The sequence below is a fragment of the Vigna unguiculata genome, chromosome 9, assembly GCF_004118075.2.
Source record: "Vigna unguiculata cultivar IT97K-499-35 chromosome 9, ASM411807v1, whole genome shotgun sequence".
In the NCBI taxonomy this organism is placed as follows: domain Eukaryota; kingdom Viridiplantae; phylum Streptophyta; class Magnoliopsida; order Fabales; family Fabaceae; genus Vigna; species Vigna unguiculata.
In genome coordinates this window covers 30895232-31039410 of record NC_040287.1, presented here as the reverse complement: position 1 = coordinate 31039410, position 144179 = coordinate 30895232, and the positions used below count along the sequence as shown (strand labels likewise).

At 32.1% G+C, this 144179-nt stretch overlaps 8 protein-coding genes, 1 long non-coding RNA gene and 3 other non-coding genes across 33 annotated transcripts; 5 read left to right on the top strand and 7 right to left on the bottom strand.

Moving 5' to 3' along the window:
- The first annotated feature begins 574 nt into the window (after positions 1–574).
- On the top strand, positions 575–646 carry TRNAW-CCA. The gene has a single exon. It is a non-coding gene; the product is annotated as a tRNA-Trp (tRNA).
- Positions 647–3509: 2863 nt separating this feature from the next.
- On the bottom strand, positions 3510–3581 carry TRNAW-CCA. Its single transcript has one exon. It is a non-coding gene; the product is annotated as a tRNA-Trp (tRNA).
- Positions 3582–20566: 16985 nt separating this feature from the next.
- Positions 20567–22426, top strand: LOC114164130 (dof zinc finger protein 1-like). 2 transcript variants are annotated; one of them, XM_028048664.1, is made up of 2 exons: positions 20567–20782; positions 21323–22426. In XM_028048664.1, exons 1-2 carry the CDS (start codon positions 20759–20761, stop codon positions 22136–22138), a joined length of 840 nt encoding a protein of 279 aa, XP_027904465.1. In that variant the 5' UTR covers positions 20567–20758; the 3' UTR covers positions 22139–22426. The 2 variants fall into 2 exon arrangements, with proteins under 2 accessions (XP_027904465.1, XP_027904466.1); XM_028048665.1 differs by lacking the exon at positions 20567–20782 and adding an exon at positions 20792–21251.
- A 22245-nt stretch (positions 22427–44671) lies between these two features.
- On the bottom strand, positions 44672–46734 carry LOC114164182 (protein yippee-like At4g27745). Of its 2 annotated transcripts, XM_028048747.1 has the most exons (3): positions 46612–46734; positions 46365–46492; positions 44672–45156 (listed from the first exon to the last, which is right to left on the bottom strand). In XM_028048747.1, the coding sequence occupies exons 2-3, from the start codon at positions 46455–46457 to the stop codon at positions 44929–44931; spliced, it is 321 nt and encodes a 106-aa protein (XP_027904548.1). In that variant the 5' UTR covers positions 46458–46492; positions 46612–46734; the 3' UTR covers positions 44672–44928. The 2 variants fall into 2 exon arrangements, with proteins under 2 accessions (XP_027904548.1, XP_027904546.1); XM_028048745.1 differs by having other exon boundaries at positions 46365–46700.
- Positions 46735–51147: 4413 nt separating this feature from the next.
- Positions 51148–57935, top strand: LOC114163811 (RNA-binding protein 1-like). 7 transcript variants are annotated; one of them, XM_028048152.1, is made up of 7 exons: positions 51156–51478; positions 52319–52440; positions 52956–53190; positions 54233–54300; positions 54370–54451; positions 55666–55787; positions 57665–57841. In XM_028048152.1, exons 1-6 carry the CDS (start codon positions 51394–51396, stop codon positions 55770–55772), a joined length of 699 nt encoding a protein of 232 aa, XP_027903953.1. In that variant the 5' UTR covers positions 51156–51393; the 3' UTR covers positions 55773–55787; positions 57665–57841. The 7 variants fall into 7 exon arrangements, with proteins under 7 accessions (XP_027903956.1, XP_027903955.1, XP_027903950.1 ...); XM_028048151.1 differs by lacking the exon at positions 57665–57841 and adding an exon at positions 55908–56195 and having other exon boundaries at positions 51158–51478; XM_028048153.1 differs by lacking the exon at positions 57665–57841 and adding an exon at positions 55908–56195 and having other exon boundaries at positions 51160–51478; positions 54239–54300.
- A 19056-nt stretch (positions 57936–76991) lies between these two features.
- LOC114163661 (ATP-dependent DNA helicase PIF1-like) lies at positions 76992–79277 on the bottom strand. The gene has a single exon (XM_028047958.1). The coding sequence runs from the start codon at positions 79275–79277 to the stop codon at positions 76992–76994; it is 2286 nt and encodes a 761-aa protein (XP_027903759.1).
- A 6-nt stretch (positions 79278–79283) lies between these two features.
- Positions 79284–81123, bottom strand: LOC114163660. The gene is made up of 3 exons (XM_028047957.1): positions 80392–81123; positions 80117–80300; positions 79284–80047 (listed from the first exon to the last, which is right to left on the bottom strand). Exons 1-3 carry the CDS (start codon positions 81121–81123, stop codon positions 79284–79286), a joined length of 1680 nt encoding a protein of 559 aa, XP_027903758.1.
- Positions 81124–91069: 9946 nt separating this feature from the next.
- Positions 91070–95188, top strand: LOC114164784 (oligopeptide transporter 6-like). Its single transcript, XM_028049546.1, has 6 exons — positions 91070–91613; positions 92830–92927; positions 93094–93663; positions 93751–94009; positions 94103–94285; positions 94367–95188. The coding sequence occupies exons 1-6, from the start codon at positions 91140–91142 to the stop codon at positions 94979–94981; spliced, it is 2199 nt and encodes a 732-aa protein (XP_027905347.1). The 5' UTR covers positions 91070–91139; the 3' UTR covers positions 94982–95188.
- A 1513-nt stretch (positions 95189–96701) lies between these two features.
- LOC114162212 (malignant T-cell-amplified sequence 1 homolog) lies at positions 96702–100366 on the bottom strand. The gene is made up of 8 exons (XM_028046028.1): positions 100272–100366; positions 99800–99881; positions 99647–99714; positions 99457–99554; positions 99094–99230; positions 98914–98981; positions 97203–97266; positions 96702–97006 (listed from the first exon to the last, which is right to left on the bottom strand). Exons 1-8 carry the CDS (start codon positions 100280–100282, stop codon positions 96989–96991), a joined length of 546 nt encoding a protein of 181 aa, XP_027901829.1. The 5' UTR covers positions 100283–100366; the 3' UTR covers positions 96702–96988.
- A 1734-nt stretch (positions 100367–102100) lies between these two features.
- LOC114163762 (U-box domain-containing protein 44-like) lies at positions 102101–107475 on the bottom strand. 2 transcript variants are annotated; one of them, XM_028048066.1, is made up of 5 exons: positions 107189–107475; positions 105332–106803; positions 104914–105217; positions 103962–104452; positions 102101–103357 (listed from the first exon to the last, which is right to left on the bottom strand). In XM_028048066.1, the coding sequence occupies exons 2-5, from the start codon at positions 106562–106564 to the stop codon at positions 102368–102370; spliced, it is 3018 nt and encodes a 1005-aa protein (XP_027903867.1). In that variant the 5' UTR covers positions 106565–106803; positions 107189–107475; the 3' UTR covers positions 102101–102367. The 2 variants fall into 2 exon arrangements, with proteins under 2 accessions (XP_027903867.1, XP_027903868.1); XM_028048067.1 differs by lacking the exon at positions 107189–107475 and having other exon boundaries at positions 105332–107180.
- Positions 107476–116470: 8995 nt separating this feature from the next.
- On the top strand, positions 116471–116544 carry TRNAI-AAU. Its single transcript has one exon. It is a non-coding gene; the product is annotated as a tRNA-Ile (tRNA).
- Positions 116545–137072: 20528 nt separating this feature from the next.
- Positions 137073–140822, bottom strand: LOC114163024. Of its 13 annotated transcripts, none has more exons than XR_003599353.1 (7): positions 140788–140822; positions 140633–140670; positions 138854–140547; positions 138303–138411; positions 137834–137883; positions 137696–137743; positions 137073–137546 (listed from the first exon to the last, which is right to left on the bottom strand). It is a non-coding gene; the product is annotated as an uncharacterized LOC114163024 (long non-coding RNA). The 13 variants fall into 13 exon arrangements; XR_003599356.1 differs by having other exon boundaries at positions 137848–137883; XR_003599351.1 differs by having other exon boundaries at positions 137073–137883; positions 138854–139917; positions 140378–140415; positions 140512–140547.
- Between the last annotated feature and the right edge of the window lie 3357 nt (positions 140823–144179).

Sequence of the window (144179 nt, the reverse complement as noted above, 5' to 3'; positions counted from 1 at the left end):
TCGAGGGATCTGGGGTTGACTGAGAATAAACGTGGATGGTTTGCTGTAAATTTTATTTACATGAAGAAAAAAAAATCCTATTTAGTAGTATTTCACAAATTAAAATTGTAGTATCTGTATAAATTAAAACTACGGGAGAAGAGAATATGGTGAATAAATATTATCCACTAACAAACAGATATTATAAAATACAAATGTGCTTATTTCTGTAAAAGGAAATATATTCTTTTAAAAAGCTCAAACAAACCTATTCACTCCAACTAAAATATTAAAGGAAAATACAGAATATTATAAATTTTGAATTAAAAGTAGATATAGTAAAAAATTTCCCTTGAAATTAAGGAACCTAGTTTATAATATTGGCGCGCACCTATTTTATTAAAGTGAAATCTCAAAAGGCAAAACTGGAATGAAGTTATAAATTGATCACATTAATACATCATTTATTATTTCGTTAAAATTAATACAAAATAAACTCCTATGAACTTCTGGAATCTCTAGAATCATCAAGATAATACTTTTTTAAAAGGTTGTACAAGGATAGTATAACTTTATATGTAAAGCTGTCATCAACGGATCCGTGGCGCAATGGTAGCGCGTCTGACTCCAGATCAGACGGTTGCGTGTTCGATTCACGTCGGGTTCAAACCCCGATCCGTTGGCTACCGTCGTACATTTTTTTTCTAATATTATTACATGAAAAACTGTGTTAAGGAAGAAAACTAGTTAAATAATCTTAGTTTTTGCAATTATGAATTTTATACTTATATTTTAAAATAAAATAAGTTTATCCAATTAAAAATACACCAAATATACATTAGGTAGGAGGAGAGTTTGGCAGAATATTTGGCATACATCTTAAATAGTATTAACTAAGGATTCAAGGTCATTGAATCACGGAAGTTAAGTTGGATCCCTCAAAATTAATTATGACGTAACATTTAACTAAATTTTAAACATCTGAACCCTGTATTATGTTAAGTATCAATGTCGCATGAGCGGTTGGGGAAGAGTGAGAAGGCAGAAAAGTTTGAAAGAAGGGATTAATGGAACCAAAAGCACGCTTTTTGTTGAAACAACATGAACGGGTTAAATTTAATTCCTTTAATTCATTTCACAAAAATGGGTTCAATGAACAAAATGTGGAAATCATAACTTTGTGCGGTGAATCATAAAGAGTTGACCGGAAGGAATCCCTTGATATCAATCTCGATAGAAGTGTTAGGCATCGAGGAAGAATTTAGATTTTATGTTTTATTATTTTTTAAACTTGTCTTCATAATACATTAATTATTAATTTTGATATTTTAAAATATATTAAAAAAATATTTAAAATTTTAATAAAATGTATTTTTAATATTTAACATAAAATCGTGTTTAAAGAATTAGTAGATAATTTCGATTCATTGAGGGATTTTATCAAACACATGGTGTGTAGACGAGGAAAGAAAGGGTTTATTGTGCATGCATAAGAAGAGGGTTATCTTTTGAAGTTTGAAGGAAGCAGAAAATGGTAAATTAAATAAGAATGGCACGAATCGAAAGTTCGAGGGTTTAGGAAAAATGTTGGTGAAAAGTGAGAGTGAGTATTATAGAGAAAGGTCCAGGAAACAAGGGGGCATGGAGTGACATAGGGCCTCGGTGTGGGACTTTGACACTTCCAATGCTCTTTCTTTACAGTTAATCTAATATGGATATATATAATGTTTTATTTGAAGAATTATTAGATATGATTGATTTCGTAATACTTTTCTTCAAGTTCAAGAATGAATATCAAAACTTTTTAACTTACGTTTCATCCCAAAAGCAAAAACTTCTTTAAATGGCTTGGTGTCAACAAGTTATATTCAACTGAAACAAAATATATGCATCTTGTGATTAAATCATCTTATATCTTTTTTCATTTTTCATGAAATTGTAATATGTAAGACTATCTTATTGTTAGAATACAACAATGCTAGTTTTGAAAGTAAAATTCAATTTGGGTAAAAATTGATTATCAACCATCTAATCTTTTGCACCCACTTCACAATTATTTTTATTATTAAATAATATAATTTATGTTTTAATTAAATATCCTACTTTAAAACATAAATTATATTTGTTTTTTAGACTCAAATCCTTCATTACAAAATACTTGATCAACTCTCTCTTGATTTTTTAAGGGACATTCATGTTATCACGGATAATCAACATGTGTCATCAATGTACAATATGATAATGAAAAAAATTTTATTAGAAAAATTCTTCACGAAAATACAACATTTTAGTTTTAATTAAATTGTAATAAACTTTGATATGTTTTGTATACTTATCAAAATGCAAGATTTTTTGGTAGAATATAATTGTCATATTATCACAAAAAATTACGAAAAGAATAGGAATCAAGATATTTAAGCTGAGTGTATAAGTTTACATAATCAGAACTTAATATTATGAAGTTTTAATTTAAAGTTGTTGCATTTAATTCCAACATGCTTGTAGAAATGCATTGAACACCTAAATATGTTCAAACTTTTATTATTTCAATTGATTTCATATATGTCTTGGTAAATTGTAAAATTACCGATTAATATGCATTGCAATAATAATTTATAGAATTATTATAATTTTAATTATTTATTCTTCACTGACGCATATGATTTCACACTTTCTCTTAAAATGAAATATGTAATTAACAAAAATAGAAAAAGTTCCTAATATATTGTATCGTCACTATTCGTTGTAAGGCCCGTTTCACTGTATTTTTTTTTAAGAAATAATCACTTCTATCTACTTTTGTTTTTCTTACATATGTTAGAATTAGATGTTTTTATGAACTACACATAATAATTAGAAGCTGAAAGAAATTATAATCTGATTAAAAAAAACTTAAAACTTTAGTAATTATTTCGATGTATTTTTTTTAATTTTCGATTAAGAAATCTCAAATAGGATCCAAAATGAATATTTACTATTTAAACGAGTTATTAATCTTACAATATCTCATATAAGTTTGAGCATTTTGTACCAGAGAATCACTCATATATTAAAATTAATAAAATAAATATTTATTTTAATTTGAAGTTTAATATAAATACTTAAAATATTCTTTTAAGTATTTTTTATTTAAACATAAGTTTTTAGAATAACGAGACTTTATTAAGTAATATTACTTAACTTTAACCAACAGAATCAAATCGGTTAAATAGTAATTTAACTAATCAAAAACATAGTAAATGTCGTTTTCTTCGTGCTAAATACTCACACATTAGTTCCACCAAATTTCTTAAAAACATTTCTACCATTTATAACCTTTTTCATTTAGAAAATAGTTTTTGGGTAAATTATATACTTTGACTGTGACAAGCAGCATTATCTCGTTTTAACTTTTTAAATGAAAAGGAGCAAGTACAACTCTGACTCAAATTATAAATAATTTAACAATTTTTTTTTTAAAATAGTTTTCTTGCTTTCGAATTTATTCAATTGAATAAAAATGTAACGGTGGTAGCAAACGGATCGGGGTTTGAACCCGACGTGAATCGAACACGCAACCTTCTGATCTGGAGTCAGACGCGCTACCATTGCGCCACGGATCCGTTGTTGGTTGTTCTGTGCATACAATATTAATATTTATACATTTACTTTATTTTTGAATTGGGCCATTATACTTAATTTTTGGGCCGCTTTGTGGATTGGTTCATCCATGGCTCTAGTTTCATTTATGCATTAAACTGAAGTAGATTATTGCTCTGTATTTTGCTCTAACAAAAGGAAAAACTGTGTATCATAACTTTTATATAATTTCTAGTGTATCACTTTTTTTTATTAATGTCGCGATGCAATAATTTAACAATTTTAGAATGGACCAATATTCTCTATTATGCCTAAATTCTTTCAGAAACGGATGATAGTGAAAAATAATATGCCATCCTTCTTGCCAAAAGCCATATCCAACAATCCATATTTTAAAGTTACTTGTATTTATTAAATTCCTGAACATAAGGTATATCTATGTTTACTCATTCATAAGACATATATTACATAAAAATTGTTGTTTTCTATTCTTTCAATGACAGAAGGAGAGAGTAGACAGACATAGATAGAAGAGTGATCCTATGAATTGGTTTTGTAGAAACAATTAGAGCAAAAGGGGACAGAATCACGTTAAGGTGATCGATTGAAGGTAGAAGATATACACAGTTCCTTGATTCAGTTCCTTCACAGATACTCATCATTGAAGCACATGTGCTTACTTTTGTGGATCTAGTTCAATTCCAGTGAGATTGTGGTTCTTAGCAGTACGAAACAAATATCACAATGTCAAATCATTCAAACCCCTCCCCCACACAAAAAGTATGGACAAACATGTTCCTTGAGTACAAAATGTTTCGAGGAAAAGATTACAGCAAAATGTTTTGCAGATTTAAATTTGTTAGTTTATTGGTGTCAACTACCGGTCTTACAATAAAAAAACAGTGCCATCCTTTAACAAATCCGAATACTAATGTTTTGATATGAGTGCAAAGGTGTGTGACGTTGAACGTTCTCTTGCTGTGATAGACACAGAAAGCCCAAATCTGATACCAAAACCATAATGCAGAACAGAAGTTCATTGACGTTTTGCGATGTTGAGTGAGTAATTTGAACTTCACACAATGTATGTACACTCCACTGACGCTGACATCGCATACTTCTCCATTCAACAAAAACGTCCTTTTCGCTTCAATATCTTTTATTTCAAATATGCAATTATCTAATCATGAAATTTATCTTTCTATATAAATATATATATATTAAGTTGGCGATGATCATATACAGTTTTTTTGACCCCACACTCGTTGTGTATTCTACTGAGTGGACCTTATATTTCGGTTTCAATGGACTAAAGCTGTATTCCAAAGCTGGAAATCTTAAAAAAATGGTGCTGAGATCGCATGCGTTCTCCCAAGTCTTTCTTCTCTTTTGAATATTTTTCTGTTATTTACAAAATTAAGCTTCATTTCAATGCAATAGTGCTGCATTCTTCGCTTGAATAGTCGTATATATATAAAACTATTGGTGTGTACATGCTGACTCCTTGAAACTTTGAAAATTGAAAGCGAAGATGAATAAACGCCACTTACTCACATTGTGAGCTTCATGTGACTGAATTTATAAGGTGCAATACAATGAATTGTTTTTTATTGTGGTGCCCTTTTTTTGAATTGAATATGGTTCTCACTGATTCAAAACTTGCAACAATAGGTTTGGCTCCACCACTTCTCCAACAAAATGGAAAAACTATAAACTATAGCCAAAGCGCATAAAAGATGGTTTGGCTCACACTTTTTCTTTTTCTTTCTCATTTTGTTAAACACTGCAATCACTGCATGTTGAGGTGTGTCCCAATGTGAACAGTGGAATTCTTTTTGTACGGAATAAGGAGACAAGAGAAGCGGGTAAACGGCATTGATGGTGGAATTATATAATTATTGTTAGAGCATGTTCAATGGTGTATGTATCTATCTATGGGTGCTGTTTAACTATTCTCGGTGACTCCTGTAACATTACATGGAGATTTAAGAACTCTCAGAATTTAAAAACTTGTCTATATTAAAAATTACTAAGAATAGGTATATCTTTTCTCAATGAAAGTTGTGAAATTGTAACTTTGTTTAAGGATGTTGTTAAGAAAAAAGTGTTTGAAGTTGATGAGTAGTTTTGGTGCAGGTAGAAGGCCACCTTAAATTTGAATCTTTTTGTGATTTAGCTTAAAGATTGAGATTGAGACCTAATTTTGGTTGTTTTGTTGTTTATGTGTGAACTTTAGGCGCTTGGGTTTGTGTTGTGAATAGAATATGAAATAGAAGTGTCGGTGTAGGTGTCCCTAATGCACAAAGGTTTGACATAATTGGTGGTGCGAGTAAAAAAATGAGTGAAGATTGGTTGGTAGGAAAAGTGGTATACATGTGGAGCAAGGAGTGGCTAAGCAAAGAACCTACTAATTAAAGTTTAGTAGATAAGGCACGGTAGATTTTGTGTAACTTTTGTGTTCCAATGATTTTCAAGAAAAGTGTTCTTTTTCGTTCACTTCATTCAGCATCTTAATCTGCTTAGTGGGTTTTACATAATGGACCAGAATTGAAGGCTGTTAGCACTTTGTAAAATTCTTTTGCTCCTTTTTAGAGGGGAATTTCATCTACCATAACAACATGCATAAACTTGTTTCTCTTTGGTAAGTAAAAGTAAGAAAATTTTGAATCTCTAATATCAACGTCATACTGAATTTTCTTCTGAATGTGACAATTTGATAGAGCTAGTTAATGTCGGGGCATGTTTATCTAACAATTGATACAAATTAGCTTTTTGAGCTAATTAACTTGAAAATAAAGATAAAAAGGTAAAATGGGTCAATTCCTCACGTAACTTCTCTAACTAATAATCTTCTTTTATATGTTGGATCATATTACTTGTAACAAGTAACCAATCTACATGTTCTATACATATGTAATCTTCCAGCTTTGGTTTTCGCTAAAAATAATAACATCTAATTCCGAATTTTTGTTATAAAATCTAATAAAATAAAATAATAATATTTTAATCTATTTTTTATTTATTTTTCATTTATTGTTTTAATCATTTTCAAATATTACATCACATCATTAAAAATATTAAAATAATAAATTAAAATATCATTATCCATTAAAATAATTAATTTCGAAACTTCAATGATGTGACATTCTTCTGAATCACAGAAGCCAAAAAGAAGTAATTAAAGAGGACGAAAGTTCATCCAGAAACAACATTTTCAAATATTGCAAAAAGTTTGTATATTCACTAGTACGAAGATGTCCTCACAAATCTGAGATGGATTCTACGTTGAGTCTTTAGTTTGAAATGTCTCTTTTTTATGTTGTATTGTTGGGCTGAATCTGAGCTTTTGTTTTGAAAGAAAATATCACTTTCTTTATCATTTAAAATCTCCATCGATACACTGGTATAGTTTGGTCATGGAAGAAAAAATTATCAAATAGTCAAAAATCATGATAATATAATTCTTGTAGTTCAAAATAATGCTTTTTCATGACTCGTCAAAAAATAACTTAATACTTATTGTTGTTTTTAAATAACAACAACAAGAGTGAATTAAGAACTTAAGATTGAAAAAAAAAATATTAACCACTCTCCTAAAATTTGATTAGCAACAAAGTGTGATATGTTTATAATTTCTATAAAAGACTTGTATCCATAAAAAACTTATAAAAAGATTTAGGTTGAATTTTATGGACTAAATGCAATAATTTTTATGAATTCAATATAGTCTTTTCCAATAATCTTCCATTCATATTGCCAGTTCACTCAAACTTTTTTAGAGATAAAAAGAAAGTATAATCTCTTAATTGTTTTTAACAAACGATTTACATGGAGGGAAAGTATTATAAAAATAATCAAAACATTAGATATAATGTTTGATATAAAACTCTTTGATTATCCAACTTAATTCTATAACTTTGAAAATATTTTGTAATATAATGAAATTTAATAAAATATAGATTGTTGGTTTTTTCATAATTTTTTTTTTCAGACTAGCACGTTTTCGAATAAAATTTCTATAGATGAAATATTATTCATAATATTTATTTAAACAACGCTATTTATATTTAATGATTAAAACTTAACACCTTTTATTAAAAGAAGTATATTTTTCAATAACAATTTTCTATATGACACAGAGATGATGGCAAAAAAATTGGTACTCTCAGGAATTCGAAAACAAAATAATATTAAATTAATATTTTTAATGGATATTTATAGTAATAAATACGGGTGTTTAATTATTTTATTGTTGATAGAATGTTTATAAGTATCATGGTATTTGATATTTAAATATTCGGTATCCGCCACTAGTTAAATTTTATTTAAGTATTTTTAAATTGGTGATCAAAATAAAATTAATATTGAAAAAGATATTAATTATAAAATAATAATTTACTATTTGATTTCAAATTTTTTTATTTAGACTTAAAATTTATATTTTTTTTACAATTCATAAGTTTACTTTTTAGAAAGATGAAATACAATTTTTTACTTATATTTTATTAAATAATTTGACTTATATTGTACTTAATTAAAAATTTTAAATCCATGATGAGTATAGGACCTCATCTCGTACCAATATCATGCCTCTTTAATTTCTAACCCACTCATTAGTTTCACATGCCAAGATCCCTCAATCACATCTATCCAATTTATAACCACAGATCATACCATGCATTTCATTTCACAGGCCTCATGCATCATACTGAATAGCTCATAAATTAAACCATCCAATTACCAATTGAAGAAAACACACAACCTGCAGCGGATCTCGCTCAAGCCAAGAGCCCTCACTCAGGCGAGAGGAGTGCTCTCACTTAGGCGGTAAACCCTCGCTTAGGCGAGATCGCGACCTGTGCTGGGAGGTTCTCGCAGGCTCGCTTAGGCGAGCCCTGCCTCGCCTGAGCGAGACAACCTCTCGCCTAACAGTGAGGTCCCTCGCTTGGGCTAAACCACAGCAGTGTCCCAAAGCTTTCACTCCTCCTCGCTTAGGCGAGTGGCTCTCGCTTGAGCGAGACAGTGCCTCGCTCAAAACCATAGCTCTCCGCCTGAGCGAGACAGTGCCTTGCTCAAAACCAGAGCTCTCCGCCTGAGCGAGAGTTCGCGAAACCCCTAGTTTGCTCCTGCAAGTCTCGCTTGGGCGAGAGTAACAGATCTCACCACTTTTCTCCTGCAACAGTCACATGTTCGCACCCAAATAACAGTACAAGGCATTTCACACATTCATCACAATCATATAGATCATATAACACCCAACAAACTCTAAATCAGCAAAAAAAATCATTCAAGACCCAAAACTCTAACTTCCCCGTACCTGGAAAAAGGTTTAGCAAGGACCCTGATGGTACGACCACGAGCACAACAACTCTAGGGATGAACTACAGGGCTGAAATAAAGGTGGAACAGAACCAGTAGATGGGGTTAACAGAGGATCCTAACTGGGAATACGAAAGGTGATTAAAGGGGGACCAACATGAACTAGAAAGGGATACTTACGTAGAGTAACAAGTCCTCTTAGCTCAACGTAACAGCGAAAGCAAACCCTAGCAGAGAGGTTGACGACTACAGTTCAAGGTTCTCTGAAATGAGTGGAAAGTGTGAGTTAAGGCAGACTAGGAGTGGCTTTTATTCTTTGGGTCAGCCTTTAGGCCCAACAGTTGTAAGGCAGCCCTTAAAATATTAGAGTAGGAAAACTGGGCCTTACAAACATCGTGTTCCATCTCAAATTATAAAGAGAAAACAATATCAGAGCTCATAAGATGGAATGAATTTAATTAAGAGTGACACCTACCATGAAGAGAGAAAGATTTGTGTGGAAAATAGTTCAAGAGCAAAAATTTATATCCAAATGATAACAGGAAAATCTTTTAAAAAAGAATTAGAGAATACATGAGTTTGGAAAACTGTGGAGAAGGGCATGTTTTTAGTAAGGTCTGCATATATCATATTACAAAATAGTCTAAGTGTGGAGAACATTAGTATGTTTAATTCTTTTTAATTATAAAGATTATTCTAAATGCACAATACTTTGGATGGGAAGTGATTCTGAATAAGATCTCAACAAAAGTTATCTTAGTATGGAGGGATGTATCACTAGGTACTTCTTTATGTGACCTGTGCAATGAATATAAGATAACGTCATACATTTATTTTTCTGTTGTAAAATAGTTAAGAGGGTTTGAGAAATGTGTGATAGATGGGTCAGGGTAACATCAGTTAACCATAACCAAGCTAAAGTTCAAAAGTTCATTTCCAACACTTCCACTTAATGGAATTAAATGGAAAACAAAATATATGTGAAAGAAGATGCGAAACATATAGAAAGAAATATTATGTTTATTATTGTATATTATTCAGTGATATATGTATCACTTATATACAGTAGTCCAATACTTAATTCTGGAGAAAATACAGCAATATCTCCTATAATTAAGCTAAGGAGATCTGATAATATTCTATCTATTATGCCATCATAATATTATGCTAATATTACGCTAACACCTCCCCTCAAACTCTAGTTGGTATAGTAGATGTCAACTTGAGTTTGCTTAAGAGATCCTGGAAGCGTTTTGGAGGATGCGGTTTGGTAAAGATATCAGCAGTTTGATCAGTAGAGGAGACTGGAGTCAATAGAACAGTGCCATTAACAACATGATGACGAACAAGGTGACAATCAATTTCAATGTGCTTTGTGCGCTCATGGAAAACATCATTATGAGAAATGTGTATAGCACTTCTATTGTCACAATAAAGTAGAGTAGCCGAAGAATGTGTGACACCCATATCACTTAACAACCATCGTAACCAGAGTAATTCAGAAGTGGCATCAGCAAGAGCACGATATTCAGATTCAGTACTAGAGCGGGCAACAACAATCTGCTTTTTGCTACGCCAAGAGATAAGAGAAGTTCCCAAGAAGAAACAATAACCTGTGGTAGAGCGACGATCTGTGGGATCGCCTGCCCAATCGGCATCAAAGTATCCAGATAAGACCAAAGATGAATTAGCAGCGAAATGTAAACCATGAAACATAGTTCCCTTAATGTAACGAAGAATCCGAAGAACTGCAGAAAAGTGAGATGATCGAGGTGCAGACATAAATTGACTGACAACATGAACAACATATGCAATGTCAGGTCGAGTAACAGTAAGGTAAACAAGGCTGCCAACGAGTTGCCGATACAAAGTGGGGTCATCAATGGGAGTTCCATCAAGTGGAGTAAGCTTACAATTTACTTCCAAAGGGGTAGATTCAGTTTTGCTATCAGTGATACCGGCTCGAGAAAGTAAGTCAGAAGCATACTTGGCTTGGGAGAGGTAATAGCCTTCAGAATTGTGAGATACTTCAAGACCCAAAAAATAGCTAAGAAGACCAAGATCTTTCATTTCAAAATGTTGACGGAGATAACTTTGTAATGCGGAAATGCCAGAGTCATCGTCTCCAGTTATTATCATATCATCAACATAAAGCAAAAGAATTACAACACCTTTGTCAATTCTTCGAATAAAGAATGCAAAGTCATGGGGACTAGAAAGAAAGCCAAATTTTATAAGAGTGGAACTAAATTTGGCATACCAAGCCCGTGGGGCCTGTTTTAAACCATATAGGGTTCGTCGAAGCTTACAAACCTTGTGAGGTGAATGAAAACCAGGAGGAGGATGCATATAGATTTCTTCCATTAAATCTCCATGAAGGAAGGCATTTTTGACATCCATTTGATAAAGTTTCCATTTTTGAACCGCAGCAATAGCTAAGAGACTACGAACAGAGGTGACACGGGCTACTAGGGCAAACGTCTCTTCATAGTCTATTCCATATTCTTGAGTATACCCCTTTGCTACTAAGCGAGCTTTATAACGCTCAATAGTACCATCAGAACGAGTTTTGATCTTATAAACCCACTTGCAACCAACATGAGTCTTGTTAGGAGGAAGATCGACTAAATCCCAAGTATGTGTTTTCTCTAAAGCATGAATTTCTTCGTTCATAGCTTGTTGCCAAAGGGGGTCAGTACTTGCCTCACGATAAGATGAAGGCTCATGGATTGTTGCAATAGTAGAATAACAATGATAATCAGTAAGATAATGAGGAAGTTCTCTTACCCGGGTGGAACGACGAGGTGTATCAGCAGGTGCTGGTGCATAATCAACAAGTCAGACAGGTTCAACAGGAACGAGTGTGGGGGATTAGTATTGAGTACATCAGAAGTACCTGTATCAGAACCTAGAAACAACTCAATGGAGGAATCAGTGAAAAATAAAGACTCAGAGGTGACAGAGTTATGAAACTTGGAGAGAGAAGAGAACGTGGTATTTTCCCAAAAAGTGACATGACGAGAGATGCGCAATTTGTTGGAAACGGGATCCCAACACTGATAGCCTTTATGTTCAATGCCATAACCAAGAAAACAACATAGACGAGCACGAGGTTCTAATTTTGTATGCTCAGAAGGATTTAAAAGAACAAAACAAGCACAACCAAAAGGCCAAAGAAGTGAATAATTAGGAGACTTACCAAATAGTCTTTCAAAAGGAGAGAGATTTTGAAGAACCAAGGTAGGAAGTCTATTAATATTGTAGACAACATTAAGAGCAGCTTTCCCCCAGAATTTTTCTGGACACGAGGCAGAGATCAAAAGAGCACGGACAAAATCAAGAATATGACGATGTTTACGCTATGCTCGACCATTCTGTTGAGAGGTGTGAGGACAAGAGCGTTGAACAACAATGCCTTGTTGACTAAGAAATTGAAGTAAGGAGGAATCTTTATATTCCATTGCATTATCTGTGCGAAGAGTTTTAATATGACAAGAAAATTGAGTTTTAATCATATTTGCAAAGGTAATATAGATTTGAGATAACTCAGATCGACGCTTCAGAAAATAGATCCATGTAAATCGAGAGTAATCATCAACAAATAAGACAAAATAACGAAAACCATTTATTGAAGGAATAGGGGAAGGACCCCAAATGTCAGAATGAATTAAACTAAAAGGATTTTCGGAAATAGAATCACTATTGGTAAAAGATAGAGCTGGTTGTTTTGAAAGTTTACAATGCAAACAATCAAATGACTCAAATTTGGTAGTTCCTAACAATCCACGAGAAATTAAAGGCTGAATTTTGCTAGCGGAGGCATGACCAAGCCGAAGATGCCATTGGTGAGTGGAAGAGTGGATGGTAGCAGCAGACACATATTTGGAAGGAAGATGAAGAGATTGTAGCTCAAATAACCACCCCACCCTGCGACCCGCCCCAAGAATTTGTCTCGTTTGTGGATCCTGTACCTGAACACCAAAGGAAGAGAAAATAACATTTAGTCCTTGCTCACACAACTGACCAACAGAGATAAGATTGAGGGTTAAGTGTGGAATATAGTAAGTGTCTGGAAGACTTAGGTTGGAGGTTGACACATGACCAGTGTGAGTGATATGCATGTGAGTGCCATTTGTCGTGTGGATTGATGGTAGGGAAGAAATAGGTGTAGCAAAAGACAAAGATTTAATTGTATTGGTCATATGATTACAACAAGCAGAGTCAAAAAACCAAGAAGAAGTACCCGAGGTAGTAGACATCGCAATAGAGGTATTGGAAGAGATAACATGTTTGAATAGTGCCTCAAGATCACCCATGGTGAGGGCCTTAGAACCCTCAGTGGCTGCAGTAGTGATGGAGGAGGATCTAGTCCTCGAGGTAGACTTAGATTTGGAGAATCCACCCTTTGGTCTTGGAGGTCGTGTTGGACAGTGCTCAAGAATATGGCCAAGGTTATGGCAATATTTGCATTCTACAGTTGGACAATTAGAAAAGGTATGACCACTGTGATTGCAATTCTTACATACTTGGGTGCCAAATTTCTGTTGTAAGGATTGAGTAGTGGCAAGAGCGATATCAAATTGGGGTCTTTTATCCAGATTGAGGCGAGTTTCTTCAAAAATAATCTCCTGAATGGCAGCTTCCAATGATGGCAGTGGGTGTCGATGCAATAGAGAGGCACGAACAACTTCATATTCTGGGCGAAGAGCCATAAGGACTTGAATGAGATGAAGATGATCTTCACTAATTTTGGCCTGAGATATTTGATTCCAAAGTGGGTGGACTTGAGCAAGAAAATCATTGACAAATTGACCAGATTCTTGCTTCAGACTGAGAAGCATAGTCCACAACTGATAATAGTGAGCAAGTCTAGTGGTCCGATATCTATTAGCCAAGAAATCCCAAATTTCTTTTGCAGAATCGTAATCAGCAAATTGAACATGGATGGCTGGGACAGAAGTATTGCGGAACCAAGTGATGATTTGATGGTTTTTACTATCCCAATCTTCAAGACGATCTGCAAATTTGTCTTCAGGTTCATCTGCTGCTATGATTGGTTGAGTGATATCTCCGGTGACAATACGCCATAGTTTACGCCTTATAAGGAAGCTTTTCATTCGTTGAACCCAAAGGTTGTAGTTGGATCCACTCAAGATAGTTGCAATGGTGACAACGCGCAATCGAAAATGCCGTTGCGGAGAAACAGCGAAGAGATGTAACGAAGTCGAGGACTACATGGTTTCCGATGGTGACCGACTTTACGTTTGGTGACCCGTGGTGGCCACAAGTACTACCACCAAACGGCGACGTCGCAGCAGTTTGTTGCTCCGAACAACAATGCAGAGGACGCTCCAAAAAGAGTTGTTGAAGCTGAGGAGGCTGAAGCAAACAAGGTCGCTGATGTGGATGACGGGAAGAAGAAAGGTGGGCAATGAGCACCTTACGGAGAAGCTAGGAAGCGAAACAGAGAAGAGCCGCCATGGGCTCTTAAAAAAAAAACCCTAAAACTAGGCTCTGTATACCATGTGAAAGAAGATGCAAAACATATAGAAAGAAATATTATGTTTATTATTGTATATTATTCAGTGATATATGTATCACTTATATACAGTAGTCCAATACTTAATTATGGAGAAAATACAACAATATCTCCTATAATTAAGCTAAGGAGATCTGATAATATTCTATCTATTATGCCATCATAATATTATGCTAATATTACACTAACAATATAATCTGGAAGGGAATGTGGATAGCAATTATTTGAGCCATTTTGAATTCATCGAAACAGGGTGATCTTTAGAAATGTAAAGATAGGTACAGAAGAAGTATTTTGTACAGCTTAGTTGAACACATGGTTATGGATAAAATATAAACTACCTAATGTAACATTGTCATACTCTGATTGGTATCTAAACTCGGTGCAAAGCTTAAAATTAATACGAAAATGTTCTTGAAGTTAAATGTTGTAAAAGAAAAAGGTAAGGTAGAGAATCATACACATCATTTAAAAATGGTGAAGAAACTACTAGGTTGTGAGTTGAACTAAATATGACTTTACTTCGGAAAACATACATGACTTATGTAAAAATTTTGCAGGTTATAGAGTGGACATGATAGAAGAGTGAGGACTACTACAAGGAATAAAAAAGTAACCATATTTAAGTATACCTTACTAAATATGTTTTCACATGCAAATGCTTATTAATATATGATTTTTTGAATTTGTTGAGTTAATACCAATTTAAATAGTCTAATGGTAAGATTTTCTACATCAATTATGCATGTCTTATTACGATATAAGTGAACCTTTATGGTAAAATATACGTGCAACTTTTTTTATACGTGTTGGAATACCTATATATTCTATTGTGTTTATAAATAGTTATACTTTACCGATAAAAAAACATAAATTTTAATTTAATGATATATATATATATATATATATATATATATATATTACTCAGTTCTAATATTTTATTTGTTTTCTTGTGTTATAAATCCAAAAGTTTGGATATCAGATATTAATTACATTTATTTTTAATAAAGCACTAAAATGGCTTTTAAAATAATTGTAAAAGCAGGAGTTTAAATTTTATACTATTTTTCTATACTTTTACTTTTTAAAGTATCAAAATGAATTTATATATTTGAAAGTAACAATAAAAAGAATAGTTCAGAAAAGGCACAGAATATCGAAAAGCAGGCCTGTACATGCATGATTATTGTTTGTTGTTGGGTCTTTGGTATGGCGTTTGAGAAAGATGTAAGAACCACCAGTGGATTGATCTGACGGTGAGGGAAGATTGTGAGTGCAGAAGCGATGGTATGAACGGTGGTGCAAAGACCACATGTGAATGAAGTGACCGAAGCTGAGACCCAGACAGAGAGATATTGCGATTCAGATTGTAACATCAGCCACACGTTTCACAACCACTCACACGTGTCTTCTTTCCTCTTCCCGGAGCTCAACTCAACCCTGTCCCTCGAACTTCACGCCGCCGCCGCCGCCGCCGATCCGTATTCATCTCATCTCCCACATCGATGCTTCTTCTATTGTGCTGTCCCATTTATGCAGGTCTCTCTCAAGTTAATGCGTTCTACGAGTTCTCTTTTATTTTCTTATCATACAAAAATCATATTCAATCTCACGTCACCCTTTTGTTTGCGTCACAAAAATATACCAGTAACTTTGCCACAATAATAAAGTTTTATAAATTTCTAAATATTTCTTTTTTATCTATTTCATCTACCTCTTCTTCTTTTTTTCCTTTTCCCACTTTCTCTCTAAGGTTCTATTTAGATAATTAGATAATGCGAAAAGAAAATGTAAGAAGACATAAAATAGAAAAGGTTGTATAATGGATTGAATCCTATCCGTAAAACTTTTATGTAAAATGTTATATAATTAATTGTGACTAATTATATGTAATTTGGGAAGCAACATGGTTAATCAAATCATGTAGTCCTTTATGCATCCAACTAACCATCATAGGTACTTCAAATTAATGACTAGCACAAAAACATTTTAGACAAAGGTAGAAAGCCTCAAATGACTTTCTTCATATGGGCAAACAATACTCCAATTTCACTTTGAGGTTTTATTTTTATAAAAAGAGAGTAATAATTTTTTTAAAATTAATGTAAAAAGAGTGAGAAGTGAAATTAAAAATATATTTTTGTGAAAGATTTAATCAATGTAATAAAGTATAATAATAATAATTTGATAAACAAATTAATGGAGGTGTCCTTGTAACAAATTACCAACGTGTTCTCGTGTTAAAGAAATTGTAAAAAAAAAAAAAAAAATCTTGTATTGATTGTGAAATGTAAAATAAGAAATATTATGCCATCGATAAACTTGGGTTGAAATTTTATATTCATAGGGTTTGAAACAAATTTTTTTCAACAATATCAAGTTTTAAAAGAGTTATTTAACTTTGTAACTTATTAGTAAGTGCATAAAATCATTTGTAATACAACCGAATGGGGTTATCGTATCCATAATGATTTAGCAACATATTGGTAGTTTGTTTTTAGGTTTTTGTATTTGAAAAATATTGATAGTAATATATATTATATAGATTGAGTGGAGTAGAGATTATGAGTGGATTTCATCTCAACCTCTTCACGACACCACTATTGATCTTGTTTATGTACTTATATGCAAATACTTTATTATCTCAGGAGTTCCCTTTCAATGTAACTCTAGGTCTAGTCCTGACACCTAGAGCATATGATCATCAAACTTTAGTATGATTCCTCAGTGTCTGCTTGATGAAAGCACTTGCATTAAGATCAAGACTCTATAATCAGCTAGAGCCTTAGATTTATTTCTAGCATCTAAAAGTAGAAAGAGAATTAGTTGGACCACAACTTGGAACCAATTCCCGCTCAATCCCAAGCTACTAAGATATGACGAGTAATAAGTTAATCCAAAAACAAGCACAAACTAACTCACAAGCAGATTGAATGGAAACATGGATAAATATCCAAGAAGTAGAAGTACAAAGAATAAGAATTGATTACATCCAACCTCACAAGAGAGTTTATCTACACATAGAATATTGCAATGCAATCCCAACAACATCTAGACATAAGATTTACTATAAAAGCATCTCTCTCGAGTCCTACAACATTCTGTCTTATTGTCTCTACATCTTTCTCTCCTAGAATGTGTCTTCACTCCATGCCTAAAATGAGGACATGAGGTATGTATTTATAAACTGTTTAGAGCGGTGCTCAACTCCAACTTTGACGCTTGAGCCGCAAAGGTTTTATTTCAAACCTTATTATAAATCCTTCCATATTGCCTTTGTTAGGGGTTAAGCCGCATATTTGGGGCTCAAATTATAAAAGTTACATTCCAGATCTTTCTAAAGGTGGATGTTTGAGGTTTCCTCCTCATAAAAGTACTTTTATGGCCCATGCCTCATGTTCTTATGCTTAAGCTCCTAACATAAATTCTCTCGGAAGGAGTCTTCATGACTTAGTCTCAAGTTTAGTGCTTGAGGTTTCCCTTTGCAATGGATTTGCTTCAGGGAAAACCTTAGTTTTAACGCTCAGATGCATCAGCCACATTTTGCTCAGGATTGAATGATTTTCATCTAATTTCTTTGTTTTTCCACTTTAACTTTGTTATGATCCTTAAAACTGCAAAACAAATTCAAAATAAGATAAACGCTAAAATTATCTTAGAATTCACTTAATTTAGACACTTATCGGTCATCTCCTTATTAAATTTTTAAGAAAATTATTGCAAATATAGTATTTACTAATAATGTAATTATTTTTACTATACTAAAAATGGAATGTCTCAATAATTATTATACTAATTACTCACTCTTTACAATATTACATAGTTTTGTTTTAAATTTTTCTTACATTTTATAATATTATATAATTTTAAATCTTTAATAATAATACATACATATTTAAGCATGTTAATTAAGTTCTCATCTAATACATATGACTAACCGATGATAAATAGTGTATAATATACTAGTTTTAATAATTATATGTGATCTTTTATGTTGTGTTCTCTTTGGGTAGATTTTTTTTTCCATAAGAACTGTGAGGGTGCGAATTTGTAGTTTTCGTTCGTGTTCGTTTTCAACAATTTCAGGGTGAGACAATGAGTGAATTTACGAGATGCATCATTTTTCCAATTTCGCTTTAGGAGGGGGATTTGAGGGTGAGATATGAGGTTTTAACATGTTATCCTCGTTCAAATCACATTGATTGAGTACATTATTGAGCTTTGGAGTGTTGGGAATCGATTATGGGTGAGATGAAACCAATTCTGTAACTTGACAAAGGAAAAGGGAATCAATTTTGGATTGGGTGAAACTAATTCCATGTTATTGGTTGTTTAGGGGATCAGTTTTCATGTGTTTGAGAATGAGAAGAATCAATTCTAGTTACGTCGGAAACCGATTCCCATGGGTTATATATATATATATATATATATATATATATATATATATATATATATATATATTAATTTTAACTTAAAAGATAAAGTAATAATCTTATATTTAATCTATTAAAATTTTATTTTTTATCTCTCACATGAATTATATTACTCACAAACCTCACTCCAAATCGAGGCACTTTCATCTCTAAATCCTTTAAAAAGATACATAAAAACTTTACCTTGAAATCCTGCCAAATACGTTAACTCATTATTCATCAAATCCAACTTTATAAAAGAGTTTAATTAATTACTAACGAATACTTTTTTCTCATGTATATAATATTTATACTTTATAAGAAGTAATTTCATTTGAGTTTGGTTTGTTAAGGCAAGTTATTTCCTTTTTATTAAAAAAAAAACTTGCACATGTTATCATTAAATTAAACACTTAGTAAAAAAAAGAAATTCCATATACTAACACACTCTTTAGTTTAATGGAAAAAAAATAAAAATAAGCGGAGGGATAAATTCGAAATGTTAATTAAAAGAAGTTGTATTTTATTTTATTTTATTTTATTAAAAAAATAATAATGTGTGGTTTTTTCATATTCTTTTTCTTATCCTAACTAATAATAATAATAATATTTGTTCTCTTGATAACATAGAAAAGTTATGTACTTTTTATAATTTTTTTATTGAGTTTTGTAATGAACCTTCTCTGAATACTTTCACGGAAATAATAAGTCCATGCCAAACTTGTTTTTATTTTTTATTTTTTGTCAAATATATTTATGATTGACCTATTTAGAGTAAGAATACTTTAGTATCACAAAATAGTTTATGAATACTATGTTTTGCATAAACGTGGGTTATATATTATATCAATGAAAAAATGACTAATAGTTTGAATGTAATAATACTAAATGTCACTACACCATTTTATAGATTAAGATGATTTTTATTTGGAAGGATTGAAATCTCCCTGTGTATGGTATTAGGCATAACAATTTTGTTGGCCATAATGATATAATAAGGCACTTCATATAACATTACATAGGTACTTTGGGCAGGCTCACGTTAACTACTTACTTACTTTTCCACCATCTATCACTATATAAGGTATTATATGTCATGTCATATACGCATTCAAAAAATATTATTCATTTTTTATACTCACATTGTTTATGGCAGTCATCTTCATTGCCAGAAGCAACCACTATGTTCAGGCCTATTAAAATCCTCTCTAACTCAATCTCACTATTATTTAAGATATTAAATATAACATTTCTTCTATTTTTCGTAACATGAAATTGAAATCCAAATAAAAGTGAAATTTGTATATGATTATAAAGATTAGAGGAGAAATTGATATTTTTTTTGTTTTTTGCATGATGAGAAAGGAATAGGTTGAGGAATCAGGCGCGGTCATAAAAGTATATATGAAGTTATCAACCGACTAATTCTTCTTCTGTGCTTTTACAAAAGGACATTGCTGAAGAATATTGTTGACTTATGTAACATACTTTCTCCGTAAGCTTACATGCCATGTACACAAATTTCTCGTACGTGTCATCATATATCACATACAGTGATTAAATATAAGAAAAATTATATTTTTCACAAGCTTCGTCGTGGAGTCTAAAATGGGTATAGAAAAGAAGGAGAGAGCGAAAAATACAGTGAGTGGGGTAGTAAGAAAGGGAGAAAGAGATAAGAAAAATTGGAGGAAAATGAAGAAGTGATTAAAAAAAAAAGTTGTGAATGGAAAAGGTTTCGAAAGACAATGCTACCCTTTCATGTGTAATACTAATATAGCTAGCTAGTTGGCCAACACATGGATGGAACCACCACTACATCCCAATTCTGAAAGCTTTACACGCTTTTAACACTCTCTAGAAAAGTGGTGTTCTTTTCTTTCTCTCAGGACTCCTAGCTTTTCCTTTTTCCCATTCTCTTCTTAAATCCATGGACACAGCTCAGTGGGCACAGGTACACAGAACTACTTTTTTCTGTTTTCTTTCCATATAATCATGAAAATCTCTGCTGGGGTTGTGATTTTCAACCATAATTTAGATTATTAAGTTTTGGGTTTGGGAAATTATTTTGATTATATTGTGAGTTCTGAGGGGGGGAAGTTAAGTTTCACTTTATCCCCAACTTTTTCTCTGATGTTCAGCTCAACCCTCCACTAAATTCAATTTTTGTTGCTGTCTTTTTAAGATCTTTCCCTCGTTTATTTTTATCTGCTATTGAAAGTACTGCACCTTTCTTTTTCCCATTTTTTTTCCTTTCCACCATCTGATAAAGGATAAAGGACCCAAGAAAAAGTTAACATATTTGTTTGTATCATAGCACTGCTGTTGTAATCCCTCCAAGTGTTTGTAATAAAAACACCTTCTTTGCGTACCTGTCTTGTTTGTTTCCTTCATAGATAGACTCTCCTTTTTCCTCCGCAAAGGTTTTGAATTCAGTTATGGCCTTTTGCTGTCCTTTTGATTTTATTGTTTTGAAATTTGGATATTTTTTCAGGGTATTGGAGTGGTTAAACCTATGGAAGGTTCAAAGCCTCCTCCTATGTTGGAGAGAAGGGCGAGGCCCCAGAAGGATCAAGCTTTGAACTGCCCAAGGTGCAATTCCACCAACACCAAATTCTGCTACTACAATAACTATAGCCTCTCACAGCCAAGGTACTTTTGCAAAACATGTAGAAGGTATTGGACCGAGGGTGGTTCTCTCAGAAACGTTCCTGTGGGTGGTGGCTCTAGGAAGAACAAGAGATCAACCCCATCAGCTCCATCACCGGCATCAGCACCAACATCAAAGAAGCTTCCTGATCTCACACCACCAAATTTCCCTCAATCTGCTTCTCAGGACCCTAAGATCCACCAAGGCCAAGACCTTAACTTGGCATACCCTCCAGCCGAGGACTACAACACTGTGTCTAAGTTCATCGAGGTTCCTTACAGCACGGAATTAGACAAGGGTAGTCTTCAAAACGCCACTTCCTCATCAACACCGTCTCAGTTGTCTGCCATGGAGCTTCTCAAGACTGGGATTGCTTCCTCCAGGGGTTTAAACTCCTTCATGCCAATGTATAATTCAACTGGGTTTCCTTTGCCAGACTTCAAGCCACCACCTGGCCTTAACTTCAGTCTAGAGGGGTTTGAAAATGGTTACGGGGGTCTTCAGGGAATTCAAGAGGGTCCTACTGGTGCAAGGATCTTGTTTCCTGTGGAGGATTTGAAGCAGCAGGTTCCAACCACCAATGAGTTCGATCAGCAGAATAGGAGTCAAGGGGATTCATCTGGGTATTGGAATGGCATGTTAGGTGGAGGATCGTGGTAGATATTTAGAGAAGAAAAAAAAAAAAAAAGAGAAAGAACAAGGGTTGCTGTTTTAGCCTTTTTTTTTTTCTTCTTTTCTTTTCTTAATGGGGGGAGTGTGGTTGTGTTTGGAGTGATCAGAACCACTAACAAAATAGGGTACATGGCTGCTGTTTCGCTTCTTTTTAATCCATTTCAATTTTTGGTCTTCTTTTCCTTTCCCTAGTAGTCCCACTTTTTTGATTGTTGGCTTTGGTCCCAAAGAATGTGGCTGTATTTTGAAGCTACCTTGCATTTTTATTTAGGTTAAGCATCAGGAGTATTCAGTGGATAGATATAACCTACATCATAATCAAAAACTACACATTTTTCATTTTTGGCTTTCCCGTGAGAATAACGCTTATTCTTGGGGGTTTTTACCAGGATCTTCGCGCACGGTTTGCTGCTACCACAGCAAGGAAAAGGATTCCCATCAATACAATTGTCAGGTACCAAGAGAGTTTGGTCGGTCATGCACAACCTTCAAATTTAATGCTCCTATTTAACCATCACTGATTTTGCTTAACAAGGATACTTAGCAACCACATAGCACAAAATAACTAGTTTTTAGCGTTTATATTTGTAAATCTTAACCTGGTATTTGGGGTGATTAATATATAGTCCTGAAACATAAAGTGAGTTGGAATGATGGCTGTCAAATCCTTTACAGCAAAAGTGGTCTAACTCTCTCTTTTCCTCTCTCTTTTCCTTTCTTTTTGCTTGCCAACCGATCAGAAGTGTCAGATCTTAACAGTACCGCTTGGTATTTCAGATTCTTCCATCCCTTCAGCTTTCACCCAGCAACCAAATAAAATCTATAACATGACAGTAATAATACATTGGTACGATCCATGTATTAATTCTACTCATCTAACCACCTTTATTAATAATATATAATAATAACAATAATAACACATTATCAAACTGCACTTTAACCTTTTACAAAACCTTGCAACATATATAGTTTCTTTTCTTTCTCCCATGTCTTAAGCCGAATGCAACCTAGATGTTTTTTTGATCCATAGTTGGTCCCATGTTTTTCAGTAACAGTCCCCTTCTGTTGTCGATGAAGCTTCGCTGAGTCACTCTGGTCCAATTCGTGAACATTATTATTTTATTTATACATCTCCCACATGGGCTTCTTTTCCCTTTCTTATATTGAAAGCCAAAGAAGCTGGAGCTTGACTCTGGTCTCTCCTTTTCCAGTGGAGGGTCCTACAAACATTCCTCTTGGTAACCGTGCAGGAATATTATCATCCACTGCGAGTGTCCTCCTCCATGTAGAGATAGACCTCGTTCACTTTATCCAATATTATAATAATATAACAATCTACCCTAGGTAAATATTGCTTCTAACGTGTTCATCATATGCATATATATAATATATATCTCTCTTTATACATTAAAATTCAATAACTGTGCATCGTGGTCTCGGAGGAATCTAACTCTTTCTCATTGCCAAATTCAAGTCATATATATATTATCTATTCCACAAAACATCCACTACCAATTCAACAAAACAATGTTTGTTTGTTGTTGCATTTATTTATTGATTTTGTGTGTGTGGTATTGGTATAGCAGTATCTACAGAATGTACTGTCATTCATTTGGATTAACGTCGGTACTATATATATATATTTTTGTGATCCTAGAAGAAGGAGTGTACTATTTTTAGGGTTTGGTAAAAGCACGATTCATTGATCTAGCAGGGAAATTCTCATTCCTTGTAACTAAATCATGTGGGGAGAATTGATGTATGTAGGCATTGGATGATGATGAAAAAGGTAGAGGAGGAGCCTTTCAACCTAGGGCTTCTCTCCAATCATGACCTTTTTACATTAGGGTTTCTACGTACTAGACAGACCCTAACATTAAGGACAGAAAGGGTAATTATTCACGTAGCTGCGGGACCATATATGTGCAAGCAGGTGATCATTCATTTTTCTAACGAAATCATGTTAAGAAATGTACACCTTTGGGATCGTATCGGAGCAATTTGTTTGGCTACATATGGCAACATTTTTAAGTCAAGACACAAGAAAGAATGGGCTATACCTAGCTGCTTTGTGTAAATTTTTATTGCAAATCCAACTAATTCCCTTCATTGACCAATATAAATAATTGTTACATCCTTCTTACCCGAATTTACTCTATGAAAGATGCTGCTCAAGATATATGTACATAGCTTTCGCCAGGTTTCTGATGTTACTTCATACATATCAACATTTCTAGCTACCTTATTATAGCTTTCTAGATTGCTATATTCATCGTGTTTATGACCTGTGATCAGCCTGTGACTTAACAACACATTTTAGATATTTCTCGAATGCTTCCTTTAATAGTTCCTATTCTCAGCTTAATGCTTCATTTTTTCAACCATTCTTTTTTTCAAATAAATGTAGTGCATGTGTATAGTGAGTAACACGCTGGATTCACTTCTGCGACGATTTCTACATCATTTTATATCTTGCGAAATGAACTCTAAAACTGAATGGAATAACAAATTCATTTGAAACTTGAATGAATAACATGACACTTTTGAGCATATTCATAGCAGAAGTTTGAATTTTGAAGCAGCTTTCAAAATTCGATGGTAGCACTGAGAAGATGAGGAGATGGAATCTGAAAATTCTGGGCACTGAGTCTCCATTTTGGACTAATGAATATGACAAAGGTTTACAAGGACAAGTCATGAGTTGTAATTAACTTTGGTTTGTCCACCAAAGGTGAAATCCTCCTTAAACTTGCCTTGTCAACTATTCAAATGAGTACGTAACATTATCCACGCATTTGGGTGTCTTTATTAATTTGTGGATTACAATTATCTATTTAATATATATTTAATTTTAGATCATTAATAACAATTCTGAAAATGGAATGTTATGTTTTAATTAATAGATATTCTTTGTTTAAATTTATGATATTATTATGTAAAATTTAATCTATATAGTTTCCATTTTCTAATCAGTATAAGAAACTACTCTATCATACAGGAGGAACGTTTAGAAATTATGATTCTCACAATTATGTTATTAGAAGAGTTTAAGAACTTACCTGGATCCATCGCAAAGTTCTCTTGATCAATGTTTTCCCTTCTCTTACTTCTCTTTAATGGCTTCTTGATGATATAGAATTACCAAGTACGAAGTCTTCTCCTGTCAAAGTCACCTTTCCTTACGTTCTCTTGAAACGTAAAACTCTACCGCTTTTTTTTAGGAGCAACTGTCATTTTATTCTTTTAGTATTTTAAAACTTTAATAAAATACTATAATACCCCTATGAAGTGAGAAGTGAGGGAATTAATTTAATAAGTCTAAAATAATCCCCATAACTTTAATAACTTATATTCTAATAATCATCACATTAGAATCTTTACATTAAAGTTATTCTTTAAATTACATGAACCAAATATTAAATTAATATATAATTTAACATTCTCCCACTTGGTTCATGTGATGACTTGAAGATCCAATATTAAACTTTAAGTGCGCACCATTCATTGGAATTATCAAGTCAACTTTCTTTAATAATTGAATTCGATGATGGATCATGGCGGTTGCAAGCTATTCAACAACATGGTTCCTTCCATGTATCACAAATCATCTAACTCAATTTCACTTTAATTATACTATAACATGTATCTTTATTTTCCTTTTCAAAGATACATCCTGTCATTCCATAAACTAAACAATAATGTATACTTTTAATTGTGAATGACAAATAAATGAACAGAAACATAACTATAATTGAATTCACAAGTGTTAAACAAAGAGAGCATTATTGCAATAATGTATATATACCAGATTACATTCATAACAAGGACTTGTTCATAACACCCATCCTTTCAACATGACCAATAAATGTTTTGGGTGGTAAGCCTTTAGTTAATGGATTCGCTATCATTAAATCTGTACCAATATGCTCAATTAACACTCTACGTTTCTGCACTTCTTCTTTGACCGATAAGTACTTCAAATCCATATGTTTTGCACCTTTCGAGTACTTATCATTCTTAGAGAAGAAAACAGCTGCAGAATTGTCACAATAAATCCTTAATGGTCTAGCAATACTGTCAACAATGCCAAGCCTTGAGACAAAATTCCGCAACCACAAAGCATGAACAGTAGCCTCAAAGCATGCTACAAATTCAGCCTCCATGGTGGAAGTAGCAATAACTGATTGCTTTGCACTTTTCCAAGAAATTGCTCCTCCAGCCAATAGATAAACATATCCAAATGTGGATTTTCTTGAATCCACACATCCTGCATAGTCTGAATCCGAGTAACCAATCACTTCAAGATTATCTGACTTCTTGTAGGTGAGCATATAGTTCTTGGTGCCTTGTAAGTACCTAAGAACTTTCTTTGCAGCCTTCCAGTGGTCCATACCGGGATTACTTTGATATCGACCCAACATACCAACAGCAAAACTGATATCCGGCCGAGTACAAGTTTGAGCATACATCAAACTCCCAACCACTGATGCGTAAGGAATTGACTCCATGGCCTTTCGTTCCAAATCATTCTTAGGACATTGCATTTGACTAAATTTATCCCCTTTCTGAATTGGAACTATTCCAGCAGAGCATTTATCCATTCTGAATCTCTCTAATACCTTGTTAATATATGATTTTTGAGACAATCCCAACAATCCTTGTGATTTATCACGAAATATTTCTATTCCTATCACATAGGATGCCTCACCCATATCTTTCATTTCAAAGTTATTAGAGAGAAACTTCTTTACATCATGTAACATGGCAACATTATTAGTAGCAAGCAGAATATCATCAACATATAGGACTAAAATTACAAACATGCTCCCACTAACCTTCATGTAGATACACCGATCAACAGTGTTTTCTACAAAACCATATGATGTGATGGTATCATTAAACTTGAGATACCATTGTCTAGAAGCTTGTTTTAGTCCATATATTGACTTCTTTAATTTACACACCATATTTTCCTTTCCTGCGGAGACAAAACCTTCAGGTTGATCCATATATATTTCTTCCTCTAAGTCACCATTTAGAAAGGCGGTCTTTACATCCATCTGGTGAAGCTCTAAATCATAATGAGCCACCAAAGCCAAAATAATTCTCAAAGAGTCCTTTTTAGAAACAGGAGAGAAGGTCTCTTTGTAATCAATGCCATCCTTTTGAGTAAAACCTTTGGCAACAAGTCTGGCCTTATATCTTTCAATATTGCCTTTTGAGTCACGTTTGGTCTTAAAGACCCATTTACAACCCACTTGTTTATAACTTTCAGGCAATTCTACTAGATCCCAAACTTGATTGTCATCCATTGACTTTAACTCTTCTTTCATTGCATTGAACCACTTTTCAGAATTATCATTTTCCATGGCTTGTTTAACTGAGATTGGATCCTCATCAATGCTTAAGTCACATTCATGTTCAATAGAGTAAACCACATAGTCATCTGAAATAGCTGGTCTCTTTTGCCTTACAGACCTTCTTAATATTTCTTCTTGTGGTTCCTCTACCATTTCCTCATTAATGACTTGTACATTGTCACTTGGTTCATTATCTATATGTTCATTTTGTGGTATTGGAACATCAACTTGTTGTCTCTGCATGTTGTGTGACTGTGATACAACAAGAGGGATAACAACTTGAGAAGAGACATGTGTAGAAACATTACTATTGGTCTCTTGAATGTCCACTATACGTGATTTATCACTCCCACTGAACTGGCCATTCTCAATGAACCTAGCATTACCAGACTCAACTATTCTTGTACTATGGTTAGGACAATAGAACCTATATCCTTTTGACTTTTCAGGATAGCCGATGAAGTAACCACTAATGGTTCTTGCATCAAGCTTCTTTTCATGTGGATTATATATCCTTACTTCTGCCGGACATCCCCAAACATGAAGATGTCTTAAACTAGGTTTCCTTCCAGTCCATAGTTCAAAAGGAGTCTTAGGAACTGCTTTACTAGGAACCCTGTTAAGAAGATAGACAACAGTCTTTAATGAATACATCCACAAAGATTTAGGAACATTGTTATGACTCAACATACTCCTAACCATATCCATGAGAGTACGATTTCGCCTTTCTGCTACACCATTTTGTTGTGGTGTACCAGGCATTGTGTATTGTGCACAAATACCCTGACTTTCGAGAAACTTTGCAAATGGACCTGGGCATTGTCCACTTTCAGTGGATTTTCCATAAAATTCACCACCTCTATCAGATCTCACAACCTTTACTTTTCTATCTAATTGCCTTTCTACCTCATCAATAAACACCTTTAGGATGTCCACTGATTGAGACTTTTCATGCAAAAGATATAAATAACAATAACGTGAAAAATCATCTATAAAGGTGATAAAATACTTTTCACCACTCCAAGATGGAATGTCAAATGGACCATAAATATCTGTGTGTATTAATTCAAGAAGTTCATTACTTCTTGTGGCAGAATTCTTTGATATGTGTTTAGTTTGTTTACCTTTAATACAATCAACACATACATCCCAGTCACCAAAATCCAATTGAGGTAAGATTTCATTTTTCACCAACCTCATAATCCTTTCTTTGGATATATGACCCAATCTTTGATGCCATAAGAAAGCAAAATTTTCATTCTGTACATTGCACTGACTACTAGAAACATGTTCAACATTAAACAGGGAATTAGTAAAATTAAAATTAAGATTCAAACGATATAATCCATCACATAAAGTACCAGAACCATAATAGTACGTATGTCTATACAAATGAAAAACACCATTTTCAATCTTAAAATTAAAACCTAAACAATCCAACTTTGCAACAGAAATCAAGTTTCTAGCACAACCAGGAACATAGAGACACTTTTCAAGATCTAGACAATAACCAGTGTCTAGAATCAATCTCTAAGTCCCTATTCCTTCTATTCGTGCCTTCATTCTGTTTCCCATGTATAAATACTTTTCAGTTCCTTTTATGGGCTGGATTGAAAGAAATCCCTGCATAATATTAGAAACATGAGTGGTAGCTCTAGAATCTAACCACCAAGTATTATTAGGCACTTCAACAATATTTGTTTCAAAATTTACAGAAACATAAAATGTACCTTTCTTTTCAAACCAGGATTTCCTTTTCGGACAATCTTTCTTGAAGTGACCCATCTTCTTGCAAAAGAAGCATTTAAGGTCCTTCTTGATTCTACCCTCATTAACTTTCATTGGGGCTTTGTCCTTCTTGTTCTTCTTTCCTGGATTAGCTTTGCTGGAGGTAGAACCATCATGAGTCATGAGATGAATTGAATGATCCTTCAGTTTCTTAAGCCTTCCTTCCTTTTGAACTAACATGGCCTTTATTTCTTGAAAGTTCCATTTATCTTTAATAGTGTTATAATTCACTTGGAACTGGCCAAATTCAGGAGGAAGAGAGTTCATAATAAACTGTACCAGAAAGGATTCATTCACCTCCATTCCCATTGACTTCAACTTTGCAGCTATGTTTGCCATCCCTGTTACATGATCATGAATGGGCTGTGACCAATCAAACTTTTTTGTTGTCAACTCACTCATGAGAGTTCCCACAATGGACTTATCAGTAATGTCCGACTGTGAATACTCCTTGATCATCCTTATAAATTCCTTTGCATTTTCGGTCTTGGGCATAGATGGCTTCACATTCTCTGCCATGGTCATGCGCATCAAGTTCAAAGACAGCCGATTAGACCTTTGCCAAGCCTCATAAAGAGTCTTTTCATCTGTTGTACTGGTCTCATTAATGGCTGGGGGCATCTCATCCATAACTATGGCCAAATCTAAATCGAACACACCCAATTGAAACTGGATTTGTTCATACCAATCAGCATAGTTCAAGCCATTGAACTTGATCACACCACTGCCCAAACCACACATATTCATGGAAGCTGTAGAAAAAGAAATATATATAAACTCACACACATTAATGCTTTGATAAATTTAATGGATTCAGACAAATAACTACACTAGTCATGCATTTAAGTTCACCTTTGGGTGACGCTTAAACTGATAAATACCATACGAGTCGTTCATTTAAGTTCATCTTTGGGTGATGCTTAAACTGACATATATCATACAATTAAGATGATAAAAATAAAAAATAAAAATAAAATAGATGTACTTTAATATACAATCAATCATACTCAAGTCTACATGTATGCTATCTTTGGATATGCAAACATATTTACTAAGTATATGAAATGTATGTCTCACTTTAATATCATTATAAGCAATGGTTCACCTTTGGGTAATCCATATATGCCTTATAACAATGACTTTCAATAAATCCATAAACCAATTAATATATCCATAATTTGGTATCCTTCATTTCATGAGTGATTCCATAATTCAACTTTACTTTAGAATTAATTAAAACGTAAAATTTGATCACTTTGGTGATTACAAATTTACCATACAATTAATTCCTAAATTAAATATCATGTCACAATTACGTAACAGTCAACACTTTTAATCATAATTCAAAACTTTAATTTGTAATTCAACTTCCAAATAAATTTCTATTAAAATTGCAACTTACCAATTAATATAGCTTTCACTTCATCCAAAGCAATAACTAGTAATATTCCATTCCATAACAGTGACGCATACTTAAAAATTTTGCAATAAGAAACCAATGTGTATGCTCGTAACAGTGAAAGCATTTCAATTTCACATTTGCATTTCAACAACCAAACATAAATTCGCGGCTTCCAATATTTCATGGCATCCTTATATACTATTAAATAATGCATATTGCAATCTAAATGGTGCAATGAAAACCAATTAAACAAAAAACCCTAAATTCCATAATTTCAAATTAGGGTTTTATGATTTGGGAAATACTTTTATGGAGAATCATAAATTCCTAAACCTGACTCTGATACCAATGTAAAATTTAATCTATATAGTTTCCATTTTCTAATCAGTATAAGAAACTACTCTATCATACAGGAGGAACGTTTAGAAATTATGATTCTCACAATTATGTTATTAGAAGAGTTTAAGAACTTACCTGGATCCATCGCAAAGTTCTCTTGATCAATGTTTTCCCTTCTCTTACTTCTCTTTAATGGCTTCTTGATGATATAGAATTATCAAGTACGAAGTCTTCTCCTGTCAAAGTCACCTTTCCTTACGTTCTCTTGAAACGTAAAACTCTACCGCTTTTTTTTTAGGAGCAACTGTCATTTTATTCTTTTAGTATTTTAAAACTTTAATAAAATACTATAATACCCCTATGAAGTGAGAAGTGAGGGAATTAATTTAATAAGTCTAAAATAATCCCCATAACTTTAATAACTTATATTCTAATAATCATCACATTAGAATCTTTACATTAAAGTTATTCTTTAAATTACATGAACCAAATATTAAATTAATATATAATTTAACATATTATGCTTATAATGGATTGGATTGTATGACACAATGTGTGAACAATCGCTTGTTAGATATAGAGAAACTCTCTCATTTTATTCCTCGTGATTCCATTTGAATCCATTTATTCTTTATGTATTTAACACTCTACATTAATATAATAACTCTGCTAATTAGAGTAGTATAGTTAATATATTAAACATGAACATTCACTTAATATATCGAATTTGAAGTCCTCTGAATTTTTCAAAACAAAATTAAGAACTATTCTTTAAAATAAAACATTTACAAAGTGCATCGAAATATTATATATATATATATATAGTGGGAAACTAAAACTTCAAACTATCAACTAGGCGACTCTCTGTTGACCATTACTCTTACCTACATCATCCTTTGTTTACGTATATGATATAATCATAATAGATGAACAAACCACAAACTAAACTAAAAACAAGATAAGCTAGTATAACTATAAATATTCATATCAATTATAATCTATCATGTTATTGATGAATTCAAATTCTATCAATTTAACCATGTACTTTCAACAATCATCAAATGTCTACAAACGCATGCTCATGGTGACAAAAAAGATAACCTTCATGGCCTACAAGAGTTAGACCTTTGATTATTCTACTTTCGGAAGTATATTGAGTAGACTAAGAGATTATGCACCTATCACACCACTCACAATGAACATGCTCTCACATAACAATAAACTAGGACCAATTTCTTCTCAATTATGACATGATAAATTTCTTATACCTATGTGGTTCAATACCAAAGCACTAGATTGTAAGAACATCCATCGACTCTCACAACTAAACATCTTTCTCTATGTGAGTTGGGTATTAGGAGAATCAAAATAATCTCATTAAATCACAATTCAATAAACCCTAGACTCAAATTCCATATAACATTTCCTACTTAGAAGTCACTGGATCCTCATCTTCCACACAATTCATAAATCAGAGTTGTTTTTTAAAAATCATGAAAAGATAATATCTATATCTTAAACTATAATTGTTCATTTGTTGTGTGTTTTGGTAGTTAGAAAGATGAATGAGAAATCTACCACTCTTACTTATCCCTCACCAAAGTAAACTTTTATCTTAATAAAAAAGTGACCCTAAAATATATTTCTTGATCATGATAGAAGTAGTCTTTTATGTTAAATATTATGCAAGGAGTAACATCCCCTATTTTAAACCCAATCAAAACCATATGGGAAAGTTCAAGTTCCACTCTTTTTAACCTCTCTCTTTTTCCTTAAAAATCTCATATATTTGACAACTTAATCTCATGTATCTTTTCCTTCTCTAATATAAAGAGGAGATTATACTAATTTTTTGTGGAGGCAACAATATGGGTCCAGCAGTATATTGTTGGGCCTAAGTTAGTTTGTGGTGTGCTTTTTTCAATTAAAAAACTTGATTAAAACAAAAAGAAGAAGCTAAAACTCATCTTTATACCTTAAACACAGAATTGACCTTATGTCTCCATAAAAACAACTTCAAAATATCTTATACATCTTTTCCATATTACTTATATAAAGAATATTACAAACTTATGTGAATGATGCATCATCAAGCAATTAAAAAACAGAAGAGTAATTGGACATATCTTATTAGTTACTATTTATTTGTTTTTAAGCACATTTATTTGTTTCAGAGTTGTTACTGCTAATTGTATGTTATTTAATAATAGAAGAATAAGTTATTACTATTTCGGCTTCGGATCCTTTAATCGTTTGAATGTTTAATGTCATGGACCATAATTTACTTTTTATTTGATTACTATTAAAATATTTTCTGCAAATATTGGAAAAATGAATAAAAATGTTTGTTATAACCTGTTTCCCCACCCTAATTTGCCTATCTCAAAAACTATATTTTATTGTTAATAATTATGTTAAATTTTTTTAAAAAAATATCTGAATACACAATTGTAAATATATTATTTCATTACTTTATTAATTTTAGAATATCAAATAAAAACATTCTTCTATCTGAAGAAGCAAAACATAACATTCACCTTTTTCATTAATAAAATTCCATAGTTTTAAAAATAATAATAAATCTAATGTACTTTTTCTCATGGGTAAAATAAATATATTTAGTTCAATTTTATATTTTTAATTCGAGGTAGCAATCCCATAAATAATATGAAAATGATACATTGACCCAGTAAATGTGACCAAATTTTGATCCAGTGATGTGTGACGTGAGATGGAAATATGAAATAGGGTTTTTTTTATTTTTTACCAGTGTGACATGGCATTTGGTCAAGTGCTGAAGTTTAGAATGAGAATAGACATGTATTTCAGTTTCAAAGAAAAAAGCTTTCCTTCGTTCTCATTTCGTCATTCTTTTTCTGTAAAATACTAAAACCCTTGGTTGGTTTTTGATGGTGTACAAATGGCTTGGATGATTTGGTGCTAGAAGATTTGATGAAAATACATGAAGTCATTGTATTGGAACATGTTGGGACCATGATCAAATTGATGAAGATGTGAAAATTTGATGTTTCAGGTGTTGATCAAGCATCATGTGTGTGTGTGTGCACTATATCCGGATTACTCACGAAGAAAACAAGCTTGAAGATTGGAACTCTTAGTATAGACCATTTAGCATTATATGGATGTATAAGGTCTTTTTGGTGTTTTTAATTTGTTGAATTGTCTTTTAACAATTCAAGTGGTTTCTTTTAATTTGTTGAATGACTTTTTAACAGATTGAAATGTTTGTTGTAGTAGTTTTAATTGTTACGTATTCAATTATTTGATTTATTTTTTAATCAACTGATTTCACTTAAGTAAAGTGAAATCAATCAATTGATTAGAAAATCAACATATTAAATTTCTTAATAGTTTGACTATAAGTTCTATTTTTCTCGAAAGAGGTGGAAAACTTACCATTTTGAGTGTGAAATCATTGGATATTATGTGGAAAACTCTCTCTCTCAAAGATCATACAAAAGTGTAGTTGTTGAAGATTGATCTTGGATCATTCTTGGAGCTTTTTACTTGGTTTTTGAAACTTAGAGGAAAAGAGGGTTAGGTAGGCTAGGTTGTGCCTTTATTTAGGTTTGGTCTTTCTCAAGTTTCTGGGTGATACCTAGTGGTTTTCCAAGTCTACAAGGGTGGTCATGTTGTGCTTGTATTGATTCTTGTGTGATTCAAAGGTCTTTGGTTATATTTTTTTGCATATTTTGAAAGTGTAATCTTGTGGATTTTGTAAGCCTTTTGAAATAGTGCAAGTTAAGCTCGGGTTGCCTTGACAAACTAGATATAGCTCATATTTAAGTGAACCAATATAAAAATCTTTTGTTCTTGTGCTTGCCTCTAACTCTCCTCTCTTGTTTTGCACTTTTAAAGTTTAAAGAAATTTGAATTGAACCATCTTTTAACTGTTCTTGTGTGTTCTAGCATGATATGAAGTTTTTCTCATATTTGTATTACTCATTTGAATCAATCTTGATAAGTATTTCATGTTGTTTTTGGTTTAAACTGCAAATTCGAGTTTTTGTAGATTTTTCAATTTTTCAATCAACTGATTTTGTGTTTTAATTTGTTGACGGTGTGCAGTTTCAGTGTGAAAGTCCAAAACTATTATGAATACCATAATGTTGCACATTTGACATGTTGAAGGAAAAGTTTTCAAGAGTCTATAGATAACATCTTCCACAACTATAAACAAGTTTTACTTCCAAAGACCCAATACTAATGAAGATGGAGGCCTAAAATATTATGTTGTTGAAATATCAAGCGATGAGGACGTCCTGCAAATGATTATGTGTATGCCAAACTTTCCTATTAACACGATCATTGAATTCTTTGTAACCTTGACAAAGTCCCTAAAAGAAATACTTTCACTTTTACAAAGAAGTTCATCATCAGTTGCAACAAACCTCAACCTTATTCAACGTTCAACATTGATACTTTATTTTGGCAGACTTCTTAAAAGGGCTACCATAATGGAGTGTCCCTACGGTTTTGGCCTTATATTCAGATCAGACGTCTTTGTGGTCATGTCCATCCACCATAACTTCACTTTCAATGACCTTTTAAAAAAGATAACACAAGGATTTGGTTGTGGAGATCACAAAAAAGTCACTGAAATTAGCTATCATTGTGTGCAATGAGGGTAGTTAAGAACCATCTCTTCCATGATATCGTTGAAATCAAATGTAATAATGATATTGTACAAATGATCAATCGATCGAAAGATGTTCAACATATATAGACAAATGTTATTCGTATAGCCACTTGACGTCACATTGAATTGTTTATACAAACACAAGAAACTTATGACTGTTAACAACATATAAATTCTATAAAGATATAACATTTGTGTAATAAAATTCTAATTAAATGTTGTGAGCTGCATTATTTGAATTTGCTGTAAAATGGTCATTTTGCATGACAATTACAATTTGAATTTTATTTGACTTTGACTATTTGTGAACAAATGTGCCCATAATGTGAAATTATAAATGTCTTTAAAGCAATTAATTAAGGCAACCCAATGTGTAGACCAATAAATGAATAATTGGCTCCAACATAATAAAACCTCTTACCCACTCTTAATTTATCCAATAACACATCATGTTAATCTAATTCATATGTTATATATTAATTTTATTAATAAATGATATATATATATATATATATATATATATATTTCAAATATTCAATTAATAACTAAGTTAATTTCATTAACAGTGGTAGGTATAAGGAAATAATGGACGTTAATTTCAATTAAAAATATATTGATTATTTATGACAATTTTTTTAGTGTTTATGTATTTGATATAACTTGTCAACTGAATATATTCTATATTGTACTTTGTTATGGAGGCAAAAATTGATTCGAAGGAGTCTGAATATATTCTATATTTGGTATTTTAATGTTTTCAATATTCTATATTCTAAATATAATTATCTCAATCTATTTCTATAAAAAAACATTAAATAAAATGAAGAAATTATTAAACAATTATTGATGTAAAAGAAAATAAAAATAGTAAACTTCCATTAATCAGAATAATTGATATAAATATTCTTTTAGATCGATTATTATATAACTAATATAAAAAAGCATAAATGTTAATAAGTGTGTCATAAATATGTAATATAAAAATCTTTCATAAATTTTACGCTTTTTAATTAATGTTATTACATATATTATAATAGTTAAATGTCTGTCAAGTGTACGATAGAAAATAAAACTAGTTAAATGTCTTGTTTATCTTACCCGTATAAAATAAAACAATTCATTGTAGGGTTATTAAAGCAAACCAAAAAATGGGCACTACTCACTTTACAATTAAATTCAAATAATGCATAATTATGAACTCTAACGTCCCAGGAAAATTCAGCTTGATTAGGGTTAAGTTCATTTTATTTTATTTTTGTCTGAGTTGTGAAAGTGTGGTAGATAGGTAGGTAAGAGATCAGACATACCCTTTATTCACCTTCTTTATATAAAAGATTAATGGAAGAGAGGCGTTGTCTCTTTGTTTTTAAGAAAATTAAATTAATAATAAATAGTTATATAAAAGCTAGTAAGCAATTTATAACATATTGTTATACTAAAAAGGCGAGTATGTAATAATATGTTGTATTATTGAAATATTTATTTCTGTTGTTTATTTGAATAGTTTATTTTTGTTTTTTTCACAAAAAATAAATAAAAGTAAAATATGAAATGTGTATTCTATTATTATTATTATTATTATTATTATTACTAGCGTAGTGTGTATGTATTTTTTAAATATGTATGATATAGTAGTTGATGATATTATAATGTTATTAAATTAATAAAAAAATAAAATTATATTTATCAAAAATAAAGTTAAATGTGTGAAGAAAATATGAGAAAATAATTGTTGATAAATAGGAGAAAAAAGAAGAAGGACATAAGTAAATATTTCTTAAAAACTCGTAAAACTAACCGTTAATTTTTAAAACTTTAACAATAATTATATTGTAAAGGGTAAAGTTAAAATTATGAAATATGGACACAAAATATGGAATCCTCTTTATATATAGTTATAGATTATATATATACCACATTAAATTAAAAAATTTAAATTAAAAATCTAACTAAAATGTGGATTTAATTTTTAGAATATTTTTTTTTTTTATACCATGTTTGTATTGAAACATGATTACAACTGAATATATAATTTTCAACAAAATTATAAGTCAAATAGATTTTTCTTTTAAAAGAAGTATTTCCTAAAGCCAGCAATTTCATTTTTCTTTTAAGAAAATATTTTTCTAAAGCTAACAAAACTTGAAAGAAACAATTGATAGCATGAAACTAAATGTGTTTCATAAAAAATTAGACAATTAAAAAACTATAAAACATAAAATATAGAACTATAAAATTATAAAATTATGATATTATAAAATTATAAATTAAAAAATTAAAAAACTATAAATTAAAAAATATATAAAATTATAAAGTTAAAATATTTAAAATTTAAAAATACAAAATTATAAAAATACAAAATTAACAAATTATAAAATTATAAAAATATTAAAATTATAAAATAAAAAAATAAAAAATTATAAAAAATCTAAATATATAAAACTCAAAATATAATTAAGCTTGATCTGGATGACTAAATTTGTGTTTATTATTTATCCATGGTTGAAGAAGTCTATAAACAAAAATCTACCATACCAAATACACACTAAATTTTTTCTATTGCTTATATATTACTATGTACAATACTATTGAAATTATTATTAACTTGAGAGTAAAAAGATTAACAATAAATTTCTTTTGATGACTCATTAACAATTCAACAAGTTATTATGTTATGCACTCGTTACTCTAAAGTATTGCTCTCTTCACCTTGTATGACTCAATATCTTTTCAGTAATAACAAAATTTATAAAAGACAGAAGTTTAAAACAATATCTTATAATTAAGTGTGAAACCTTAGAAAAAGACATTTTAACAGTGATAGTGGTTTAAAAATAATGAGATTCAATTATTTTAATATTAAAAAATTTTAGTATAAATAGAATTATTATAAAAGAGTTTCATTTATTTTAAAATACATCATCTTTTTAGAAATCACACTTCTAAAGTTCTCTGACTTCTTTCTTGGAGTTTTGTCTATCTGGTCATCTGATTGAAGAATCGAAACCATAGGATTGATCTCTCGGTGAGCTCTTCAAGTTGAACTGATCAGTTTCTTTGTTCGCATAAGTTGAGTTTATTTATCTTTTTTGTCTATTTTTGTTTTCTGTTGCCCTCTTTCGCTTGCATGCGCATTTTATTCATCAGTATGAGTTTATGCTGATTAGTGATCATAATGGTATGTCATGATCATTCTTATGATGTTTTTATGTGTAAATAGAGCATCCTGTGAAGTTAGAGGCGTTTGACATTTAAAGAGCTGCATAAGCAAGATAATAGGTCAGGGAAGCTAACTTTAAGCTTGTGTTGAACTGAGTAATCTCTAATTTGTAAAATTCTCCTTGGATTGTTGGTGTTATGAATTGATATAATTTTGATTGATTGGTTTGTGTTTAAATTGAGGTGTGATTCTTGATTTCTATGTTGTTGCTTGAATTGGTAGTAATGGGAAATTTCAGGATCTGAGTCATTGATCAAATTGGTATCAACTCCAGGATTTAAAGACTATTTTAAAATAGTATCTAAACGAGAAGTACTAGTTTGAGCTATTAAACTGGCCTAGATTGTCAAAAATTGCTAAATTGATGTTGCTGATATTTGATATAATGTTAAGCCTCACGTGGCAGCAGTGAACGCTCATTTTTACGACTCGATTGGCACTAAGCGTATGCTAGGTGGTGTTGAGTGCTGATTTTTGTGAATTGATCAACGATAGGCGCCACTTTCTGGCACTGAGCAACCCAAGTTTCAACACTGCATTTTATTGGTAAAATGAAGATTTCCACTTTGTTAACTGTCGGATTAAGTTGAAATTTTGACAGTTGATCTTAAACACGTGAGTGTTTATTTTGACCGGTGGGATCTTTGTTTTGAAGTTTGTGGTTAGAGAAATGGTTTTCACCATTTGGATGTATTTCATGTATAGCGCCAATTGCTATGTTTTCCTGTTTTTGTTGTTTTTGTTACTTTGGATGTTCTATGTATACTTGAACTGAATTAATAGTCCTTATTGCTATGAATTGAGATGAAAATGTTATGATGGGTATATAATATTAAATGGTTTGTGAGCATGCAAAGTTATGATGTTTAAGGAATTTTAAGAAGAATTTCTATATGGTGATATTTTAGCGTATGCATCGACATAAGGATTCATTATTGGATTGGTATCCTTTTTCTAACTACTACTAACACTCAAGTAGAGCAGAGTAGATTATGTGGTGAAGAGATGAAGGAGATCATAGCCACTAGATCAAGTCCTAAGCGCGAAGGGGATTTACCTTGTTGATGGTTAGGTGATAACCCCTTGAGGCCAAACTCTGCAGAGTTTGGGAACCATCCGTAGGTGCAAGCCACCCTGGGATCCGATGTCAGGTGCATGTATTTGGATAATTGAGTATAATGTCAACTACTGTGTGATTAGATATATGTTTCATACCATGTTTATAAGTATTTGGCATGATATATATATATATATATATATATATATATATATATATATATATATATATATATATATATATATATATATATATATATATATATGAATATCTCCTTTGCACATTAGCCTACACTTCTTCTGTGTTTCTGTCTTATGTTGTTTATTTTTCTTTTGTGATGATCGATGATCACCTATTCGGTGGAAGCATATAAGGTTGTAGTTTTCAAGACACCTCTGGATGAGTCATCTTTTAGGTTGGTGGAAGGTTTCAGTCGAAGTTATAATTAGGTTATGTTTAGAGCTTATTATTTTAGTTTAAGTGTATGAATGATATATTTTTATAATCCTATTTTTGTAAGACTGTATAAATATATTTGGTACACTTGATTATCTATTTTGAACATTATAATGAAACACCCTATTTTATTAATTTATTAGTTTTAAACTGTTAAAATTGTAATATTATCTGAAGAATATATTAACCAAATATTAAAGAAAGAATACTTGGAAGAATGGAAAAGCCTCTTGAAAAAATTAAGACCTTTAATAAGCTTTCATCATTATACCAGTTTATCTTACCATGGTAAAAAGGTTTTTAACGTGAGTAAAAACTGGTGTCAAAATTATTTCATAAAACTAAAAACTTTAATTTATAAGAGTAAATCCATAAATTACTTCCTTGGTGCAATTCATTTATGACCTATTAAACTTTTTCATGAGTATTTTTAAACCAAGGGAAAAAAACCACTTTTTCAGAAATTAAAATTAGTTTATGATAACTTATTTTGTAGAATCTATTTGATATCAGATTTTTAAAAGAACTATTTCTAATTAATATATAAGTTACTTTTTCTTTATTATAAACTTGTTTTATTTTTTATTATTAAAGTATTTATTAAAAGAACACCGATTTGTCCTAATGATTGAACTGCTTTAAAAGCATGAGTTTGGTCGGGACCCGGCATAATAATTTACAACATATTCGCATAAAGTTAATTGATTAATAATTTATTTAGGAAGCTACAACTTATGATACATTTATTATACTATTAGAAAAAGAAACGAAAAAAACCAGAAAGAAAAAGGAGAGGAAAATATGATAATCAAAACATATCTTTGCTTCTTCTTTCTCATTGATAACGATGCTTTATTTATTTAATTTTTCTTTTACGTTTTCTTATTTTCTCCTTTTTTATCTTAATACTTAAATTAAAGATTAATTATTATTTTAGTTCTTATATTTTAGATCTTGATTTGCTTTGATCTTAATATTTTTTTTTAATCAAGTGTCACTATATATAAAATGGATTTAATATAGTTATTTTCATTAAATTAATATCAATGTCATTTGAAAGGTAACTCACGTTCCAATATAATAAAATTTTAGTTATTAATTTGAATTTTATATTGTTCTTTAAACTTAATTGAATCCTTAAATTGTTTTAACATCATTAAAAATTGATCACATGTGATCCAAAACATTATTTCCCTTTCTAACTCCTCTCACGATATTGGTAGGAACATAATGTATTCGTTTTTGTCTACTACATTGTTGGAGTTGGAGACATGAACCCAATTGTGACTTTTGGATTAGTTCTTAGAATATGTGAAGAACAACATTTGACGAAAAAATGAATCACATTATATATATAGAACCTCAATTGAGTCAAAAGAAAAAAATATATACGAATCAAGCTATTAATTAAGCATTTTATTCAACTGATACATAGGGTCGGCACCTCAAGACCTACCTACATCCATGAATACTAACAAAAAAATTATTACTCAACGTCCAATTTTTTTTTTTTGGCAACAAATGCAAACATTCTTACAATGTTTTTTTTTTTTTTTTGACAAAACCTCAAACCCTTTTTATATAATTTTGATGGGCCAAGATTGGAATCCCTTTACGGTGCAATATTTTTAACAAAAATTACAAACTTTCCAATTACAAAATTACCTAAGACCTCATATATCTAATGTTGAATTGTGGTGAAACTCAAAAAATAATTTTTATTTTTATAATATTTTTATGTTACTTGATATGAAACTTTGATGATTATTAACTTAAGAACCAACTTAACATCTACTGTGTGTTACACTAATCTAAGATGAAAAACCATATTTAATCGATTTAATGCATAGTAAAATTTGGTTAAACCAAAACAAACAATGAAATCAAAACCAAAAGAAAAAAAAAGTATAAGAACGAAAATACTAATTAAATTTAACATCTAATGACATGTTTTCCCTTATCTATTGTTTTCCCCCACCGTCTATTCAAATGTTTTCAAAGATCATGATAAGAAAACATTGATTAGGTCTTACTAACAAGCAGCATGTGATAATAAAACACCGTTGTCTTTTCCATTGTCAATTCTTTCCCATCTTTTTACTTGGTTAATGAAATGTTAACTATTAAGTTTATTAGGCACATGATTTCTTAAATCTCGCATAAAAATGAAAGTTTGATTATCATCCGATAGATATTATATCCTCCTGATGACAACATGATTTGTCATACAGTGATGTGTACAAGTTCAACGCTATAAAAATGTTAGGTTTAATAATAAGCTCTGTGATATTAATATTTGTCTTGTTTATTTAAAAATGAGTAAATGTAATTTGTTCTGTTAGATTTATATTTATGACACTGAAAAAGTGATGACGTATGATTAAAAGTTTAATGTGTGTGACTTTAAATTGATGAAGAAGCCACTTTATTTCCACCTTTTACCTCAACCTATCATATCTCACCATCACTGTTCTATGCTACTTTTTCTCAACAACCCACCACCACCATTCTTTTTTCTCTTCCACCAACGCATCCAGTAATATTAGTAAAAATATTTGAATAATCCACTTCATATGCTATACAAGTTATTCACTATCATCACACCTAATTTTGGTAAGTTTTTTTATATTATTTATCTGTTATTCCTTCAAAATATATTCGTTGGAGCTGCAGCGCAGCATAGACATCTTCACAATGCACATGCATTTGTACTCCAACACAAATAATGAAGTACCACCACACTAAAAATTCTGATATCACATGAATTTTTTTTTTTAAATTTGTTAAAAAAATTTGTAAGAAAAAAAATTTCTTATTATTTTTTCTAAAAATTTTAATTGACAGATAATTTTTTCGTAGTAATTATTTCTTACAAAATTATAAAATTCGTAAATAATTTCTACAAAATTTATTATAAAAATTTTTTTATACAAAATATTTTGAAAAAAATTGACAGTAATTTTCTGTAAAAAATTTTCATAACAAAATTTATAAGTATTTTTTAGAAAAAAATTTTAAAACAAAATAGACAGAAGATATGAATTTTTTAATAGTACCAGGAACACGTTCTTTTTTAATTTTACTCCAAAACACTGTACTTTAATTTAAAATATCCTTTATTTTATGAAGCTCTCAGTGTAAATCATCCAAAACTTTCAATGTTTAACATAAAAATTAAGTAGATAAAATGTTTAATACCAATTATTATTGATACATAATACTTTTTATTTTTAATTAACTTCATAATGGTTACATATGATACATATTAATAAATACATAAATTTTATATATAATTAGTATGGAGTAACAATGCAGTTTACTTATGAGCATTATTTAATTTGTAACATTAATTTATCAATAGACATGTAGAAATATATCTTTTAAGGGATGTTTCTTTTGTCACATTTTCCAAAAAGATGTATAGGTGTAGGAACGTAACTTCTTCTTTGAGTGAAATAAAAATTTAATAAAGAAAAAACATATACACTTTTACTCTTATTAAACTGTTTAACATAATAATAAATTTAAAAAATAAATAACATATTGGTATGTAACTTTATCCTGGAGGGTTTCCTTATATGGTTTTGATAAATTATATGTATCAGTTGCAGTGTCTTTCTTCTGCTTACTAATGTTAGTAGGATTATTAATGGAACTTGACCAAGCTTGGAATGGTTCCTTTGAAAAGGCTTATGAGATTGAACCCAAAGAGTTATAAGAAGAAACGATATTTAAGTCAATCTTATTAAAAGGGTTAACTTTTTGTCCCTAAATTATAAAGTAATACTGGTTTTCCTCCTATATCAGACTTTGATCGTTTTAGGTTTTTATATTTAAGAAATGTACGATGCAGTCATTTTTGTCTAATGGGAGAAACTGGCACCCTGATCTTTGCTCCTTGTTTATTCTGATGTTGGATGTTATTGACTTTGTTTTGGCACCTGTCGTGCAAAGACTAATATTCTTAATAAAAGTTTTATCCTTAGCCTTTCAAAAAACAAAAAATTCGGAACATTGTAAATGGTCAAGAGAACTGAACGCATGGATGTGAAGAATTGAAGCAGAAGAATAACAGATATTCTGTTATGTACGAGCAGCAGAACTTTAAAATTACAACTTCAATTTGTGCTATTACCAAATATTAATTGAAGCACAAGAACATCTACTACTTTATATACCAAGAGATTCAAGCCATAACCTCAGTAATAAAGCAGTAAATAGAAAAACTTTGTCTGTCAGTAAAGTTCAAAAGAAATCTGTAACCATGCCATGATATTCATAGACCAGAAATGAGTACACAATGCTATTAACAAGGAATAAACAGTTTATGTTTATCTACCAATTCCACTTCTGGCCATAACCTGAGGAAATTGAAGGTGGGGAAACAATGACAAATTTGAAATGGTTGAAGGTTCTCCTATACAAGATTACACCACAAAGCATGAAAGAAGCAACATGAAGAGCAGAATGAATGGATTGGGGGTTACAATGTAATGCTACCAGTTGTCCTTAACAATTTTTGACTTTTCAAGTATGAACTTTCCTTCCTTGTACCTCTGGGACGCTTCATAAGCTCTTTCATACTTCCAACCCAACACTTCACGGCAATCACCACAATAAACATCAGCAACAGTGTGGAGGCCAGTCAAGAGATGTCTGTCTTCTTTTGGCCCCGTCACAATATTCATTGCATGGGAAAACAGAAAGGCTCGCCCATTTCTTCCCTGATTATAAAATTTAGGACCACAATTCAAGAAAAATGACCCCGGAAAGCTTTTCTAGCAGATAACATCATAAACCTTAAATCTAAGTTTAAGTACCAAGAACAACCAAATGAGAACATACAAAGATCCTGCGGGAATATTTTCGTCTAGGAAATATGTCAAATAATGAATGAACAAAACATAACAAATTGGCAATCTCTGTGATGTTTGACTGTTATGTCAACTACAAATACAAAGAGAGAGAGAGAGACAAAGATATGAAAGGTCGAAAATCTAAATCTCCTACTTTCCACATCGTTAATTCTGCCACTGTCTTCCCACGACCACATTTGAAATTATGTTTTCAAATTTCCACAAATGACATACTCAACCAAAACTTATACATCGAAAATCACAGCAACAGCCACATCCAATTGACATCTATAACTACTGTCACTTGGTGTATGTACAGCTAATTGTCTTCTCAGTATTTATTTACTCACAACCTTGATATGCCAAAACTGCCATCAATCTCGCTCTGTGGAAGCATGTCAAACTTTCTTCTATAAGTTTTCTTTATTCTACTGAGCATGTAATCTTACATTAGGCATAGACAACCCACAATGCATTAGAAATTCATCAATATCAGTACAGACTAACTTCCATGATTTCCAATTAAGAAAAAACAGAATGAGGAATTATCCAAATATTAACCTGAAATCAAAATTTAAAAAGAAAAAACTTTTTTTCATTTTCAAAGTGATCATAAGGCCTGAATTCATTGTAGTCCTAATAGTATAAAGAGATATACACATTGGACTTTAGAAGTGGACTCTAGTGAGACTAGTCTCATTTTTTATTCAACCATACTTCTGTACTTAACACTCAATTACAAAACAAGAGCTCAAATTTCTTTCCTTTCTTGAAATCACCCTGGAATTTCCCCACTTTACTTTTGTAACAGTAATGGCAACTAGAAACAATAATATTCAGCAAAGCCCTTACCCTTTTGAAGAACCAGGAGAGTTATGTGGTGGAAAGTAAAAAAGGTTGATGATGATTTCAATTGGCAACAAACCATCATATACATCTATGAAGTCAACGGTAAAAAATCACATAATTTTCACTTAAAATGCAAAAGAAAGTATTCCATACAAATTTTTAGTCCCAAAATCACCCAGAAAAGTAAAACAGAGAGAGTGAGAGAGAGAGAGAAGGAGAAGGTTTACATGAAAAGCCTTGGAAATTATATCATCGTGGAGTGAAACCTGGTTTCTACAATTAGAGCAGCAATACAAGCGGGGTCCTATCAGTTCCGCCATGAATTGGTTAAAAAAAATTCAGATTAAACACCTCACTGCTCCAAATGAACCAAACACCGGTGATCCAAGAGAGTAACAGAGCAAAAAATTCGATTATAAATGAATGAGATGAAGAAAAGGGCGCAGAGGAATAAAAGTGATGAAATTTCTTTACCTACACCAGACTCAATGATGACCCAAAAGTCTGCAACAATAAGATAAGAAGAAAATATGTCGTTAGTTAGCGTGCAAGAGTAGGCTTGATCACAAAAGTTAACGAAGATTCCCAATTAAGTTCTTCAAAATAAAATAAAATAAATTGTGTTATATATGGTAATCAGATAAAGACACAATAAACCCCACCATTTGCACAGTATACAGTCTTAATCATAAATATTACCATTAACATTAATAATAAACAAACCACTGGTTAAAAAAAATCAAATCAAAATACTGGAACAGAATCCCTTTACAAGATAAAAGACAGGTAGGTTGTTGAGGTTAAACCCAATTTTCATGTTTTTTAGAGTTAAGATTTTTTTTTTTAATTAGAATGAAAAAGTTGTCTTTCTATTTTCTTTGTTAAGGGTTACGTTTTGAAGTTTTGTTCTGGATTTGATCGGTGGCGATCACGAAAAATCCACAACCGCACTCAAATGTTCGGTAATTTTCCCCAACCCCAACCTAAGTTTTTTAAGTGTTCTGTATTAAACTACTCTTTCAAAGTTAGTGAACGAGTTTCAAAAACTTATTTTTCTTTGTTATGTTTTATTTCTCTCCTCAGCAGGTGGGGAAAATAAATGGTGAAGTTGTTATATTAAATGAGATTTTTTTTTCATTTTTTATAAAATTGTTATTTATTGCAATAAAAAAACTATAATTGATTATGAGTAGAAAAATACATTAAATTATCTAATATTTTGTTCACACATACAAATATAAAGTCATAAGTGTAAAAAATAATAATTTTGTCTCTTAATTTTCTAATAAATTTTTTCAAGTTCCTTAAAACAGATAAGGGGAATCAAACGCATAACAGTTAACTTATTAATGACTAGGTCACTACATACTTTTTATTATTTAATTAATTGACAGAAAATTTATTGTATAAATGGCACGCACTTTCTAACTATTAACCTATAAAAGATAAGTGGACATTTTCAATAATTGATTGATTAATGGTGCAAATTCTTTATTATTAAATTAGAAAAAAGATTGATTGAAAATTGTTCATCACATATTGATTGGAGTATATTGTTTGATATTAAACTAAAGATGGAGTGAAGTTAATACCAATTAAAGAACACTTTTTAGTACTAGATCTCTTAGTCCGCTTATATAGTTTAACATAGGATAAATTATTTTATTAGTTCGTTCTTATTTTCATAGAGATATCTAAAGTAGATCTTTTTCTTTTTTATTTTTGTTTTATTTAGGATTTTATTTTGAAAAAATCATTGCAATTAAATCTTTTTCGTTAGTAGATTTTTTTCGTCATGTATCAGCACATGTTTCTTTTTTATTTTTTATAATTTTTTTAAAAAATAAAAATTATCACTTGTCAATTTGACGGTGTGCCACATGGTAGAGACAATGTAATGTGGCAGTGGTAGTGTCACTTGCTACTATTGAATGTGAAAATTCTTAATTTAATTCCTGTATCTGATATTTTGTCTAAATTTAGTCACAATTGTTTTAAACTGAAACAATTTCATCTCTGCAAAAATGGGAATCAATGAAATGATTTAACCTTTCATGTAAGCCCATTTTTATGCTCTAACAAGGTTTGGGCCTAGGGTCAGCCCACAAAATACCCCTAAGACCCCTTTTCGGTCACTTATCCACTCATTTTGTCTCCCTTCTCATAAATTGTTCTCCTCCTCCCTCATAGTGCTGAAACAGAGAGTTCTGATAGAGTATAAACTCTTTTTTCCTTTGAGTTAGTTGAGCTCATTTTTCTCCAAGTAAATGGAGCTCAAACCTATGTTTGTCTCTTTTTCCAGTTTAGGTGTTTTAGTTCTTGTCTTAAGTTCTCTTTAGAACCTCATCCTCGACCTTGTGTTTTGTTTTCAGCTTTTAAGCTGCTATTATGGCGTGGTGAGCTTCTGTTAGGGCTCTCTTTCCTAACATTATCACTAAAAGAAAAATTCGTGATAATCAAGTTACAATTAAAGATTGGTTGTGAAAAAATACATAATACAAATTTTTTCTTTTATATTCATAAAAGATTAATATACAAAAAGCTCGTGAGATTAAAAATAATATTAATTATTAAATTAATATTTTACTAGAGACACAAGTATATATATTTTTTCAATAAAAAAGAGAACAAATAAAAAATAAAAGTAAAAATAATGTCTTTTTCTGGAAAATTCAAAAGAAAACTAAAAAGTATTTTAATAATTCTTTTATTTTTTATTATATTTGATTTCAAATTTTATTATTAATTAACATTAAATATTATGATTTATTAATAAAATAAAAATATTTAATTTAACTCTTTGATTTCTTGTATACTACACAAAATATAAAACAAAAATTAAAATATTATACATAATTTCAAAATTTCAAAATTTGTAACTACATAAATTTAAAAAAAAAAACAAAGTTTTGGAGTGTCATGACCCCCTTCTGCTCCTCTAATGATCCGTCGATGTATATTTGTTTTCAAACCTTACAAATTAATGGATAAAATATTTTAATCTAATTATATTAATTTTTTTATTCGTATATGTATATATAAATTCACATACATTTTTGTTTATATGTACGATGCAATTTTATTATAAAATTTATTACCATCTTTCGTATTTATTTTATTTTTTAATAAAATTTTCATGCTATAATTTATGACAATATTTTAAAAATGTTAATCAAACAAAGAATATTAGCATAATATTTTATTATTTTAAAATTATAAAAAGCCATCATAACTTTTAATTAATTAATTTATAATAATATATAAAGAAAATCTCTTTCACATTTCAAAATATCAATTTTACCCTTTAAAATATAATAATTTATTAAAATTTTAAAAATTAATTGTTATTTTTATAAACTTTTTTATACTGATATAATATTACGTATATGACAAGATTATTTTTTTAAATAATCCTAGCGGCATTAAATGCATACTTGTTTTAATATATTTTAATAATACTTCAGGTTATAAATTTACACTCATAAATGTAATTTATTATTTTTTCTGTTTAACTGTAAAAATAGCTTATCAATAAATAGTTACCTCGTATTGGACGTAAACTCCAGAAGTCTTCTTTATAAAATGTGTATGTCACACTACACGGAATGATATTATTTTACTATATTAATATATGTTAATATCTATAAAATGAGAAAACTTTAATTTTAGTTACGGTAAATTTGTTTATTTTTTCATTCCAATAATTGTTGGTTTTAGTCTTTTCACTGGCGGAGAGATATCTTCAACAATCTATTGTTGGTCTAAATATAATTTTCAATTAAAATTAACTAATTTTTTTACCAATTTAAGATATTTTAAAACTTTTTGTTAAATAATGCAAACAAAAATTATTTTTATTTACTAGTTTAAGAATGTTTTTAGCAAATGACATAGTGCTCTATATTTGTTTCTTACATAAGTGTTTTCTTTTGAAGCGAAACATCTTAAAAAAAATAATCGAGACTTTGATGAAACTTACTAAACACGTGTAACAAATTAGGTATACGTTTCACTCAACCGTACATAATATAGGTTTCTGCAAGTGACATTCTTTATTTTATGTTTCGTTTTGAAGAAGGAATATTTATACAAATTAAAATTGATCATTTAGCATAATAATATTAATATTGAAGTGATTTTTTTATTTATCAAATACTTAAATTAATGAGATATTATTAAACATAATATGTCGAGATAAACGGACCATATTGTGATCCTCTTAGTGAAGTATAGAACTATTGTTTAATTAATTTATTTTAATCTCTTAAAAGAATTTTTAAATGTTAGTTTTTTTAAAGTTAAGATAAATTATCGATTCCATATTATTATTGGAATTTTTTTTATTAGAATATAATAGAGAGATTGACTTCACATACGAATTATTCATATAAGAAAATTGATAATACTTCCAACACAAAAAAATAAATACTTTCTAAAACATTGCATATGTCGAAAATAATATCTAAATAAACTATTAGAATTTTCACTTCAAAATGTTTGTCATGAAATATTTTTTTAGAAAATTATTCTGAACAAGTTTTAATTTTAAGATAGCTTAAATAAGCTTAATGAAATGGACTTTACTTAATGGATATTTCACTCAAGTACTAAAAATATAAATGATTAAACTCTTTTTTAATCAGATATAAAAGAAATCCCAACATTCATCTAGTACTTTTAGAAAGAATTCCATTGTACATAAAAATCATTTAAAAAAAACAGTGCACAATTAATTTAATTATGGTATTTGAAAGAATAATATATAAATGTATACAAAGTTATGCTTATGAAATTATTTTACCATAAGATACAATTTTTAAAATAAATAAAAATATTTTGTCCTAAAACTATTATATTAGGAATTAAATTGAATTATTTTATATATTGATAGACTAAATAAAAGTTTTCTTATTTATTCAATAAAATTTGAATAATATGAAACATATAGTAAAACAGTGATAAGAAAGAAAAATATAAATAGGATGTGATAAAATATGCTAAAGAAGAAAAGCGAGTTGAAGTAGCTGCTTATAAGGTGTAGATTTGAAACAAAATTGAAAATCAATATTGGTTGAGAGCAGAACTTTGAAGTTTGAATCTGTGTCGTTTGGCTTTTCTGAGGCGTTTGGCTTTTCTGAGAATTAATCAAGCACCTTCAACCCATATTCTCATCCTCTTTCACTTTTCAATCTCAAAATTCAGTTTCAGTTTCAATTTCAATTTGGTTCATCAATCAATCAACCAATTCCCATCCTCATGTCCGACGGATATTGGAGGTACGCCGCCGAATCGCGGCATGCCCCTTCCTCTATCACCGGCAAGCGCTCCCGTTCCGACTTCGGTATGCCTTCAATTTAGGGTTTTCCTATATTTTCTTCTCTCGCTAGGTTTTCGTCTCAACGCAAAAGGCCACCATTACATATTTCGCCAATTCTTAATTCGAAATGTTGAATTTTCCCTTTTATTGATCTTTCCCCCTTCCAATTTCTGTCCTTTCTTGTTACATAATTTTTATTTTTCTTGGTTTGGTTTGTTTTGTTTCCTTTTTTTAACCGTTAAACTCTTTCCCTCGTTCCAAATAGAGGTTTATTTTTGTCCCTTTTAGTTTGGATACTCTGTAGTAGGTCAACTGTCATGATTTTATGCAACATCGTCATCTTGTTGGCGGGTGTTTATGCTGAACCGAATTTGGTCTTAAATCTTTTAGATACATCTCCTTGATTAATGGTGAAGAATTCTTTGTTCCTGTTTTGTCCAAGTGCCAAACTATTTTTTACTGTGGGCTTAAAACAAGATATAGATTCAGGACAAGAAAAATGATGATACTCCCCTTCTAATTTTTCCAGAGCTTTTGGAAAGAAGTTTTTATTTTATTTACTGGTCTTGACACAATATGATTACCTAAGTCTGAATTTTGTGCCCATGATATTACTCTTTTTGGTGAGTCTGTCTAATTTTGGATGAATCTATCTTTTCTTCTGATATATAATTTCAATAATGAAGCTACTATGTTTGAAATTCATGTTGTCTTAATCTTAGGGTTGTATCTTGATGGGCATATTTTTCCCCTGTCATGTGATTTTAATCTTGCGTATTTCACAATCATCATGTGAATGATTCATTGTTACCTTGTTCCTGTCTTTACATTCTCATTAGTTTAAAGTATTTTTTAATTTTGAAGATGTCTCTGGCGTTCATGACTTGCCCAATTACTTTCCCCATGATGATGATAGAGGAGGGCTACGTGTAATTAGAGATGCTGAGTCCCTTGATGCATCTTATGAGAATTACCTCCGTAGTGCGGTATTAGCTATTTTTCGGTTCTTAAATGGCCATTTATCTTTTTTCTTATTCTTTTATCCCCTGATTGTCATATATATATTGAATATTGAATTTGTAGGCAACTAGAACGTATTTAAATGTGTTTGTTTATGGATATGATAGAGATCTGGTTGAGTGGATTTTTTATGCTTAAACTAATGGCAAAAACACCCAAATAATTTCTGTTTCAGCTCCAAATTTCCCATGGGAGATTTGAAAGGAATAGGGGGAAAATTGGAATTTTTTCTTTTATTAGATACATTGTTAGGAGTAATAATACATTAATTGTCGTGTCCTATTGTGTGGTGAACACAAAATCCTGAACTCTACCTTGTCCTAATATCCTATCCAGTTAAAGTGAGCATGTGATGGAAATGGAATAATTTATATCACTGTCTTGCCCATCTTGTTCGATCTCGTTTTATCACAAAGTACTTCTGATGTGTGAAATAGGCCCCTATATGTTTAAGGATAAAAAATTGTACATTTTTCATCAGATTTCATCATATGGTTCGGGACAGTCCACTAGAACCATTGGAGGGCGAGTTCCCAATCGTACTGTTGACGATTCACATGTTGCAAATATTGGAGGAGTAGACAGGGGAACAAATGCAAAAGACAAAATCCTGGGGTTTAGTAGTGGAAGGGCCGACCGTTCTCTTCCACCTGATGCTACAAGTACACTGTTTGTTGAGGGTTTGCCTTCTAACTGCACAAGACGAGAAGTAGCTCGTATCCTTTCATCCAATTCCCCTTAGAGGCAATTTTGTATTTCAGGGTCTTTTTGAACTAGAATTTGTAAAAATAGGTCCGTTGATAATTCTTTTGTAAAATAGGGGTAAGTCGTCAGGGTGGAGGACGACATTACAGGTGAAGTCGTCTCCACCTTGCCGGTTTCTATTTTTTTTTTCAAAAAAGTGAAGTCGTCACCATGAAAACCGGTATCTATGAAGTGAAAAAGTGAAGTCGTCCTCTCAAGTGACGACTTCACTTTCTTTTGATGTTAGCTTTGTGGTAATTGTGATATTACTTGTATCGTGCTTGCCTTTGTTACTACCAATTGTGTTATGTGTGAAGATAGTGGAAGCCAGAGCAATGTTAACTTAGGCCTTAGACAAAAGAGGTAAGGAAAATAAAGAATCGGACTTATTTGCGAGAGGCAATATTCCTCCAAAAAAGGAAGAACAACATCTCTTTGTGCCAAACAATCCTCCAATTGAATCTCCACCTCTTCTGGCTTCCACTATCTGCACACATAACACGATTGGTAGTAACAAAGGCAAGCAAGATATAAGTAATACCACAATTACCACAAAGCTAACATCAAAAGAAAGTGAAGTCGTCACTTGAGAGGACGACTTCACTTTTTCACTTCACAGAAACCGGCTTTCATGGTGATGACTTCACTTTTTTGAAAAAAAAAATAGAAACCGGTAGGGTGGAGGACGAATTCACCTGTAATGTCGTCCTCCACCTTGACGACTTACCCCTATTTTACAAAAGAATTTTCAACGGACCTATTTTTACAAATTTCAGTTCAAAAAGACCCTAAAATACAAAATTGCCTAGATCAATGCTTTCATTCGGATTTAATTCTTCTGCAAGTGAGATGTGAAGAGTGAGAGATCTACTGTTGATTTGAAATAAAGTGTTTTTGTGAACAGAACCCACTTTAAATCAACGGTTGATAGGACCTCAGTTTCTCTCTTCACACATATCCTCTTAGAGGAGTCAAATCTTTTTCATTGTAGATTCTTCCTCCTTAACTCGCGAGATACAGATATTTTTCGTCCTTTTGTTGGCTACAAAGAAGTTAGGCTTGTTAGCAAGGAGTCAAGACAAGTAAGTTTAATCAAAAAGTTAAAAAAAAATTGTATACGTTGATGGACTTTTTACTTCTATTTTGTGCAGCCAGGAGGTGATCCACTGGTACTTTGTTTTGTCGATTTTTTGAGTCCAGGCCATGCAGCAACCGCCATGGAAGCATTGCAGGGTAAGGCCTCTATTTCTTCTACTCTTATAATGCCATCCTCATGTGTGTCTTGGAAAATCCCGTGTTCCATTTCTTTATCCCCTTAAGTTTGAATATAGAGAAAATGCTGTAGAACCATTTTTTTGCATTTTCATCGAGTTGGCAAGAACGAACCGAATATTCGACTACTTTATGATTTGCATTCCTCATGTCCGTGCCTCAAGAGCGTGGGCTGCTCTGCATAATATATGCTGGGTTTTGGGTAAAATATAAATCCATTAACCGGATGAGGTAGTGATGGATTTAGAATGTGAGTGCTGCCTGAAACATACTCAGTGGTATTGGATCAAAGGATCTTATTGCAAGTGGAATCCTAGAGCACTACTTGATGGTCTTTCGACATCACTAAAAAGCTGCATACCTTTTAACCCTATGCGATACATAACACTTTTATGCGGGGATGGAGATGGTTTGATTCTGATGAAAGCTTTACTCAAGCTTGGAAAGTTAAAAGACTGATTCATGTAAAAAGTAATGTCACGATAATGAATTTTATGGACTCTGTTCATCATTGTCGTGCTCATTGATAAAGCTGGCACCCATATATAATCATATCTGGTTGAAAGATTTTGGGGGCTAGATTATGAATGCCATGCAATTTGACATTTCCATGTTACGGAGGCAGGCCTCCTGCTTTTGAGGAAGTCATGTGGGTTCGGTGAATTGCTTAAAATAATAGTGGTTGCATGGAATATAGATCGCTAAGGGCCTGTTCGACAAAATACGCTCTCTTGGTGTAGTAGAATTGCCACATTCATTTGCTCCTCTCCTCCATCTACCTGAACCGTAAGATCGTGTGTTGCATGTCACAATTTATTATTTGTTCTGCCGCATAGATACTTAAACTAGGGTAGTATATATTCGACCAATATTCTAAGTTTTATTGAATGGCCAACGGTGAAGACAGTCTAACGATGGAGACTTATTGAAAGTTTACTAACCCTTCCTTTCAAGTAGCAAGTTTGACCCCTTTGGTAACGACTGATGCACGCATATTCACCCATGTTGGACATTGGGTTTGAACGTATTTAGATGCATTTGAGGTTTATTATGTATGTCATAAGCCGAGTTAAGATACAACACGCGTCTTATATCATCTTCCTGTTGACACCCTAATCCGGTGCTCAGAACACGGCTAGTTGTTGAGCGTAAAACAGTGAACGTTAATTTTGCAGGTTACAAATTTGACGAGCTTGACCGCAACTCGGTCAATTTAAGGTTTCAATTTGCTCGGCGCTATCCTGGTGCGAGGTCAGGTGGCGTACATCGTGGCAAACGTTGAATTATGCAATTACAGGTGATTAATTCTATTATTTCAATACGCCCACACTGTTTGTCAATGGTCGTTGGGTGCTGGATAAAAACTTAAATATAAACAGTTAATCATGCTGAATCGTGAAACGAAAATTCCATGTAGGAGTCACTCACGATGGGGAGGTTATGATTATGATTTTGAGAGGCAAGTGACCAACATTGCAGTCGAGAATTACAGTTGCTTTCATTAGGAACAAGTCGATCATTGTCGTATTCGTGTGGGGAGTGCTCGCTAGAGATTCAGATTGTGCGTGTTTGAGAAAAAATGTTTAATTTATTTACTATAAGTTGCTTCAAATTGTCTTATGCGAAATAACTTATGACTTAAATGGCTTTTCATTGCTCTTTCGAATATATTTGTCTACTAATAAGAAGGATGTTTTCCATGTGAGCCTTGTATATATCAAGTACTATTAATTTTTAACCTTATTAGATTAGTATAATTAGACAAATGTCGATTTTCTCATTCTTGTTTTGTCACAAATCCATGATCATACCTTCTTTTTTGCCATTGATATATATTTTTCAGGTTAATATGATTTTTCTAGTTTGTAGCTTTAATATGAAAGGTATTCCCTTTTCTAACTAATATCCTTCATTGCATAGATTTGTGTTTCGTGTTGTTAGTTTTACTCTTGGGATTATGCATGTGAACTATTAGGTTAGTCCCGATCTGTAATTATAACCCCGATGGCAATGACCTGCTAATGTAGCAAGTTAGACAACTTGGTTATTGCATATATTTTATTTTATTGTGAGTGTTCAGTCCCAGTTATACCGTCAACTTGAAGTGGATGATAAAATGTTGAAACAGAATGTGCCGTGGGAAGGCATTGTTCTTTGAATTTGATCCTTGTTGGTTTAGTCCATAATCTGATCTCATCTCTGCCCTTTCCCACGAAAGATACGAAGGTATCTTAGTAGCGCCCTTCAGAGAAAAAAAAAGTCTTAGAAGATAATGTCCTTTGAGACGTTTGCTAGTGCTGCTTAAGGAAACAAATTAAACAGGAACTAAACCTCACTTTAGCACTGCTATAGTGTTGTGAGTAGTTGCGATTTTTCCTTGAGGGCCACAATTTTCGAAGACATTGCCAAGTAACTTTCTAGTATACCATCACCGCTCAATTTCGTTGTCATTAAGTATATCGTAATGCTTTTCTCCAAAATTGTGGAAAAAGCAAAAAAATGGTGAAAATAAAAGAGTTGATATTTTATTTATAATTTTTAGACCTTAAAACCATAATATGAAAATAAAGTCATATTTTCATATTTGTAAATGGGTTATTCATGCGTAAACAAAAAAGTTGACGATAAAAAACTTAAAACCAAATAAGAAATGTGACCACTATTCATATAATGAGATGTAAACTTGATTTTATAATTCAATTCTGTAATGCTGAGCTATATTTCAAGTTTTCTTTTTCAAATTTGTTATGTAAAAATGCGTGACAAATGGGCATAAAGTACTACTAGATCAAGTTGCTATATTGACGCTAGGTTTTGTGAAACGTATATTGGTTGTTACTGCTGTCAACAAGCCTCGAGAATAAGAATCCTGTGATTTTGCTGTGTGAGACATGGAAAGCATTAGGCAATTCCCTCATGGCTTGCTCATTTGCCAGTTGAGACCAGAAAAAGTAGCATTTGATAGTAAGCAGTATATCATTCTTGTTGGGCCACGTTTAAGAATAGTTCGAAGCACTCATTCCATTAACCGTAACTTGGACAGTTATGGCCAATTTATCCTATACATTCATATCTTTTACTATATCTCAAACTTTTCTCTTTTTCCTATCTTTCAATTGCAGAGTAACATTTTTCTCATAATAATATGCAGTTGGTTGGTTATGGAATATGCAGGATATTTGCTTGGAACAGCAGAAAAGAGAGCAAGATTTGGTTTTTATTTTTTGTACGCTATGATAATTATTTGTTATAGATTCTCTTTCCAAGTAATGGTTCTTAGGAGAGGTAATGTTCATTTGGGGCTTCTTTCATTTGAATTCCCTTCTGTATGAGTTCTTCTTAGACCTCGAGCAATCGGAAATGTTAGTTATGGTTTGGTTGCACACAGGTGGGTGTCTCTCTTGGATATTTAAACATAGACGTATATAATTGTTGGCATTTCATACGAATAATTCTAATTTTTCACACAAAAATCTTCTTATTCACCATATAAATAAAATATTGAATGGTTTTAAAATCTTCTAAACTTAAATGTATTTTTTTTTCATTTAATACTTCATAATTTGTTGGTAAGAATTGTTGGAGAGTATATGTCATAAGATATTGGTTGGTTCCCATGAAGAAATCAACAAAAGAAACAAAAGGAAAAGAGAGAAGGATGCATATGGCGAGAAAGAAGAGAAAAACTATCGTATAAAACTCTTGAATGATACAAGTGTAGAGGATAGAGAGAACAAATACAAGGGTTGTAAAACAGAAAAACTAGAATAAACAAATAAAAGCATTAGCGTTGGGTGAGGCTGCACAAAGCTGATGATTAGTTTATTAGCCCCTTGCAAGCTCAACGTAGTGATTTTCAAGGCCTAGCTTGGAATAGAGATAAATAAAAGGTTGTTGGGGGCAAGACTTTTGTGAATATGTCTGCTAATTGAAGCGAAGATGAGATACGGAGCAACTTTAAGAGACTAGAAGCAACTTTCTCCTGAATGAGATGACAGTCGATCTCAATGTGTTTAATGTGCTCGTGAAAGACCGGATTGGAAGCAATTTGAATGATAGATTGATTATCACAATATAGGAGGGGGCACGGGAGCTAACAACAACACGGAAATCATGAAGGAGAAAGGTTAACCATTGAAGTTCGCAAGTAGTGGTGGCGAAAACGTGATACTCAGCCTTGAAAGAGCTATGTGAAATTGTTTGTTGTTTCTTAGATCTCCATGAGATAAGAGAATGATTTAGATAAACAAAAAAAAACTAGTGATTGACTTGCGGGTTTCGAGACAAGTGGCCCAGTCAGAGTCGCTGAAGGCTTTTAGTTGAATGAGAGAGTTGTTGGGAAAGAAAACTCAAGAACCAGGAGAACCCTTAGGATATTGAAGCATATGATGTGTAGCTTGTTGATGAAGATTGGTGGGAGTTGATAGAAACTGGCTTAGATGGTGGGCAGTGAAAATAATGTCAGGACGCATAGTGGTAAGGTAAATTAACTTTCCAATAAGACGACGATATGACGTGGAAGAGGCATCGTTGAGGGGTTGAGGAATGGTAGCGGAAGTGTATTTTGGAACCGTAGGAGTGGGCACAGGTGAATTATCAAGCATTCCAATCCCGTGGAGGAGACTAAGGATGTACTTATGTTGACAAAGATGAATGCCACTAGAGTTATGAGCCACCTCAGGACCATGAAAATACATTAAATCATCGAGGTTCTTGATACGAAAGGTTGAGTGAGGGAGGGTCGTAACGCGTTGGATTTCCTCAGCATGATTTCTCGCAATAATAATGTCATCGACGTATATAAGAATCGTAATGTAAGTACTGTTATGGTGCAGAAAAAGAGAATGGTCTTTAGATGAACAAATATAGTGATTGGAAATTGTAATGATCAGGCGCACCCAAGCTCTACTCGAATAATAGCCCATTTAAGGTCGACCTAAGCACGTCCAACGACCCATCAATATTATGAATTGGAAGAACGTCACAATGACATGTCATCCCCTCAACAAGCGGAATTAACAGACGAAATATCACAACAGTCAGCTACTCCCTATATGGCGGAACCACCTCGTCATGTGATCAAATTTCTAAGTCAGCCATCTGGAAAAACTGGTAGGGCTTGGCATAAGAAGACTGGGAAAAACACGGAGGGGGGACACAAAATTTTGGCTCTTGCTAGACGCTTATTCAGCATATAGTCGGTCAAAACGTTGGCAAGAACAATTGGCGCCCACCGTGGGGTCTCGGTAAAACAGATTCCCAGACCCTAAACGACCTAACGTTCACAATGGTTGAGAGCCCATGACCAAATGCCACTCATCAAACCAACCACCCACAAGATGCCCAACCGGATCCGACTACTAGGGAATTGATGCAGCAGATATTGGAGTTGAGGCGAGAGAATGAGCTAATTCGCCAGAGGGCTAAAGAAGCTCATCGTCGTGCTGAGGAGGCTAGCGTAGAACACATTGCAGCTTGTTAGGAGGCGGCGGAAACCCGGCGACAGATGAACGAAACTCTCTGAGGTCAAGACGCGCTCCAACGAGCTAATGAGGACCTTTTGAGACACATACAAATGAGAGATGAGCGTGAAAGGGGTCGGGGTATAGAACTCGTCGTACCTGATGAGGGATATCCCCTCTCTGCCCCATCATGGCTGAGGCTGTCCCACAACAATTCATTGTTCCAAAGATCCCCCCTTTCTCAGGAAGTGTGGACTCCAAAGCGCACCTCAAAGCATTCAACGCTCAAATGTTGATTTCTGGAGGTAATGATGCAGTGCGCTGCAAAGTGTTCGTAGGCACGCTCGCAGGCACAACTTTAAAATGGATTAGTAGCCTACCCCGTTCTTCCATCACCTCGTTTACCATTCTCGCACGCACATTTCTAGAGAGGTTCACAGCTAATAAAGTTAAAGTGCCAAAGATGGTAGACCTCTTTGACATGAAACAAAGCTCGGATGAGACGTTGAGGGATTATCTGAATCGTTTCTATGATGCGTGCACGTGTATCTCAAGCCCCTAATGAGGAATTCCTGGTAGATGCATTCGTAAAGGGTTTAAGGGCGAATTCGTTCAACGAATCCCTCGTCAAGATCCTTACATTGTCGCTTTCAGAAATACGACTAGGGGCAACCACACACATAAAAGTAGAGGATGTGATGAGACAGAAGCGATGGCAGGAGAAGCGTACCATCAGCGACTCGAAATCTCGGGACACAAGACACACCTACGACGATACTTTTGTCAAAAGATCCGATAAGAGATATAGCCTTTACGTTGCACACACGTCCGTTGCTAGGCAGAGCTGCAGGACATAGACCGATAGACAGCAAGAACCTCCCAATAGGAGATATGAATACAATAGTTGGCAGCTTCGTTCGTGGGGGGTTATGTCCGCTAGTAGAAAGAGATATACAAGGAGCGTGATGACGAGCTCTGTAACTTGGCAAAAAAAGATAATGCCAACTATCACGTTGACGGACGATGATCGGAAGGACGTCGTTCCTCATGAAGATGATCTGGTCGTGGTATCCATAACTGCTATGGGGAGACGTGTCCACTAGGTCCTAGTTGATCAAGGAAGTTCTGCCGATGTCATGTTCTGGGACACCTTCGTGGGCCTGGGCATGCCACACGATCAGTTACGGCCCTTCGATGGAGTGTTGGTTGGCTTCGCTGGAGACCTCGTGGAGATCAGGGGGTACACTGATTTGAGGACAACATTCTCAGATGATAAAGCGGCAAAGTCGATAGTAGTACGATACATAGTCGTGAAAGCACCGTCCTCGTACAATGTACTCTTGGGTCGATCGTCCCTTAATCAACTTGAAGTCGTTGTCTCTACAGCTCATCTAAAGATGAAATTTTTGGCGAACAATGGCCATGTCGTTACATTGAGGGTTGACCAAGCCATAGCCTGAAAATGCTATGCAAAGGCCAGGATACAATGAAGGAGGAAAATGACACCCAAAAAATTGATAGGGATAAAGGAAGAGACCAACAAACTACTATCAGTCAAATGGTTATGGTGAAGAATATGTGTAGATTTTTCCGACATCAATAGTGCCTGCCCAAAGGACTCGTATCCCTTGCCTAACATCGATATGTTGGTGGACAACGCCCCAGGATGCGAATTACTTAGTTTCATGGATGCGTATTCGGGGTATAACCAGATCAACATGCACCCTGAAGACGAGGAGAAGATGACATTCATGGGAGAAGCAACCACATATATCTATAAGGTCATGCCTTTTGGTCTTAAAAATGCTTGTGCCACCTATCAGCGCCTAATGGATCGGATCCTGAAACCGTTGTCTAAGAGAAAGGTGCAAGCATATGTCGACGACATGGTGGTGACCTCCACCTAACCGAAAGCACACGCCACCGACCTCGATGAGGTATTCGCAACTATAAACAACTATGGATTGAAGCTCAATCCGGATAAATGTGTTTTCGGGGTTAAAGCTGGTAAGTTCTTAGGATTCTTACTTATAGAGAGGGGAATTGAGGCAAATCCCGATAAGTGCGCGACGATCCTGAACATGATAAACCCGAGAAACGTCAAGGAAGTGCAATGGTCGACGGGACGTATGGCCGCCTTATCAAGATTTTTACCGGGGGCAGGAGACCGAGGACATCCGTACTACGAGTGTCTTCAAAAGGGTAAGAATTTCCGATGGATAGACAAATGCGAACAGGCTTTCCTACAACTCAAAGAACATCTTTTGAGTCCTTCGATTTTGTGCCGACCACAACCAGGTTCACCTTTAAAGCTATATGTAACTGTCACCAACAGGGCCATAAACTCGACCCTGATGCAAGATCAGGGGGAGGATCAACGACCAATATATTTTGTTAGCAAGATTTTGTGAGGAGCGGAAATCCGATATCAAAAAATTGAGGAAGTAGCCTTAGCTATGGTGGTTTCCATGCGAAGACTACGTCATCATTTCCAGGTACACTCTGTCATAGTCATGACCGACCAGTCCATAAAGTAGATTCTCCAGAAATCTGAGGTGTCAGGGCGTCTTGTCAAATGGGTCATTAAGCTCTCAGAATATGACATGTCGTTGGAGCCTCGGGGTCCAATTAAAGCTCAAGTGTTTTCTAACTTCCTGGTCGAGTTAACTCCGCTGACAACAAAGGAGGAGAAGACCAGAGGATAGGTACTATCAGTTGATGGGACGACGAACTCGAAGAGAAGCGGTGCTGGAATCATCCTGGAAGATAGACATGGCACTTTGATAGAACAATCGCTTCACTTCGCCTTCCAAGCAAGCAACAACCAAGCAGAATATGAATCCCTCATAACTGACATGCTGCTTGCTAAAGAACTAGGCGTCAGGGAGCTGACAAAAAAAAGCGACTCTTTGCTGGTCACAGGGCAAGTGTCAGGGGAATACCAAGCTAAATACCCTTTGCTCTCTCAGTACCTGGATTTTGTTCGGGCTTAGCGGTCAACTTTAGCTCGTTCAAATTGATACACGTTCCACGAGAACAAAACTTGTGTGTTGATCTTCTGTCTAAATTGGCGAGCTCCTCATGACCGGTACGCCAAAGGTCAGTGATACGGGAGACATTGGTAATACCCAAGTCACAAATATCGGATCAAATGTCCAAATATGCTCAATCATCACCAATCAGGGGGTGGAACCTTCCTTAAACTCATGGCTGACTCCCTATCTAACATACTTGATGAAGGGCCATCTTCCATCCGATCTCACCAAAGCTCAAGCAGTCAAGAAGAACGCGGCCAAATACATCATCGTAAAGGGTCGCCTTTTCCGCTGAGGGTTCATCCCACCACTCCTCACTTGCGTCACATCAAAAGAAAGTTTTAGTGTAATGATCGGGCTCCATGAAGGCATTTGCAACAGTCATGTCGTAGGCAGAGCTCTATCCCTCAGGATTCTACAAGTTGGTTATTACTAGCCCACGTTGAAGCAAGATTGTCAAGATTTCACGAAAAAATGCCCACAATGTCACTGATATTTCGATCTCCACCGAGCTCCACCCGAGGATTTACACTCCATAAGCACCCCCTAGCCATTCCACACATGAGGAATTGACATTTTGGGACCATTTCTCCTGGTGACAAGGCAACAGAAGTTTCTGATAGTCGCTATCGAGTATTTCACAAAATGGATCGAGGCTAAAGTTGTGGCAATGATTACAACGAGCAAGGTAAAGGCTTTCCTCGGGAAAAAACATTGTTTGCCGATTCGGAATCCCGAGATGACTAATCTCCGATAATGGAACACAGTTCACAACATCGGTCGTTTGTGAAGCATGTTTAAATTTCGTCAAGTGTTCACTTCAGTTGAACACCCACAAACAAATGAACAAACAGAGACAGTTAATCAAATAATCGTAAGAGCATTGCGTCGGCATATTTCCACAGTGAAATCGGAATGGCCAGAAGAGTTATCGGGGACTCTACTCGCCTATTATACTACTCTGCAATCGACAACACGAGAAATCCCATTTAATTTGGTATATGGAATGGACGCAGTTCTACCTATGGAGGTCGAGCAACCTACTTTTCGAGTAAGAACATTCTCTATCTCCTCAACGGAGGAAGGCATGCGAGCAAATTTGGATACCTTAGATGAGTTAATGGAAGCAACAAGAATCAACAACGAGGCAATGAAGAGACAAGTTGAATCTAGATACAAAACCAAGGTCGTCCCGAGGTCATTCAGAAAGTCTGATCTTGTTCTCAGAAAGGCTCATTCTCTACAAATCGAAGATAAGCTATTCGCAAAATGGACAGAACCTTTCCGTATCAAACAAGTGCTCGGCAATGGCGTGTACATCTTAAAAACCCTGGATGGTCTGGAAATCCCCCAAACATGGAATGCAGTGAATCTTCGTTTTTATTTTAGTTAAAACTTTTTGTATCCTATCCACACTGACACTCTTTTTCCCTTGATCAAGGAACACAAGGGTTTTTTAATGAGGTCAGATTTATTCTCTAATAAAGTTCTTGTTTCTTTGTTCCTAAAAATTGTACAATCTTTCGACTACGTAAGCTCGGCTTAGGTGTAGTGAAGAGCAGTCTAAAGCGACCACCTGAGCTCGGCTTAGGGGCGGTGTAGAGCCGTCTAAAGCGACCACCTAAGCTTGGCTTAGGGGCGGTGAAGAGTCGTCTAAGGCAAACTCAGTTTAAGGTCGCCACCAATTCTATCATTTAAAATTGTTTTTTCAACTCAGCGTGCTCGCTTTAGACTTGAGGGTTACGAACAAGCATATATAAAACTACGCACATCCAACTCACGCGACCACACAATTCGACCACTCAAAAATATTGAAGTCTACGACAGATTATAAATACAAAACATCAAATGTCACAGGTACAACTCTGGCCTCAAGTTTAGATAAATTTTACAGAGCATTGTCTTTAAATATGTAAACCTATTCGTCTTAAAAATCACCCATCAACCAAGTTGCCGTCAATAAGGACCTTTAGGGCATCCACACCAGAAAGATCAACCGAGGGACATAAGAGTCAGATCTGCTCCAAGGCCACCTCAAATCCCACTCCATATGTCGTGGCAGCCTCGTTGGCCAGCTTCTGTTCTCGACCTTGGTCTGTAATCGACAGAGGTTTTCCTCCAACCCGGTTGCTTTTTTGGTAGCGTTCTTCAAGGTGGTCTCAAGGTCAGTTGACCTCACTTCTTGTTCTCTGAGGTTTTTCCTCAACTTCTCCATTTCTGCAAGCTCGGTAGTTAGGCGAGACACTTCTAACTTCATAGCAATAATCTCCTTGTCTTTCTTTCCCTTAACAAGGCTCAAATTGGTCAGTTTCTCACACAAGGATATTGAGGACACATCAGCCTTATGGAGAAAGGCGCATGTGTCCACCTGGACTGATGACACATCTTGGTTCAACAAACATTGAAGGTCTCCCTCAAACACATTATGAGCCATGCTATGTGCCGCATGATGGTATTGATGAGTCCCAAAAGCTTTGGCAGACATTACTTGAACCTTCTAGTGGCATCACCCTTATAGAAGAAATGGCGTGTTCAGGACATGTAGGAGAAGACGTCATTGCCATCTCGATTTCAATTTGGACAGCGGACCCTCTCTTTCGCCGCTTCTGTTCGGTGTCGAATATTGTCTCCTCATCGTCATATGGTATTAGCGTGGCGTCCGTAATTTGGACTGGAGCCTCACGATGATAGGTGGGGGTTTGGGAGCTCGTATGCTCTTCAGACGCCTAACGAGGTCCTTCTTTGACATGCCCATCCTTGACTCTGCAAAACAAGATGAGAAGTTGTCACTTCAAGTACAAGAAACTCTCTAAAGAATAAATAAGACAACTACCCGAGGAACGACCGATGTAAAACATGAGGTTAGCAGGTTGAAATTCGAAGCTCAGTACTTACTTGGTCTCAAAAAGTGTTTTGAGTTGCTCTAGCAAGAGACAATGCTCTTATTCTTGAGGCCCCAACAAAGCTCGAATTTTGAGTACAATATAATGGAAAGCCTTCCGAGAGATCAGGCTCTCTGAGGAGGGGCTCAGATTTTCAGAAAAGAACCTTTAAACCCCTTATAAGACGATTGGAATAGAGTCAGAAGTCCCTGGCCTCCTACACCACTTAGAGACCACCATATCTATTTGGTTGACTTTTTCATCTAAAAAAATTTCGTACTTGGAACTAGCCCGAAGTGGGTGCATGAAATATGAAAAGCTTGGACGAAGGCCCAACTATTCGGATGTAGTTAGCCCATTTAAGGTCGACCCAAGCACATCCAACGACCAATCAATATTATGAATTTGAAGAACATCACAACGACAGCTCATCCCCTCAACAAGTGGAATTAACAAACGAAATATCACAATGGTCAGCTACTCCCTATATGGCGGAACCACCTCATCACGTGATCAGACTTCTAAGTCAACCATCCGGAGAAACTGGTAGGGCTTGGCCTAAAAAGACTGGGAAAAACACAAAAGGATGATACTGATTTTTTGGCTCTATCTAGACACTTATTCGGCATATAGTCGGTCAAAACGTTGGTAAGAACAGAAATAAAAAATTTAATTTTGCATACCATTGACGTTTGGCTTGCTTAAGCCTGTATAAGAAGATGAACAATGGTGAATTTCACCATGGGTGAAAATGTGTCAAAAGAATTGAGCCCTTTATGCCGATTAGATCCTTTAGCGACAAGACGTGCTTTGTAGTGATCTATAAACCCATTGAAACGATATTTAATCTTATATATCCAGAGGCACCTATCCCCATCTTATTGGCCGGAAGGTTGGTGATAGTCCAAGTGTGATTGGCTTGTAAAGAAACGAGTTCTTCATCCATGGCAACAACCCACCTTGGATCTTTAGATGCTTTTGTGAAAGAATGTGGTTCGAGAGTATAGGAAATAGACAATACGGTGTGCTTGAAACAAGGAGATAGGAACTCATATCTAACATAGTTGGAAATATGTTAACGAGAAATAAAGCTAGTAGCTAAATCATGTAAATATGCAAGGGTCTTAGACTGTCGAAGGGATCGCTGAGGTGTTTTAGGGACATGAACAATGTTATGATGTGTATGATTAATGGAGGTAATAGGAACATCAATCATTTGATTATCAGGACACAATGTAGTGGATGTGACATGATCAACAAGAGCGGTGCAGTTGGTATTAGTTTGTGTTTTAGTAGTGGTATCATGTATAGTAGATATGATAGAGGAATGAGGAAAAACATCATAATCATGTTTTCTTTTTATATATTGGCCTTCTGCGAGACAATGGTCAAGTTCAAGTTTTCTTTTTATATATCGGTCATCTACGAGGCAATGGTCGAGTTCGGGTTTTCTTTTGGTATATCGACCCTCTGTGAGGCAATGGTCGAGCCTAGGTTTTCTTTTGATATATCTGCCCTCTTTGAGGCAATGGTCAAGTTCAGGTTTCCTTTTGGTATATCGGCCCTGTGTGAGACAATGGTCGAGCCCAGGTTTTCTTTTGATATATCGGCCCTCTACAAGGCAATGATCAAGTTCATGTTTTCATTTGGTATATCGGCCCTCTACGTCGCAATGGTCGAGCCCAGGTTTTCTTTTGGTCTATCGGCCCTCTGCGAGGCCATGGTCGAGTTCAGGTTTTCATTTGGTATATCGGCCTCTGCGAGGCAATGGTCGAGTTCAGGTTTTCTTTTGGTATATCGGCTATCTGCGATATAATGGCTAAGTTCAGGTTTTCTTTTTATATATCAGTCCTCTGCGAGGCAATGGTCGAGTTCAGGTTTTCATTTGGTATATGGGCCCTCTACGAGGCAATGGTCGAGCCCAATTTTTCTTTTGATATATCGTCCCTCTACGAGGCAATAGTCGAGTTCAGATTTTCTTTTGGTATATCGTCCCTCTGCTAGGCAATGGTCGAGCCCAGGTTTTCTTTTGATATATCGGTCTTCTACTAGGCAATGGTCGAGTTACGTTTTCTTTTGGTATATCGGTCCTTTGCGAGGCAATGGTCATGAATTTCTTTGGTCACATCGAGACCTTTTACATGATAATGGTCACTGAGTTCCTCTCGTTCGGATGGAGACCCTCTCCTTGGGTTTGGTCATGTCTACCTTTAAATATCTTTGACTCTTTTTCATTCTTTTTATTTTTCGTCTATATTTCTTTTTGAAACCCGAATGAAATTAGTGTTTTTATCTTGACTTATCTTTTACTATGATAATATGAAAATTTCACTTTCATCATCTTATCGAGTAAAATCTAAGTAAAGAGGGATAGCTGTCAACACCCAATTTCGTTCGGGTGAATGTATTTTGTTTTGTTAAATAAAAAATAAAATAAAAATATGTTTGGTTTTTAACTTTAATTCTACCATGAAAAAAAAAAGAAAAAAAGAAAAAAAGAAGAAAAAGAAGGGAGAATCTAATTTGTTTTTAATTGTCACACCCTTCTCATGAACCCAAATGTTTTATATATATTTTCACTCTCACTGTTTGCTATTTACACTCTTCACATACTTTTCACATGACATGTCAAAAAATGACATTTTATGATTTCTGTTTTTAGAAAAGGGTATAATAATATGAGCAATATGTTTTTATAATAATTTGAATAAATATCTTGCATTTATGCTTAGGTGATGTGTCTCATTATTTTTGTAGTCAGAGAAGATATAATTAAAAGCAAATATTTATGATAATAATGCTTTTAGAGAATGGTACGATTTTAATAGTTAGAATAAGATATTCCTGGTAATAATTAAAATCAATTATATGAATAATATGTTATGATTTGATCACGATCTTTGTGTGACAAAATATGATTCTAGTAATTACAGACAATATTTCGTTAATAATTATAATCAATACCGTGGATATTATGCAACGATTTAATTTCTATAATATGTTTCATCAGACCAATTCCTTCCTCATATATTTTATTATAATTAAAGGACTAGGATTTCAGTGGTATCCCAAGGTGCCTATATAAGCACAAAACCTGTCAATGCAAGACACAGAGAAAAAAAATCGAAAACCCCCTATTCTTTCTTTATTACCAGAACACACACGCAAAAGGGGGTCACCTTACTATCCTTTCAGTCAGTTTTGCTATGTTCATGTCCTTGAAAGGTAAATTCTTTTTACTCCTAATGTGATTCATGATTCTCTTATATATCAAATGTATGATCGATTGATATGTTATATGATTAAATGTGTGTGTTAGATGATTTTGGGTTTGTCATTAATATGCTCAACCCTTCTCTTTCCTTTTATTTGGAATGCCATCTATTTTGATAATTAAAAAGGTTTCTTTCGTATGCTTTAATTCTCCTTAAAAAAATAATATATAAATTAAAAAAATTTATATTATTGTTTTTATATAAGTATTGAATATCATGTCAAGTCTTGGACTTGCTTGATAATCAAAACACTCCTTCATAGATTTCTAATTCTTTTTTTTAAAAAAACAATAATAATAAAAAACAAAAATTATAAAATTATTTTAAATATCATGTCAAATCTCGGAGTTGCTTAATAACTAAATATTTCATCATGTAGAATCTCGGGTTCTCTTGATATTAATAATATATATATATATATATATATATATATATATATATATATATATATATATCTAAAATTTAGAAAATAATAATAATAATATCAGACAGCCTCTTTTTTATACAGAACTATGTTATCCCTGATTTTCCAAATGAAAATACGTAGGAGTAAGGTACAATCTTCATCAGACAAAAAAAATAAAAAACCAATTTTGTTTTTAATCTTTATTATTTTTGTATGTGTTTTTTATTAAAAATCAAACAAAATAAAAAACACATACAAGAATAATAAAGATCACAAACAAAATTATTTTTTTATTTTTTTTGGCCCGACGAGAATTGTACCTCGCTCATATGTATTTCCATTTGAAAAATCAGGAATAACGTAGTTCTTTATAAAGAGAGGCAATTTGATATTACTATAATTTTCTCAATTTTAGATTTATATATATATATATTATTAATATCAAGAGAACCCGAGATTCTACATGATAAAAGATTTCGTTATTAAGCAAATCAGAGATTTAACATATTTAAAATGATTTTATAATTTTTATTTTTTATTATTATTGTTTTTTAAAAAAAAGAATTAGAAATCTATGAAGGAGTGTTTTGATTATCAAGCAAGTCTAAAACTTGACATGATATTCAATACTTATATAAAAGCAATAATATAATTTTTTTTATTTATATATTATTTTTTTAAGGAGAATTAAAGCCTACGAAAGAAATCTTTTTAATTATCAAAATAGATGGTATTCCAAATAAAAGGAAAGAGAAGGGTTGAACATATCAATAACAAACCCAAAATCATCTAACGTGAACCCATACACATTTAATGTAAGGCCCATTAAAATCTTTTATTCTTTTTCTGCCCTAAAGTAAGGGGCTGCCCTTGTAAGTGGGCCTAACACTTCTCCCCATTTTCAGAAAACTGTTGTTCTTGCCTTAGAGCCGCAACCGCCTTCTACCTCTACTAGGGTTTGGTACCACCGTGAGCACGCAAGTTCGAACCAGTCCTCCTTTCCTACGTAAGTGCTCCTTCTGTCTGTGCCTGTATTTCCGCCATTGTTGCTCTAAGTAACTCATGTTTTCGCTGTTGGTTATAGTTTCCAGCCCCTGGTGTCGTCCCTCGAGTTACTGCGTTCCGCTGTTTGGGGTCAAGATCGTGTGCGAGTCATTTTCCAGGTAGGGAAGCTAAGACATTGCTCATATGTCCCGTTTTCTTCGTGGTTTGGTTGTTGTTTCGAGTTTGTATGGTTGGTGTGATGCTATACTGGTTTTGAATGCATGAATCTGTCGTTGAATCTGTTGTTTGGCTGGCGCGAGGGACTGTTGCAGGAAAACAGTGGCGAGACCTGCTAATCTCGCCCAAGCGAGCCAGTCTCGCCTAGGCGAGATGAGCAGGGGCTCGCCCAAACCCTATTACGCGAGAGGTCGCCTAGGCGACCCGCTCATCATTTTTGAGCGAGCGAGTATCTCGTCCAAGCGAGAGGGTTCTCGCCTAAGCGAGAGGGTTCTCGCCTAAGCAAGATCCTGTGTGGTTTTCCTGATGCTCTTTCGAGCCCTCGCCTAGGCGAAGGGGGGCTCGCCTGAGCGAGAACGTCTCGCCTGAGCGAGACCCTTCAGCCTGAGCGAGGGGCTGGGCGAGGCAGCACGCTGTTTGGATGCTTGTTTGTTCTTGGATGATTGATATTTGTTTGGGTATGAGTATTATGATGAGAAACATGTATATAATGGAGTATTATGTATGCGTGGCATGATTCATGGACTGTAGATGATGGGTTGGGTGTGAAATTGGCATGTGAACTAAATGAGTTGGTTATTGTTAAAGTGGCATGAAAACGAGATGAGTTGAGATCTTACGAGCATGGATGGGTTATGATGAGCCGGAATGAGTTGGACTTGGAAACATGAAAGTTGTTGGCCTTAAAGGGTGACGTAATGAATATATTCTTGCATAGTGAATACTTTTTGACTGTGTGATCATGTTTTGTCTATGTCAGTGCATAATTCCTTGGGGTCTCTAGGTGAGACTTCCATGGTCGCGCTTCAGTGGTCGGGACGTAATTCCATGGCTCCTGTTAGTGGGTGTCCATGTTGGTGCCCCATCTGTATAACTAGGTAAGGATTCAAGGTAAGGATTGCATCCTAACACTCTAAGGAGTCAGTTAGTCTCACTTAGAGCGGACTGACTCTTGTGGTGAGAGTAGCAGGAGGCCTGAAATTCATTAAGGGCTAATCTTGTGGTGAGGGAAAATTGATTCATTGTAACACTTGTAACACATAGCTCGGGGGTGAGCAGAGGTATCCACCACAAGTGCAAGCATCCGTTGAATCCGACCATGGTTATATGTATCCAGATGAGTCAAGTCGTGTCGTAGTGTATTGCCTGGACAGACATAACATGCTTGGTTGATTTGAATGTATAGTATTGTGGAATTATATCTGATTTGATGGATGAACTCTTTTGTGCTCTAACTTACCCTACTTTCTTTGTTGTGTGATCTGCTGTGTGGTACTCTCTTTTGCGATGATCATCAACTTGTTGGTGTGAGCAGAGTAGGCAACAGGGGGTGGAGATTCCGCTGCATAGTCCGCGTGGTTAACTTTGGTTAACTTAGATTTATGTACTTTGGTTAACTTTTCATCTAGTTTTCTCTTGGGCATCGTGGTGTGTCATGGATTGTATGGAGTTGAGTTTAAAACTCCCAGACTGCACTTTTATGTTATCTTTCTTGTAATGCTTCCTTTAATTTCACGTACTTAATTAAATGGGGTGTTACATTTAACCATACAACAGGTCAATCTATCATACATTTGATGTATTAGATAATCATGAACAGAGCGCAAAACTGACTGAAAGGATAGTAAGGTGACCCCTTTTGCGTGTGTGTTATGGTAATAAAGAAAGAAGAGGGGTTTTTTTGAATTTTTGTTCTCTGTCCTGCATTGGAGAAATTTTGTGCTTGTATAGGCACCTTGGGATACCACTGAAATCCTAGTTTCTAGTTTTTAATTATAATAACATATACGAGAAAGGAATTGGTCCTGATGAAATATATTATAGAAATTAAAGGGTCACATAATATCACGTATTGATTATAATTATGAACGAAATATTTGTAATTACTATAATCAATATTTTCCGTCACATAAAGATCAAATCATAACATATTATTCATATAATTGATCCTAATTATTAACAGGAATATTTACTTCTAACTATTAAAATTATATCATTCTCTACCAGCATTATTATTGAGAATATTTGCTTCTAATTATTAAAAATATATCTTCTCTTACTACAAAAACAATGAGACACATCACCTAAACATAATTGCAAGATATTTATTCAAATTATTATAAAAATATATTGCTCATAATATTATACCATTCTCTAAAAAAACAGAAATTATAAAATGTACTTTTCTGAGACATGTTAAGTGAAGAGTGTGTAAATAGCAAACAGTGGATGAAAATATATATAAAATATTTGGACTCATGAAAAGGGTGTGATCATTAAAAACAAATTAGATTCTCCTTTTCTTTTTTTCTTTTTTTCATGATAGAATTAAAGTTAAAAACTTAAAATATTTTTATTTTATTTTTTTATTTTTTATTTTTTATTTTTTATTTAACAAAATAAAATGCATTTAGCCAAATAAAATTGGGGGTTGACAATGATCTATTTATTTTATTTAAATAATTTTCAATAAGAACATTAAAGAAATAATCAAGAAACCGAGTCAAAAAAAGGAGGAAACCATAAATGTCAGAGTTGGCGCAACAGAGTTCTTCTGATACCATCATAAGATATTGGTTCTCATGAAGAAATCAACAAAAGAAACAAAAGGAAAAGATAGAAGGATGCAGATGGTGAGAAAGAAGAAGAGAAAAGTTATCGTATAAAACTCTTGAATGATACAAGTGTAAAGGATAGAGAGAACAAGGTTTATATACAAGGCTTACATAACAGAAATACTAGAATAAACCAAAGGTGTCGCTGCGACGAACAGAGAGAAGACAGGAAGAAACCAAAGGTGCCTCACCAGGAATCATGAATGCGAGAACGATAACGAAAACGGGATTAGGGTTCCAGTTTCGAAATAGGGATTTATTCCAAAGTAGGGTTCAAACATATGGGAATCTAGGGTTCTGAACCCTCGAGAACAATCACCAGATTTTAGGGATTTTGATTGATTAGGGTTTTAAATTAAGGATTTAGGATTCTAAATAAAATTAATTAATTATCCAAAAACATACATGAATTAAGTATGGTGGCTTCGATATCACATATAAGCAAAAGCATGATCTGATTCTAACAATCAATCATAAATAATATCCCATACTGATAATTATGCTCTGTAAATAATGAACGGTGATCCAGTTTATTTTCTTTTGGTTTTTCTCTATTGATGGGAACAGAGAGAAAGGAATAGAAACTTGAAGATCATTTATAAACGGTTAATTACTTAAGTTTTAGTATTTTTAATTTGATCCCTCATCAAATTAGAAATTACTATATGGTTTCCATACAATATTTATTTTCATGACATATGTCTTTAACCACATCTTTAATTTAGTCATATCACTTTATTATTTGGTTTTATAAATAATAGCCCTAACATATTTAATTATGTGTCATATATATGCATGAGCTAAAATTACTAACAGGACGAAGCTGATGAGGAGTTTATCATTAAATATGTTTTTGGTCCCTCAAGTTTCAGCGAAATTTGGAATTAGTCTCTCATCAAAACTTTTGACCAATTTAGTCATTCATATTTCAAAATGCGTGAATTTAGTCATTTTAACCAAATTTTGTTAAGTTTATTTGACATTTCAAGCGCATTTCATGATAGTATTTAAATTATTTACACTGTTTGACACATTTTTTCTTCAATGTTAACTTAAATACTATCATGAAACGTGCTTGAAACGTCAGATAAACCTAACAAAATTTGGTTAAAAGGACTAAATTCACGCATTTTGAAAGATGAAAGACTAAATTGGTATAAAATTTTGATGAGGGACTAATTCCAAAATTTACTGAAACTTGAGGGACCAAAAACATATTTAACCCTTATAAAAATACACATTTGATTATCAATTTTGTTGAACTCCAATCATGTATCAATTATTTTATTTTATTTTTATACTATAATGTATAAACTAAAAACTTGGGCCATATGCATGATGCGTATAAGATAACCACGAAGGAAAATAAAATAAACACAAAGCATTGAATCCAAGTTTTTTCCGTGAAAACATGTCTCTCTATTTCTTACCCATAAATATATCCTAGTATTGTTTTTAAGAATTTCAAAAATTATAATGATATTTTAACTCATTTTTTTTATCTATTTTTAAACTATCATTTAATCATCTTTAAATTATCTATTCCTATTTTTTTAAGTGATATAATTTGATAATCTAATTAAAATGATAAGTTAAAAGTGAGTCAAAAAAAAATAAATTAAAATATTATTATCCTTTCAAAAATTGTGAATGCGGTTCAAAAACTTTCCTACGTAAAAATTATAAATAATCATTACAAGAGATCCACCTAATCAATTAAAAAGTTTATTCATATATTATTTAACAAAGATGTTAACAGTAAAAATTTACATCTTCTTTAAATAGATATCGAAACAGGTTCTAATTTGTGAATCAATATGATTTATCATAAATTCGATAAACATTACGGTTTGAGTTAGTTGGATTAAAAATATATTTTTTTTAAATGTGGTCCAACTCAACTTAGTTTACTTAATCTGTGATTAAGTGAGTTGAAATTGAGTTAAAATTTAATTGACTCATAAAATAACCCATCAACAATAGTTTTTTATTAGTTTCTTACAAGTTTTTTTTACAAATTTTAGTAATATAATGATTTACTTCTTCATGATGTTGATAATTTAATTTTTAAATACTAGAAAAAATGTTTAAATAATTTGTGTGTTTGATTTATTTATTTGCTAAGTTGCATAGATTTACACTTTAAATTTTAGTTATTATCTTTATAACAACTAGCGAAAACACAGGCGCTGTCGCGCCTGTGTGTTCGCTTTTTTTTACGTATTTATACGTATAATATTAAGAATAATCGATTACAATTTATGATGGGTATAAGTAGATTGGTTGAAAAAGAAAACAGTAAATTACTAATTCATAAAATTATATATCAACTAATATTTAATACATTTGATCAAGATTTGGAGTTAATGAGTTATATGTGATGGAGTCAATGGTAGGTGTTTATAAATATACAAACTATTTTAGTAGGTGTTTATAAATATACATTCATTAAAAGAATGAAATATATATTTCATACATACATGATGCAGAAAAAAATAGTAAATGAAAGTATCATATATCGACATCCTTAAACATTTCTTTAATTGGGAGGCCAAATAAAGATTGATGTCTAGGATGTGTTTCAGCTTCCCTGCATTGTAAAAAAAGTAAATATTATTGCTAATATATATGCAAATAACAGAAATATTATGTAGCAATTGAATTATGTATAGATAATAAAAAAAACTTTATTTACCTTTGGAGCAGTCTTCTTAATTCTTTGTAGAAGACATGGTCCATAAGTTGTTGAGTTTTAAAGAACTAAAAAATATCATTGAATAATGTTATTTACTTATGAGTCATTAAATGTATATGTAATGGTATACAAATATTGAAGAAATAGTAATAACCTCATTGATGCATATATTTTGATAAACACAAAGATTGTTGTTGTAGCGAGTATGGATTGGTAATGATTTTTGTTGTTTCCTGGTAATGGAAAGAAGTTAAATAAAAAAGAATAAAGATTTTTTGTGGTATTATAGAAGAATAATGGAAGAAAGTATAATGGAAGAAAGTAAATAATTTTAAATGTGCATAATACCTGCATGTCTTTTGAGAAAGTAATTCTCGTTTGATTAGATTTGAAAGTTGTGTTTTATCAGTTATCACAGTGGATCCCCAACCAATAGAATAAATTTTCAAATGATGAATCTACAATTGAAGAACAATATATGTAAACACGATGCACAATAGAGTTGTATTGATATATGTAAACATGACATATTATAATTGAAATGAATTAATTTGATTACCTTGTTGTCTATTGGCTTAACCAATGAAAGTGAATATTCATCCTTCCAAGTGTTCCATTGGTTCATAAATTTTGCATTCTACAAAGAAAATGTCAACTATTGCAAGATTGGGAACTAAACTTTTAAAACTACACTTATCGCATATCACCTCTTGTGGTATAAATGTGTGGAAATGACTTACATGTAATTCTTCATTGAGGTGTAAGTTGTCCTTAGTTATTATCGTACCTGCCAGGTATAAAATAAATATGATGAATTTTATTTTCGTAGTTGTAAATATAAGTATAATTGGGTAGAATATGAAAATATAGTCATTTTAATGACATAAATGAAGTAAAAAACGAACAATACCTAGTTTTGAGATAACAAAATTTCCTTATAAACAACATTCTTGGTAAAAATGCCTTCTTGTCCTTCAAGGTGTCCTTCTTTAATAAGGATTTTTGTGGAAGTTTGAGAAACACCTCTTGATAAAGCAACATATAATTGACCATGGCTAAAAACATGTCGTGGAAGGTAAATTCCAACGGTAGGTATAGTTTGTCCTTGTGATTTATTTATGGTAATTGCAAAACTCAATCTCACAGGGAATTGTTTCCTAATAAGCACAAAAGGAAGACCTGCACTCTCTGTTGTTTTATGTTTAATTCTTGGTAAGAAAGCTCTTTTTCCTGCATGGTGACCTGTCAATATTTCAACATCCAGCATGTTCATATAGAACCCACGACATAATAATCTTGTCCCATTACATAACCCAGATTTAGGGTCTATGTTTCGCAACAACATTAACGGTGATCCTTTTTTAACCTTTAAGTTATGTGGTGGCAAACCTCTTGGACAAATAGTGTGTAAGTACTCATGTTGGTATAAATGATATGTGTCTCCTTCAACCTCATCAAATGACAACAAATTACGATCTTCTCCTGGAAATAGATCGATAATTATGTCATTAAGTTTTTCTACATCTTCATTTTTTGGAGTTAGTATGGCTCGTTCAGCCATATAAGATGCATCCCATGTATGAAATTGTAACTGAGGAAAAGTTTGGTGTATGAGGTGTTGTATTGAGGTTTCTCCTTCCCATGATATTGCTAGTTGTTGGGGTATTTTAACCATGTCATCAACTTGTGTTGGTTCAATACCATCTCCAATGCGCATGAGATATTCAGCAAAATTGTGATCTTGTAATGATCTCATGTTTTGTTGTAAATGTAATATCTTTGTGTTACTCCATAAATGAGAGTTAATAATACAGGAAGAAATCATTTGTGCTTTTGTACCTTTTTGAATAACTGGCAGTACCTGACGAAAATCACCTCCTAATATGATCACTTTCCCCCCAAATGGAGCATCAGAATCTAGAATGTCCTTTAATGTTCGATCTAGTGCCTCCAAAACATATTTGTTAATCATGGGTGCTTCATCCCAAATAATTGCCTTTGCTATTTTTATTAGTTTTGCAAGATCTGATTGTTTACTTATAGAACAAAACGAACCGGCCTCGACATTGATAGGTATTTTAAATCGAGAATGTGTAGTTCTACCACCCGGTAATAATGTTGCTGCTATACCAGAGGAGGCTGTAGCTAAAATAATTTGACCGTTGCTCCTACAATGTGCAATTAAAGTACGATAAAGAAATGTTTTACCGGTTCCGCCTGGTCCATCCACAAAAAAGACTTGACTTTGATTACGGTTGATTACATCTAAAATGGTATTGAAGGCAATGAGTTGGTCATGATTCAATTTGTGTACATTGTCAACATCTTCAGTAGGTATCTGTATTGATAATTCTTCTTGTATAATTCTTGGTACTGAAGTAGTTGCCAATGCATCATAAGATAAAGGTGGCAAATCAAAATCCTTGATTGTTTTACCATGCTGAATTAAAAGGTCATTTAAATCCCTCAATAACATAGGAATCAAGTTCTCATTGACAGAAGTGTTGGTTGAAGTATAATCTTCTAGCATATAGGTGTGGAAGTGATTCCAAAGGCTTCTAACATCAGTTGGTTCACAAAAAAGTAATATGGTCACAAATAGTCTTCGTAAAGCATATGGCATTTGTAAAGTTGATGCTTCAACTAAGCATTCATGAATACTATTGTCACTTTCTAAAAAGCCCCATTTCTCAGCCGCCTTTTTGAATGTGTGACAATATGTTTCATTTGGTGATAATAGATATTCCCAACTGGTTGGTCCTCTTATGTGAGAAAGCAAAACCCGCAAGAAGAACTTATCTCCTTCAGAAGGAGATACAGTATACATTCGGCCGATAACTTTCTTGTTTGACCTTCTTGGATACCATTCCTTATGTCTATTATTCCAACAATAATGCTCTGGAATTTCCCGATACAAAAATGTTCTAGATTGGGGATCTCTTTGATTGAGTGCAAAAAATTGTGTGAGCATGGTTTTGGAGTTGTTATCATCATTCAACACGTCATTGATGTTTTGGTGCTTATAAAATCGCACTTGTTGTCGATTTGGTAAATGAATTTGCAATCTTTCAACAGCTGGATTCATTCGATAGATTGTAAATCTGAAGATTTTCCATAAAGCCTCGGGAGCACAAATCCATCTAGCATCGAGATATTGCTGGACTTCATCTATAATTGGTCCTCTATGAATCTCCATTGCTACTCAATCCGGTCCTTTGTAAACATACTTATACAAATATTTAATACTTTTGATGCTGCTGCAGACCTCAACATTTATATGACAGTCGTATTTTAAGAGTAACCAAGGATTATAAGGAACCACCCATCTATTGTCAACAGTCACATTTCTATTTATGGAAATTGGTTCATCAAAACGTCTTCTATATTGTGGATATGAATCATTACCTTGTCGTGTTTCTTCCAAGAAATCCTTGGGAAATCTCTTTTGGCATTGATTGCGCTTCATACATGGTGATCTAGGATTGAGAGTTCCGCAAGGACCATGTATCATGTGTTTCAACACAGCTTCATGCAATTGTGGTTCTTCTGCCTTATTTGGTATTTCTGCCCTCACAATGCTATCATAATCTTGTGGATCACGTAACTTATCATTATTATCTAAGATCAATAGCATATGTACATGCGGCAACCCACGTTTTTGAAATTCAGTAACATACATATAACTATTAACTTTTCCGAGGACTCCTTTATTAACAACATCTTCCTTCAATTGCTCAAATTTTGCTCGAAAGATTCTTGTGAGCAAGTCAGGGCGATCTTGTGGAGTTTGTTGATTTTGTAGTTCAGAAGAAATTTCACTCCAAGATGGATTGCATGTCATTGTAAGAAAAATATCAGGTTTTCCATTGTGAGCAACAATTGCCATACCATCTTGATATCGTTGTGTCAAGTCTCGACGACTACCAATAAATGACGATGGTAATATTGTCCTCTTTCCAACAGTATCTTCAAAGAAATGAAAGAGTGAATGATAATATAATTAGATGTAATAAATGTTGTTTTAAATATATTTACCTGCGTGAGTTTGTCCTTCATGCAAAGCATCCTGCAAACCTTGGTACACTTCAGCACGAATGTTGTTTTGATGATTACGAATCCATCGTAACCTTCCGGTCTCAATCTTAACGTAGTTATCTACAACATATTGTTGTAAAAGTCGTCCCGCTTGTAATATTACAGACTGATCATTTGGACGAATCTACATTAAATAATCATGTGTTTCTAAAATATGTTAGCCTTCTTAATATTACATAATTTAATGAAACTGGGATAATTATGATAGAAGTTACCTGAAGCATGAAACTATAATATTCTCGGCAAGAGATACTTTGGCCATTATGATTTTTTGTGTTGGTGTCCCAGCCATATGTTCCAAATGGAAATAATAAAGGATATTGTAAAGGATCATAATATCCTACGGTTTCTTGTATGTTTATTAAATTTCCATCATGACCTACAACTTTAATATCTCGGCCACGTGCCATTGATTCTGTGTCTGCAGTAACAATAATAGCTGCTACTTGAGATGCAGTTGGAAGATTATACTGTGGTTGATTCGCAGGACGCTCTTTAATGAGTAAAGAACATATCTGAATATTTGGTTCTTGAGCAAGTTGTCGAAATACATGCACAAAAGGATTGCACCGGTGTAATATTTGTTGCAATTTATGAACAATAGTTTGATGAAGTTGAGGGTTTTCCAACATCCTATTTTGTAATTCATGTTCAGTGTCATAAATGTACAACTGCAAAAACCGGGGTCTGGACCCATCATTTGGATAAAATCCTCCTATCCTATGATAGATTGCACCTTGAGCACGAAAACTATATATACCACGACCATTTGCTACTATAGTTTCATCCATATGAACACCAAGAGAAGTGAATGAGAAGACATGATTGTAACTTCTTATATGTTGTCTAAAATGTCTACTTTCAGATGTTTGATCTGAAAATATTTGAAGAAGCTCATGTGGAGGAGGAACACGTGGAAGTAAGACTTTCCCACCAGAGCAACACATATCGCGCGATTCATGATAAAATAATCGTGCATGACAATATGGACATGTAGTTGGTGTAGACAATTGAAATTTGAGCATCGGAACCGTATTTAAAAAATTTCTAGCACTATTATGTGTTCGGGGGAATCCATGTAGCATATCTACATTATTGTGATAAATTGGAGGAATAGTAAATAATGTAGTATTATAAATTCCAAAAGTATGAAAAGTGCATTCTTAAAGCACAACATGTATTAATTATGGTAGGAAAAAGATACAAATAAGGTTCAATGGTACCAAAATTAGTATTAACTATTGATGGAAATAATTTACTAACCATGTTGAAGGGCATTGACGTGTGTATTACTTTGTCCTGCTTCATTATGATTACATCCTTCCAATCTTTGTGTAGGAAAACCATAACCTGTGTGGTATTAAATCAATGAAAAAAAGTGCATAATAAAAAACCAATATCACTGTAATAAATAAAGAGAAAATTAAAAACCATGATAGTTGGTAATAAAGTATAATCATATCTTGATACATAGAGAAAAAAAAGGAAGTAATTGCGAAAATTAACGATACTTAAAGGTGTTTTATTTTTCAACATCGTAATAAATTATATCAAAATCATAATTACAAATCCTATAATAGTAAATAAATAGAATGAAAATATTTTTTGAAATGGTATGTAAACAACATAAATTAACTATTGATGAATAAAGTTGACTAACCATGTTCAGTGCCAGTAATGTGTGTATTACTTGGCCCTGCTTCATTATCATTACGACCTGGAAACCTGTCAGTAATGTGCGTATTACTTGGTCCTGCTTCATTATCATTACGTCTTGGAAACCTGTCAGTAATGTGCGTATTACTTGGTCCTGCTTCACTATGATTACGTCCTGGAAACCTTTGTGGGGCAAAACCATAACCTAATATTTAAAAAATAAGATAAATTGTATTTGAAGCAAATATATACTTTACAGGAAAGAACTAAAAAGAATGTAAGCATATTCGGAAGGATTTTCTCGGCTAATGACATACAGTAGTGATGAGGTGGGTTTAAACCTAAACAAAGAAGTTGTATTATACTTTTTTGTATAGGGTTAGATATAATTTTACATTTAAGCGTAAGTAAATGTAATTATCTATGAAGTATTTTTAAGATTGTTAGAATACATTATTGTTTATATATGTTTTTTACTGTTGTACATAATACAAATATAGTGTACTAACCACAATCTATGTTACTGACAGGTGAAGTACTTGACAATGCTTCATATACATTATATTCTTCAAACCTTTGCGGTGCATGAGGAGAACCTGTTATGTGAAAGCATGAAGCATAATAAATATAAATATGTAAATATTTCATAAAATGGTAAGTAAATAACATGGATTAAATATTGATGAATAAAATTGACTGACCATGTAGGGTTTCAGTAATATGTGTATTACTTGGTTCTTCGTCATTATCATTACGTCCTGCAAACCTTTGTGGGACCAAACCATAACCTAATATTTAGAAGCTAAGTTAAATTTTATTTAAATCGAATATATAGTTTACATACAATAGTGATGAGGAAAAATGTGATGTTACCTGCATTAGTTACGGACCGAGCCATTTGTCGAATAGATGTCATTCTCAATCGGGGAGCTCTGTTTGGCATTTGGACAATGTTGGTTGTGTTTTCAGGATTATTTTTCCTTCTTTTAGACTGTTCAATAAGTCTTTGTTGGGGGGTCATTCTACGTCTTCTATTTGCAGCATTTATTCTCCATCTTTGTCTTTGTTGTTCTGATGTTGATTTGTTAGAAGGAATATTTTCCATTTAGGTATGTTGTCTATTTAAACAAAAAATAATAAATAATAAATCCAAAATTAATATAAATTTAAAAATGTATTACTTGGAAGAAAGTAATGAATGAAAAGAAGGACAATGAAAGTAGTGCATAATATGTACAACAAATAAAACTAAAAGAAGATAATGATATAGGAAGAAATACCTAAATGTGTGAGTAGAAAGACTACAAAATTTGATTTGATGTAACAATGAAGAGCAGCAATGCAAATGATGACAGGCTAGTTAGCAAGTTACTGAAGAAAAAAAAATTCATAATTAAAAAAAGTAATTTGTCAGTTTTAAAATAACACAGAATGTAAAAAAGTTGCTAATTTCTAAAAAAAATTGCTTAGTATTAGTATATTTTATGTTTTGTTTGGACATAAGGCTAGGGACATAGAGATTTGTACAATAATAAGAAGAAAATTACATCTTAAATTTCATATTAATACATGATTATACTGTTATAATTTATTACTTTAACACTAATCTTATTATAATATTTATTTTATATATTTATTATATTATAATATAACTCACTTATTTATAATAATATAATAAAAAATATTTATTTTATAAAATATTATTGTAAAAATAATTGTTAAAAATTAAACCGTTAGTTTATATATATGGACCAACAGATAAATTAAATATTTAAATAAATATTATTAATATCATAATAATTCTTAAATATTAAATTATCAATTAATATAATTACAAACGGCAAATAATTATAATAAAAATATTAAAAAAATCATTATTAATGGATTATACTTTTAACTGGATTTGGTCACATCTAAATTATAAATGAATCAGGTTAAATCTAAATTTCATCTTCTTTTTTTTTTATGAATCAAATTCAGATAAGTCGAATCAGTCCAATGGTTGAAAAAACTCTACTGTTACTTATAGTAGCATCTTCTTGATAGAGTAAATAGTTTGTTGGATATGGTTTAAATATACATAAAGGTGAGAATTTTAACCGAAGGAACAAATATTTAATAATGGAAAATCCACAATAAAGAACCACGAACATCGATTTGCATCTCATCATAACTATTTAAATTCACATGCCTAAACATTATTATGCATTGAATAGATTTAAAGATTTTGCAATTGTTATAAAATGTAGGCTGAATTAAAATGTAGGCTGAACTAATGGATATAAAATGTAGGCTGAATTAAAAAGTTTATAAAATATGTTTTAATTAGAACATTAAGATGTATACTGGCTAAATATAAATAAATCTAACATTAGTGCCTTAAGTTTTTTTGTTTCCAACCGTATTAAAATTGTTCAAGCATCTATTTTTAAAAATATTAAGTTTAATTGATTTCTATAAATAATCAAACTTAAAAACTGATGAATACTATACTCTTCGGTATTCTCTGTCACAAAATTGAACTTTAAAACACAGGCTGAATTATGCGCCTGTGTGTATTTTGAACTTTTTAATTCAGCCTACATTTTGTATACATTTTGCAATTTTCTGTTATTTTACAGTTTTCGCTCATCTTCTATCTCCATAACGAAAAACTTTACACTGTTCCTTTGCACAGTGCTTGATAATTTAAGAATTAATTAACCTTCAGATTTCAAAGTTAAAATAATTTAATCTATATATAAACTACAGCTTTTGTTTAGAAAATTATCTTATAGTGGCCACGGTACTTTTTAAAATAAATTAGAATACATTGCGTTAATTTAATTTGAAAACAGATATGAAATATATTACAATGTTCCAGATATGAAGTATCCTTAAGTTGGCTTTGAATCTGGCATGTTTTGGAGGTTCCGAAAGTAAGTGTTTTTGTTGTTCCTTTGTTCATTCATCTCCTTTTCAGGTTCGTTACTTTGTTTCATGAATTTAATTTAACGTTTTGATGCGTCGTTGTGCAGAAGTGATAGTCAAACTTACTGAGTTTTGCGGTTCGTTCGTGATCTTGAAGTGTCAATTACCCAAGGGAGACTTGGAGACCCTGATTTCCATCACCAACGAAGAAGATGTCGCCAACATCTATAACATAAATGAAAAAAGGAAATTGGACAATTACCCAAAGCGAATAATCATAAATGAAAAGGAACAATGGAAAATACCGTTATTGTTTTCTCCAATGAAGTCCAATGAAAATAAATAACATCGACAAAGTGAGTGTGAAAACAAAGACAATAAGCAACGCAAAACAACTTCACGAAAGGAATAGAAATGATGTGGTTGCAGAGAAAAACAAACTGTAAAATAACGGTTACTTTTGAAACAATTTTAAAAATAATAAATAATTTATTATATTATTAAAAAGGGTAAAATAGGAATTAAAGAAAGTGGACACAGAAAGGGGAATCCCCTTTATATATTGTTATAGATAATGTTTGGTAAAATAAATAAATAATTATAATACTATAAAATAGAGAATCGGATCAATTCATTTTCAATAAATATATAAAATAAATTAAAATATAAAATAATTTTAAATGAGTCAATCTACAGCTAATCTATCAACTCATAATAAATTAAACTGAATTATAAAATTTAATTCACCCAAACATAAATACTCTGAATTTGACATCCTAATTTTAAACAAGATGAGTTTTCTTAAAAAAAACGGTCTTTTATTGTGAAATAATGAGCACAAGGAAGAGTAGCTCCGACAGATACGAGAAAGATATTTCCAAATGATATATATAGTTTGAGCCAGCTCACCAATATCTGTACATAATATGATGAAAACAATGTACACACACTTCGACAAGGATGTGTTATTGTCTTTGTTCTTATATTTCTGTTTTTTTTTTTTTTTCATATAAAACTCATTTCTGAATTTAGTATTCCTTCCCCTGCTCACTTTTATATGTCTCTGTCTCTCAGGTTAAAAAATTATCATTAAATAGCACAATAATTGGTATGATTTATATGGTAATGAAAATTAACATCTTGTTTATAAATTTGTATTTTGCAAGAGTATATTCTTTGCATATAGTCAAAATATGATTACATATTAAATTATAATTAGTTATTGTTCTCAAATTTTAATATATTTTTGTTTTCAAATTTAAAAATAAATTAATATAGTTCTTTTAATTTAATTACATTAATATTAATTTTTTTTATGTTAAAAAATGATATTTGAGTTAAAATATGTTTAGAACGGTATAAATAACTCAAATATTATTTTATGACAAGTAAACAAAATGAAATTTAACGTATTTGAGTTAAAAAAAAATTATATTCATTATTTTTAAAGTTTGAAAATTAAAATATATTAAAATTTAAGAGGAAAAAATCATAATTTCGTATCCAAATTTTAATTACTTCAAAAATATTAACATCAGCTTCTTCTTTTATATTTAATATCTCTAAAGTATATGTTATACGGTGTTTCTTTATTTAGTGATTTATATAATGTCCAATATACTGTTTGGATAGTGATCTTCATTTTTATATAGAGAAAGAGAATGTAAAAAAATGTTTACTTTTTTTTATTATCGATTAAAAACATATTATAATAGATCGATTTAGTAACCCACATGTGTCCCACTTCTTTGAGGACCCAAAGTTACATACCTAAAAAAACTTAGGTGAGTTAATGACATAACTTAGAACAATCATGTAGAAGACATAAAAACCTAAAAGAAACTTTCAATCATGGCTGTTCTGCAAAAACTATACTTAAATGGGAAAATAGAAAAATTGAGTGAGTCACTTGCAATAATCAGTAATCAAATCATCCACACCATCAACATTCACACATCACACTCACAGACTTTCATACCCCAAGTTCACATAAAGTTTTTTTGGTTCCTTTAAAAAAATAAATCTATATTTTTTTATTTGTTTTTCTTTTCAAAGTTTAAAATAATATTTTTTTTCATTTCTATTAAAATAATTTGAATTAACATAAACTGATGAACTTATTATAAAATAGAAATAACAAATTTCATAACCATTTCACTGTCAGAAATAAAAGTTATGAAGTTTTTTGACTTTTGGAAAGAGATTAAGAAAAAGAGGAAATAGCTTACCGGATCCTCACTGTAGACAAACTAGTGCCTAAATTATTGCCCTTAATTGTAGGAAACACCAAATTATCATTCAAATGCGTAATCAATTAGAAAAATCCAAATTCTATAATAATCTGAATAAGAATTTAGATTTTCTGCTGATCTATGTATGATATTTCTGTATTGTACTTTCCTAATATACTAATTTATCATTAATTTTAACATTTTAAAATATATTAAAATATTAGTACAATGTATTTTTAATGTTCAAAAAAATAAAACCAAAGAAATTAGTAAAGAATCTGAAATCATTTACATAAATTGCGCATAATGTAATTCATTCTCAATTTCTCACTGCCTAGCAATGTTCTCTAAATTCCAACTATCCCTTGAAAATGACTATAATCTGTTGAGTTCTATGCAAAAGTTTCATAAACTCTTAAGCACATATATAAAGGATAAAATTATCCACCAATCTTAGTTATTTTGTCAACATAAATAAGAAGGTTCATTACTTAATTAAAAAGCTTAAGTCTGTTTCTACTTTTTATAAATAGATAAATTTTTACTTTTGTTTCTATAAAACAAAATTTTAATCGATAAAAAAATTTAAATTATTATTCTTAGTCTCTACAATAATGTTAACATTTACTTTGATCTATATGTTTTTTATTTCGAAATTTAATCTATAAATAAAATCTTAAATCACTACTTTTAAGTGTTATAGGAAACAAGTTTAAGGCTGAGCCAAATTAAATGTCATTAATTAAAGAGCTCTTGAGAAGATATAAGTATAAAAGATGGAAAATAGAGTCAAATATTGAGACATAAATGTGAATACTAAAGCAGAAGTGTCCCTACTAATTAATGTGCTGCCATAATAATCCTTGTTAGTTGGTCTTCTTTTTTTCTTAGCATTACCTAAAATACAAAGGGTAACATTAAAATTTAATTTTACATGATATCTTTTTGTGATTTTCCATAACTTCACACTTCTAGGAAGAATACAACTTTACAAAATTTACAAACTATACAAATAAAACTTCAAAAACTACAATTGAAAACAAAATTAAAATATAATATATATACAATAAATAAAAGAATCTCGTTGAATAATATCATAAATGAATACTAGTTTACAATTAAGTGTGGAATATTTCTTTTTACACTTTATAAAAAGTTGGTATAATTACTGAATTAGACTCCTAATTTTTTCGGTTTGGTTCAATTCGGTTCATTTATTATTGATTGATTCAATTTAGTAATCCAGTTATTTAAAATGGTTCAATTTGGTCATCTCCGTTAAGTTGAAGTTAACACCGTGTTCGTCCAAAACCCGTGTCAAGTGGTAAAATTTTTAACTTTTTTTTTAATTTTTTTTTAAATTTATAAGTTGTCACTTCTCTTCTCATGTTACTGTCGTGCCACGTCGCAGTTTACCGTATTGACACGTGACAGTGGAAATAGTTGTTTTCAACTCAGTCTTTTATTTAAATTTTTTGTTCAATTTAGTATCCTTATTTTTTAAAACTATACAATTTTGTCCTCTGTAATTTGAGACTAAATTACTTACAATTACAATAATTTTTTTGAATATATACATCAAATAACTCCACCTAAATATTCAAATTATTTTATTTTTAATAATTTTATCTATATAATTTTTTACACTTGAAAGTATTTTAAAATTATTCTTTTTGCAATAAAAGTGTATATGATACAGAAAGTTGTATCTTATTAATCACCGAAGAATTTTGGGGTGCCGTAGTAGTTGGGAGTATGGTATTTATTAGAAGAGAAAAGAGTGTGCTATTTTTATTGTTCAAGTATATGAAATTGTTCTATATGTATAAAAGATAAAGTTAGGCTCGTGAAGTAACATATTAATATATTTTATCTATTATTTTAAATTTAGAAAAGCAAATTATAAATAGAAATATTTTTATAAAAACAATTATTGCAGAAAATATTAGAAGGTAGGTTTTTATAGAAAAGTTGAAATAAAGCCAAAAAAGTAGTGTTTAGTTTTAGCGTGAAAGTGGGTGAAGACGAGTGGCGGAGAAATTTGTGCCATTCATTCACTTCACATCACTATTCACAAAGTGGACCTTTTGCGTCTTTAAAACTTCTATTTTTGTGCGGAGTTCAAAATTTTCAAAGGGCAAGTTTGATGAAATTAATAAGAACAATTTTAGAAAAAAAGAGAGAAAAAGAAAACTTCAAAATTAATAGGACCGTCATATTTTTTTTTTTTTTGTCTAAAAGAAGAGATGAAACAAAGAAAAAGACAAGTGACACCTTGCATTTTGATTCTCCCTTATTTACCGTTAAGATATATAATAAAAGAATAATAATTAAAAGTAAAAGTTTATATATTTATATATAATGTAAATAATATGATAGAATAAAACAATAATAACTAAAAATAATAATGTATAGATTAAATATTAATACAAATACTAAAATAAATAAAGTATAATAATATCAATTTTATCTTAATAAAAAAAATTAATGACATTCATAATAATTTTATCACAAATAATGTGATCATTTTATGATTGTATCTATTGAAACAATTTTTTTATCATCACATTAATCTATTGAAATAAAAGGTTTTAAATAATTTGATACTTAAACAATCTAGTCTTAATTGTCTAACATAATATTAATAAGAAAAATAATATATTTTTACCTAAACAAATAGTATTAAGTTTTGATATAATATAATAATAGTTTCAAGTCAAATACAATAAATAAAAAATAAAAGTGGAAGGGTTAAATATGTTTTTAGTCCTTTAACTTATAGTAAAAATTAGAATTAGTTCATTTTCAAAATTTTAGACCAATTTAATTCCCTATGTTTATAAATACATAAATTTAGTTTTTCTAATCAAACTTTGTTAAGTTTAGTTGACGTTTCAATGACGTTTCCAGTTACCATTGAAACGAAAATTGTCAAACAGTATAAACAACTTAAATGTTATCCTTAAGCGCTTGAAACGTCCTTGAAATGTCAAATAATTTCCGAGTTTGGTTAAAAAAGACTAAATCCATCAATTTCTATAGTTGGGATATTAAATTGGTCTAAAGTTTTGAAAAGAAATTAATTTCAATTTTTACTAGAAATTAACGAACTAAAAACGTATTTAACCCAAATTTGAAATATGAATTTGTATTAAAACACAACAAATCTAGTAGGTGTGTAACATTTATATTTTTATAGAATCTACTCTTTGTGTTTTTTCTGCATGATCTAATTTACATCATTTAACCTATCTTTACATCCTTTTACGATGTAGTTTACATTATCTACTCATTACATTTTGTTACATTTTATTGTATCGGCTAATATTTTTATTTTTACATAGCCTACTCAATAATTTTTGTTTCGCTCATCTTTTTATCATTAAATAGTCTATTATTTATAATTTTTCTACATTGTTTAACCAATGTGTCATTTAAAATTAAACTTAAATTTTTAATTTTGATTAAATCAATCTTTATCTAAAATAATTATATACAATAAATTTATTAAAAATATTTATAACTAATTTAAATAAATTTTTAATATAACACAACCAAAATATTATTGTTTAATTTTGTAAAATAAAATATTAATGTTAAACTTTAATTATATTTTTATATTTTAATAACCTCAAATTTATATAATAATATATCACGGATATCTATACTAATGTTGTACGTAAAAATAAAGAAAAATTATATTATAATAACTAAATTTTGATAATTTTTTTTATTATCTAAATTGTTATATTTTAAGTGACTTTCCATTTTTAAATTTTTTTTATTTTTTATATTTTAAATCTACTCAAAATATGTAACTTAAATTATAAAAGAAAATTATTAAAATTTAGTTGTTGTATAGTATCATTATAAAAAAATAAGAGCTTAGTCATCATTGAAGGGAAGGACTAAAGGAGCATCCAATGACGATACTTACTTTGATGTGCAATAAAATGAAGGTCAAACATAACATTCATCAAAATAGTAGTGTGGATGATATAGACAACTTTAAGTCGGTGTCATAGCTCTTCGTTTTTCCCAAAATATTGCGCTATGTCGTTTTGTGCGTAGAAATATTCGTCACTGTCTTTGTAAATATACATGGATATATATCTACCAATTTCTTGTAACACCTTATTTCTGTTTCAAGCCAACACACTTTCACCATGCCTTCCACTTTTGAGGTTCAGGGTGGCTCAGACTCAGAAAATGAAGAGTGTCCAGTGAAACAAGTGGAACTCACTGTGCCCAAAACCGATGACCCCAACATGCAGATTCTCACCTTTAGAATGTGGGTTCTGGGGGTTCTTTCATGCGTCTTGTTGTCCTTTGTGAACCAGTTTTTCTGGTACAGGACACAGCCTTTGATTGTTACCTCAGTTTCTGCTCAGATTGCTGTGGTTCCTATTGGCCACTTCATGGCAAGGACTTTGCCGACACGTGTGTTCTTCAAGGATACAAGGTTTGAGTTCTCACTCAACCCTGGACCTTTCAACATCAAAGAACATGTTCTCATAACCATCTTCGCCAATTCTGGTGCTGGAACTGTCTATGCAACTCATATTTTGAGTGCAGTCAAGCTCATGTATAAAAGAAAGCTTGATTTCCTTCCTGCCTTACTTGTCATGTTAACTACTCAGGTTTTCTTCACTACCTTTCATATTTATTAGTCTTTGTTCCTCTTTATAAAACAGATTATTAATTGTAACAATCTGTAATACTTTTTTGTTAATTCTTTTAAAATCAGCATACCTATAATTAATACCTGTATGTTCGTTGATAGGAATTTTGGACACATTTTGTTATGAGTTAAATTAGTTACTTCTTTAGTCTTAGCAAAACTGGGGATTACATATAATTAATATTTCTTTTGTACTTACTAACTTGATGTTCAGATACTCAGAATCAATCCTATGCAATCTTGTTAAAATTATGACAATCTAGGGAACACGGTATTAGAGTCAACTCTTGGATAATTCTGTCAACAAAAACATGTATACTTTGTATTTCAAGTCAATTACAAGGGCAACTTTTAACTTATAAGGAATTGATTACCATATGACTTCTTTTGTGTATTCTATTCTTTGGAGACTGAAAAATTCCTCAGGGGCCCTACCATGTGAGAGAAGATGAAAAATGAAAGGAATAAATTGAGATTTGAATCCCAGGCTCTGAAAATTGTAGCTTAAAATTGGAAAGGCCTTAAAGAAATCATCTACTTTTTACTAAAATGCTTAACAAAGTTTGAAAAGCTTAGGTTGGTTTTACTTGGTCATATTAGTTTCTTACAGCTTTGATAAAGAACATTAAATGAGATTACATGATCCAAGATAAAAATATTTGAAGTTTTAGTCAATATTCAGTCCTGTGACATGTCCCAACAAATCTGTTGTTTCATTTTTGGAGAGTAACGATTCTCCTACACCCAAAATTGGATGTGTGGAAGCTAGTAATGTCAATTCTGGACAGTCTTAGTTGCTGTCTTCTTCTATTATCTTAATTGTAATTTCAAGCTATCTGGTTTTAGTCACACATACACTGGTGATATCACTAAAATAGATTAGATGAGAGATAAGCGATTTCACCTGACAAGTGATTTGATGAAAAATAAAGACAGCCATCGAAAGAAAACTGAGATGGAAGTGAAATGAAAGAAAAACTACCATCATGCATAGTATTGTCCTATTTAGTTAGGGATACTCAATAATGTTGTAACATTCTTAGTCTCTAGGATAAGTGGAAAACATTGTTGCAAAGCTATTTCTTTTCTTTGTAATGGTATTAATTCCTGTACTGTACTAATGGACTTGTTGTGTGGAGTATTATCATAAGTTATGCTTTGTGATTCAAATTCAGGTGCTGGGGTTTGGTTGGGCAGGACTATTCCGGAAATTTCTAGTTGAGCCAGGGGAAATGTGGTGGCCTTCTAATCTGGTTCAAGTCTCATTATTCAGGTGAATTTTCTTTGTAGTGTTAGCAACAATACCCTTTCTATTCATCAAAAACTGAAAATTTCAATTAACTTCAATCATCAATAGAAAATGTGTCTAGATGAGTGTGCTGCTAGCATTTTTTATTTAGCTAGTTATGCAACTATGCTGATTCAGTACATGAATGCAGTGCTCTGCATGAGAAAGGAAAGAGGCCAAAAGGAGGCACAACTAGAACCCAGTTTTTCCTGCTTGTGTTGGTCTCAGGCTTGGCTTACTATGTGTTTCCTGGCTATATGTTTTCAATGTTGACATCTTTCTCTTGGATTTGTTGGGTTGCCCCCAAGTCCATTCTTGTCCAACAACTTGGTTCTGGCTTGAAGGGTCTTGGAATTGCAGCATTTGGATTTGATTGGTCTACCATTTCTGCTTACCTTGGAAGTCCATTAGCCAGCCCTTGGTTTGCTACTGCTAACATTGCTGTTGGGTTTTTGCTTATAATGTATGTGATGACACCAATTTCTTACTGGTTCAATGTCTATGATGCCAAGACTTTTCCAATATTTTCAAGTAAGCTGTTCATGGGAAACGGTTCCCGGTATGACATTTCAACTATTGTCAACTCCGATTTCCACCTTGATCGGCATGCCTATGCAATCAACGGACCTGTGCATCTCAGCACATTCTTTGCAATGACCTATGGCCTTGGATTTGCAGCACTTTCTGCTACCATTGTGCATGTTCTGCTCTTTCATGGCAGGTATCCACTTTGTTCACCATCATCTGAAATATGCTGTGTCTTTCGAAGTTTCAATTTCATTAACAGTTATATATGCGTCCTATGCAGGGAAATGTGGAATCAAAGTAAAAGGGCCTTTGGAAACAGTAAAAAAATAGACATACACACAAGACTCATGAGAAGATACAAATCAGTGCCAATGTGGTGGTTTTACATCATTCTAGTAGTGAACATCGCTCTTATTATATTTATTTGTGAGCACTACAATGAATCGCTCCAGTTGCCTTGGTGGGGTGTGTTGCTAGCTTGTGCAATTTCCATTTTCTTTACACTTCCAATCGGAATAATAAATGCTACAACAAATCAGGTATCTCAACAATTCACTTACTGAACTTGCTAACTTTACAATGATGCTAGCTAAGGAGAATTTTCTAAGACCCCATCTCTTTGTTCTTAACAGCAACCCGGTTTAAACATCATAACAGAATACATAATTGGTTACATGTATCCAGAGCGCCCTGTGGCTAACATGTGCTTTAAGGTGTATGGCTACATCAGCATGACTCAAGCACTAACCTTTTTGCAAGACTTCAAACTTGGACACTATATGAAGATTCCTCCAAGAACAATGTTCATGGCACAGGTAAGAGTACATAAAGCACATATTAGGCGTTAGTTCTTATTTGAAGAAACTAAATCCAGTTGCAAATTTTACTGTACGCAGGTTGTAGGAACACTGTTATCAGTATTTATATACACAGTAACGGCATGGTGGTTGATGAAAACGATCCCTAACCTTTGTGACACCAACATGTTGGATCCTGATAGCCCTTGGACATGCCCAATGGACAATGTGTTCTTTGATGCATCAGTTATATGGGGTCTTCTTGGACCACGCAGAATCTTTGGAGACCTTGGTGAATATTCCAAAGTGAATTTCTTCTTCCTTGGTGGAGCTATTGCTCCCTTTCTGGTTTGGCTTGCTCACAAGGCATTTCCTGGGCAAAAGTGGATAACTCTAATTCACATGCCTGTGTTGTTGGGTGCCACATCAATAATGCCTCCTGCAACAGCTGTTAACTTCACTAGTTGGATACTGGTTGCATTTCTCTCAGGGTTCGTTGCATACAGATATAGACAACAATGGTGGAAACGCTGCAATTATGTACTGTCTGGTGGTCTTGATGCTGGAACTGCCTTTATGACAATCTTGTTGTTTCTTGCTTTGAACAACAACAACGTTTTGCTTAACTGGTGGGGAAATAATCTTGAAGGTTGTCCCTTGGCTACTTGTCCCACTGAGAAAGGCATTGCAGTTAAAGGTTGTCCCATTCACTGATTGTTATTGTATGATAGTGCTAGCAATATACTCTGACAATAGCAGCCACCTTTCAGCAAACCATTTTTATTGGTTAAAATTTCATAAAAACTACAAAGTTAGAGGTGAAAATCTTAGATTTTATTGTTTGGCTACATGTGAAACTTATTTCTCAGGATAATTTGATGGAAACTAGAAAGTGAGAAGCCACTCACGTGGTCTTCGGAATTTAGTTTTCGAAAGTGCTCAAATGTTGACAGTTAACCCACATGAAAGGATAATACTTTCCGATACGCACTAAACCCTTAACCCACATGAAAACAAAAAAAGATGGCAATAATTGTGGTCGATTAAATCGATGATTTACTACCCTTCACCAAATAAACAGCTGAATATAACAATGGATGGCATATCGCTGAAACTTGCGATTAAATTCTACCTCGTTCGACAAAATGTGGTCAATCTTCATATCTATACGCCTGATTATTGGATGTACAATGAGACTCGGTCGCATTATTGGTAATGTTAAGACACAAACCCTAATAACAAGGGTTGTTACATGAGAAATTAGATAAATCACAATTAACTAAATTTTCATGTCATGTTAATCACTAACGTGTTTACACCAGCTACCTTTTTGATGACCTGTAATTTTCACTCCATATTGGCATCCGCGTAAGTAGTTAGCAAGATCACTCACTCGAGCCTCTTTGGTGAGTATGACAAATATTTTGGAGCGCTTATAACGAGGGACCATAAAGTTGAAACAAGGTATATTTAAACCTACTAATTGGATTATCAAAAGCATTGAGATGATGTTTTTTGGATACCTGAGTCATATAGTAAAAATGAACAAGATAGGTGACTCAATCCACCACGAATTGATATGTTAAGGTTGACTCACTCGTACATATAAAAATGAAAAGTATAAAATATATGCCAACTTCATTAGCACCCTTTAACTATCATCATCAATTGGGTATTACGTATTGACAACAATGGCCAGAGCATCGTTTAACACTTCCAAGCTAAGCGATCTTAACCTTCTCTTCTCTCCACTTCAACTCACGGATCAAATATGTCCTTTAAACCTTAACAACTCCACCAACTTTCTCTTCAACTTTGCTTCATGTTCCACCATGTGCAGAACGAACCTTAGAAAGATGAGTTAACAAACAAACCTTAGAAAAGGAAAGTGGAGAAGCAACAGAGAAACATAAAGGAGCAACAGAAGAACACGGGAGGATCAAATCTAATGGAGCACAGATGGGACAAGATCGAAGGGAGGAGTGTTGTGTGAGAGGAACAAATGTTCTTGGAGTTCTTGTGGTGTCTTGACAACACTTGTGAATGGTGTGAAGCTCAATTCCAATCTTTCCAAGTCAAGTAGCGTGGCAACATGATGTGGGAATGATAGAGGAAAGTGTGCGGAGGAGGCAAAGAAATTACAGTTTCAGTTTAGAATAGAGCATTTTAAAAATATACGGAGTTGTTGATCAGTTCGCCATTAGCAAACCATAATCTAGTTCAAACCCGAAGGATTAAGTGAACCATACCAGTTTTAGATCATAACCGACAAAACAATTTGATTTTTCAACCCAATCCAGCTCAAAGTTGTGATTCCCAGGTTGGCTCATGGCGTCATTTCTACTAATAATGCAATGAATAAACTACACTTTTTTCAACAGCCAATTTTCTCTACATCATTTGCTATTGTTTAAGAAATTGTGGTAATCAAAAGTATCAAATGGCATCAAGTTTGAATTAACTTTCCGAGCATGATTGCAGTATTCATTTCAAGTCCGAAAGTAAACAAAACTTCGTATTTGTCAACACGCAGAGTGTATTCCATGTTACAGGAAATCTACATAGTACTAAGAGCACTCTGTATAACAAAACTCATTTTTTTACTGTTTATACCGTATAACAACAAACATACAAGTTCGCATATGATCCCTAAGATCTAGATCAAGGTCCAGAAAACAGGAATTCATCTTAGTAGTAGGCATTGAAGCTCTTACAACATCTTCAATCAAGTCGCTCCATCTACAACGTAGTATAGAAAATAGATAATGAGGATGCATCAAATATAGAACTAACACCAAAAGGAAAAAAAAAAAATCAGAAGAAAATATATTATGAAGCACTAATGGGTACATTAAAAGGCAAGAATATGAGACACTACATCTACTGATTTCTTAATAGTGATACGAACAAGAAGGAAAGCATATATCCATCATACCTTCCAAAGACCATCATTGAGATAATGCAAGTTGTCAACCCCAATTCCTTTGTTGATTGCTTTTCTGAAACCACAGAAATATTTAACTTCTTGAGTACAAGAATCAACCAAGGAAAATTAACATAGGCAAATCAAAAAGTTCTCTTTATTTTGACATCATCGACGACTTTTTATTATTTAATAACAAAAAGCAAATGCTATGGCATTGATGTAAGGAACACTATTGATATTATAGGCAGTAAAGTGATGCTCCAGCTTTAAGCCTTTAAAATACAATGTTGAAGTTTCAGTTGAGCTGGTGCTAATTTGATAGCAGACCCATCATGATCAAACTTGGTTTGCTTTAGAAAGACGGCAGGATATGCCTGCAGCTCATTAAGGTTCAATTATAAATTATAGTCTGTAGACCAGTAACTGCATAAAAATACAGTAAATGGTTTAGGGGGGAGTTATGTGATAGAGAAATCATGTAAGGAGTGGATTCAGATCAATGAAAGTGTGTACTGCTTCCAATATCCTCAGTTTCATTCAATAAACTAAAATAAAAAACTGGTCTTTCTCACTGTTTCTCACCGGTCTTGCAATGGTATTTTCATTATTGCACACTGGTGATACTGAAAAGGAATTAGGTGAGGGAGCTAAATAATATTCATGAAAACACTGTCAGAAGGGACTGGCATATAAATGTGTTCATAGAAGCCAAGGAAAAAATTGTTTGGGGAGTTCATTATCCCCCACTTAGACAAGGTCCACCCTTGATTGCACATGAGAGATCGTACGCTCTTAATGAGATATGGCAAAAACAATTATTTAGATCTTAATTTTTCTCTTAAATGTATGGTAGAAGAAGCACGTTCCAATTGACTGAGGAACTCACATGACCCAAACCAAACCAAAAGTAAAAAACGGATTGAATTGGGAGGAAAATTAGTTAACAAGAATATAAATCTAATTTAAGTCAAGTCAACTAAAGAGCTTGAAACTCATAAAAGCCAACCCAATGTATTTCTATATATGCCTTACGAAAAAAAAAATTCACTCCCATATGAGTTAAAGATAAAACTCTATTCAATATTCTCCTCCCTACCCGTCAGTGACCTCTCATGGGCCACCCATCAAAATGCAATCATCATATCTCAGCATTGCTGAGTTGATTCATTTGGATGAACTACGGATTTGAGTAGAATGTTGGAATAATTGGTTGCAACCAGTTGCAGAGAGCAGCATTGCTGAGTTGACTTCACAAGGTTGATGGTGATGGATGTGGGGAGCTTGAGAAGCACCCATCTCAGGCTTGAGATCAAGTGCATCTAATAGGTGAGTAGTTTTGGTCGTACGGAGCAGTTGATGAAAGTGCAAGGGGTGCAGAAATGTGGGATGTTAGTTGGTGTTACCAGACGAGGGTATTCAGGTAAGGGGTGATTCTGCTGTGCTGCAATTTGTTACTTTCTTAGCTTTATCTTTACAAAATTTGTGTACAAAATTATTGAAAATATGGCAACCACATGATCATACATAAACCAACTTGAATTTGATTGCGTTAGTTTGGTTTTGTTTGTCCTTGAAAATTTGCCAAGCCCAAAATAAACCTTTTTAATAGTAAAACGAGAATATCTGACAGAGTATCCATATATTTATAGTGAAAGAGTTCATACTTAAATCATTCAAAAACTTCCTCCAACCAAAGGACGGGATAAGAAAAGTTTCTTACATGTCTTTTGCGGACATTTTTGTAAAGCCAATAGCAAGAGCATGCTGTTTTCCTTCGGCCATGATCGCCTAATATCAGATAAATACATGGTTTGGTTATGATTAATATATAAATTCACTAGAAAATGCTTACTTTGTGCATTATAATCAATATATGTATAATAGAATATAATGGAAGTACCACAGGATATTCTGCTCCTACATCCTCATCCAAGAAACCCCCAGGAGATGTAAGACCGGGACACATTATGTTTGCCCCCGCCAAGACAAATCTAATTGCGCCACGATCAACTTGTAATTTCTTCATTATATTTGGATCTAAAAGGAAAAATATTTAACCAAGTATAATTTTTCCACATAATCCATTTCAATATATTTTCCATCATATGAGCTGTACCCAAAGCTGCATCCTCAATAGTTTATTATGTAACATTGAACATTTGGTATGTAAAAGACATGCAATATGCAGTCAATTAAAAACCAGCGAAATGTTTATAATTATTGTTACTAGGCAAGTTAAAAAATACATGAACTATAAACTTACATTGATGGAGAAGTCGCAAGGTGGGCATGTATGGTCCATCACGAACACTGAAAAACAAAGGCACGTTGTTCACAAGAACCAGGTTGAGATGGTTCTGACTACAAGACCATGGGAAAAAAGCAATAATCAGTTAGCAACCATAAAAGATATGACACAGAAAAATGCACAACAAAAACAACCACAATCAAACCATTTAGCAACTATAAGAGGGGACTTCTTGGGAAGTATATCATCCAACACAGGTTCAAGGCCTGGATACTGCAGAGAAGGGATTGCAGTTAGTATACATGTGACAGAAAAACCAATCAGTACCAAAAACGAATGTTGTTATACAAGGTTAAACCTCTTCTGCAATACTTTGCCGTATTTTTCGTTGAACAGAGGCCTTCACTTGGTTCTGTGCAGACACATCTTCGCCTGAAAATCTGGAGAAAAAAATTAAACGTACATCTGAAGATAAATACTGGAAAATCAACGTTATAATAAACAATTGTTGGGGGAACAATAGGATCATGTTCATGGACATGAATTAGAGAACATGTTACACATTTTACAGGAATTATCGAGTGGTTGGGAGAAGGTGATACTAGGAAAAGAGGACATTGGGCGTTCCAATACAAAATTAATAATGTTTTAGGGTTTATAGCACCATCTCCACCATCAATGGTGCAATTGGCAACGAAACCCCGAAAATATCCATAGGAAAAACCCATAATGAAAAAAAAAAAAAAGGAGAGAGAAAAACAGGTTTTGAATCACATCAGAGTATAGGAAGGGTGATTTCACAGTTATCTTTGTAGAGCGAGTAAGCGTACTTTTTGAACATTTTTTGCAGCGTTTAGCTTCAGAGTGAATCTGTCTGACAAGGAAAATTGTAGAAAGAGAGAGAAGATGCAAACGCAACCTCGCATCTCTTACAGGTGTTTCTGTAGTTGGACCATTCAAGCTAAGGCCCAATGTAATTTGGGCTTTTTGGTCCATAACAAGCATTTACGGGCTAAGACCTAGGATTTCTGCACCGGGGCTTCTCCTCCACCTCCAACCATAACAAACATCACAAATTAACAAAATTAAAAATAACTAAAAATTGGAAAAACACATTTAATAAATTAATTACCACTTACTTCCTCATGTCAGAGATAGATAATTACCACATCTATGATGCACTGATACTTCAACTTGGGTCACGTATTTGTATCCGACACGATTGTGTCGATACTTTAAGATACTTTAAAAATACTTATCAATGAAGTATCTAATTTATAAAGTAGTAGTATTACAATAAAATCTTTAAATAGTGACTAATTTTAGTGACAAAAAATAATTAGTCAATATATAGTGACCAAATTGACAACTAAAATAGTTCCAAAAAAATTAAAATTGATTTTTAAATTGATAATTAAAATAGTTTTAATGATGAATTATTTTTTAAATTGGTCACTAACATTAGCTTCAAGGTTTTGACTACCAAAATAATTGGTCTCTAATTACAAAATTTGGATTCACACATTAATAATCATATATTTATTATGTTTGTAAGAATTATTATACATTTTTCATTATTCATATATCACGTATATATCATGTATCGTATCTGATTATTTTAAATTTAAAGTATCGACGTATTGGATACTTGTTGTATCCAATACACTACACGTATCATATTTGTACATCATAGATCGTCGTCAATGTGAATATTTGAGAGGACGAAGAAATGGTTGGGGTCGAAGGTAAAAACCCCTTTAAGAAAAATATTTTACTCCACAGTTTACATTTATTATTAACTCTTAATCACTCTTCAACTTATTAAATTTTTCTTTAAATACCTTTCTTTGTTCTTGTTAAATTTGTCGGTTTTTTTTCAGTTGTGTCATTCACTGTTTTTTTAAGTCCCACTTTTTTAATAAATTTTTTAACCCTTTTTTTATATTATTTGAAAGTGATACTTTCTAATTTTATTATCTGTAAGTCTTTTTTTATCAATTTTCCTTAAGTATTAATTTCCTTTTATATTATCTTTTAGGACTTTTCAGTGTTAGTGTTCTTACTATTTTTTTTTCTTTAAAATTTTCTTTTTTTTACCATTTTAGTTTATGTATGGTTTTTCTTTAGTGAAAATTTATTTTATTGATATTATTTTTATATTCTACGTTTTCAGTCATTGAAATTATGCAAGAGACTTTGACCAAAAAAGTGTTCTTCTACTCCATGCTTTGAGCAGTAACCATCTCTTCTAATTCTTCTAAAGTCTAAAATAGAAAATTGATTCAACCTTTCCTTCATAAACTCATATCTCGATTCTCTCTCTTAACTTACATAAATTAATAAAGAATTATCATGTGTGTAACAAATTATTTTTTAAAAATGTGCTGATTTTATTTACCAGTAGTCTGGGTGCGAGGGGAAGAAGTTAACAGATTTCTTTCCAAGGACTTATTATCCAGCTTAGGCCTGAGAGAAACCAACAAAACCAAGATTTGGATCAAATTTCACAATTGAGTAAGCCAAACTGGAAAATCTATGTTAACCCTTTTACTATTCTCAGTTACTAAATTCAACATTTCAACATCTGACAATAGAACTGGGGAACAATAATGGAAAAGTCAGGAGATGTTTTCTTCATATGCATATGTTGTAGCCAAAGTTCGGAAATGCTGCCAATTACTATTCAATCCAATGCAATATTTCTTTAGAACAGTAGAAAGGGAACAATCATCATCAATTTCAGGTATTACATGCCTCGGACATATCAGGACAACAATGACCCTACAATACGTATAGATCTTGGATAAAGAAGATAAAGGGAAGAAAAAAAAACAAAGTTTAAACATGAACTTGGCTTGTATAAATTTTGTTTTTAATTTCTGTGCCTTAAATGATACAAATAACCAAACAATTGCGAGACAGTTTTCTAAAAATAAGAAGACTGTTTATCAAGTATACCCAATTGAGCAAGGCCTCTTCCAGCAAGACTTTTCAAACGGCTATCTTTCCCTTGAGTTATGCCTACGAAGGCCATTGTAGCCACAGCTTTGAACTTATTTCTCACTTCATCTAGTTGGAAAATTCGTTCTAAAGCTATTAGAATTTTTTCCTGCAACCTGGGAGCTTGAACATTCAACAAATGTATCATTGGTGCAATGGCATTTGAATTTGCAAGTACCTTACTTCCACTTTGCGGTGCTTCACTATCAACCAAAGTTAGTATCGCATCTAAGGAAGCTTCGCAGATTCTAACATCCGTCTCACTAAGCAAGCGCACAAGGGGCTCCAAGGCATTAGCTTGCAAGATGCAGAACGAAGACTCGATTGAGCAGGTGCCTAAGTGTGCTGGACAACCAGTTTCTCGAGCTACAAAGCAGCATTTGAAAATACCTGGCTTCTTTATCGGCTCGCTCAAGCGATAGGAACTTTCTGAAAACTGTTTGATGGAAATGGCTGCATTTCGTTTTGTAAAGGGTGTTCCAGAAAGCAGCAGTTGCACCAGTACTGGGATTATGCCTTCTAAAGCCACACTCTTCTGCCACTCCAGATTCGATGAGACAGTGAAACGACAAAGAGCTTGAACAGAATTCTCTATGATTTTGTCTGTGGCATGGCTATGTTGATCGGTAAGACAAGTCAAAATAGTCTTAAGTGCCCCAGAATCTAGAAGCCACTGGGTCATTTGAGACTCCTGCGGTAGTTTAGAGATGATACCCATTGCAGTAATCATCTCTTCTGCGTCATCAGAAGCCTCAATGATGGCAAGCAAGACTTCAATGAATCTTTCAGTTATATGTGGTGAGATGTTGCCATAATCATCGTCTTCTGTCAAGCAATACAACAGCTTCAAGGCATTGACCCGCACTCTTTGAGTATTAGTCTCCAATAAGTTAACCAATAATTTAGCGGCCGATATCTGCAGTGAAATATAACTATGAAATTACCCGTACACATTGGATGATAATAATTATTAATACAGCTACGATTCTTGCTGTTATTAAGGTTGCCAGAATTACTCTGTTCCATAGTTTGATATAAGAATAGGGGAGAGTGTGAAAGAGAATGTAATAGAATATAAGTATGAAATCTGCTGTAAATATATCTATAAAATCACCTGAACACATTGGATGATACTAACTATTAATACAGCTATTGTTGTTGTTGTGATTAAGGTGGCCAGAATCATTCTGTTCCATAGTTTGATATAAGGATCGGGGAGAGTTGATGGAGCATGTAATAAAACTACTTTTATAAATCTAAAACATACATGTTTGAACAGCGGTCAACCTTAAATAGATTATTAGGGGATAGAATTTAGTGAATCGCAAGTATTGAAATTTTGAGTATAGTTAACTACTGAAATGTAGTACAAGGAATTCTTTTGCACTCGAGAATGGACTATTTTTCTCTTTCTATCTCATTCGGCTCTCATCTTATTCCACTTGTTTTTCCTCTATATTTTCCTAATCATGTAACATTAGGGGCTTAAAATTTGAAAACTTTAGAAAAAAAGTGCTCACCTGTCTCAACCTATTTCTGATGCGGAAGCCATAGAAAGATTGACACAACGCCTGAAAAGCTTTGAGAATCTTGTTTTGTATCTCAGGGTCTGTCAAAGAAATTAGAGAGAAGAATTTGTACACGTCTTCCTCGGAATCTAAGAATGAAACCTGTTCTACTTCAGCTTGTTGGTTAGTTGTTGACATGGCAAGATGCATTATTGTGGCAACAACCTGTTCAAGCAGTGTAGGTGACTGTAAACTGTGACAGTAAAGCAATTCCAACAGTGGTTGAGCAACACCTTCCTTAATCATCTGCAGGCAATTCTCTGGCATGCTTGAGAGCTGTAGTAAAGCTTTGACAGACACCTTCTTGATTTCCAAGTCATCATTTAAGAGCAACTGAAGAAGAGGTTGCAATGCCCCATCTTTGACCAAAGACAATTTATTCTGGTCGATCAATGTAATTTCTGACAAAGTTTCAGCCATAACGTTTTTCACATTTCCTGGTCCTACATGAGGGAAATAAGTAACGATAACCAGTGAGTACATAGCGATGCATGCCAGATTTATATTTCACAAAGTTAAAATTGAAATTTTTTAGTAAAAAATTCGATGGCTTGTAGTTCAATTTTCAGTATACACTTCAACTTCTACATTTTTAGGAAAATTTGATGAGAGCTTCCAAAGAGGTTAACAAGTTGGCTTTCTGAGAGAAAATTGATTCAATTTTACTTTCTTACTTTTCCTATAAGTGATTGTTGGCAGGCTTGTTAAATTGGGCAGAATTTTCCTCAAGTACTTGAATATGTCTACTTATGTCCTACTTCGTAGAGTTGAATGTATATCAATATCAATTCAAAAAATGAAGTCCCTTTGGCCCTCGCAGAAAAGAATGGCAAATAACACAGAATTTTGATGTTCTAAGACAAATAACTACAAGTTTAGAGGGTGTGTCTCGTTTATGGATTACCTGTAGAAAGTTTCAGCAGTAAAGGCTTAAGATAATTTGCCTTTGCCATCTCTATAACATTCTGATCAAGGAAAGAGAGGTTCTCCAGCAGCTCATGTGCATTTTTGGCTGCTTCGACATCATCACTGTTTAACATTGTTACCAGCAGAAGTATGCTTCCTTGAATGTTTCCTATCAGACTGCACACCCTTTTACTTTTAGATAGCTCCAACAGCAACTTCAATGCCAACTTGCGCTCCTCAACTTGCCGTGAAAGTGAACGAACAATCAATCCTAGTCCATTATCCACTATAGCAATATCTTCCTGCCAAAAAGAAATATCACCAACTTTTTTTATGAAAAATCAATACTGGTATCAGTTTTACATTGAGCTATCTGAAATGAATATGGTAAATAATGAGAAGGAATTATGAGATACCTTGTTCTCCGCATTATCCATTACAAGCATAGACAGGATGAGTAGAACACGCTTTCTTATTTCACGATTTTTAGAACTAAGAAGTCTAATGAGAACAGTAATGTAATTCTCAATTTGTAACCATTCCCGGTGCACCTCTCTTTCTGAGCACAGATCCTGTAATTTGTCTAAGGACCGAACCACTTCCTCTTCATCATTCGTTTCAAGTTCGGATTTGATGGTAGAAATGGTAATCATAGTGTTCCTGTCCTTCCATTCTTGAATAGACATTTTAAGAGTTTTATTTGGCCTCAGGATTTTAGTATCCAGAGGCAACCTGGTCAAGGGACAGAGATTGTTCCCTTCAGCAAACCATTTCTCTATTTCACTTCTCTCAAATGTCTTCCCAGAGGAAGTCTCCACGGGGTCCACCATGATTTCATGAGAGATTGGGCAGTAAAAGGAATGCAGAGCTGACAATGGTCTCTCACCCAAGGAATTTCTCTTCTCAAAATACTTACTTTCCTTCTCTTGTGCTGAAGTTATAAAATCTGCCTTTCCAAGCACTGCAATAATCTGCTCCATGTGTAGAGCTTCTGACATGTCCATCCTTGACTTGGCATTTTCCATTTCATTTTTCAGATCTTCGAATTCCCTCTTCAAAGCACCTTGCTCCACGGGGACCCCAATTGCACGTGCAGTGCCAGCTAGCAACTGAGTCGCATACGACCGATCAACATTTCCCTCTTGTATTGCCGTCTCAACTTTCTTCAAAATCTCCTCATCTGTTGCAGCTGTTTGATACTCAGCATCTAACATTTTCTGACACAACTCACTTATCTGTTGATTTAAACCAGAGTTAATGTCTAAAGAGGCCAAAGGGAGGAGGGTTATGGCGCGACCTATATCCTTGGTACAACAATTCAAGTGGGTAACAATCTTCCTTGAATTAATCAAAAGATAAACCTTACTTCTACTGTTGCACTCAACAGAAAGCTGCTTAGCAACTTCAACCTCTCGGTTGAGACCAGCCATAGCCTTTTGCAAGCTCCAGGCATTGTGTATGTCTTCCTTTGACAAAGACTTTAATATAAATGAAACATTCTCCAAATGAATAGCGAATCTCTTAAAATTTTCCTTGTGAATGACAACCTCATTGGCTGCTTTCACAGTGTCAAATAGAGCAAGTATGGTCCGAGAAAGTAACTCCGATGTTGGGGCAAGTGAAGCACGAGTTAACAATTCGCTTTCCATTTCATACCCTCAGGTTCGTTCGAAAACCAACACTCATTAACCAAAACAGTGATGAAATTTACATATAATACCAAACCAATTCTTCTTACACGTGCATCACTACATAAACATAATCGCATAAGTTTTCATTTCCGATCCAAAGCTCAATTTCAGAACTGTCTGGACCCTTGTGTGAGTGAAACATACATCGTAGAGCTGAGAAACATTCTCAATTGAGACAAACGGTTGTGCGGGTTAAGCTGAATCAACAGAACTCACAATAGTAAGTCCTAAAGCAAGAAAAATAATCTTGACCATAACAGAAAAGAATAATACTGATAAATGATCAACGGCCATTCCAAGCATAAAAATCAGTAACAATTTTGTGTTTGTATGCCTAGAATATCCAAGTTAAGCAACATGAACCAAAAAAAAAAGAGACCCTCCCTCAAATGAACACTGGACACTCCTCTCGGCATTGAACAACAAAATCAAAGGCTCAACTCAGCAAAACAATTGAATGTAGATTTTTCCTCTAACATGTGAATCCAATAACTTCAATATAATAATATATGTTTTTGTTGTGTGTGTGTGTGTTTTGCGCTCAACTAATTTCTTCAGATACCAGAGAAATACAGAACTAACCTGAGACTTCCAGTTTTGGCAGAATTTCCCGAAAAAATAGTTGAAAGAAAAAGGGAAATAAGAAAAATGTAAATCAAATAATAATAGAGTGTGATCATATAAAATTATATTCATTAATGATGCAACAAAGAGTGGTGTTAGAAGAGGGATAAAAGAAACGAGACGCAAGTGAATGATAGATAGGTTTGAAACAGTTATGCGTGTGCGCTTTTGAGTCTTGATCTTGACTCGGTTTTTTGTTGACTAATTACTTGCATAGTCCTCAGAAGTTGCGACCCAAGAAGCCAAAAATTTCCTTTCTACTACTACTCTGTTATTATTGCATAATCTGATACTGCGACCAACCTATCTGGTTTTGCCACGTCACATTACAGAACCTTTTAACGGAAGGTGTGATGTCGTGGATGTTGATAAGAGACCGTATATACTGTACACTGTACAGCACTGAAGTTGCAGTGAAGATTACGCTACAGCTACAGTATCTTCCGTGAAAGTGGCGCCAACTGCAAGTAAAAACAACTCAGTTTCTATTCTTCACTTTAAATATTAGTAGAGTTTAACAGATTTTAGCTTCTCAATTAATCACAAATTAATATTTAATATGTTACATTACTCTAGAATTTCTGTTGTTGAATTAAATTTTTCAAATTGCAAGGACCCAGTTTTTTGTGCTCTTATATAGTGTGGAAGAAATTAAAACTGATATTTTTTTATTTTTTTTTAACTTTTTTATCTATTTGGTGATATATCGTATGTGATGTTTGTTTAGGGTCTTAAGCGGCTCGGTTATCACGTGGGCTTGAACAATAGATAAAGGGGCTTTTCCTTCATCTCCAAAGAATCTTCAGTATTTTTAAAAATATCAAATTGACCTTAATTAATTTTTCATCTGTCTCGGTTGAGACAATTAAATTGAATTTACTGTGCCTGACTGATATTTACAGTGTTGCACCCCTAATTTTTGTATTTCTCCTTCTTTCGTTCTCTTCTTCTTTCTCCGTTTTCTTTCCTCCGTTGTCATTATTATTCTCATAACAGTGGTTCAACTTTCTCTCTTTCATTTTCATTTGAAAGTGCTTTTGCACCGGTAGTGGTCCCTACTTTCGTTCTGTGTGAACTGGGTCGCTTCAGGTGGTCCAAACTTTGCAAGGTCATCCACACATGCTTCAAATTTCTTATAGCTTTCTTCGTTCTTTGGACATCCGTTTCAGGGTTGTTTTTTTTTTGCTTTTGCTTATTCCGTGGCGAGGCACGGGAGGGGAATGAGTCACTGAGAATAGTTGGAGTGCAGGTGGAGAGAGTGTAGGTTGGAGTGCAGGTGGTGAGAGTGTAGGTTGGAGTGCAGGTGGTGACAATATGTAGGTTGGAGTGTTCTGTTTTAGTGTGTTATGTGGCTGAGGTAGTGTGTGTTGTGTGTGTGGTGAGAGAATGCATTGAGTGTATGGTTGTAGTGTGTGCGTGAGTGAAGTGAGGTAGTGTGCGTGGTGAGAGAGTGCACTAAGTGAGTGAGGTAGTGTGCGTGGTGAGAGAGTGCACTGAGCGAGTGAGGTGCAGTGAGTGAGGTGTAGTGATGTGTGTGAGTTTGTGAGGTAGTGTGTTGTGTGCGTGTTCACAGAGTCCAGTAAGGAGTAATGTTGTGAGTGAGTTTGTGAGGTGTGTGATTATATTAATGTATGCGCTTGATTGATTGTGTTTGTTTATTTTGGTTTGTGGTAAGGATCATTTTTTTGTGATTGCATATTTTACTTATCTATTTGCCTTTAATCCAGCTTCTTTCACGTATTAAAATATTTTCTATTTATTATAGCTCATTATGGAAGATCATCATTTTAGTTATTTGAGTTTCTTGGATTCTCAAGTGGATTCTCAAGTAAATTGTAGTCTCATGTCGTGGAATAGGCTGCATGAAGCCAAATTGTCGCAGCACACGCTCTGGCAGATAACGGTGTACGAGGATACCAAGCCTCAGGAAGCCAGAAAACATCGCATGTGTTAAAAGTGGTTGACCAGCTCCATGTGCTACATATGGGTTCCAAATCATCTCATCATATGTCAAGGCATCCAATTAAAGTCTAACATCAGTTATAACGGAAGTTGCGCAGCTAGTGACATAACGTCTGGCACGGGGTTCGGTCTCCACATATGTATCCTATAATTGTTTCCTTCCTAATGCAGGGAAGTGCTCGTATATCCAAGCCTGTTTCAAATAACATTTCATTTAACTATTGTGATATAAAAGAAAAAACAAGAAAAATATTGAACAAAATGTAATATAAAAGGGTACCTGTAGAAGAGGTAGATATCATGCATCATCTTGGCCAATCCCCTATTCCTCGTCCTGAGCAACATCAGAACCCTGATGCTCAGCAACATCATCCTCAACAACATCAACCTCGTGCTGACCCCTTCTACGAGCAAAAGTGGTCGGTCTCCTCCGTGCACCCTGTGTAGAACTCTCGGATGCATCACGTGAACCGCGTTTAGATAAATTTCCTCTTGTCCTAACCATATCTATGATTCAAAGTTTAAAATTTATAAATTTTCAAGTAACCAAATATAACTACATGCAAACATAAATCACCAAGAAACACAAAACAACATGATTTTGATTTAGTTCGTATCACCCCACCAAACAAACAACAAAGCCTCACGCACTCATCTTTCCTTTTTTTTTCCTCATATAAACCTCTCTTTTTCTCTCCTTTCATGCTCTTTAAATAATGCATTCTGATAGTGCACAAACAAAAAAAAGGTCTGAAGCATGATTGTTAAGTTGCCAAATCCCTCGCAAAGCAAATGCAAGTTCAATTTCACAAATTGCCAAATTCAAACTAAGAGGAATCTCAATCAATCTTCTGCAAATGTGCGCTTCTCGAGGAAATCAAGCCAAATTAGTTGCAACTAATATTGCCAAATTCCTAATTTGCATTCCCACGTTTGAAGCATGGATATATTATCACTACCTTCACCACCTTACTTTAACCTCCTTCATTCAATCAGAATAGAATAGTTACCTTGACCACGAGCTCCAGGCATTCCACTAAATTATTAAATTAATTAAAATAAAAATCAAATTTTAAAAAAAAAACTGAAACGGGTGTCGAGTTCCGTTCCAGTCTTCTGCTAAACGGATTTCAAAATTCGTTTTGGTGAAAAATGAACACAAAGATGATGAGATCCGTTTTTGATTTTTAGTGAAAAAAAATTCATTTGCCATAAACCCAATCGAGCAGATAATAACCATCAATCTATTGCACAATCATTCCTAAAATCAATTAAAATATAGATAGATGGTATAGGATTACTTAACTGGATTACACTCCTTGGCAACGGCAGAGAAGAGGTGCGCGAAAGGAGAAAATGGGAGGCTGCGGAGAAGAAGAGTGTGTGAACAACGACAGAGGAGAGGTGCGCGAAAGGAGAAAAGGGGAGGTTGCGGAGAAGAAGAATGTGTGGAGGGAGAAGAGGAGAGTGTGCCTAGGGAGAAGAGTGTGTAAGAATGTGGATGCTGGACGACAAGGAGAAGAATTGTCGCGTTGTTGCTACGTCAAATACGAAAAAAAGCTGCTACCGCTACTAGGTCAAAGATTCCCTCCTTCGGGATGCAGGGAATCTGATTCCTTTTATTGGGGTTCGTTTTGGAGGTGCAGAGGGGTGTGTGGTTTTGAGTGTGCAGATGGATATGCGGTGACAAAAAAAGAGAGAGTGAGTAACTTTTAATTTTTACCATAGACAAACATGAAAATATATTTATTTTTGGGTACACGAGAGATAATTAGAGGTGTAGGGAGAAGCCCCCTAGATAAATAAAACCATAGGAATGAGGCCGAGGCTTCCTCCATCTCTATAATAATTACTAACTGCACCCCGCTAACATAAACAGATTAAAATACCCTTTATCGTTGCACTACACTGTTGTTGTCACCGATTCCACAATCGCAAAGAAAGAAGAGAGGAAGAACGTTGCAGTTGCAGAGGAAGAAGAAGAACATGGAATAAAAGCTTATTCTGGAAAGTTATTTTCAAAATGTGTTTCATATGTGTTTTGGGAAACTCTTTTCAAAACATATTTCATGTGAAGTCAAATAATTCATTCTAAAAGATATTATATGTATTTTGAAAAGTTTGTTTCGAAAATATTATTCCAAAAAGCTTGTTTGGAATGTTTCTCATGCGTTCCTAAAATTTTGAAAAACTTATTCCAGATTTTCGAAACATATAATTTAGAAGTCACTCTTACGGAGAATAAAATGGTCATTAGGGGTGCGTGAGGAATTTAAGGAGTGATATTAGAAGCTTGGTGTTCAAAGAGATGATATTGAATGATTGTTGGTTCTTGGTTGGTAAGGTTAAATTTAAGTTATGAAATAAAGTGTTAAAATTATAAGTCACATTCTTCTTTAGTGGTGTTTTATGAAAACTATAGGCTTTTAGTTTTATACTATACACATACCACTTACAATTCTGAGGGTAGCTAGTCAAAGGAATTGTAATAATGAATTATGCTCTTACATCATAATTATTGGGATGAATGTAATGTTTTTTTTTTATTTATATATAACAATATATAAAGAGAATTTCTTTTTTTTTTCACATTTCATAATACCAGTTTTACCCTTAATTATCTAAAAATTAATCATTTTAAAAATAATTTACTTTTAACAATTATTCTAAAAATTTCTTTTGTTTTAAATTATTATTTTAAAAACTTTTTTTTGTACATATTTTATTTTTTAATTTTACATTTAACAAATATTTTAAAAATTAATTATATATTTGTTATTGATCTTAACTTAAATTTATTGAAAATTAAAAAATGCAAACACACAAGTGTGACAACACTTCTGTGTTCGCTAGTATATATATATATATATATATATATATATATATATATATATATATATATATATATATATATATAAAAGAAATCCAATAGAAATAAATTATACTTGAATCTTTAGGAATTTTGAACAATGAAATCAATATTACCATTAGAACTCTTAATTTGATCTAGTTTATAAGACTTGGTCTTGACCCACATGAGTCAGATAAAGAAAGTTCAAAAAGCCAAAAGGTCCACAAAGAAAAAAGTTCATAGAGTCAAAATAGTCCCTAAAGATCCATGTGATCTTTGGGCTGATCGACCTGTGACAACCTTTTGCCCGAATCGGAACTTTTTGACCTTCGATCTGGATTAACCCATCTCAAACTTTGCTTTAGGGCGGTTCATCTCCACCTTTAGTTTTGAACAGTTTGTCTTGACCTTTGACTTGACGATCTCGTCTCAACCTTCAATCTGGAGGACTATGTCCAACCTTCATTATGGTCCACCTCAGGTCAAACTTTGGCTTGAGCCAACTTGGTTAGAACTTCAATCTTGACTGACTCAAGTTAACCTTCAAGCCAGGACAACTTGGTTTGACCTTCGACCTAAACTGAACGTAATGTATTTATGAGTTAATTAAAGTCTTGTAGTGAGACCAAACTCACTTTGACCCTGACCCCAACCCATTTTGAAATGTGGTTTTGGGGGCTAGGACTATTTTTTGTTCCACTTGTTTAATGGTCACATAAAAGGAGGGAGTTAAAGTCAGGGGTGTCAAAGTGAGTCAACTTGGCTCCCACGTGGTGATTGATAGACATGTCATTTTAACCCACAACCCATGGGTCAGCCTCAGCCCCCTTTAAAACTAAAACCTATTTTAATGACCCACTTAATGCTAAAAGCCCCCAGCCGCAAAAGCCCTAAGTGATGTGGGTTGGGACAGGGTTAGGATGGGTTTAACCCCTTTTTGATAAAATCTCGTTTTCTCTCTGTCAATTGAAAGCCTTTTTCTCTTAACAACTTTTCAAGTCTGTTTGGTTTGAACCATAACTAGTTAAGAATCTTCCATGCCCATATCAAACAAGTATCACTATGAGACTCATAGTTATGGCCCATGTTGCTTCCATTTCTTCCTTGCTTTTTGGTAAGGGTAATGAGAATAAAGAAAGATGATATAACTTGAGGCAGCAAAGCCAGGAGTCTTCACACAACTCAGTAGGCAAAGATTATATTGTTCCACACAACTCTCCAAGTTATCCAAACAATAATAATTTTGATTTTGTTTATTTTTGTTTCAATATTATTAACAATTAATATATAACTAAATACGTATTTATTAAAAGAAAAAATAATATCAATTTACAATGAATTTGAAAAGGATTACTAAAAGTTTTAAATTTATAAAACAATAAAATAAAAAGTAAAAAAATTATTTTAAAATCCTAACACATGTGATAATGATTAAATACATATTCAAATAATTTATAAGTTGGTAGTTTTAAATTTATTTTCTAATATAATAAATTAGATATCGTTGGTCATATACCATATAGAAAAAAAGTACATAAAAGCATCTCATAAACTCCTTAATCATTGGATATATCGTAGGGAGCTAGAAAGATTGAGAAAATATAGATAATTTGATGGTGGGAAATGGAAGAAAATGATTAAAAAGAAACAAGCACTAGACCCAGCATTGGTACTGTGTAGAGCTGTAAAAACGGGTCACCCGACCCAACCCGGCTCGGCCCGCGACGGGTTGACCACTTAGTGGGTCCACCTAACTCGGCTCACTTATTAGCGAGCCAACAAAATTAGAACCTGACCCAACCCACCATGGGTTGGCGGGTTAAACGGGTTGACTCACTGGCTCACTTAATTAAAAAAAAACACACTTTTTTTTTCTTCAATCTAAAGAAAACTAAATTATAATTCCGATTAAAAATCTAAATAAACTTCAATACAATCCAAATAAAATCCCAAATTATGTTAAACTCCAAATACAAACCAAAATCACAAAAATATAAATTACTATCTAACATCAAATCATTATTGTCACTTATCAAACTATAGTATTAGAATCTTGAATGAATAAATCCACAACATTTTCATCTCTTGAAACATCTTCTTTATCCCCATCTACAATATATATATATATATATATATATATATATATATATATATATATTATATATATATACATATATAATATATACATAATATATATATATATATATAATATACATATATAATATATACATAATATATATATATATATATATAATATAATATATATATATATATAATATACATAATATATATATATATATATATATATATTAAATATTTAAAATTTATTGGCGGGTTGGTGAGCCAACCTGACTCATCACGGGTTCAACCCGAATGAGCTGGGTTCTTAATGGGTTAGGTTCATTTTTAACCCGTACTGAATTTTGTAATTTTTTTTCAACCCAACCCGACCCAAACCCCTTGATGAGCCGGATTGGCTCGTGGGTTATAACCCATTTTGACGGCTCTAGTACTGTACAAATTAGATAATTGTTCAGTTTTTTATTCAATTATTTCCATTTTTTCTTGTATTTAGAATGATTTTTTTTTCTAAAAAAAAGGCCCATGGGCTAGCCCTATCCCACAGGGCTTTTTGGCCCTGTGGGCTTTTCTAGCCCCAACCCATGTGGGGCAGGGCCAAACCATGAGAAGTGGGTCAATTTGATAGGTCTAGTGATTGAGCTAAAAAATGATCAGTTTAACCCTGTTCACTTTTTGGTGAGCCAAAATTTTTATAACCGGTCCCGATCCACCAAGGGTTGATGGGTTGGATTACTTACAAATGTTTTTTTTTTCAATTTATTTTATATATTTATTGCATTACAATAAGAATGAATTGAATCGGTTTATTTTTTATAACAGTGAAATTAAAGTGTTTACCTAATTCTTGAAATATTATTACAAAGATAATAATTAAAGATTAAAGTATCAACATATATAACTTGACAAATAAATTAATTAAATATTCAAATATTTAAATATTATTGTACAACATTCTAGAATTTAAAATATAAAATTGTGAACCTATATAATTAGAAATAATAAATAATTATAATAAATAAATAAATAAATAAATAATTTATAAATAAATGTTGGTGGGGTAAATGAGTCAAGATAAATTTTTAAAGACTTTATATTATTTAAAAAAAAATTAAGACTAATTTAATAAAATTTCCATTTATGTAATATAAATTGATATTATTCTAATTACATACTAGATTCTCCAATTTTTTAAATTTTTTTTATTCATTATTAATGTATATTATTCAATTCATTTATTTAATATATATATATATATATATATATATATATATATATATATATTCACCAAATAACATGTATTAAATTTATTGTTAAATCTGAATATAAATATTATATATAAACAAATTATTATTATTATTATTATTATTATTATTATTATTATTATTATAAGCATTTGATTTTCAATTAACAATTAAATCATATGAGTTTTATTGTGTCACACGTTATTAAATCGTTATCAGTCCACCATTATTATAGTTTCATACTCGAAATATATATATATATATATATATATATATATATATATATATATATATATATATATATATATATATATATATATATATATATGTCTCGACGTGAGGTTGTATTTAAGATATCTCGTAAACTAGAGATAAAACTAAATTATAAACTATGATGCACAGATACGATATGTGTATCGAATACGACACGTATCTGATACATCAATACGTTTATTTTCAAAATAATAAGATATGATACGGTGATATATGAATATTGAAAAATGTACAATAATTCTTAAAAAATATAATAATTATATGATTGTTATTGTATGAATCTAAATTTCCTAATTAGAGACCAATTATTTTGGCAGTCAAAACCTAATAACTAATGTTAGTGACCAATTTATAAACTAATTCATAATTAAAACTATTCTAAATATCAATTTAAAGACCAATTATAATTTTTTTGAAACTATTTTAGTTGTCAATTTGGTCACTATATAATGACTAATTATTTTTTGTCACTAAATTTGGTCATTATTTCAAATATTTTCTTGTAGTATACTACGCTTTTATAAATTAGATACTTCATTGATAAGTATTGATAAAATATCCTAAAGTATCGGACACGATACGTATCAAATATGGATACGTGATCCAAATTGAAGTATCGGTGCATTATAGTTTGTCAATAAAAGACAATGGGTAATATAGTAATATCTTCTTTTCTTATTATGTAATAGATTAGTCAATATACAATTTTTTGTTTTTTGTTTTTTTCCTTTTATAATTAGTCAGTATCCAATTATTTTTCCAATAAAAAGTTTACCGGATTATTTTTTTCAATAAACAAGTTTAACCGATATTTAGAATAGAAAAATGCATGGCCTATTAGCTCAGTAGGTTAGAGCGTTGTGCTAATAACACAAAGGTCAAAGGTTTGAGACCTGTATAGGCCATTTGTTTTTCTGTATCCAATTATTTTTCCAATAAAAACGTTTATGTATTGGAAACGTTTATGGTTAGAGCGTCATGCTACCATTGTCTTTTTTGTTTTTTTTTCCTTTTATAATTATTCAATATACAATCTATGGTGCACAAATATGATACTAAAGTAAAAAATATATAAATTATTGTCATCATAAAAGCACCATTATAAGAAAACTCTTAAATAATGACAAATTTTAGTAACAAAAAATATGTTAAAGACCAATTTCCTATTTAGATATTAATTATTTTGGTAGTCAAAATCTTGGTAGCTAATGTTAGTGAGCAATTTCTAAATCAATTCATAATAGAAACTATTTTAATTATCAATTAGAAACAAATTATAATTTTTTGGAATTATTTTAGTTGTCAATAATTTTTAGTTTTTAGATTGGTACTTAAATTGGGCACTATATAGTGACTAATTATTTTTTGTTACTAAAATTGTTAATTATTCAATGATTTTCTTGTAATGTACTACGACTTTATAAATTAGATACTTCATTATTAAGTATCGTAAAATATCATAAAGTATCGGACATGAATTCGTGTCGGATACGGATACGTGACTCAAGTTAAAGTATTGGTGCATCATAGATTACAAGTGAGTGTAAATTTTTACCTTACAAACCCAACCCTTTTTATTAGTATAAATTTTATAAGAACTATTTTATTAAATATAATTACAAGACAACTTTGTGTTACTTATCTATACTAATTTTGTTTACTATTTCTTAATAATACTAAAATTACTATAAATACGTAAACAATGGATTATAAAATTAGTGAACTCGAAAATTTTGGATAACCAAATCTAATGATCAAATAAAACTATACATTTATCAAACTATACGGACTAAAAATGAATTTAAAGACGCACTTAACTGTAACGTTCTCACGTCCCAGTCACAGCTACTGTTACTTTGCCCTTCCTTTTCACGAAATCATGTAGAATTCATGGTACCTTAATCATAATTTTCCACTAAATTACTTTAAATCATTTTAATATTAGTGATTAGTTGGGATTAGAAAGTGGTGCCTTTTGGGGTCTCATTCAACTAACATTTACTTCATTAAGACAGTAGTAATATAGTAGTTTATCATAAGCCAACCGATAATGCGGACCAAATTGAGATTAATTAAGAACTTTAATGATGCCTTTGAACAGCTTGCAATGATGAATTCAATGAATATGAAATTACATTATTTGAATAAGAGATCAATCAAAACTCTTATTTAAACTCCAAGGGGAATAGGATTCCGATCAATTGTAGAAATATTTGTATCAATAAATAAAATTTGTGAAGCATCTCATTCACCATATGAATCTATGTCTCACTTTATTTTTTTTATTTGGTAGGCCATCCCATGGCTCCTCGTAGATAAGGGTTTGGATTCTGCCAAGGATTTTCGTTCTTATAAAACAAAAGATGCATGCATGGCATTTATGATATGCTTGGAAGAGATATATGATATTGATTAAATAGGAAAATATAAGTATACATTAATAATGTTATGATGTTTGAATATAAATAATCCTTTTACAAATAAGAAACGTAAAAACTATATATAATGTTTTAATCATACGTTTCACTTCTTGAGATGAATATATATGAATAATCCATTTGACATTTTTATAGTTGAGATATAAAAATGATTTTAAAAGCTAAATATAAAGTTCTAAAACAACTTATTTCTTATAGAAAAACAGCTGAAATAGAGGGAGATAAGTTTTCGAACATGTTCTTAAACTTGGATGAATACACATATTACTCTTAAAAATAATAATCATAATTGATGTTCAGCTGTAGGTGTTATAGAAAGATAATTTAATGGATATGTCAAACCAAAATTTGTTATAAAAGTCCATGTTTATATTTGTTTTTCTCAACCCTAACAATCAAGATTAAATAGGTATGGATAAATGTTTAGTGCCAATTGTTTAAAATTTTAACTTTTGATTTCGTTATAATGTTCAATAATTATTATAATTGTTTAATAAAACTCATTACAAAATTATGACTATTTACACTTGATGTTTCTTTTTCTTTAATCTTGACTATTTTATTTTTTAATTTTAAAATTTTACTCAAGTACAATTAATTCTCATTGACTCATATTTATGTGACTTTATCATTGAGTCAGGGACGATTCAACGGTTTGGGAGACCTAAAACAAATTTAAAAAATGAGGTATTTTATTTAAAAATTATTTTTTTGAGCTTTTTCTTATGTAAAATTATTTATTAAATTGTCATAATTAATTTCATTAAACATTTCTTTCTCAATAGATAATAGGACTAATCTGTTTAATCTTTTTTGAGACATTGTTAATCTTAAATAAGTTTTTATTATCTTTAGATTTAAGACTCATTTCGACTTAAACAACTAATATTAAAATTGTTAACATTATTCTATAAGTTATGTATGCATTTGGGAAAAAAATTATTATTTTTATATAATTAAAAATGTCAATTTGTTTTATCATTTACCAAACCTATAATCTTCCAAATTAAATCAAATCCATCAATATCCAACGAATTATCATGTTTTAAAGATTTTTCAAGGTTTAAGCATTTTTCTTTCAAAAATGAAATATCTACACATCGTAATACACAAGACATTTGTTTTTTTTTTTGTTCATAGCTCCTTTTTGTTATGCAATTAAAGTCTCAATTCTTTTTTTCTTTTGAATTTTTGAATAGTCTGATTCAAATTTTGTAGTTGAGATATCTATAAACTTTTATATGAAATAAAAAATGATAATATATAAAACATTGCTAAAGATAAATATATAAAATGAATGAATTAAAACAATAAAACCTTGTTCTGGTGTCATGAAAATAAACTCGATAGTAGACTTGCAGTATCTTGAAGTCTCAAGTCTCTTTTTCGTTCTTAAGTCTCAACTTTTTCACAAACTTGCAAAGTTGTTTATTTTAAAATTAATCATTAATAAAAATAATTAAAAAAATATTGCTCCTCTAAACTCCATAGTACGTCTTTTTTTTTCCTGAAACTTGAATTATCTTTCTATAGAAAACTCAATTTTGAATTATGCTCAAATTAATCTATTATCCTCCAAAAGACTAAACCATAATCTAATTAATAGTTTTGTAAAAAAATTCAGTTTCTCCTTAAGATATATGCAAAAAGAAAAAAAAAACTCTCAGAAATATGTAAATCTAAAAGTACCTAAAAATAAAACTAAACAAAAGAAACACATTTCTAATTTAATACAAATCCAAAATAAATAAAAAAAACATATTAACTAGAAATAAGGATGAAAAAATTGGTATACACGAACAACATGAGATTCAAGATATTTAAGAGATGTAATATGTCAAAACACTAGAAAAAGGATTATGAGAAGAAAATAAAGTAAGGAGAGGTAAGAGGAGTCATAGAGAGATAAAAGAAGAAAATAGAATCATAAGAGAATAAAAATAGTTAATCATTCTTTTTCTTATAAACAAAATTATAATTTACTAAACTAATGTTTTAACTCATTAATTATCATTTTTACTACCAATCAAAATTAACATACACTAATAATAATTGAATTAAATTTTATTTCCAAACATAAACTTATAATTAATTTAGTAGAGCCATATTAGTAATAAAATATTTTTTGAGGTCTTTTTTATCTTAAACATAATTTTATAATTAGTTTAATAGAGGTATATTAATTAGTACTAAAAATAATTTTGAGATATTTTTTTTAAACATAATTTTATAATTAATTTAATAAAAAAATATTAGTAGTAAAATTTTTTTTGACACCTTCTTATCCTTGAAGTCTAAAAGGAGTTTATTCACTTTATCCTTGAGCTGCACTGAATAAGTTATAACATCCACTTGTGAGTTCTACAAAAGCAAACATGAGATTTAACCTCGATAAAACGTGATTTTATATTGTATATTTCATCTTCGTAGTTTCTATTTAGTGTAATACTTCACACTCGCAATTAAATTTAATTTATGATGTTTCAAAAAGAACCAATATATATATATATATATATATATATATATATATATATATATAATTAATGAAATTTATAATTGGATTAGTATAAAAGGTTAGTACATATACTTACCATGAGTTTATCTAAAATCTATACATAAATAATTAAATTTTATGCTTTTACTTTTATAAAATTTTGCATGTAATTTCGTCAAATAATCAAATATAATATTTTCATAATTATAGCATTTTCATCTATTTAAGTAAAATTATTTATGGTGAAAAAATAATAGTCATATTAATAGAGATGGCAAATAAACCCGTTCCTGTGGGTATTGCTCGAACCTGTCTCTGTTTTTGCGGGGAATCCCTGCATTGACTGGTATGGGTATGGGTATGGGTATGGGAAATCTCTGACTTTTTCAACTGGGTATGGGTGTACATATCTCCGCCATAATACCCATCCCCGTTTAAATTATTAAAATATTCACAATTAATTAAGTAACCACACACACACACACACACACATATATATATATATATATATATATATATATTATTTATTTATTTCTTTTAATTATTTGTTTTGTCATGAAACTCATTCGCATCTCAATTATATTTTTCATCTTATCATAACTTTTATGTAATTATGTTAAAAAGATGTATGTCAATTAAATTTTTGTTATGTCTCATATTTGAATATTTATATTTTTTAAAATATTTTTATTTATTGTATATTTTCCTTTCACATGAGAATGTTTAATACTCTCAATGTAAGTATTTAATATTTCTATTATATTTAATATTTATGTCTCATATTTGAATATTTCTATTATTTTTAGTATTTTTATTTATTGTATATTTTCCTTTCACATGAAAATATTTAATATTCTCAATGTAAGTATTTAATATTCTCAATGTAAGTATTTAATCATTTACTTATTATTATTAGTTTTTGTTTCATTTGAAGAACTCTTTTGTTTCACTGAAACAATTTTTGTTATTTCTCAACCATTGAGTATATATGTTGATATTTAAAAAGTTTTCTTAGATCTCTAAGATATTTTTCAACTTATCATATCCTTAATTTTACATTTGTTTTCCTTTGTACGATTTTTTTCAATAGTCTCTCAAATTATTTGTAAACATTGGTTAAATTTTTAATATTTTTATTTATTTTTTATTTTCATTATGTAGAATACTATTTCGATATATTTTATCTAATTATTTTTTATTTTCTATCTCATTATCAATTATACTGTAATTTTTTCACTATAATTGTATAAATAACTTTTATTTACTACAATATAAAAATCTAATGTAATTGTCATGAATATTTTTTTATCACCATCCAACATAATTGAAGTTCAAAAGATACAAGATCTATGTTAAAATTTTATTATTATGATTATTATTTGTTCTTTGTATCATTTTGAACAAGTAATGTATTATAACTTTTATTAGTGTATAAAAAAGAGATTCATTAGAATTTAAAAGATTGAAGTAAACAAAAATTTAAAATATATTTTAATTTGAATACTTGTTTTCCTTTTATATTTTTTAAAAAATATTTTTAAATTTTATCAACTAAGTTTCATTAATGCTTGTAAATTTAATAAATGTGTTCGTTCTCATAAAATTTTATTTAGTATTATAATCTAAAATGTAAACAATTATAATTTATTTTAAACTTTTATTATGATTATTATTTGTTCTTTGTATCATTTTGATCAAATGATGTATTATAACTTTTATTAGTGTATAAAAAAGAGATTTATTAGAATTTAAAAGATTGAAGTAAACAAACATTTAAAATCTATTTTAATTTGAATATTTGTTTTTTTTTAATTTTTTAAAAAATATTTTTTATATTTTATCAATTATGTTTCATTAATATTTGAAAATTTAATAATTATTTTGGTTTTCATGAAATTTTATTTGGTATTATAATCTAAATTGTAAACAATTATAATTTATTTTAAAGTATTTGATATCAAAGAAATAACCATTCTTCTAATATTGAATATTTGATAATATTATGTTTCCTTTATCATAATTTTTTATTATTTTATAAAAATTAATTAAAATTAATATTGAAGTAGTAAGAAAATGGGTATGGGTATGGGTACGAGATTATACCCGTTACCCGGTGGGGATGTGGATGGGATAAAAGTTTGATACCGATTGGGTTTGGATATGGGGATGTGGATGAAATTTTTTTACGAGAATGAGTATGGATAGCAAAACCCATTCTTGCCCCGTCCCGCCCCGTTGCCATCCTAGTCATATAGCCTCTAAAGTCGTCAGAGAGGGGAAACTTGCCAAAAAAAGAGATGTAATGGCAGAGCATAATCGGGGTAGGAGAGGTCGTGGTCTCCCAAAAGTTTTAAATATTTTTCATTATATATAGCTAAAAGTTTTGAAACTTTTGAAATTATTTTTTTTAAATTATGTGTAGAATAAGAATTAAATTAAATATTTTTTTATTTTTTTATAAATCATAATATTTAATGTTAGTTAATAATAAAATTCAAAATTAAATATAATAAAAAATAAAAAATATGAAATATTTTTTTATTTTTTATTTTTATCTTTGAAGTTTCTCATAAATTATTCTCATATCTCACTTTTACCTGTTTTTTATTTTATTCCTAAAGAGAAAAATAATTATTATTTCTACTCTTAATTCTTATATGTTATATTTTATGTTTTAAAAAAAACTATATCTTCTTTGTCTCACTTGATAGTGGAATATTAGTTTAATAATTAACATTATTTATCATCTCATGTGTAAGGCCCATTAAAAATTGGCTTTATTACTTTCTACCCTAAAATGAAAGGTTGTCCCTTGTGTTTGGGTCTAGAGCTGGCCCAATTGATAAAACTACTCCAGTTACCCTAATGCTTCCACTTTCTTGCATTCACAGACTTGCAGTCGTTTCTCTCACTGGTGCACTAGAGCTCTGCTAGGGTTAGCTTTGATGTCTTGAATCAGTCCGCTCAAGGCACACGTACTACTTTCTGCTCCATGTAAGTGATCCTAAACCTACTGCCCTTACTTTCCTGAGGTCCTTTTCGTATTCCACCGTTTAGGGTTAGTTAATAACCTCCTTCTTCCTACTATTCCGCTGTTCCACTAGTTTCCAGGTCTGTCTCTCGAGCTGTTGTGCTCCATGGTCCAGTGTCGAGGTCTCGTACAAGCCCTTTCCAGGTAGGGAAGCTAAAACCTTACTCATATGTCACGTTTTCTTCGTAGTGAGGCTGTCATTCCGGGTTTGTATGGTTGGTGTGATGTTATATTGGTCTTGGATGCATAAATCTGTTGTATGGATATATTGTTGAACTGGTACGAGGGAATGTTGCAGGAAAATAGTGGTGAGACCTGCTAATCTCGGCTAGGCGAGCCAGTCTCGCCTAGGCGAGATGAGTGGGGACTCGCCCAACCCTAATTCGCGAGAGGTCGCCCAGGCGACCGGCTCATTATTTTGAGCGAGCGAGTATCTCGCCCAGGTGAGAGGGGTCTCGCCTAAGCGAGATCCCACGTGGTTTTCCTGATGCTTTTCGAGCCCTCGCCTAGGCGAAGGGGGCTCGCCTGAGCGAGTACGTCTCGCCTGAGCGAGACCCTTCAGCCTGAGCGAGGGGCTGGGCAAGACAGGGTGTTGTTTGTATGCTTGTTTGCTCTTGGATGATTGATATTGGTTTGGGTATGAATGTTCTGATGAGAAATATGCATATAAGGGAGTATTATGTAGGCTTGGCATGATTCATGAATTGTAGATGATGGGTTTGGTATGCAAATGGGCATGTGTATTAAATGAGACGAGTATCATTAAAGTGGCATGATAACGAGATGAGTTGGATCCTATGTACATGGATAGATTATGATGTGTTGGAATGGGTTGAGCCTGGAACATGAAAGGCGTTGGCTTCAAAGGTTGGTACGATTAATGTATATCTATGCTTAGGGTATATTCTTTGGCTGTGTGAATATGGTTAATTTGTGTCAGTGCATAATTCCTTGGGGTCTCTAGGTGAGACTTTCAGGGTCGCGCTTCAATGGTCGGGACGTAATTCCATGACCCCTGTTAGTGGGTGTCCATGGTGGTGCCTCATCTGTATAACTAGGTAAGGATTGTATCCTGACACTCTAAGGAGTCAGCTAGTCTCACTTAGAGCGGACTGACCCCTATGGTGAGAGTAGCAGGAGGCCTGAAATTCATTAAGGGCTAACCTTGTGGTGAGGAAAATAGATTTACTAAAACACTTGTAACATATAGCTCGGGGGTGAGCAGCTCGGGGGTGAGCAGAGGTATCCACCACAAGTGCAAGCGTCCGCTGAATCCGACCAAGTTATATATATCCGGATGAGTCGAGTCGAGTCGTAGTGTATTGCTTGACAAGTCATAACATGCTTGGTTATGATATTGTGAGATTATATCTGATCGGATGGATGAAATCTTTTGTGCTTTAGCTTACCCTACTTTTGTTGTTGTATGTTCTGTCGTGTGGTACTTTCTCTTGCGATGATCATCAACTCGTTGGTGTGAGCAGATGCAAGGAACACCTGTGGACAACAAGGTGGTGATAGGTCTGCTGCATAGTCCGCGTTGATGGGATTTTATTTCTTGACGAGTTGTTCTTTAGGGCTTGGGCCCATGTATTATTTATGCTTAGTAAACTACTTCATTTGTTGATCTTTCAACTATATCCTGTTGGCATCGTGGTGTGCCTAGTTTTGGAGGGGTGACGTTAAGACCCCAAGACTGCGTTATTTTACTATCTATGTGAAACGTTTCCTTTAATTACGTTTATTAATTAAATGGGACGTTACATCATGAGTCTTTGTATATTCATTTTTTATGAATGTAGAGAAAAAAATATTGTATTATGTGTTTTTCATAACCATTTTTTAATTGTAACTTGATTATCATGAAATTTTAGTTTAGTATTTACGTCTCAATTTTCTATTAGATTATGATAAATAATTTTTTATTCTTAAACTTAAAAAAAAAAGATATATTGATGAAGAATAAAAGAACTCTTTCATCTTTTAAAAGTGATAAAACGAAAACTATTTATAAAAATGAAAATGGAACAAATTTAACTTCTTCACATATATTCTGAACCATGATACTAATGACCCGATTGTTCAATTATTGAAACTTTCTCTTAAATTTCAAAGAATTATAGGTGAGTATTTTTGTTGTTTCTACAACCATAATAAAAAGATTATTTTATGTAATGAAGTTTATCAAAACAAGATTGTGAATAAAAATGGTAGATGAATTTCTTGCCAACAATATGGTTATTTACATTGAAAAATAAATAATTGAAAATTTTGATTCTGATTCAATTATCGTTGAATTCAAAAGTATGAAAAAACAAATGACAATCTTTTATATATGTATGATTTATTTTATAGTTATACTTATACTAAATTATGTATTCATTATCTTTGTATTAGTTACAATAATTAAATATATAAATTTTAAGTTATTTTGTCTCCCAAATTTATTGGTCAAGACCCATGTAGATTCCAACTTCTTGCCATGAAGAAAAAACCATTGCCAAAAGGAGAGATGTAAATTAAACCGGTGAATGAAGATTGAAGAATCATCAATTTGGTGGAATAATTAGATATAAATAAGGTGCAAGACAACATAGCATGATACTAGGACCTCTCTCAATTTATTTATCCTGTGCTATTCCTAAGAAAGCATGTATGCAGCCAAAAAGAATATAGATTGGCTTTATGAACATAGAAAACTTTTTGTTTTTTTAATGACAATTATGATAGCAGACTTAGTCTTCAGTGACAATTATAAAGGATTCACTCAGCTGACTTAAGGAAATTTCTATGACAAGGACATAGTGCAAAGATATAATTAGTTTGGCTTAAAAAAGGTTGTAATAAAAAATTGGGGGGTTTGAATATATGCATGTGGACTAATAAAATTTTTAATTAACCTAGGAGACTACTCTCTTCCTAAAGAATCCAGTGAGGTTTTAGTGTATAAGTTAGTCTCAATAGTCGTAATAGTCGTAATCTAGCTATAACTAACATGTTTTTGTCCCTTATTTTATAGTCAACAAATCTAGTCCTCTTCATAAATTTATTTGAGCCTATATTCTGTCCTTCAAACTCACTATTATTAAATCACCCATATCAACAAAACATAATTTAATAAAATAATTAATTTGAAAGCTTCTAAAGAAGGATGCCTTCAATCAATCATGGTATAGTTAAATGAATTTGGTAGAGAAAGGAGAAGACTACATGTTATGTGAAAAAGATAACACTACTCATATATGACCCTTTCAAACTATAGAGACTAAAATAGTACAAGGTTAAAGCAAAGATTGGTATCATTCTATTTTTCTAAGCTGCTATAATTTTTTTATTTGGAGCTTTTTGCAACAGATGATTTTTGTCATTTTATTGTTAGAATAATATACAAAGAAATAGATTAAATAGAATGTCCAAAAAATTTCGTTAGGATATACATTTTTTTTAAACAATTGTTCTGAAATCATGATTAGAATTATATTTTAAATCTAACTCAATTTTAAAAAGTCAATTTGTAAAATAAGGTTTGCACCCACTTATATATTATAAAATTGTTTTATTTATAATCGATATAAGACTTTCAACTGTTATACTCAGTGATCTAAAGAAATATCTTAACATTGTATATAAATTACAGTTATGATTTCGTTGCATTCTTTGTATTGTAACAAATTGTGGATAATGTGATAGATGAAGTCACATTTACAATCGTCTCAAACCATGAAGTTAAAACTGATATATATGAACTCGTTCAAAATATGCAAGTTTTTAAAGTGTAATATTTGCAAAAGAAAATGCAAGTTTTTGAAGATACGATTGATGAAGGATGTGCATAAGGGATGCACTTGCAACCATGTTGCAGAAAAGCTATTTACCTCCAAGATCTGAGAAATTATTCGTAATCCCTTGTTACAAGATTCTCACCTATATAAACCATGTATTAATATTCAACTAAGATCATCTTAAGATTATGCAATGTTTAATAGTGAATGCAATAGTTACTAACTATGACTTAACAATAGTGACTTGAGTGAGCAAGTAATTAATATAACAAAACAGTAAACAACAATAAAAAATTAAGAAATATAAAAAACTATTTGACATTTTTACTTTGTAAACATTAGTGTGAAATAATGGATGTTTTTATTACAATCAAATCCCAACACTTGAAGGATCAATTATGTCTAACCATCTGAAGATCCAAGTTCCAAGAAGAAACGAAGAAATGAAGAACTTTGCCATTGATAAAGGTGAGAGTTTCACTCTCCACACTTTTTTCCAACGAACTTTCGAACTAATAATCAACTTTTCTCGTCCAACTATAAACTATAAAAACCTTTAGATAAAATTTCCACATTAATTATATTGTTTGAGCAAGAATAAGTGTTTTGTTGAAAGTTCTTAAGGTGTTGTTGATTAAGTGAAGGGTAAACTCTCGAAAATTATTCCTAAAATGTGTTGATTAAGTTAAGGGTCAACTATCTTATTTGAGTTCTCCTAATGCTTTTTTATGGTGTTCTTAGCATGAGCAAGAATTCTCATTTCTTTGAGTAATTCTATTGTATGTTCTTTGACCTTCCTCGTTGAAACAAAAACTAACTTCCACTTCCTTGAGCAAGAAAACAACATGCTTATGTTTTGTCCAAGCTTGAACTTAAAATCCTCCTCCTGAGGGGTTTCGAATCTTATCTTTCCTTTACTTTACATATTGAATCTTCCATTCTTTTTTTCACAAAATGATGAAACACAAATAATCTAAAATTGATTGTTAACTGAAACTAATCTAATTGTCTTGAGATTTATTTACATTTTGAAAACACTAAAACTCTAAATTAAGAAGAAGTAAAGGATACTTGGTGAATAGTTCAATAATAGAGTAACCACATGGTTAATTACATTGAATTGATATTTCAAAGTACAATAATTAGCACTGAGTTGCTTTGGAAGTGTCAATACACTGACTATTATAGATCATATTGCATCTAAAAGTTTGGGGAATATGAAAATTCAACCTCACTATTCTCAGGATTATGAAAGAACAAGTGGTATATACTCAGATGAAGATTCTGACTTTGTCCTCATGAATCAATATGTACTGGACCAGAAGCCATTATCCCTTCAGTTCATGCCTGTCTCTTGTAGCATATTCCTGCAATTAGTATTAAACAAGTAAAAGTTTAAGAAACTTGAACACCCTCCTTCCTAGAATGCAAAGAAACATTACAAGGGATTAAAAGCATAGAACAAAAGGATAATTTGGTGAAAAACTTTTGGGGCAAAACAAAGTGCATCACTGCTTTCTCCATCTTTCTGCAACACAACACTTCTGGTGACGCTTTCTAGATGGGGTAAGGCTAACCAAACGAATTAACTGGCCCTTAATTACAACAATATTAATGAAAGAGAAACCACATATATACCACTGTACGTAGATCAATTAACCTAGAGTTGTTTCAGTTTATAGTTTGGAGTAGTGATGTAGTCCTGAGAATACTATGTTGTCCGTAAACCAAACTTGAACAAGATTGTCACACTAAACAGAATATCTATGTTGTGTGTTTCATGAATAAGAGTAATGAAGTTCCACTTTGTCTCCATTATTTTTGAAATCACTCAAGAAAAACAGCTACATATATGCAGTGAAGTGCACTAGAGTGATATTGATTCGGCTCGTCTTGATTAAGCCGATGCCATGTGATTAAATTCATATACAAAGATGAGCAGAAGCAATACCACACCAGTCCACTTCTGCAGAATCATTTTCAAGGCTTCTTAACTTCAGTGTTAGCTTAGCAGATAATGCTAACTTTCTTCCTGCATATCATGTAAGGGATTCATGGAAAAGAGGTACAAAAGTGCTTGGCTTCAGAAGAAAAGCTGTTAATACACATATGCAATGAAGCAAACAAGAGTGATATTGATTCGGCTCGTCTCAAGAAGATGATATAATGGTTGAACTAAGATGAGCCAAACCAATATCACGCCGTGTCTACTTTTGCAGAAGCTATGTTAAAGTATGGCCACTCAGCGAAAGCAAAGGTTTTATGTAGTTGGGGAAAACAATGGTAAGCTTTAGCTTCTATAAATAGGACTAAGAAGCACTGTGTAGTGTGGCTCTGTAGGAGTCAGTGTCGTATATCTGACTTGTGTAGAGACCCAAGTGAAAAACAGATAATGGTTAAGCATCTAGAACACTTATCATGATCAAGATTCACTAGGTCCACTATCACCCATCAATGTTCTGCATAATGGAGGACCAATTCCTTAGTAGTAGCACGTGAAACTATTATGGAAGTCATGTCAAGGTGTGGCATTTTATCAAACACTCACAAGGTGCAAAATTGCTAATCTAGTGGCGATTCCCTCCTTCCAATAGCTATAATATGCCATTTTTTTTTTCTCTACTAAAAGTGACCCAACCAAACCATTCAGTGCATTTGTTTCACCACAGATTTGTACCTTTTTGAGGTTTTTTTTATCCCCACAATAGGAAAGGTGCCCCTCACAGGGGATCTTTACGTGAAGGGTGCTTAAAATTGCAAGACTTTAGTGGCTGGGAGGAACAACTCATAGATATAGAAAAATACTCATTTGGGGGCACCATGACCTTGAACACGTTGACCAACTCATGTTGCCAAAAAGCAATTATCTATTTGCATACTCTTTCAAGGAAGTAGATGATGATCATATACATTATTTTCAACCCATTTTCAGTGATTTATTCTGCAATCCATCAGCAAGAAGAGAAAAAAAAAAAAAAGAAAAAACAGAAAGAATTTTAGAATCTTAGCAATTTAGAGTTGACTTTCATAAAGTTCCAAGCCTCTATGTTGTTCTGGATTGGAACCGATTCAAACATAGCTGTTGCAAGCTAGAGAATGCAAAGATTTTGATTCATATGCGTAAAGTAAAATTTAACAACGTATTTGGCCATTGCAAATTTCGTTATGTATTTTTCTTAATTGATATTCAGATTTTTAATTCGATTATATTGATTGAATTAAAATAATCTTGTATCGATTCACACGGTTCTTCTTTTTTTTCATTTCTCATTTGGAATTCAACTAATGTGTAGAGGTACAGTTTAAAATATATGCTAAGTTAAAAATTGTTAATATATTATATCTATTAGTTTTGCGACTAATTGTTATAATTATAATATCTAAATGTATTCTTGATTAGACATTAATTAAATTAATCACGTTATCAAATGTCCACATTCACATGTGGAGTATCGCAAAATATAATAATTAGTAATCGTGAAGATTATGTATGGTTTTAACTGTTAACTTTATCTATGCATAAGATTCATCTATCAATAATTATTTTAGTTTCCGGAGGAGGGAAACAACCATTGCAGATCAATATTAAATAAATTGTAAACAAAAATACACAATATGTCCCGAATTAGAAAACGGTTAGAGATTCATTCCATTAAAAATTAAGATGATAATGTTCATTAGAGACATTTCATTAATCTATCTTTTTAAACATTACCTTATACTACTTTTAATTAAATAATCTTAATGGTTTAATATCACATATTGAAAAATCAACCACAGAAACGACGAAAAGTTGGAGAAGGGATTTTTCAATTTTGGCTAAATTCCATTTAACTGTATATATGAATAAAAGTTAATTAAGTTGTGAATTTATGGGTAGAATATGAGGGAAACTAGAGTAGAAAGAATAAAGTGATGTTGTTTAAAATAAGGGAAAAGGAAAAGTGAAAAAACAAATAAATCATTCGCTCTTTTTTATGTTTGTATAAATAATACTAATGCAAAAACAAACATAACATAAAACAATAATATTTTATGACGTCTTTTTATATCGAGAAGAGTTTTCGATTAAAAGTATCATCATAATTATAATAATTTATTTGTATCATGCATCTAATCTTTTAATAAAATATTAATCTAAAATTATATAAATTGAGATATACTTTATACCCCATTTAAATAAAATGTTCACTGTAATAATGTAAATAGGTGAAATTCATGCGAATTCATCTGATAAAAACATTTTTAATTTTGAAAGTACTATATTTTAATGAACATAATATATATATATATATATATATATATATATATATATATATATATATATATATATATATATATATATATATACACTAGCGTAACACAAGCGCTTTCGCGCCTGTGTGTATACATTTTTTAAATATACGTGATATTATTAGTAGGTGATAATATTATAATGTTATTAAGTTAATATATATATATATATATATATATATACTAAAATTATATTTATTAAAAATAAAGTGAAATATATCATAACAGATAAAAGAATAACCATTGATAAATAAAGAAGAAGAGAAGAAGCAGAGACATTTGATTTTATAAAAAGTTTATAAAAGTAACGATCAATTTTTAAAAATTTAATAAATTGTTATATTTCAAGAGTAAAATCGATATTTTGAGAAGTGAACACAAAAAAAGTTCCTTTATATATTGTTATAGATATATAATGAATACATAGACTTATTTAGTCCAAATTTTTAGTCGATTTCATTAAATAAGGAAGAGTCATATGTCAATTTCCACATTTAAAATTTAACGTAATTAACTCTTTTAAGTGATCAGAAAGGTAAGTAAGTCAGACACGAGACGCAAATATTTTAAACCTTACATATCGAATTCTAGAAAAAGACATTTAATGGTAATGTTTGGTTGTTTACTGAAATCGGATAAGTTCAGATGAAAAAATCTAAAGAAATTCGTAAAAAGTTGAACAAAGATTAAACTTAATTTCATTTTCCAAAGATATTAATATATTTATAAATAATATTTTATAATATAATAATTAATTATTCAATATTTTTAAGATATAATATTTGATTTGTTTAGTATATTTATTTAGTCATGACTTAGAATGCTTAAAAATACAACACTCATTAAATAATTAAGAGTTAATTCATACACTCTACACTTATTCTTATACAAAATCTTACTCTTTGAAAGTTAGTATTTTGCATGTAGATTTTTTTTTCTTGAAACTTGTAGTTCTTTCACCAAAAGACAACAACTTAGGTTTTTTATAGCTATATATTGGATAATGATATTTTGACCTATTTTTTTTAACTCACTTTTAATTCACCACTTTAATCACCCTATAATTATTTATTTTGATATTTTTTAGTGATATGATGTAATGATATAAGGGTGATTAAAGTGCTAGGTAAAAAAATAAGTCAAAATATAATTATTCCTACTTAAAGACAATCCTCAAAATCTCATAAGTACAAACATCTCAATATATATATATATATATATATATATATATATATATATATATATATATATATATATATATATATATATATATATATATTAAGTTTAGCTTGTAAAAAATTTAATTTATTTTTTATTTTTTGCTATGAAATTGGTCTAACGAAACTAAACAAAAAAACATATATGTATATACTTATTGTAAGGGTAGATTCTTTAAAATGAAAATAATATTGTTCTGCAATTAAGCACATGAAATTCCTTAATATTCTCACAGAATCTCTTAAAAAACTTCCCTCCTTAATCTCGAAGGGTTTATTATGCATGCCAAAGGAAATAGTTGAGGTGCTCCTGATTTTAAATATGTTGCAATAATGGGTGGTGGTGAGAACCAAACGTACGTACTTATTGAATAAAAGTTAAAAAAAAATTATATATATAGATAGATAGATTTTTTAGTTACTATAACAAAGTTATATCATTGAAAAGCATTCTCAAATAATAATAGTATTGTGTATATTATGAGAAAGAAAATAATGGAAGAGATTTATTTATTATTTTTATTTTATTCTATATTATTGGGATAACCAAGATAAAAATAGATTAAAGTTAAAATAAAAACCATTTTAATTAATGGACGCCGTTTAAAAATGATAACATGATCAATATATATTTTTTCTCCTTAAATGTATAACATATATTTACTCCCAAATTTATATATATGAAAAATATTTGTTGCGAGATAAATTTTATAAAAGGATCTTAATATGTTGATTGATTAATCGTTAACTCTCAATATATATATATATATATATATATATATATATATATATATATATATATATATATATATATATATATATATATATATATATTCAGAGTTAACAATCTCCTAATTTAGCTCAACATAATTTAAAATAGATAGATTCCTAAGTACGCATGAGGTTCTTTTGGTCCAAAGGTGAAAGGTGACGGTGTTTGGCTTTTGGTTAATGCTTATTCACCTTATCACCATTAATTACTTATTTATTCAAACCACAAGTTCAGGATGAGGAGAACGAAACATTTGTAGCACCAGCAATTGAAGATGCTCTCTTCATAATTAAAAATAAAAACAATAAATATGTTGCTATTTCATAATAATATATTTAATTGAACTAACTTTATTGTAGAAATTAGTTTATCTTTATTGATTTTCGAAATTGTAACGTTATTGTATAAAATTTGTTTGTGAAAGAAGGAGCTTATTTTTGTAAAATATTAGAAACTATCTTAAATATTAAAATAACGATTACAGAGAAGTTCTAAATAATATTTTAATAAAATTTGTATTATCTATAAATTTTAATTAAATTAAACTAAATACATGCATATTCATATCTAATCTCTTTCACTTTTTTAGATAAAGAATATATTCGTGTTTATTCTGACATGATACTATAAGTTATCTTTTATTTGTTTTACGAAAATGGTATGGTTAATTTCCGTTTCTAGCCCCCACATAACATCGACTTGACACATCATTCAAAGGCTTTCATTACTCAGCATCACATTCTTTTGAAATTTAATTACCTATAATAACACTTCCGCTATGCATAAAATAAATTTATTTCAATCACTCTGTAAAGTTAAGTAATCAATATTTTTCACCTCTTACATTGAATTCTCAAGTTTTATTCTATTTATAACAAAGTCCATACAATTAGATTTAATGTAACAATTATTCAAACACGGTGACCATATTTTGTTGATTATTATTCTCTCCATTTCGAAGAAATAGTTTACTGTTTTGGTTCTGAAATAATGGACTTTTTGGTCTCTTAGACCACTTTTTATAATAACATTAGTATAAAATTTTGTTTAAGCAGATGTTGTACTTGTTAGTCCATAAAATTTTTGGTCTCTTAGACCACTTTTAAAAACTAATTATTTTCATTTTTAGATTTGAAAATATAAAAAGATTAGAAAGTTAATTAAGACATATAAAAAAGGAAAAATCCTTTTACAAATAAATGATAAAAAAGGAAAAAGCAAAAAAAAAAGAAACTAAAAAAGGATGGATTTGGTCCAAGTTTTATAAAAATGTTATAAATAAATAAAAATGTGTTTAGCATAATGAGTTAACAGTCCACCTTTTATCACCAACACTCCGTTGTTTTTCTCTTTGCACCCTCCCAAGTGCTATCCACCCGACTAGTGCCACGTGGCACTTATTTTCTTTCACTTCCAACCAATTCTCTGATTCACCCGCTCAACAACACTGAGGCCAGAACAATTAATTTTCCCCCTAACAAAAAGAAAACATTCGTATTTTTACAGCAGAATATTTTTTACTATCATTTCACATTATTTCTCACTATTATTTACTTTATCCTTTTTTAGTAACTAGTATGAGACTCATTCTACGCACGAGTCGTTTTTTTTGTTTTTCTTATTTTGGATAAAAAGAATTAATATAATAATTATTATATTTGAATGAATTATTTATTTATATAATTATATTTTAGTATTATATTAATATAATTATTTTTATATTAATAATAATCATAGATTATATTATTAATAATAAAATATGATTTTATTTATTTTAAATCATAAAATTGATAATTAATTAGTATAATAAAGTTACATGATTAAAATTTAAATTATATTTTTGAGTTATATACTATATTAAAATAAAATGTATATACATGGTCGTTGTTAAAATAAAATGTAAGTATATTGTGTAATAATATCCCGTACAAAATAAATACAACATAAAATTGATATTAAAATTTTTAAATAAAAGCACATGTAGGAATAAATACATGTATATTATATTAGAATGAAATGCATATACACATGTTGTTGTTAAGGTAAAATGCAGGCATAATGTATAATATGGTCTCGTACAAAATAAATACAAAACATGAGATTGATGTTAAATTGTGTAAATATGTAGATGCTTGTATGTTATATTAAAATAAAATGTGTACGCACGGATATGGTCATGTAGAAAATAAAAATAAAAATGTTAAAATTTATAAATAGAAACACATGTAGATATCGACAAACACATACAAAAATATTAAATATATAGATATATAAAATCAAAGATAATAGTACTAACATTACTACTACTAATAATAATCTCAATAATAATAATGTTACTACTTCAAATAATAATATGATCATATAGAAAAATATGCACATAATCGAAATATGGTCCCGTAGAAAATAAAAATAGCATGAAATTAATGTTAAAAATTTATAAATAGAAACATATGTAGATATCGACAAACACATACAAAGATATTAAAATATATTGATATATAAAATCAAAAATAATAGTACTAACATTACTACTACTAATAATAATAATAATAATAATCTCAATAATAATAATGTTACTACTATTACTGCTCATATTAATTCAAATAATAATATGATTATATAGAAAATATGCACATAATCGAAATATGGTCTCGTAGAAAATAAAAATAACATCAAATTATTGTTAAAATTTATAAATAGAAACACATTTAGATACAAACACATACAAAGATATTAAAATATATTGATATATAAAATCAAAAATAATAGTACTAACAGAGAAACTAAAATTAGTTATATATTATATTAAATTAAAATGTTTATATAAAGATCGTTCTTAAAATAAGATGTAGGTATATTATGAATTTTGGTCCCGTATAAAATAAAATCAATAAAATTACTACGAAAATGAAGTTCAAAGTGCACAACATATCCAGTAGACCAGTAATGCAAGAAAAATGTTGAATATGTTTGTAAGAGAATCAAAACTGAGGCCACTGGTGCAATACTATCATGTGTTTTAAAATCATAGTAAAATTTCAATAATTTATTTCAGAATGTCGAGGACAACAACACATAAACATGAGTAAGTTACAATAGCTTTATCCACATATATGAAAAAACTTAAAAGCCATGTATTGATTTGCTAAAAGACAATATATTATTATTGACGTCGTTACAAAATATTTAAAATTAGTATGAACCAAATGCTTGTTGCAAAGGTTCAATCTCTTTTATTTTTTCATCCACAATACTCTAAAATTGTATACTATCACCTCTTAGGGACTTGATTTGAGAAATCAATTCATCTCATTATGACTGCAATGAATATATAATTATGGTACATGCTCTATTGAGAAAGAATCATCATATCATATCATTTCATTCTGAAAAAATAACTCACATGGAAGGAATGCAAGTCCTATAATTTTTCCAGTGAACTTTGTTCCACAACACTTTCCTAGATGCTTGTTGGCACCAAATGTACCATCAATGGGCTAAATAAATGTTTAAATTACACAGTTAAGGTCAAACAACACTACTATCAAGAGGAGCACCAAAATCCATATAAAAGTTCATGGGAGAGACCTCTAATAAAAAATAAATATATTTTTTTTCTACATAAAGTCTGGATATAATTTTGAAAACAATTTTGCTACTGGTTGTGTTGTTTGCTGCTTGGCATCTCAAAAATTGACAATTAGTTTTTGCCCATTCATCCATGTCACCCAAATTTGATGGCCTCCACAACTCCTATAACTTTTTCCAGTTTTCCATTCCCCTTCTTCAGGTTTTGCTCCTTCAGCAGCATTCTCTACTGGTCCTTGAATCATCTTAAATCCCACAATCTCAACTGTCATGGTTTCAACCACAAGATAGCCTCACAGAATCCAAGGAACATAATAAGTCCAAGACAATAAAGAAAAGATTCATGAGCATATGCAATTCAATATTTCAATCCACATGGGATTTGTAAGAAAAAAAGAATAATTTAGGAGATTTGTAAGCCAAAAAAAGTATAATTTATACCAGCTTCCTCAGGCCAGACCTTCTTTGAGAGTGGATCTACAAAATAAACTGAATCAAACATGCAATTAATAAGTTCAGACTAACGTGATTACAATTATGAGATGAAAAATAGTCAGGAAAGGTTCATGCTTTGCCAACCGCGTTATACTCACTCGTCGCAGCGTCACTGCCTGCTTGTCCAACTCAGCCTGGTTGCAGATACAATAGCATAAACTCTCAACATTTTCATTGATTTAATCAAGCTTCACATCATACTGTTATGGCACTTTGAAACCTTATTTGTAGTTGCCAATGCAATGAAACTCCTATTTTCTATCATTTAAAAATAATAGTTCCTATGTCGGAAGGCTATAAACAACAAAGAAGAGGGTAGCTCTAGAAAATCTAATTAATCAACTGCTAATTCAACTTTAGCCAATCTGTTCTGGAAGCTTAAGATACAAAATTTCACTTCTAATTGATAAAATTTAATAACTGAAGAAAAGAAAACAAATATATGAGATCGGTGGTGCCATTCAAGTTTATAATAATAGCCAAATAAAAACAAAAATCCAAAAGACACATCGGGCTACATTTACATGCACCGTGTAATCCAAAATTGTAATACCTCATTAAAACGCTATCAAGGCATACACAATCAGCTTTTGCTATGGAAATATGTCTTTCTACTCATCCGTCACGCATATGCTAGAAGCAAATTTCACATTTTTAATATACTGGAACAGAACAAACAATATAGGATTAGAAACATTGGGAAGAAAAAAATACTGACAAAAGTGTAGATAATTGTATAAAATGTGCCGATGTGCATATATTAATTTATCTAGAGCAAAACAACAAATACACTTTTGATCATCTAATTAAAAAAGGAAAAGAAATGCAATTTCCTATCCCAATATTTCTCAGTTGTTATTCTTTAGTCCTTTGAAGGTTCTTAGAAATACACTTTTGATCATCTAATTAAGTGTTTGACCGCAGCGACACAAGCTTAGAAAATCTGACTTAGGATAAATGTACCCACAACCAAGAAAAATATAGTGTAACAGTTGAAAATTGGAGGACCAGAGAGTAACGTATCGAGATATGGATTGAAATGTATCGAGCCACACATAAAGTTACGTCTAGTTTTTTTCCTTCCAAGAATTTCAAGCCATATACCTTCTATAGTGCTCCTTGGTTAGCTTTATATGGAGGAGCAGTCCACTTTTTTCTGCGTGCCTCCATCTCTTCATCTGATACCAAAACATCAATTCTCCTGTTTTGGACGTCAACGTTGATTGTGTCTCCATTTTTAATCAAGCCAATAGGACCACCTTCCTATAAAATCAATAAAGCTAGTAAAATTATTATCGTTACTAAAAGAACAATTTCAAGAATTTCTTTATTAAGAGAAAATAATTGAAAAAAAAAATTATGTTCGTAGTCTTACGTAGGTTTCTAAAGCATTCTACCTTTGTAGTCCTGATTAAAACATCAAAATTATAATTGCACATAATTACAGTAAAGCATTACAATTTATTCTTCAACATTTGAAATCCAACATACTACTATTACACCCAATATAATTAAATAGCTTGAATATTGGAATTAAACTGAGTTTGCAAAGAACAAAGTTTGATACCAAAAGGCAGACCTAAATGGTTTTAGAAGTATAATTTTTTTCTAAGTACACAAACACACTACAATTGCATCCCCTGAATGAATTGCAAAAGTGTGAATAATCACTTCAAAAGATTGCCAAAGCCACTTCTCTGGTCCCTTGAAAATAGAGCACTGCAGAATATACTATCGTTGGCATTGCTTAGAAATATTTCTTTCTCACTCCAGTGTCGTCAGTTTCCTCACAAATTCCCTTAATAATTTGATATTTTGTTTACAATCTTAACACTACTGCTAAGAATCTCAAGAACACACACTTTTGCCAATCACGGTTATGAAAGACTAACCAAACCAGGGTGGTTCTTTATGAGCTGAACAAAGTTAACAAAGATTTTAGCATACACACAAATTATTACCGGTGGTAAACATTCCTTTACTAATAATTAAGTGTAGGGACTAATTATGTCAAGCATTTGGGCTAACAACTTAAGATAAAACATTTCACACACAATGCATCTGATTATAAAAAATATTCAATTAACTTGTGCTTCAGGACATATATGGCCAACCACAAATCCATGTGAACCTCCTGAAAATCTTTCATCAGTCAATAATGCAACTTCCTGCAATATTAAAAGACAATATTAGAATCCTTCTTGGGTTGCTAATTCCTTTTGCACTGAACTCACAAATTAGGCATAGATGAAAGGCATAGATGGAATACTAAATCACCAACACAGCATCTGCAGAAAGCAATTCACAATTCCCACAACCTCTTTACTAAAACATCATTAACTCTAGTCCAGAATTCTCATAAACATTAGAAAAAAAATCCTCTAATTCATATAGAGCTTTGAATAGACAATATCATAACTCTTTTTGATATGGAGAACTTCTTTAAAGAAAACCTACAAAACCATGAAATAAGTTCAAATCTTTTTCAATTCCTTTTTACAAACCACCTTAAATCCTTACCTCCAAGCCTTGTTTCTCCAAATCTGAAAAATTCAAAACCAAAAGTTCCCAAAAAATAAACACCAAAATTTCAACGATTGAATCTGAGAAAAAACAACAGTCCCAAACCTGAAAAATACTTCAACAATCCCATATGTCAATGGTGGCTACAAAAGATTAGAAAAAGGAAAAAATGAGAAGCATTTGAAACATAAAAAAATGACTAAAAATCGAATCTTTTTTAATTCCCTTCTACAAATCACCTTAAATCCGTACCTCCAAGCCTTGTTTCTCCAAACCTGAAAAATTCAAAACCAAAAGTTCCCAAAAAATAAACACCAAAATTTCAACGATTGAATCTGAGAAAAAACAACAGTCCCAAACCTGAAAAATACTTCAACAATCTCCTCAGTCAACGGCAACTACAAAAGTTTAGAAAAAGGAGAAAATGAGAAGTATTTTAAGCATAAAAAGCAAACAAAAAGACTAAAAATTGAATCTTTTTTAATTCCTTTTTACAAACCACCTTAAATCCTTACCTCCAAACCTTGTTTCTCCAAACCTGAAAAATTCAAAACCAAAATTCCCAAAAAATTAACACAAAAATTTCAACTGCTGAATCTGAAAAAAAAAAAAAAAGTCCCAAACCTAAAAAAATTCAAAACCAAAAGTTTCCAGTAAATTAACCCAAAAATTTCAACGGTTGAATCTGGGAAAAACAAAAGTTAAATCTCGAAACCAAAAAATGGAGGAGCAAGAAGGGGGTTTAGGAGGAAGGAGAAGACAACGTGAATCTGGGAAAAACAAAAGTTGAATCTCGGAACAAAAAAATGGAGGAGTAAGAAGGGGGTTTAAGAGGAAGCAGAAGACGACGGTTGAATTTGGGAAAAAACAAAAGTTGAATCTTGGAACCAAAAAATGGAGGAGCAAGAAGGGGGTTTAGGAGGAAGGAGAAGACGATGTGGATCTGGGAAAAATAAAAGTTGAATCTCGGAACCAAAAAATGGAGGAGCAAGGGGGTTTAAGAGGAAGGAGAAGACGACGGTTGAATCTGGGAAAAACAAAAGTTGAATCTCTCGGAACCAAAAAATGGAAGAGCAAGAAGTGGGTTTAGGAGGGAGGAGAAGACGGAAGATTTAAAAAAATGGAGGAGAAGACGTAAGCCAGAATCCCAAAAGATGAATATTTAATTGAGCGGGAAGAGTTAAAAGGGATGAAAAGAGAAAAATGACAAAAAAACCACAAAATTGGACAGGTGTTGAAAAATTAGATATGGGTATAAGGGTATTTTCCAAAGGTGTTTGTTTTCATATATTTTAGATACAAAAGTTATTTTTTATATACTATTGTATCTCTTTATAAAAGTTGTCAAATGGTGTCAACTAACTTTTTTTCAACAAAAAAAACACACACAAAACATACCAGACCCTCAACAAATTTTCTTCTCTCCTTCTCCCATCATCAACTCATATTTATCTCCATTCATAAACATAGAGGTGTCAATTTGGCCTGGCCCACAGGGCTTAGCCATGGCCCATGTGGGCTAGGGCTTAAAAAGCTCACATTGAAAAAAAAAACCCATAAAAAAGTCCACATGGTCAAAAACCCACAAAAGCCATGTGGGTCAAGACCAACCCATAAGTTTTCTACTTAAACACAAAAATTATATTATTTTTTAAAATATATTATTAAACTTTTCGACAACTTAGACGTGTTCAACGACCCGGATTGGCCGAGCGGGCCCAACAACTTGGACGTGCCCAATGATCCAGACGGACCCAATGACCTAGACGGGCTTGACGACCCAAACGGACCTGACGATCCAGAAGGACACGATGACCCGGATGGACCCGACAACTCGGACGGGCCCGATGATCAAAACGAACTCAATGACCAGTACGAGTCCGACGACCTGAATAGGACCAAGACCCGAATGGGCCCCATGATCCGAATGAGCCCCACGACTCTAACAGTCTCGACAATACAAATGGATTCCACGACTCTAACGGTCCTGACGATATATACAGGCTCGACAACTCAGACGAGTCTGATGATCCAAACGGACCCGATGACCTGAAATGGTCCAACAACTCGGACGAGCCTAACGATCCAAACGTGCTTAACGACTCAAACGGTCCTAACAATACGAACGAGCTCGATGACCGAACTAGTCTAACGAGAATGACAACTTAGATGGATTGATGGACCAGTTTGGGTCGTCAAGTTCGTGAGGGTTGTCGGGCCCGTCTGGGTGGTTTGACCACTCTAGATTGTCCGGGTAGTTTGGCCCGTCCGAGTCTTTAGACCCATCCGAGTTGTCGGGCCCATCAAATTTTTCCGGGTTTATGGACCCATCCGGATCGTCGTACCTGTCTTGGTCATTGGGCCCGTCTAGGTCATCAGGCCTGTTTGGGTCTTCAAACCTGTCTGGGTGATCGGGCTTGCCCGACTCGTCGAGCTTGTCTGGGTCTTATGACTCATCCGGGTTGCTCGACTTAATCTTTGACTTTGGCTTAATGTAGTATTTTTAGGGGGCCTAACCCACCTTAGCCCTGACCCTAACCCATTGGAGAGGGGCTTTGGAGGCTGAGGCTTTTGTTTGGTCCCCTCATTTCGGGGCCCCCTAAAAGGGGCTTAATGAAGAGGGGGTCAGGGTTGGCCCATGGGCTAAGGGCCAAATTGACACCTCTGCATACACACAACTTCTCGAAGTGGGCACAACAGACTGCCTTCCATCTTTAATTTTTTCTTCCTTCCCAATTCTTATTCCACATGCTTTTCCTTTTTCATTTTTGAACCAACACACAACAACCACAAAAAATTCCAAACATCATAACTTCATCACACAAAGAGAAGGCGTCTCTTCTTCCTCGCTCAACCTCATTGGTTTTGTCTCTAAGTTGAGTCATCGTCGGTGAGGGTTGTCATACCCAACCTCTATAAACCCTTGGTTGGGCCTCCTTCGCATCGACTCACCCTCAACCACTAGTTTCAACTCGTCCCCATTTCAAAAATTGGCGAGTTTCGTCCAATGACAATGTCAACGGCGGGAGCTCCATTATGGTTGCCACGAGCTTCTGGTCAACTTCTTCTCACCTTTAACGAGTTTCTCGCACTTGCATGAACCCTACATTTTTTGGTTTCATCGTCGGACTAGGTCATCCCTGGTAAGGATTGTCGCGTAACCCCCCTCCCCGAAATTATGCATTGTCGAACCTTACGCCACTACTGCCATCTTCGTCGAAGCCTCCCAAAATTGCGGTGCTTCCCTAGAATCTCCTTCCTAGTGGTTTTGTCTCTAAGTTGAGTCATCGTCGGTGAGGGTTGTCATACCCAACCTCTATAAACCCTTGGTTGGGCCTCCTTCGCATCGACTCACCCTCAACCACTAGTTTCAACTCGTCCCCATTTCAAAAATTGGCGTTCGTCCAATGACAATGTCAACGGCGGGAGCTCCATTATGGTTGCCACGAGCTTCTGGTCAACTTCTTCTCACCTTTAACGAGTTTCTCGCACTTGCATGAACCCTACATTTTTTGGTTTCATCGTCGGACTAGGTCATCCCTGGTAAGGATTGTCGCGTAACCCCCCTCCCCGAAATTATGCATTGTCGAACCTTACGCCACTACTGCCATCTTCGTCGAAGCCTCCCAAAATTGCGGTGCTTCCCTAGAATCTCCTTCGCGCAACCACCCGAGCATGCTACTGTTTTTTCCAACTGACTCTTGGAGCTCGCTCCCATTTTCAATAAGGCCATTGTTTATTCTTTATTCTTTTTTGATTTTCTAATTTTGTTTCTTTTCTTTATTCTTTTTATTTTTTCAATAGAAAAAAGGGTTAAATATGTTTTTGATCCCTCAAGTTTTAGTGAAATTTGAAATTAGTCATTCTTCAAAACTTTCAACCAATTTAGTCCTTTATCTTTAAAAAT

Bases quoted from the DNA above. Each gene is read 5' to 3' on its own strand.
- LOC114164130 (XM_028048664.1), top strand. From the start codon at position 20,759: ATGGACACAGCTCAGTGGGCACAG. The intron at 20,783-21,322 runs GTACACAGAACT...ATATTTTTTCAG, and splicing joins ACACAGCTCAGTGGGCACAG to GGTATTGGAGTGGTTAAACC.
- LOC114164182 (XM_028048747.1), bottom strand. From the start codon at position 46,457: ATGGCGGAACTGATAGGACCCCGCTTGTATTGCTGCTCTAATTGTAGA. The intron at 45,157-46,364 runs GTAAACCTTCTC...TTTTATAATCAG, and splicing joins TAATTTCCAAGGCTTTTCAT to GGAAGAAATGGGCGAGCCTT.
- LOC114163811 (XM_028048149.1), top strand. From the start codon at position 51,394: ATGTCCGACGGATATTGGAGGTACGCCGCCGAATCGCGGCATGCCCCT. The intron at 51,479-52,318 runs GTATGCCTTCAA...TTAATTTTGAAG, and splicing joins GCGCTCCCGTTCCGACTTCG to ATGTCTCTGGCGTTCATGAC. The intron at 52,441-52,955 runs GTATTAGCTATT...ATTTTTCATCAG, and splicing joins AGAATTACCTCCGTAGTGCG to ATTTCATCATATGGTTCGGG.
- LOC114163661 (XM_028047958.1), bottom strand. From the start codon at position 79,277: ATGGAGATTCATAGAGGACCAATTATAGATGAAGTCCAGCAATATCTC.
- LOC114163660 (XM_028047957.1), bottom strand. From the start codon at position 81,123: ATGTGTTGCTCTGGTGGGAAAGTCTTACTTCCACGTGTTCCTCCTCCA. The intron at 80,301-80,391 runs GTAACTTCTATC...TATTTAATGTAG, and splicing joins ATTATAGTTTCATGCTTCAG to ATTCGTCCAAATGATCAGTC. The intron at 80,048-80,116 runs GTAAATATATTT...ATTTCTTTGAAG, and splicing joins TGAAGGACAAACTCACGCAG to ATACTGTTGGAAAGAGGACA.
- LOC114164784 (XM_028049546.1), top strand. From the start codon at position 91,140: ATGCCTTCCACTTTTGAGGTTCAGGGTGGCTCAGACTCAGAAAATGAA. The intron at 93,664-93,750 runs GTATCCACTTTG...CGTCCTATGCAG, and splicing joins GTTCTGCTCTTTCATGGCAG to GGAAATGTGGAATCAAAGTA. The intron at 94,286-94,366 runs GTAAGAGTACAT...TACTGTACGCAG, and splicing joins GAACAATGTTCATGGCACAG to GTTGTAGGAACACTGTTATC.
- LOC114162212 (XM_028046028.1), bottom strand. The intron at 98,982-99,093 runs GTACTTCCATTA...ATCTGATATTAG, and splicing joins TAGGAGCAGAATATCCTGTG to GCGATCATGGCCGAAGGAAA. The intron at 97,267-98,913 runs GTAAGAAACTTT...CTGTGGTTTCAG, and splicing joins AAAATGTCCGCAAAAGACAT to AAAAGCAATCAACAAAGGAA.
- LOC114163762 (XM_028048066.1), bottom strand. From the start codon at position 106,564: ATGGAAAGCGAATTGTTAACTCGTGCTTCACTTGCCCCAACATCGGAG. The intron at 105,218-105,331 runs GTATCTCATAAT...TCTTTTTGGCAG, and splicing joins TGGATAATGCGGAGAACAAG to GAAGATATTGCTATAGTGGA. The intron at 104,453-104,913 runs GTAATCCATAAA...TCCCTCATGTAG, and splicing joins ACTGCTGAAACTTTCTACAG to GACCAGGAAATGTGAAAAAC.